This window comes from Eschrichtius robustus, chromosome 10 (assembly GCF_028021215.1).
Source record: "Eschrichtius robustus isolate mEscRob2 chromosome 10, mEscRob2.pri, whole genome shotgun sequence".
Lineage (NCBI taxonomy): Eukaryota > Metazoa > Chordata > Mammalia > Artiodactyla > Eschrichtiidae > Eschrichtius > Eschrichtius robustus.
Genome location: NC_090833.1, coordinates 21,568,581 through 21,680,213, shown reverse-complemented (window position 1 = coordinate 21,680,213; position 111,633 = coordinate 21,568,581). Strand labels below are relative to the sequence as shown.

Genomic DNA, 111,633 nt, shown 5'->3' with positions numbered 1-111,633 from the left:
TGTTTTCTTTTTAAGTATCTGGAAGAGAAGAGAACCTCAAATGTTATATGGTTTAATTGCTGCAGAAGATTAACTGGTTTTATATTTAAATTAGAAATCTCATTTCAGAATTCCTTTCCCTACTAATTATATGAAACCTAGTTCTTCTAATTCTTTTCTATCCAGCTCTGTCATTCTGCCATCTCCTTCATTAATGAGTTAAATAAAACTTAAACTCATGCTATCTTTGGTATAAGACTTATGTTTTTAACAAGTTAAGAATTTTGCTTTTCAAACATCTGCAATGTCAATTCTCTTTTTCCTGCACAAAGAGCACAGGCCCCAGTCAATGAGATTAAAGAACAGACAGCTTTTCTCAGAGTCTTGCTGCTAAGGTCCTGAAGATTCTTAGCAGTGCCATGAGCTCCTCAGGGAAAAATGTGTGCTATCGGCTGAACTGTGTCCCCTCAAAATTCTTCTGTTGAAGTCCTAGCCCCCAGTTCCTCAGAATGTGACTGTATTTGGAGATAGAGCCTTTAAAGAGGTAACTGAGGTAAAATGAGGTCACATGGGTGGGTCCTAATCCAGTATGACTGGTGTCCTTATAAGAGATTAGGACACACACAGAGAAGAAAGCAAACCTGCCGACAACTTTGATCTCAGACATCTAACTTCCAGAACTTTGAGGAAATAAATTTCTGCTGTTTAAGCCACCCAGTTTGTGGTACTTTGTAATGGCAGCTCTAGCAAATGAATACATTATGCAAGGGAATATTTTGGCTTCCTTCGGATTGACCATATCTGGGAAATCTATGCTTTTAGGGGTCATGATGGAACAAGTTATGGCTACCCTGAAAATGGATAGTTCAGAGGCAATAAGTTCCAGTAAGGGTAGAAATCTGTGAATACATACACTTTATTGGAGTTTGTCACCAAATTCCCAAAGCCCTCAAGTGGAGGTGGAGAGTAGGTGTTTTTGTAGGTTGAGGCAGGGCCCCCATCTCCTTCTGTACTCACTCAGCTCGCTGTGTATTTCAATGACCAGCCAGCAGCTTGGTTTAGACAAAGTATTGGTCTATAATAACCAGTTTTCTGTCTACAAAGTCACCAGAAGCACCAAGGTTCTATCTATAATGGTCTCAGTAGTTTTACTTCACGGGTGAAGGATGGGGACTGCCAAGGGAAAAAAATGGGAGGCTGCTTCCACCAGAAGCTCCTACCAGCTGTAAGGAAATGCAAACCTTTATTTATTCAACAGATAATCTACTGTATACTGGTCTCTGCAGGGGTGCTTTAAGGAGAGACTATGCTTGCTTAGTGAATAGGGGTTATCATTAGAACCCTGTAATCTCTTTTATCTTTCTGCCTTTGTGAGAATTTATAGATTAGTCTAGAAGTGAGCTGCCTTTGTCACACGCCAAGCACACTATTTAATAGTTGTTTCTGTAGCTCTAAGAACTATGTTTTTGAAAAAAACAAAAAACTGGAAGCATGATCTGAAAATACAGAGACGCTATGCCTGTTCTGGAAAATCTGGGACTGAGAGCCACCGCACCATATTCAGAGATGTTTAGAAACACTAGTTGTCAATGAATCAGGTAAATTCTTTAGAATTAGTTTGTAAGCTAGTATCATGCTGCAGGAAATGACATACCAGTGCTTTACACACTTGATGGCATGGTTAGAATAACTTTTACTACTTTGGACCCTCTAGTGAACATATTTGTCTATCAAATCAGCCTACACAAAGGCAGTACAGGAATAAAAGGTATGGGAGAGAGAGAATCATTGGGACAATCTTAAACTTTTTTTTTTTCAAGTAAGTTTTTATTCCTACCTAGTTTTATTTCACTCTCAAGCCCATATTTATTGTTTTTGTCATAAGGGATAGATATGCAGTGGAAATCCTTAGGATAAACAAGGCAATCAAAGCAGACAGCTATGATTAACACACCAAAAGTCTTTTGCAGAAGAACCACAACATATCAATAAATCCAAAGACAGCATTTAAAACAAAAATTAACGAACTAAAAAATAAACTTACTTGGGGGATCAAAACAACTGAAAAGCAGGTTCTTAAAAATGATTCTGGCAAGATGACTGAAGAAAAAAAAAAGGCACAGCAGAAAAAACCAGCAATTAAAAATGGCTGTAATTACCAATTAGGCATAAATTTTTTTTTTAAGAAGGATATTTATTTATTTATGGCTGCGTTGGGTCTTCGTTGCTGCAAGCAGGCTTTCTCTAGTTGCATTGATTGGGGCCACACTTCATTGCAGTGCGCGGGCTTCTCACTGCAGTGGCTTCTCTTGTTTCGGAGCATGGGCTCTAGGCACGTGGGCTTCAGTAGTTGTGGCTCGTGGGCTCTACAGCACAGGCTCAGTAGTTGTGGCGCGTGGGCTTAGTTGCTCTGCGGCATATGGGATCTGCCTGGACCAGGGCTCGAACCCGTGTCCCCTGCACTGGCAGGCGGATTCTTAACCACTGCGCCACCAGGGAAGTCCCAAGGCAGAAAATTTTAAATATTATATACAACTTTTTACCAGTTTGAAAACTACTGTGTAAAATGAATTAAGTCAATAATTTTCCAAATAGAAGGACAGAATGAGTACGGTTATAGAAGATAAAACACTGAATATGAATGCATAATTTAGGTGACAGGAACATGAGTTTCATTGTGCTAATCTTTCTACTTTTAAAAACGTTTGAAATTTTCCATAAAAACACAAGTTTAAAAAAACCAAGGTAAGCAAATTTTTGGAGCATGATAGGAAACAAAGTAATTATTTCAAAAACAGGCAAGTGAAAGAATCAAGCATTTATCTTGTCTTTCCTATAGAGATTGTACCTCAGAGTAACCAAATAGTTGATATTGGGAAGTTTCTCTTATTACATAGAAGTAATCCAAATAAATCACACAAAAAGACAGAACTTTGCCATTTTGCAATCCCTAAATATTAATTGACCTATGCAATGATCAGCAATGGCTACTACCATCACAAGAAAAGACACATTATATAAGTGCCCAGTGCCATCTATGAAATATTCTTGCCAAAAAAAAAGAGGGAGGCAGGCAGGAGGTAAGGAAAGCAGCAGCTCCCAATTTACAGAAAATTTGAGGTGGGGAGACCTATTAAAGAAATAATATCATGGGGACATAATCAGCGAAATCCAGATCGTTAGAATTTTCACAAAACAAATAGTTCAATTTCTTCAACAAATAAGTTGCAAGGGGAAAAAAGGATGGAAAGGAAAGCTATATATTAAAAGATTGTATCAACAATTGCAATGTATGGATTTATAAATACTGAAATATTTAGAGATGAAATTATATGAAGACTAAGATTTGTTTCAAAATAATCCAGGGAGTGGATGAAGAGTAGATGAAACAAGATTTGCCACTAGTTGCAGTTGCGTATTGGGAACACGGGGCTCCATCCTACTATACTAACTAGTATATCTTTAAGAATCTTAATGACAAGAAGTTCTGCTAAGCCTTTTGTATAAAGTCTCCTCGTAGGATGCCAGAGAGCTAGGTAGGTTTTTCTGGCTTTTCTTGATGAAAATGCATAAGGGGTTAGATGTCAAACAACCTACCAGATCAGGCTTATATTTGCAAAAACAAAACTAAAATGTATTAATGAAATCTTTTCTGAAGCTAGTGGGGTGTAAAACCACTCAAAATGGTAAAATTTACTTGAAAACACGGTGTGTGATTTTTGTTTTGTCAGAGAAACATTTTTCCCATAGGTATGCCGTGGTCAGAGAAATGCAATATACAGATATGCGGGAGAGTGCCATGATGAAACTCAGTGCATGGTATCTTGAGTACTTTATAACATGGCCTTACTTACTGAGTAGAATAATCAGCTGATTTAAGAAGCTAGGAGAATGGTTTACAGTTCCTTGCTCAATTACAATCATTTTTCAAAATCCTTTTAATTGAAGTATAATACACAGATAAATGCACAAACCCTAAGTGTACAAGCTCAATGAATTATCAGAAAGTAAACACTCCTGGGTAACTGGTACAAAGGTTAAGAAATAAAACATTAACCACAAACCAGAAACCTCTCCTCAAGCCCTCAATTACCTTCTTCCCAAAGGTAACCACTACCCTATTTCTGAACTTGATGTAAATAGAATTATACATTACACATCCTTCTGTGTGTGGCTTCCTTTGTTCAACATCACATCTGTGAGATTCTTCCCTGTAGGTTTTATGTAGCTTTATTGTGTTCACTTGTATCAAGTATTCCACTATAAAAATACATCCTTATGAAATTTCTTTCTCTCTCATAGTGCCTGTTGCCCTAACGTGTACTTTGTCTAACATTTATATAACTAATACCGGCTTTCATTTGGCTAAAGACAATCTCTTAACAGGTTAGAATTTGACACTTGTTTTCTGTAGGATCAAGGACTTAGATAATTCCATAATTTTAGGCATAGAACAAGGATATAGGTGCTTACTTAACTGAACTGTGGGCAATTTATTCCAACAAAACCAATGAGTTTTTCCTGTTACCCTATGTCCTTAGAACAAACATAGGAATGAAAGAAAATAGATAAAGGGATCTTCATGGAACGTTAGACTCATTAACTTTTCCTACGCAATTATACTTTTTTATAATAGCAGAGGTAGGAGTTCTACATCCGAAGCCAATGATTACAAATGCAGTAATTCCAAGAAAACTGTTATAGAATTTTATAAGTTCAACATAAATTGTTTTGATAGAAACATATAGTGAAGAATTTCCATTGGAAGTAGACAATAGAAAAAAATTCATTGATGTAGGATCACACAAACAGTAAACAAAGTGGGTTTAATACTCTTAACTATTCCTAACATAGCATCCAGTTTAATTACCTACAAATGTTGGGCATTAAAAATTGGGTACAGCTTGTTTGACAGTACCCTCTTTGATTATTTCTGCAACTGTTCTTCAAGTAATGGCATATGTCTTAGAAATGATCATTGCTCTGAAATGACATTTAAGAGATAATTATTGCAGGGTATGTGTTCCTACATATTCATAATTAGCTGTAGGATAGCTTTAGCCATGTGTATTCTGATTAGAATGGCCTGGAGAGAGGCCTCATGATCCATTTGGGGGGCTTTCCATTGAAAGCAAGAGTTCAAGACTATTTGATTTATGGATTTAGGCTGACATTTCCACTAGATTACACAGTTCTAAAAGGTAAATCACCATATCCCTAACTTTTCATTATCTTTCCCAGCACAAAGCTCAGTTCTGGTACAATCAGTACTTGGTGAGCTGAAGGAATAATTTTCACTAAACAGTGTTAAGGGCTGAATTACCTCCTGTCAAAATTCTTCGTCCCAGTATCTCAGAATGTAACTGTATTTGGAGACAGAGCCTTTAAAGAGGTAATTGAGGTAAAATGAGATCAGATGGGTGGGCCCTAATCCAATATGAATGGTGTCCTTATAAAAAGAGATTAGGACACAGACACATACAGAAGAAAGATCATGTGAAGGTACTGGGAGAAGATGGCCATCTACAAGTCAAGGAAAGAGGTCTCAGAAGAAATCAACCCTGGTGACACCTTGATCTTGGACTTCTAACCTATGCAACTGTAAGAAAACACATTTCTGTTGTTTAAGGTGCCCAGTCTGTGGCACTTTATTATGTCAGCCCTAGCAAACTAATACATATACTGTAGTAACTACCTTTTTTAAGAGTTAGCTTTCTCAAATTTGCAACTTGAAATTACACTTTTAAAGTTTTCAGAAGTAGGTAGGCATTTTTACTCTTCAGCAGAAAAAACACCCCCAGCACTTAGGCAATGCCTTTAAATTGGTTTTGGCAGTTCTCAGAAGAGTATATAAACGCCCCAACCCCATGTACAGACCTTCAAGAACACGACCCTCACAGCACTTGGCAGGACAGAACTGCAACACCAGGGTGCGATGGAGAGTACTGGATAATGTTAAGGAGACCTGGGCTCTAGTCCAGACTCTGCCATTAAGTGGCATGTGGCCTTGGGCAAGTCACTTCCTTCTCTGAGCCGCTTATCTTTAAAAGGTGGAAATTGAACTAGGTAGCCTCTTAGATCCATTTATGCTCAAAACTTTGTGACTGTTAATGATGGTTACAAGCCTCTGCTGTGTAAATAAGCGTTTCATGGTCAAGCAAGTTTATAAAAACCTATTTGGCCATAGGGTTATTTTCTTTTCCTGATTAAAAATGCCTCTAGATCTTAAAAAAAAAAATTGATCTAGTTACGTTCAGGGAGACAATAGATTTTGGATGAGCCAGCAAAGATCAGCAGCAGTTACCTAGTTTTCTATTCCATTAAAAATAAATCCCACCCCCCGCCCCAAGAAAAAATTCCCACTTGTAAAAAGATCCTAGAATAGGGACTTCCCTGGTGGTCCAGTGGTTAAGAAACCATCTTCCAATGCAGGGGACATGGGTTCGATCCCTGGTCAGGGAAGTAAGATCCCACATGCTGTGGGGCAACTAAGCCCGTGTGCCACAACTACTGAGCCCCTGTGCTCTAGAGCCCGTGCACCACAACTAGAGAGAAGCCCATGTGCCGCAACTAGAGAAGCCTGCACGCAGCAACAAAGAGCCCACGAACCACAAGGTAAGATTCCACGTGCGGCAACTAAGACCGTACGCAAATAAATAAACATTAAAAAAAAAGATCCTAGAATAAAAGATTAAAATAAATGACTGCTTAGACTCCTACAATCCGATAACGCTTCAAAGAACCTAGGAATAAAACATTTGCCTATGGAAAAGCAATATATAGGCAGCTGGTAACTGTGTTACCCTTTAATCAAAAAAAACACAAACTTGGTTTGAGGTCACACCTCAAAATGTCTCAAAATTTATGTATACTCATCCCCTAGGGAAGTCAAAAACTGAACTGGAAAAAATGTTCCAACTCTTCTTTGGCATTGCACATATACTGTGTGTGTGTGTGTGTGTGTGTGTGTGTGTGTGTGTGTGTGAGAGAGAGAGAGAGAGATGCACAGAGAGAGCGAAAGACAGCACTCATGCAAATGTGCCAACATGTACTTGTACAAAGGGGGCGTGCCACTGAAGAAGCTGTTTGTAGGACAGTTAGAAAAGCATTCTGTTTCTCAAAATGAGAACTGTTCCTTAACTAAAAGAGAGGTGATTAGTAGACTTAAGGTTTTTCAGTTTTTAAAGTGGTATGAATATGTGCTTGCTATGCTCTCACTATAACAAGTTTAGATGGATGGCTATGACAAAGAAAATATGACATCATTAGAATTACAGGTAAGACAAGGGGAAACCCAAAGTACAGACAAGAACACAGAAATATTTTTAAGAGAGTACAGATGTCATGACATTTATTAAAAGGCATGCTACAATGCTATACTTGTTAGGAAAGAGATTAGAGATATCAAGTAATAGTCAGCAAATATACAAACTGAACAAAAATGGAATCTATTGTAGTGTACAGAAGCTTGAATTAACCATGCACTACGCACTTAGAAAATATGTTTTTTAATATTTTATCTTCTCTTCGCATTTATAACATAATTCACTTCAATAATCACAGAATCCTTTTCTTCCAATGCCACAAACTGTGTTACAAATGAAAGCTGGTACTGCTGCTTATCAAAATATACAAGACAATTGATGTTTTATATAAAACCACTTTGTATGTTAACTTGTTCCCAAAAACCGTTTTTTTTTTTCTTTTTCTTTTTTGGCCTGGTTTTAAAAAATGTTGTTACAAATATTTACAGCATTTTCCTCTGTTAGATGAACATTCTTATAAACTGAAAAAGGGAATTTTATGAACAGACCACATAAAACACGAGACAATGTCAGAGGCTCCTAGCTGTGCTATTTTTTTTTTTTTCTTAAATACAGTACTGAAAATGCCCATAAAACCCACGTTGTCCTAATCCATTCTGTTCACATTTAAACTCCCATTTTCTCTAAGTAGTCTATTCGCCGATAGGAAATAGAAAGTAAAGGCCGCTTTGCACTGGATCTTCTTTCAGAAAGGAGCTTGGGAAAAGAAATGCTTAACAGAAAGGAGTCAAAACCGAAACAGTCAGTCTTTGGTCAGAGCAATGAGGTGACATTTTGATGCAAAACTTTGCTTGGTCAGCAATCTTTATAATTAGTACTTTTTGGATGTGGGATGAATTTTTTAAAGATCTGGGTAACAATGGTAAGGGGGAAAAAAGGCTAGAGTATGATTTTTTTTAATGACATCAAAAATAGCTATTTAAATATTTGTTATTACAACTACTACATAGATTAAAGAACTAAAAATAATGTAACAACAACAACAACAAAAATCTGTTTACAGTGCTGATTTAAGCTTGCCATGAGCAGCTTTCAATCATGACTATTATCACCAAGGTCACTGGACCAGAAAAATACCCCTGTTCTCTGGAACATATGCCTCAGGTTACAGAAACTAAGATGACTACCACAAAGATTAAGAGCAGCTCTGTTCTTGGACCTGCTCAATGCTATATAATGAATATTATGTGATGAAGGCAAAAAGTGTAACTGAGACTTCATTTTACAGTTACAACTGTTTGCTTGAACGGATGGTGTGTGGGACAACATTCTTTTAAAACTATAGTATGTATTTCCTGAAAACCAGAATACTGATACTACCTTAGTCTCAAATAGGAAGAAAAGATCAATTAAGACTACTGAAGAAGGCACATAACCTTTGGTCCTGTTTTGTTTTTCTCCCTCTATAAAACCCCCAAAACTAACATTTTAGTAATTTTCTATTTTTTAAATCATTCACAACTAGCTGTTAAAATTTGCTCTGAAAAAAGACTGCAAATAGTCTTGTAGACAATAACACAGCTCTTAAAAGACAGCTGAGTTATATTTTCTTCGAAGAAAAAGTTCTGTGCAATCTAAATTGTATTTCTTTTAGCACAATAGTAGAATATTTTAAGTCTGGCAGTTTTATTCTTGTTAACAACAGATCAAGACAAAGGAAAAGTTAAGAAAAATGCTTTTACGCATAGTCATGCTGTCTTTTTGGTTTTAAAAATAGCAGTACACACTAGGTTTTCTAAGAGATAGGCTGATAGTTTGGCAAACAGGGCTTTTAAGTGACTCATTGGGGGGAAAAACACATACTTTTGAGCTTGTCATCTTTTGTCCAAAAATACTTAGTGGAAACAGAAGAGGAATTACATGTTAATATAAATGTATAACCTTTGCTGCCTAATGACACGGAAGCTTTTAAAAGTTTATATAAAACTGATCAGAGACATTCATGAGAGTTACTTTTAATCAACTGAAGCAGAACCTATAATCACCATCCTAGGTGGAGCCAAAAAAAGGCATTGCTTCCATAAGGAATAAGCAGGCAAAAATTGTGCCTCTAAAAACTGCGAGATTTGCAACTTTCAGCAAAATCAGAAACATGACTACAAATTAACATTACAATATTTAGCCTTAAACAACAAATTTATGGCATTCTGCAGGAGCTATTAGGTAATTCTGATACTCTCTTGTAAGTTATCAAATTATTAAGGTTATTTTTCTAGTTGTTTCTCACAGGAAACACAATTTACTGCTATGCAAGTTATTTAAATCTCAAAGTAGAACTTTTTGGCATAAATTGCTACTGTTAAACGTGTACTGCTATTTTTTAATGAAGTCCTGAATATACATATTTTGTGTCAAAGTCAGACACCTCCAAAAATAAGACAATACTCCTTAAAATTAAGTAAATAAACTTAAAAATAGGATACTATGACAGCTCAACAGCAAAATAAACATTGCTCAGAAGATATCAACTAAATAAATGCATGCCAAAACGAAAAATACAAAGATCTAGTTTTTCCACTGCCCTGGTATTTTTAAATCTTTTTACAGAAACTATACCAACACAAATACTGTAGACCTCTATAATTCAAAGAGCAAATAGCCCAATATGGACAACATCCATGTGCTACAGCTAATTTTAGACACAAATTGATGGTTGCAAACACACTATTTTAAACAAGAATATCTCACCTTTTCCAAATCTTAATTTGATTAATGTTCTTTGTCAATAAATTAAGATGTATGTAATGTGCATATGTATGTACGACACTAGAAAAGTGTATGTATATACACTTATCTATACACACACACACATACGTGCGCACAAATCCCTGAAAAGGATTCAAATGTTCTCTCTCAAATATAAAGGCCATTCCCTACTTCAAAATTACATTCAATACCATTGTGATCTCCCTTCTGCTACACTTCTGCTACACTTACACTGACTGTTATAGGAATCATGAATTAAAACTACACAGTAATTCCTAACTAAAAAAAAACCAATTTAACATGCCACTGAAAATTATAATAGTGCCTGTATGGAAGGAAAAAAAATGAAGCAATTTGGGGAGATTTCTTAAAGAAATTGTTTTTTCCCCTTCCCTCTTACTCAGTGTTTTGGTAAAAATATATTTCATAAGTGAAAAAATAAAAATTAGATAAATGATTACACCTATCAGCTAATATTAAAACTGATCCATTTGAAAGATCTCAATATAGCGTCCTCTTTTGTATTCTACCAACTAATTGTTGCTCAGCGTTGAGTGAATTCTGCTTTTTAACAATTATCTTTTGTAGTCTCCAATTTTTTATAAAATTTCTTCCTGTGTTCAAATTAATGGCTGGAATATAGCAAAGAAATTGAAATATTCTTTTAAAAGGTGAGATGAGCCACTCTGAGAATCTGAAAAGTGTAAAATGGGTGGACAAAAATGACCCTTTTAACAAATTCTGCTTTAAAAAAATCCGATCGAGCACTGAAGGAATAATTAACAAAAGCAAAGTATCTAACTAAAAAGAAACAATTTTACATTATACAATCACTGAAGCAACATTAACATGTACTCTCACATTCAACTAAAAAGAGGGACAGAGTATGAGAAAGAATCCACCTTCTCATACTCCATATATGTGGGCACTCAGTAATGAAGTTACGTTAACAAAGAAAAGCAAGTTCTCACTTGAGTATACGACAAAAACCAAGTACTCCTGAGACAAATTCTAATGCGTGATAAAGATCAGACAAGATCCAGAACTGAGACTGCATGTTATAGCCCCAAATTGGTATGCTATAACTGGCAATGACCACTATTGGTCACAATATGAAGAGGCCTACAGGTGTGCACTGAGTTATTCCCAAAACCGTTTAACCCTTCCTCACCCCATCTCTACACCAAAGCACCAAAAAATTTGAATAGAAACTATTAGTTATTGAAAATCACTTAAAATTGCAATGAAAAAAACTTTAAAATCCTTACCAAAACAGGGAAAGAAAAAACAAAACAAATGCTCACCAAGCCCACAATATAGCTTTCAAGATACTTAGATAAAAGTCTAACCTATTATATCATAAGCACATAATAAGGCACATAATAGGAAATTAAGTAAATACACAGTAATTCTGAATAAGTATTAGAGATTATAGTGGTACAAAAAACCCTTGAGATTGATTTTTTTCTAAAAGAAGACTTTACCAAAAATAACTTTTAAAAAATCTGTCAAACCATATGATAGACCTGAATATTTTCCTTAAGACTGTAAACTTTTTTCTGAAAACAACTATAAAAAAGTAGTTTATAAGTAGGATTATTTTTCTTTTTAAATTTTCCAAGATCATATATTATTAGGCAAGTGTCATTTTGAAATTTAAAACATGGTTTTTCCTAATAAAATTATTAATTATTCTGACATCTTAATAGATCCTGGTTGGATTCTACTTAATTTCCCTGGAGATAGTTGAGACACTTCATTCTCCAAATAGTCTTAAAAAGTTAAAGATATGCAAAGGAGTGTCTTACAGTGGAAAAAAAAAATTGAAAGAAAACACGCAGATTTATAAATTTGCTTCCAATACAACCCAATTTGTTTATGTATAGTAAGTATCAGTATATGCCAAATAACTGATGTAACTTATAAGGGAACACAGTTTCCTAGAGGAGTCAAACTTCTGAATCATACAGTTAAAAACTTGGTTGTAGGTAATTTAAATTACTTATGTCAAGTAATTTTAAAAGTCTGTATGTTTAAATTTTTCAAACTACAAAGGAGTTTAGAAATGTTGTATAAGGCTGATCTGGACCCAAACGAAAAGAAAGACTGTCCTCTTGAAATCCAATTTAATAAAGGGAATTGAATTATTGAAAAAATTTTTTTTCCTGATTCTTTTTTCCTGAAGATTATTTTCATTTTAGAAACTATGGGGTACAAAGGAAAAACACGCCTCTGATGACGTATTGGCAGAGGGGAGAAAGGGAAAAGAGAACATCGTATGATTTTTTGAATATACTTGAATATCAAACTCAGGAAGAGTTAATTTTGTGAAAGAGGCAGAATTGGTCTTGAGCTGCTTCAGTCTATGTCTGAAGGTTTTAATGAAATTATGGTCCAGTCTTAGGAGAAAAATTCACAGAAAAGTTAGATTGTAGATTTTGAGAAGGAAACTCTGAGGTGGTGATTTTCTCCAAGGTCATGGTTATGAAGTTCAATGAGAGCCTGGATTGCTTCTTCCACAGATCCCAACTGAATGAGTGCCATTTTGCGATCTTTCCTGAAAATGGTAGAAGAAATAGAAAAAGCATATAGAATTAATTTTGCCTACAAACCTCTTCCGCAGCCCTAGAAGACTTCATTAAACTACCTTAAACATTTGCAGATCATATTAAATAATGTTAATATATTTCTTAAAAGCATGGACTTACTGAAAGAATTTAAAAGCCTTCACTGAACATCCGGCTTCTGTGAAAAGGTTCTTCAGATCATCTACTGTAACAGAGGGGCTGTGAAAACATTACAGAGAGAGTCAACTATCTTATCCCTAATTTTCAAATGATGCAAAGATTAACTCCTGAAATCATCAAGTCTCCAGAATATTTCACATTTCAAAGAGCATAAAGCCACGCAATGAAGACATGATTTGCAAGTGCCCTGAAAGATGTTCAAGGTTGATGCATACATGTTCTCAAACGATGGAATTTTGCCTCAGATCTTTTGCACAGGACATGGGCAGTATATAAAGAACAAGAAAATCTTTCTATATTTATTCTTTCAATGGGATTATTACCCACAATTAACTCTAGTACTTCCAAAGATACTTCCCTAGCTCTGACTTGTCTTCTATGGTCCAGCGTTTTCCACTACTAGGCCAGTAGATTTTCAATTACTTTCAGGGTAATTATGAACATGTGTATGTGGTAACCAGGTTCTAAGATAGCCCCCAACTACTCTTGCCTCCTAGTATTCACACTTTTGGTACTCCCCTCCCATATCTAATAAGGATGTCCTCTGTAACCCTCAGGGTATTGTAGAAATGACACATGTGACTTCTGAGGCTGAGAGACACTGAGATTTCCACCTTGCCCTCTCTTGAATCACTAGCTTTGGAAGAAACCAGCTGCTATTTCACGTGGACAATCAAGCAGCCCTAGGGAGAGCTCCTTGTGGCAAGGAACTGAGGCCTCCTGTCAACAACTAAGCACACGGTGAGCCACTTTGGAAGTGGATTCTCTAGCCCCAGTTAAGCCTTCAGATGCAACCTTATGAGAGATTCAGCCAAAACCACCCAGCTAAGCCACTTCTGGATTCCTGACTTACAGTAACAGTTTGAGATAATGAACATCAACTATTGTGTTAAGCTGTTAAGTTTTGGGGTGATCTATTACGCAGTAGTAGATAACTAATACAGTGGTCTATCACATGAGAGTCAACTGACTAAAAGTAGACTCTTCCTCATCTCACAACTCCCAGCAAGGATGGTGTTATAGAACAATAATTGGCTCTGCAAGGAGACAGATATAAGTTCACATTCTATTTTTCATTCACCTGGTATGTCACTCTTGAGTAAGTTAATCTGAGCCTCTCACTTTCATTGTTAAAATGAAACTAACGACCTTTACTCCAAATGCTATTATGGATAAACTGCTAGAGACAGAATGTAGAATAGTGGTTACCAGGGACTGGGGGTAGAGAGAAACAAGGAGACATTGTTTAATGGGTACAGAGCTTCAGTTTGAGATGATGACAAGGATCTGCAGATGGATATAAGTGATGGTTGCACACTATGAATGTACTTAATGTGAATGTACACTCAAAAACGGTTAAAATGGTAAAACTTAGGTTATGTATTTAACCACAATTTTAAAAGAAGGTTATTATGGAGATTAAATGAGGTAACACACGTAAAACACCACCACAGTGCCCAGACTTGGCAGACGGTTAAAAAAAGTATTAACATCCTTTCTCTCTTCTACCTACATGTCCGATGCAGGTTGCAACTTGAGACCAGCTCCTGGATAAATGTATTTAAGAGGGAGCCTGCTTTAGCATTTAAATATGTTGCCTCTCTCCCTGACTCTGTAGTGATGAGGTGCTAAATTTCTAGATTTTTTTCTCAAGTGACTCTTCCAGTTGCCTGGCTGGCATGAGGTTTGAGCCATTGCCCAATTCGGATTCAAGGTTTCTCCATATAGCCTAATTGGAGACTAGCTAGGAGCCTGGGCATTCAACAGCATTTTGAATAATTATTTTCTCTTCCTATTCAAATCCCATTCTCATTCTCAGAAATATTCCAGAACTGTACCCTTCTCCATTCCCTCAGTCTTTAACTTTTCACACACGTGCTCACACACAACTATACCCCACAGCTTTTACCCTTCCTTCCCAAAGCTTATCCCTCTTCATGTATTAGATTAAGTTATATAAAATTGCCACCTTGGCACTTCCCTGGTGGCGCAGTGGTTAAGAATCCGCCTGCCAATGCAGGGGACACAGGTTCGAGCCCTGGTCTGGGAAGATCCCACATGCCGCGGAGCAACTAAGCCCATGCACCACAACTACTGGGCCCGCGCTCCGCAACAAACAGAAGCCACTGCAATGAGAAGCCCGCACACCACAACAAAGAGTAGCCCCTGCTCGCCACAACTAGAGAAAGCCCGTGCACAGCAACGAAGACCCAACACAGCCAAAATGTAACTAACTAACTAAATTTATTTATTAAAAAAAAAAAAAGTTAAAACTGCCCCCTTTGTAGGTCAAGGATTTCAAGAATTAAAACTGGGGTTGCCAGGTGCTTTCTATAAAGGGCCATACAGTAAATTTCTTAGGCTTTGATGGCCATACAGCCTCTGTTGTAACTATTCAGCTTTGTTGTTATAGCTCAAAAGCAGCTATAGCTAACACATAAATGAATAAATATGGTTGTGTTCCATAAAACTTTATTTATGGAAGGTGAAATTTTAATTTTATGTAATTGTCTCAAATCACAAAAAATTTTTCTTTTGTTTTTCCCTAACCACTTGAAAATGTAAAAACCAATCTTAGCTCATGGGCCTTACAAAAACAGATGGATTTGGCCCCTAGGCTATAGTTTGTCGATCTCTAAGTTAGATGATGACTAAAGAACAAGTCTGCTACAACACTGGTTAAATACAGAGTGGTTACAAGAAAATTTTTAGCTTTTACATATATATATGGCTTTGCAGCTTGTAGGTAAAAATAGAGAATTCAGTTTTACCAAATTCTTAGATACATAAATTATTTGATTTTGCTATGCTGGTCACTAAAGGGTCTTTACTTACACAAGAGGATGAATAAGTATACACCAATGGAATATTTCTGCACAGATTTTTGCCATTCTATAACTGAAAGGTAACTTAGTTGCTAATTCTCTGTTTGGAAAGAAAAATTTAAAACATTGCTATCTTTCACTTTCATAGTGTATGGTTAGATATAAACTTCTTAAGGCACGATGGCAAATAAATCATCTTACGAGAAATTAGTGAATAGGACAACTGCTACGTTAGAATAATTTCAGTTTTTACCTCCCCAAACCATATACTGTAGATTATTAATCATCTAAATGAATAGTAACTAATTAGATACATACGGGATGTTGGAAAGATGCAGAGTAGCTGATGGTGGAAAAATATTCTGGAAGTTTTTAGAGCCAGGCTTTTTAAAGCGATGCAAAGGACTATTGCTAAAATCCTTAGTCAGACCTTGGTCTTCTTGTCCCTCTCGAGGAAGCTGAACTGCTTGATGTTTGGACAGTGTAGCACGAAGCACTTTCCCATAAAGTCTCTGACCACTCAGATGGTTCATTGCTGGTGCATAAGAAGAAAATGAGGAAAGTCTGGGTATTAAGATAGAGTCTCTGTAAAACTGTCTATCATAATTCTTTTTATTTAGTCATTTAAAATTATACTGTCAATTTGAGGGCTTAAATGGCTTTAAATTTAAAAACTCTTATATACGAAAATGTATTACATGACTCTGTTTTTCTGTAATGAAAGAAAAGCAATATAACAAAAAGTAACTATTTTCCTAGCAGAGTGCTAGGAAGTTCCAGAATGCCTGAAACATACCACATGCTCAGGAAATGATTATTGAATAAATTAGCTTAATCTCAAGTAAATTTTATTTTTTTAACATCTTTATTGGAGTATTAACTGCTTTACAATGGTATGTTAGTTCCTGCTGTCTAACAAAGTGAATCAGCTATACATATACACATATCCCCATATCTCTTTCTTCTTGCGTCTCCCTCCCTCCCACCCTCCCTATCCCACCCCTCTAGGTGGTCACAAAGCACCGAGCTGATCTCCCTGTGCTATGTGGCTGCTTCCCACTAGCTCTCTATTTTTAATCTCAAGTAAAGCTTTTTTTAATAAAAAATCTGAGTAGTAATTTTTCAACAGCCCCTATAATAATAAACGGTGAGATTGCAGAATGACACTTTCTTGCACCATCAGTATGAAGCATTCCCAAACGGTTATGCCATGCAACAGTTCTAGAAAACTTAATTTGAAAGGAGAATAAACAAGCAAACAAACAAATAAAATGAAAGAAAACAAGTCATGTTTATTAGTTTAAAGCTAATGGAAAAACCCTAGAGTCAAAGCTCTAAACATCAACAATATATTCAAATAGATAAATGAACTTCAAAGAATAATAAATACTTTAAAATCTTAAAATATAAGCAGATCCAAATAATGGAGATATTAACATAAGGAGGTACTCTTCCTACTAGCCATAAGTTTATTTTATAGGAAAATTCACATACAAAAGGGGCAGGTTATCATTATTATTATTAATCATTAGTACCTAGCTGAGCTTGATTTGCATCTGCCATCTGAACCAATGCATTTTCTTTCTTATTAAACATTATCTTCACTCGATGTACATCACCATATACTCCTAATTAAAAAGACAAAACAAAACAATGTTTTAATGCTGATTGTGTAATGTTCAATTAACTTTACTAATATATTTAAAGAAAGCTTCTTTTCTCATACTATATGCTTTCCCTGGGCAATTTCATACATAGGCTCCCAAATTTGTATCTCTTCTATGTTCCAGATTTATTAATCCAGTATCCCCTTTCACCTGGATGTCCCACCTGCTCTTTCCTGCACCCTCCTGTGTTCACTAACTCTGTTGATAAACAGTACCATCATGCACATATTTGCTCCAGTCAGACATCTGGGAGTCATCTTTTGACTTACCCCTTTCCTTACACACTTACATCCAGTCAACTACCAGCACTCACTGATTCTATGGCTTAAATATCTCTCACATTTGTCCACTTCTTCCCATCCTCACTACCATCAAATCTATTATCACCATTTCACATCTGGACTATCATCATAGCCTCCTAACTGATCTCATTACATCCATTTGTTCTATGCTAGTGTTCCCCAAAGTGGGTCCCACATCCCCAAAAGCAAGCAAAATGATTCACTGGGGTGTGGGAGGAAAATAAACTTTTACTTATCCTGATTTGTTTATATAAACCAGTATGAAAAACTACATTTTACTAATTTTCAACATATAGAAGAAATTATACACAGAAGTTTCTACAATATGAAGGGCATTCTCTCATTTTTTTAAATTTAGTGTATTAAAATATATTGCAATTTATGTGGAACAGGGTATCATCAATATCATAAGAATAAGATCTTTAAACAGTAGCATCATTACCATACTTTGTAACAGGATGAGAGAATGACTATGACAATCTTCAAGGCACACAAAGGAGTATTGGTTATCTTGTGGGCAAGCCCCTAAGAGCAACTAAACTTACGAGATGAATGGTAGTTTTAAAATTAAAAAAAAAAAAAAAAGAAGACAAGTATTCCAAATTTGCTGTCCTTTTCAGAAATGACAAGTGGCTGAAATAGATACTCCGTAAAAAATAACACACAATTTGTTCTTCAACCTGAGGGTGATACTTTTCTAAAGGAGTGAGAAATTAACTACTTTTGGAAAGAAATGTGCTCTGGCTATTAAAGAGACATATGAAAATTTAGCATTAATAAATGATTTTGTTAAGGAAAATGACATAAATGTGTCATGAATAAAAACTTTTATAGTAACTGCAAATGAGTATAAAGCTTCTCCGTGGGGTGATAGAGATGTTCTAAAATTGGACTGTGGTAATGGCTGCACAACTCTGTAAATTTACTAAAAATCACTGAGTTGTACATCTGAAGTCAGAGAATTGTAATGGCTGTAAATTATAACTCAAAAACGCTGTTAAAAAAACCTATTACCCACTCAAAAAATTTGAAACAATTTTCCATCCTCTTAAAAATTCTTCCACATGAAGAGTACTAGTGAGTTTTAACCCTCTTATGCTAATGTAACAGTTTTCAAGATCAACTAATTTAACAAGAGGAAAAATGGAACTTTTCTAGGTAAAGTACAACAAAATTTAGTGGATTAGACTGAAAAATTAGTATCATAATTATTTAGTACAGCAACAATGAAACACTTCCATTCAAATCGCCTATCTTTTTTTTTTTTTTGGCCGTGCCCACGCAGCTTGCGGGATTCTCAGTTCCCAGACCAGGGACTGAACTCAGGACCTGGCAGTGAAAGCACTGAGTCCTAACCACTGGACCGCCAGAGAATTCCCTCGCATATCTTTATGAGGTATCTTTTTCATTTATGACAACCATTAAGATCAAGTACTAAAATAAAGTGAATTTAGAATCAGTTCTTGGGATACTGAATCAAAATGAAAAAGGTTTTTGAAAATAATGAAGCATATTAAATCATACTTCTCACTAAATGTTAATAGATTTTTATTTTAAAAAGTGTCATAAGAAAAATCTTTAAAATATTAAATATCACTTCATTGCTCTTATATTTCTGTTTGTACATATTATGCTAAAGAGTGTAGTAAAAGATGGATGAAATTTATGAATAATTAATCATATATAGATCAGGAGTACATGCTAAATATTTTTTTTAACTGAGAGAGGCACACTATTGGAAAGTTAGGGGATTATTTTTAAAATCAACATCTCATTATGCCTCTCTCCTGTTTAAAACTAGTCAATGGATTCCCACTGTTCTTAAGTTAAAAACGAAGCTCTTTAATATAGCTTACAAAGCTCTTAATGACCTTGCCCCTATCCATCAGCCCAGCTTCAACATGTCTCTCCCTTACACTCTCCATTGAGCTTCCTTCATTTCTATGTTCCATGAGTTCTGTCTCTCACTGCTACTATCTGTGAAAGGACATTTGCCCTCCCTTTCTGCCTGGCTAATGTGTCCTCATTTTTCACAAGTCAGCTTAACTATCATTTCTACTGGTACATCATCTTTGATTCCCTCAGCTAGGTTAGGTCTCCCAGCTGTATGTTCCTATTACAATCTCTATTTCCCTTTTTATAAAACTTTGTTCTAACTGTAATCACTTACTAAGTCTTCCTTGCTATTCTATCCTCAGTGTCAAACACACTAGTAGGCACATAGCAGTAATAAATATTACTGAATGATGCAATATGCTCAATTCACATCATAGATGATATAAAAAACAGCAAAAAAAAAAAAATTACTTACCAAATAGGATAAAAAGTCCATGTGGTGTAATAAGCTGTTTGAAAAGGATAACACAAAATATCAGTGTCTAAGTAAAAATTTTAAGTAAGTTTACTTGTTCAAAGCACTGACTTTTTACATGCTGCTTCTATATATACTAGTGATGAATTTTAATAAAAATTCTTAAAATAAACATTTTCATTGAATTTAACTCTAGGTCAGAAGCTACAATACCTCCTCCTGAAAGACTTTTTACATATAATACTTTTCAACTCACATCAGGATTAAGATTGGTGACAAGTAGAACAGAATTTCCCGGTATACCACCAGCCCCAGGAATGGCCATCCTTCCAGTGACAGCAGAGGAGGTGATTGTGAGAGGACCAAGAGCTCCGGGACCTAGTCCAGCTGGGACTGACAGACCTTTTCAAAACATCAAAAGCATTTCATATTCTAGTTATCTGGAGAATTACAACACTTAATACAACTTAAGTAAATAAATGAAGACAAAAGCAAAAATAGAGAAGAAAATGTTTCAAAGCTACCATAAGGATAACAAAGGTCAGTTTTCTCCCCTCCAGAGTCTGTCTGGAAGTAGAGCTCTTTATTCACTGATACTATCATACTTAGTACTTTATTATTTATACAGTGCTTTGCAGAGCAACCAAATTCCCTGGTCTTAAAAGCCATTAGGTTTTTCAAAGGGTCTATAACTACAAGTACTCCTTCTATTTCTTGAAATAAATATATTCCAGCACATTTCTCTGAAGTAGATGTTATTTTCATATTGACTTCTACCATAAAACCAGATACATATTTTTGTAAAAAGTCCTTCAGCAGAAGTCACATATATGCATGCTAGGTAGTAATGCATGTTCTAAAATTGGACTGTGGTAATGGCTGCACAACTCTGTAAATTTATTAAAAATCACTGAGTTGTATATCTAAAACAGGTGAATTGTATACATACATTCTGCATGGGGAAAAAACATTTTGTAACCTTGTAAAACATTATTACCATCAAGAACAAATTTATAGAATTCAATATTCTTTTGCAGCAAGAATTTTCAGAGCTCTCTGCTCCCCCAGATATTTCAGAACTACTGCAAGTTCTACAATACTGGAATATTGACACTATATACTATACCTAAAACACTACACTTCCTCAGAAGGTCCCACTATTTGTATTCTCAGCTTAAAAATTATCTAAGATAAAATCTCTAGTTGATATAAAATGAACCAGTTCTTTAATTTATTGATTCTTTAAGCTCAAAATTCCTTATAATAGACAGAGTCTGGCCAGTTTATCACAAATTATGTAATTAAATTGCAATATAGTTTACAATCATACTATTCTGCTTGACAATCTAAGGAAAGTTATTACTACCATCATCTTGCTGAATTTTAAAACTGTACAGATCACCTTCTTAGGGTGGATGCTCTTCCATGAAATCTATACTCAGTAGTCTTTTGCATGACCTCTTCCCACGCCCCTGCAACTTTTGAATAACTTCCTTAAGACTATTATATACTGCCAACACTACACCTTAGCTACACTGTAGGGTATATACATGTGTGTATGTGTATATGTACATCCCCCTGCTACACCTTAAAAGTCTTATCAACTCAGGAGCCCTCTTTACACATTTTTTCTCTTTCTTAACATCTACTACAGTGTTTTATACATACAGTGTGTAGAAAGAAATAACTAAAATGAGGGCAACCATATGTCACTACCTCCAAATGCATAAAAATTAAACTTTTGGGAGCTTCAAACACATAAAAACAATGTATAATGCCTTCCTTTTAATGAGATAGGTAGAATTACTCACTTAATTAAACATACGTTAAGATGTCTTAAAACCACCAAAAACCTAAAACTTAAATGAACCTCAACCTTTTAAATCACTCTTCTCTTTTTAGTTAACTTCATCCTCTCCAGTTAAGAGAGTAGTTAAAATTCCCAGAATTAGAAAGGTAGGATACAAAGATTATTGCCAGAAAGCAACTATGTTGCAATTTAAAACAGTTATATTCATAAATCAGCTGGAAGCTGTAAAAAGGTACTGTGTAGACTAGGCTTAACACTAAGCCACTCTTCTTTCTAATCACCAACCTCAAGTGTATTCGTTAAGCACCAGCAATAAAACCATAAAGTATTTTTTTCTCCTCCGTAAGCTATGATCAAATTCATTTTGTTTACTATTTGGAAAAGAGTCAGAGAGTCATTATCAAAGTATTAACCGATTGCTATCTCTTAATTATTTCTATTACTTAAAGAAAAAAAATATTTTTTTTCTGAAATAAAACAGCATGCATACCCTCTACGGTAATCTTCTAAACCCATTAATCAAAAAAACAAAAAAAGAGGATTTACAAATAAGTTTAACAGTAAATGTTTATTAATTCAAATGTTTGCTGACTGCATACTATGTATTAAATGCCATCAAAGGCATTTAAGGACACAAAGATAAATAAGACACAAGTCTGTTTAACATGTAATTGATAAGCTTATAACCAAGCAGTTCATATATTTTGTGTAATAACCAAAAAAAGGCAAATCAGAGATTATTTAATATAGTCAACCTATAGTTATCTGTGCCAATGGCAAGTGTAAATGATGCAGAATATACAAGGGAATTTTGGAGTTGAGAATGGAACCAGAGAGAATTATTTATAAACACAAGGAAGCTGTGCATCATATATTGTACATGAGCCACTTCCATGATTGAAACACCTAATGCTTTTATTATAAATCCTTCAAATATGGTAATATTTTTCATTTTGATAAGTTCCTGGAAAATATAGACCATCATTAAGAAACCATTTCAAATTCAACTTTAGAGTTAGTCACCTGTAGCTTGAGGAAATCCAATGGCTGGGGCAAATCCAGCAGCCCCTGCATATGGTGAGGAAATTATTCCTGGTGCACCTAACGGGGAAGAGAAGCTAAAATAAATATACTACCTTCTATAAATATGGTTATCATAGCAATATAAAATGGCTATATGAAGGTGTATTACTGATAAAGAGGTTCTGTTACAGAGTAAAGATTTGTTCAACAGGTGATCCTTAATGGTAAGTAAAGAGCCTCTGCCACTTTCAGAAACTAACCCCTTTCAACTGGGTTCAAGGTTCAAGAGTACAGCTAAAATATTATTTAATTTTGAGTTATTAGTTTGCTAGTTAGTTTTAGTTTATTTAGTTTTGTTATTTAAGTTGATATTCTTTTCCTTATTTAGAGCATTGTTTCTATGCAAAAATCATCAAATACTTATTAAATTGTACTGTACCTGGGGGGTACTGTGCTGACAAAAAGAAATATGAAATAAAAATCCTTGCCTTTGAGAGGCTTTACAAACTAAAAGTATGAATTACAGGAGATTCACATGCTGAGGATCTAGGGGTTTAAATACAAATATACTGCAAGTGGTCTAAGAAGAAGGGATTGCAAAGGATCACTATGATTGTTTGAAGGTCTCTCAGGAGGTAAAACTTGAGCTGGACATTCAGTAAGTGAAAAGCAGTGCTTAGTGTGCACTGGATGCTAAACAAAGGCTGGTATTCCCTCTCCTTTTAGAAGCCTGGAGACTGTGAACCATCAATAAAAACAAGAGTTAGTTCCAATGGAGGACTCAGTACTAGTAGGAAAACAATTTGGTTTGGGACAAGTTAAGGTTGAGGTGATAGTAAGACACTCAAATGGGAATGCCACAAGTGGAAATGAGGGGGCAAACGCAGAATTTCTAACTATTACAAGACACAGATTTGTAAATCATCTATATAGAAATAAATGTGAAAGCCATATGAATGAGAGCTCCGCTAAAAAGGGCACAAGGCAAGAAATGAAGAAAGCTAAAAATAGAACCTGGGAGTATTAGTACACTTAAGTGGTAGAGGAAGGAAGAGGAACATTCTAAGGAAAAGAGAAAAAGAGAACAACCTTAGAAAGCAAAACAAAACAGTGAATTATAATGAATTATAGTCCCTCAGGATCTAGAGACATAGAGTTTTAGGGGAGGGGGCCTTCCATAAAAGTCAAAGAGAGTGAGAAATGTAAAAGGTAAACAATAATTTTAGAGCAACAGTGAGAAGCTACACTGTAAGAGTCAAAGGGAAGGTTTTGGGGTTTTTTACCCTAATGATAGGCTGATATGCATATTTATAGGAAGAAGTATGTAGGCTACATTTTCCAGAGGAGTTAAAAGATCATATAAGTTTATTCTCTTCATTAAAGATAATTATTTAACAGAATTTATTAAATATGTAGCTGTGATTAAAATAATTCAAGAAAATACAGTCATTGAGAGACTTCAGGGACAGAGCTAGCAGAGAGAACCAACAATAAATGAAGACACAGAAAATGAGAATAACTGACAGAGTAAGTGATGAAATAAGAAGGGAAACATATATTTATTGAAAGCACATTAGGAGGCAAGCATTCTTCTAGTGCTGAGGAAGCAATGAATAAAGCAGACAAAAATCTCTGCCCTTGCTAAACTTACATTCAAGTAGGCTCAAGATCATAGGTAAAATGAAAACAGAAACAGACTCACAGACTTAGAGAATGAACTTATGGTTACCAGTGGGGAAGGGTTGGGGGGAGGGATAATTAGTGAATTTGGGATTGACATGTACACACTGCTATATTTAAAATGGATAACCAACATGGACCTATTGTATAGCACAGGGAACTCTGCTCAGTATTATGTAACAACCTAAATAGGGAAAAGAATTTGAAAAAGAATAGATACATGTATATGTATAACTGAATCACTTTGCTGTACACTGGAAACTAACAAAACATTGTGAATCAACTATACTCCAATATAAAATAAAAAGTTAAAAAAAAAGATGATAGGTAAAATGATTCACTTTCATAACAGAAATAACTATACTTAAGGCATAAAGGAAGACTTATCAGAGAGGCTTCAGTACAGGTATGAGTTATCGTGAAAATTTACACTAGAAAATTAAATATAGGAAGAGATATGGTAGGGCTTCCCTGGTGGCGCAGTGGTTAAGAATCCACCTGCCAATGCAGGGGACACGGGTTCGAGCCCTGGTCCAGGAAGATCTCACATGCTGCGGAGCAACTAAGCCCATGCGCCGCAACTACTGAGCCTGCGCTCTAGAGCCTCCAAGCCACAACTACTGAAGCCCAAGCACCTAGAGCTCGTGCTCCGCAACAAGAGAAGTCACCGCAATGAGAAGCCCACGGACTGCAATGAAGAGTAGCCTCTGCTCGCCGCAACTAGAGAAAGCCCGCGCACAGCAACGAAGACCCAGCGCAGCCATAAATAAATAAATAAATTTAAAAATATATTTAAAAAAAATAAGAAGAGATATGGTAGATTGTATTACTGTTGCCAAGTATTCACTTGACCCTTCCATGTAACTCTGGTCAGTCATGTGACTTGCAGTGTCTCCTGTGGGAGGAGCATACATTTCTATGCAACACCCACTGCACTCAGTCATGTGATAGGAACACACGGACGGACAGGACATAAACTGCCTCTATGCAGAAGCTTTAAGAGGCATTATGGGTTTACACCAGCTCTCTTATTTTTTTACTCTCTGCCACAAGAATGCCATGTCTCAAATGTAGTGACACCTTCAGCCTGGACCCTCCATCAAAAAGACATGTGAAGGAAGTTTGCAAAAGCTGATTCGCAGCTGTTTTAAGTGTCAGTCATGTGAGAGGAATAAATGTTAATTGCTGTAAACCACTGAGATTTCTGGGAAGGGCAAGGGACATACTTTTAAAACAAAGAGACTAATACAAATGGCTATGGGGTGGGGGGTATGAGGCAGAAAACTTGTAGTAGGTTTTAGAGAAATGAGGAAAATTCTTGAGATAACACTCACTGAACATTAAATAGCAAAAAATGAAAGAATTGGCAAACAATTACCAGGGCCAAATTTTAAATAATTGTTTCCAAGTAAAATATGATTAACGAGAACATTTGTTAATACTCGACAAAAGAATCATTTGTAAAGTTTCTGTAAATCTACATTCCTCAAATAAGCAGAAACAGAAACATTTTAGCAAAGTAACCAGTTAGGCAATGGTTTACACAAACTTTTAAGAAAAAGGTTGAAGATTTGCATAACTAAGAATACATATTTTACATTTGGAAAAGGTACTACCACAACAGCAATTAAGGTAATACAAATGAAGAGATAACATTTTTACCTATGAAATCAGTTTATGAGTGTTATTTATAATAGGAAAGCCCTAAAGAAACAAGCTTAATGTCTAAGTTGGAGAATTATTATATAAATTATGAGTCACTAGACAAAATACAGAGCCATTTAAAATATTACAAAGAGTATGTACTATGTAAAAAAAGCACAATTATTTTGTTTTTCAAAAATGTTGGTACAGTAGCAGACTAAATAATACAGACCAACCTTACTGTAGATATGCCCAAAGGAAGAGTAAAAAGACCTTAAAAAAAAAAAAAAAATCTAAGAGCTAACAAAATGATTAGGAATAAACCAGGCCAAAAACCAAACTCTGTGAAACAGCTAGGTTTTATCAGCCTCATGTGTAATAGACAAGATACAAACCCCAGGGTCAGCCCAAGGAAGGAAGTCAACAGGGGACCTCCATGGCATTAATCTAGAAGTGTAAGCCTAAAATAACCCATCCCATTACCTACTCCTCCTACCTTCAGAAGATTGCAAGGAAAGTTGCCTTGGTGTCTAACAGAGAAGAGACAAAAAAGTTCCTGAAAAGTTAAAAAAGCAAGCTTTCATGCAAATTTGCAGCCCAAATTCACATTTCTTAGGAGTTCAAGGGAAGATTAATAAAATTATAGATTTAGATTGAAATGGTCCCAAACACAGATCCTTTACTGAGGCAGACAAGCAAATTCTTTCTGGAGGAACATACCATCTTGATACTAAGCCTCAAAGAACTCTCACAATTCCCCAAGTAAAATGAGAAACTCAAAAAGAAAAAAAGAAAGTAGAAAAAGAAATACCTAATTGCAGAAAAATAACTGCAAAGATTTCAGATATTGGAATTATCAGATTTGATTTGATTTGATTTTAAATAGTATGTTTGACGAAATAAAAGCCATGCTGAAAAATATCTGTAGGGAAGATACTTAAAAAAAAAAAAAAAGAACCAAGTATCAATAAAATTTCTAGAAATAAAAAGCACAATTATTGAAATCTAAAATTATCAGACAAATTTAACAACAGATTAGACAAAGGTGAAGAGACCATTAGTAAAATGAAAGTCCCTAAGGAATTATTTAGGATGCAGCTCAGAGAGAGAAAGAAATAGAAAATATGAAAGTTTGAGATACTCAGAGTAAGAGAGTAGAACAGGTCTAATCAAAATTCCAGAAAGTAAGAAAAGAAACAGAGTGAAGGAGAAATATATGAGAAGATCATTTCTAGAACCAGTAAAAGACAACAATCCACCAAATCAAGAAGCTTTTTGAGCTCCAGGTAGAAAAAATAAATCCTTAAACAGACACATCATACTGAAACTACAGACATCAAAGATGAAAAAAAAAAAAAATCTAAAGAATAGCCAGAGAGAAAACAGCAATAATTAGGTTGACAGCTGACCTTCCAAGAGCAACAATGAAAACCAGACTATTGTGTACTGATTTCTCTAATACACTGGAAAAAAAAAAACAAAAAACCTGTCAACCTAGAACTCTATATATCTTTTAAAACTGACAACAAAATAAAGACATTTCTGAGGAAATGAACACTTCAAACATGTTAACACAGACCTTCCCCTTAAGTGAATACTAAAGGATATCCTTCCGGCAGAAGGTAAGCAATCCCAGATGGCATATCTGAGTTGCCAGAAGAAATGAAAGGCCTTAAGAGAGTTATATATGGCTTAATCTAAATGAACATTGATTGTATAAAATAATACTAACAAATTGACATGTTAAAATCTAAAAAGTTTTAAACATAATAATATCTTGAGTTAGGAGGAGGTAAGAGAAGGTAAAAGGAGTTAAAGTGTCCTAAAGTTCTTGTATTATATAAGAAAAGATTACAGGTATCGATTAACTCTATATTTTGGTAAAATAAGTATGAAAGTTAAAAATCCTAGATGAAAATACAAAACAGTGTTAAACTTCGAAAACAGTAGTGGGAAAAACCAAATAATAAACATTAATTCAACAAATATTTTTTGGGTCTATTTTGTGTCAGAAACAAATATCAGCAAACTAAGTAGAGAAGAAAAAAAACTACCTTGGTGAAGCTTATTTTGACTGATGAAAACATAATTAAACAATAAACACAGTAAATAAGTTAACTGCATACGTAAGAAGGTGATAAATACTACTAAAAAAATAGAACAGGAAGAAATCAGGAGTACTGAGGGAAGGCTGGTCAGGGGAGGTCAAAGAAGGCAGCAGGAGCAAAATCTGAGGGTATCTGGGAGAAAAGCCCTCCAGGAAGAGGGAATAACTAGTGGAACAATCTGGAGATGGGAACATACCTAACATGTTTTAGAGGGATGTCAGTTTGGTGGGCAAAAGGAGCAAGGGGAGAACATCAAAGGAGATATGTCAAAAGAGTAAAATTGGAGTGGATGGTATAGGGCTTGCAATCCAATGTAAGGATGTGGGCATTTACTCTGAAAGAAATGGGAACCTTTCAGCATTAGACTGAAATGATATGACTTACTTTTCTTTTCTAATTTACATACAATAAACTGTACAAGTACAAAAGGCAACTGATCTGCTTTCTGTCACTAAAGATTAGTTTGCATTTTATAGAATTATATATAAACAGAATCATATACCAGGTGTTCTTTTTTATATGGCTTCTTTCATTCATAATAATGTTTTGTCTGGCTTCTTTCATTCAACATAATCCTGTTGTCCTTAACAATTTATTCCTTTTTATTGCTGAATAGTATTTCATCGCATCGATAAACTACATTTTGTTTATCCATTCACCTGTTAATAGAATATTTCCAGATTTTGGCCATTACAAATAGAATTGCTATGAACGTTTGCATACAGGTATTTGTGTGGACACTAACTTTTTCACTTCTCTTGGGTAAATGACTAGGTCATATTGTAGGTGCACATTTATCTTAAGTAACTGGCAAACTCTTTACCAAAGAGTTTCCTAAATTTTACATTGCCATCAACACAGTATGCTGGTAAAAGATGCTCCACATCCTTGGGTCAGGAAACTTTTTAACTCTAGCTGTTCTAATGGGTATGTAATATCATCTTACAGTAATTTAATTTCCATTTCCCTGATGACTAGAGATGTTGAGCACCTTTTCATGTGTTTACTGCCATTTATATACCATCTTTTGTAAAATATCTTGTCAAATCTTTTGGCCATTTTTTAATAGTTTGTTTTCTTATTACTGAGCTATAAGAGTTCTTTATATAACTTGATATAACGAATTTGTCTTATATATATGTGTTGCAAATATTTTCTTCAAGTCTATGGCTTACCTTTTGGTTTTCTTGATGGTACCTTTCAATCAGTGAAATTTTTAAATGTTGATGTATGTACAATATATAAATTATTTCCTTTTATGGTTTGTGCTTTTTGTGTTTTACCTAAGAAACTTTTGCATATCCCAAGGTTACAAAGATTTTCTAAGTTTTTTTTTTTTAATATAAGATTTATTTGTATGTTTTGTTTTGGCCGTGCCACACAGCATGGCATGTGGGATCTTAGTTCCCTGAACAGGGATCGAACCCACGCCCCCTGCAGTGGAAGCTCGCAGTCTTAACCAGTGGACCGCCAGGGAAGTCCCCTCTCCTATGTTTTATTCCAGGAGTTTTATAGGTTTAAGTTTTACATATAGGTCTAAGATCCATTTCAAGTCAATGTGTCAGTATGGTGTGAGATACGGATCAATGTTTATTCTTTTTCCAATATGGATATCCACCTGTCCAAAAACTACTTGTTGAAAGATTTTCCTTTCCCTATTGAATTTTTACACTGGCAATTTTGCTCAAAATCAACTCACTACATACATGTGGGTCGATTTTTAGACTCTATATGCTGTTCCATTAATTTTATATATCTAACCTTTCAACACTATCAAACTGGTTTGACTACTGCAGCTTTATATTAAGCCTTGCATTTATTTCCTTTCACTATTTTAGATACTTTTCCATTTCTATGTAAATTTTAGAAGTTCAGTGCATCTTACTAAAGTAAGAGAAAAATTAGAGTAGTTAGAGAAAGAAATAAGAGTTTATCAAGGTTGCTGAATATGAAATCAAGAAACAACAACACTGCATTTGTATATTAGCAACAGTTTAAAAACCAAATAACAGTGATGGCTAAAACTTACAGGGCACCATTCTAAGCTCTTTACATATATTAGCACATTTAATACTCATCACAACTCTTACCTGTTAAGTACTATTATTATGTTCATTTCACATATAAAGAGACAAAAGTACAGAGCAGTTAAGCAATTTGCCCAAAGTTACACGGATCATAAAGATTGGTCTAGAATTAGAATCTAAAAAGTATGGCTCTTAGGAATAATTCTAACAAAACATATGCAAACCTTTATGGGGAAAAGTCACCAAACTTTACTCAAAGACACTAAAGAATATACAAATGAATGGAGATATGTACAATATTCAAAGACTGGAAGACTCTATTGTAAAGATGTCAATTATCTTCTAAGTGATTTATAAAGTCAATATAATCCAATCAAAACCCTAATAGTGCTTTTTTCCCCCTTTGAGGACTTGAAAAGCTGATCCTAAAATTCCTAAGTGTAAATGGTCAAGAGTTGCCAAGATACTCTTGAAGAATAAGTAAAGAGACTTAACACTATCAGATATTGAGACTTGTGGTAATGACAAAAAGAAAGACAAATAAATAGACCAATGGAACCATGCTCAGAAAACTACTCATGCATATATTAACCTCAAGTTAATGGTATGTGTTAATTCTGAAACTACTTTTTGTGTATTATAGGATTGAGCAAATAAGTAAATATGTTGAGGCTAATGGAAACTAGATTTCTCATTCTTGAAGAAGGGAATCACCAATATGAAAAAAAGGGTGCTGAACTGGAATTGGAGTTATCAGTTAGAACTTGTGGTTCTTTTTAAACACAAACACACACACGCACACACACAGAGAAATATATTTATGAAGTACACATACACATATATCCTAGTCATGTCCATTTAAAGTTCCTAGAAGCAGTGACACCCTATTAGCAATAAACACATATAATGCCTTGATACTGATTTCCAAATACTATTTCCTACTAAAAGGAACCAGGGCTCACTGGAGTAATGGCTGACTGCAGTGTTATGGCAGGGAAAGTAAAGAAGATCTGAAATCTCTTCTGCCAGAAAGTAAGGAAGTGTTCAAACAATGATGAAGATATGTCAAAAGGCCACAGAAGCTAGTGTGAAAGGGCTCCCACTGGCCAAATCTGGGAAAGTTTGAACATAAAATGAAAAATGATACTATGAAATTAATACCCATAGAATAAAATAAGAACCTACAAGTTCATACTAACATGAAAAAATAAATACAATGAATAGTAAATAAGCCACAGAGAGCTAATGTACTGTATAATGAATACAGACAACAATATTATACTAAAACTGTGTAATGTGATAAATATCACTACAACTGAATATTACAATATATAAATACATCAAAGTAGCACATTATAAACCTTAAATTCACACGAATTTATGTAATAAAAATGAATGAATGAATGAATGGAGTGGTGGTAAGAAAAAAGTTCTTTATAATAAAATCTCAGCTAATAAATGAGAAGGAATGACAGAATTAGCAAATCACCAATATAGCAACAACTACCAGGGTAACAACTAATTTAAGCAATGGATGTTAAAACTAAAGGGTGAAAAGTCATAAGAAACAGGCTATTTTTATAGTCTCAACATACCCTCCTTACAAGGATATGTTGTTAATTACAAAGAGAAAAACAGTAACTTTACAGGGAAGAAACTTGGCAGAAACCACCTTAAGTGATCAAGGTTAATATCACCAGGAATAGGATAAACTGGCAATATGTGTCTCCTGATGTAATGAAATGAGAAAGACACAACATTATTTCAGCCAAAAAACCAGACACGCATGTTGGGAGAAATTCTATTATATACCCAACCCTGAACTCTTCTAAAATTTAAAGGTCATAAAAGACAAAGAATGAGGAAATGTTCCAAATTAAAGGACTCCCAAGAGACATGACAAATAAATTAACCTGATACTGAGAAAAATTTTCGTATGAAGAACATTATTTTCACAACTGGCAAAAATTTTAAAAGGTCTATGGATTAGATAATAGTATTGTGTGAATGTTAATGTCCTGATTTTGATAATGGTATTTAGGTAAGAATGTCTTTGTTCCTGGAAAATATACAGTGAGTATTTAAAAGGGACACCATGCCTGCAACTTATTCTCCAATGATTCAGAGGAAAAAAACAGCACCACCACACACACACTCACACACACATATAAACAGATGATAAAGTAAATGTGGCATGATGTTAATAACTGGGGAATCTGAAGGATATTAGGGAATTCTTTGAACTATTCTTGCAACTTAAAGTATTTCAATAAAAAGTTACTAAAATACTATCAACTTTAAAATATAAGTATTTATAATGTCAAAGTAATAAAGGATTTCTTAAACATGACACAAAAACACAAATATAAAGGAAATGGCAAATAAATTTGACTACATAAAAATACCATGGAGAGAATGAACCAATAAGCCAAAACTGAGAGAAATTATTTGCAACACATAATACCAACAAAGGACTAGTGTCTAGGATATATAAAGAATTCCCACAAATAAACAAGAAAAGACAAGAAACCAAACACAAAAACAGGCAAAAGTATTAACAGAAAATTCATAAAGGAGAATGGCCAATAAATAAATTAAAGTAAGTTCAACCTCATTGGTAATCAAGAAAATTTCACAGCAGCACTGTTCATAATAGCCTCAAACTAAAACAACCCAAATGTCTATCAACAGTAGAATAGATAAACAAACTGTGGTATATTCATACAATGGGAATCTACACACTTGACAGTATTGACAATGAATAAGCGATAGCCACATATGTGAACATGGATGAATCACAAAAGAAAATTATCTTGGAGCAGGGAGAGTGGGAACACAATAAATGAGAGGGGTACAAACAGTGCTTCTTCAGTATGTGTAAACATTTTATTTCTTAATCTGGGTAGTAATTACATGGGTATTTAAAACTGTATTCACGTGTTTTACAAGCTTTTCTATAGGTATAATATATATCTCTAAAAAGAGGGACAGAATGCTCACAACTTAGCCCTAAGACCTTTAAACGGTAATCTTTAAAAGAAAGAAAAGAAAGAACAGCCAGTGAGGTAAGGAAAAAAGTCATGGAAGTGTGGTGTTTCTGAAGCCAAGAGAAAAAAAAGAGGGAATAGTGAACTGTTCAAATATTTGTGAGAGACAGAGTAAACTTTCACACAACACATAAAAAAGTACTGTTCTAAAAAAAAAAAAAAGTACTGTTCTCTGTTTGATGAATTATTTATCTTAGAATGTAGACACTACTCTGCAACGACAAAGGATTTATTAATACAATAAAAAAAGGATGGTAACATTCTGATTATTTTATATTCAGAAACCCAAATTTTTAATTGTATTTTTAAAATGTCCTTCTCCCACAATGCAGAACATTAATTATACCAACAGTATGTATTCAATTACTGAAATATGTGCAGTTCTGCATTTGATAGCTAAGTTTTGGCAAACTTGAGTGATAGCCCCAATTTCTATCATTTGTTATTAAAATGGTAATAACAAAGACCTTTGGCTCTCCCAAATTGTACATATGAGTAGGGGCTAATAACAAATACAGTCGTCCCTCAGTATCCACAAGGGATTGGTTCCAGCACACTCCCCAACCCCCCACCCTGTAGACACCAAAATCCAAGGATGCTCAAGTCCCTTATATAAAATTGTATAGTATTTGCATATAATCTCTGCACATACTCCTGCATACTTTGAATCATCTCTAGATTGCTTGTAATACCTAGTATGTTGTAAATGCTATGTAAATAGGTGTAAATACACTGTAATGCTATGTAAAACAGTTGCTGGTACAAGGTAAATTCAAGTTTTGCTTTTTGGAACATTATGGAATTTTTTTCCCCCAAATATTTTTGATCTGCAGTTGGTTGAATCCACAGATTCCAAACCTGTAGATATGGAAGCCCAACTGTATAAAACACAAAAATTTGTTCAGACTAAAACAGAAACTTTAACAATTTAGGAACATGAACTGAACAATCCACTTGACTTTTTCAGTTATAAACAACAAAAAGCTTTTACACTAAATTTACCATCTGTTTTCTAGAAAATTTTGGACAACAATTTGGCTAAGGATTCTTTTTTCTCACCTATAAAATGAAGATAAACTAAATATCACTTAAAGTCTCAACTAATATTTTATGGTGTCATCTCGGAAAGAAAAATCAATCACAAAGGGTAATAAAATTAAAATACTTTATCTAAATAATAAACCACACTTTGAGAGTTGCAAAACCAAAAAGTATATTAACCTAATGATATATCCAAGTAGGCTCTCCACTACTTTTCCCTTTACATAAAGGTTTATTTTAAAAGTTTAAATTATTGAGAACTAATTTTAAATAAAAGAAGGAAGCTCTCCAAAGCAACATTTGCATGAGTAATGCAGAAGACTACTTTTATTAGTGCAAAAATGCAACTTCACACAAACTCAGGGTAAAGATGAAAAGTTCTGATGCTTAAAAAACAAAAACAAAAAATTGTAAATCCTCTTCTTTGAATAAAGGAAGAACATACTACTAATTTAGGTCCTTGTTTTAAAGTATCACTACTTAAAAAAGGAAAAGTATTTCTCTCAAGACCACTTACACCAATATTTTGCTGGTTATATTGGGCTGGCCAAAAGGTTCGCTCGGTTTTTTCTGTAAGATGCCTTTAGTAGCACTTAGTTGTCTTAACTTCATTTGAAACAGTTTTGTTAGATTGTATTGTGACAGCTGTCAGACCAGCGTGCATTTTTAAAAAAACTTATCAAAATTGGTGAATTTTTGGGTAGCCATTTTAATATTGAAGATGGAAGAAAAAAAGCAACATTTTCAGCATATTATACTTTATTATTTCAAGAAAGGTAAAAACGCAACTGAAACACACAAGAAGATCTGTGCAGTGTGTGGAGAAGGTGTTGTGACTGATCAAACATGTCAAAAGTGGTTTGCGAAGTTTCGTGCTGGAGGTTTCTTGCTAGACGATGCTCCACAGTTGGGTAGACCAGTTGAGCTGATAGCGATCAAATTGAGACATCAATTGAGTACAATCAACATTATACCACGTGGGAGACAGCCGACATACTCAAAATATCCAAATCAAGCACTGAAAATCATTTGCACCAGCTTGGTTACGTTCATCGCTTTGATGTTAGGGTTCCACATCAGCGAAAAAAAACCTTCTTGACTGTATTTCCGCATGTGATTCTCTACTTAAACGTAATGAAAACGTTTTGTTTTCAAAAAAAATTGTGACAGACAATGAAAAGTGGATATTGTACAATAATGTGAAACGGAAGAGATTGTGGGGCAAGCGAAATGAACCACCACCAACCACACCAAAGGCTGGTCTTCATCCAAAAAAGGGGATGTTGTGTATATGGTGGGATTGGAAGGGAGTCCTCTATTTTAATTAGCTCCTTCAGGAAAACCAAATGATTAATTCTAACAAGTACTGCTCCCAATTGGACCAACTGAAAGCAGCACTCAACAAAAAGCGTCCAGAATTAGTCAATAGAAAATGTGTAATCTTCCATCAGGATAACATAAGACCACATGTTTCTTTGAGGACCAGACAAAAACTGTTACAGCTTGGCTGGGAAGTTCTGATTCACCCGCTGTATTCACCAGACATTGCACCTTCGGATTTCCATTTATTTCAGTCTTTCCAAAATTCTCCTAACGGAAAAAATTTTCATTTCCGGGAAGACTGTAAAAGGCACCTGGAACAGTTCTTTGCTCAAAAAGATAAAAAGTTGTGGGAAGATAGAATTATGAAGTTGCCTGAAAAATGGCAGAAGGTAGTGGAACAAAAGGGTGAATATGTTGTTCAATAAAGTTCTTGGTGAAAATGAAAAATGTGTCTTTTATTTGTACTTAGAAACCAAAGGAACTTTTTGGCCAACCCTATAAATCAACTTATTTAAACCAGTGGTAATATATAAGACTATTAATTTCAAGCAAATGGTTGTATGGTTTATAAAGAACGAGTAATGTTAATGTTAGAAAATAAATTCAATTTCAGGAATCCACTTGTTTTTGCCAACTAATAGAATCTACTAATATTAAGATTCAATTAATGAACACATTTTTGTTCCATGATTCTCGCTTTTCTTTAGAAATCCTGAGAGAATCCAAGAAGAAACCACCTGACATATATGGATTAATAAATGAAACTTTTAACTTCAGAAAGCTTGTTCTGTGACCCAAAATAGAACTACTCACCAAAAGCCATAGGGGGTTCAAGGGATGGCTGGCCATCACCAGTAGGAAGGTCTAAGCGAGTGAAGTCTCTGCTTTTGTCATTATTATATTTCACATTAAGGCTGGTAAGCTTGGAGAAGTCAATACGCAGAGTGCAGCATGCATTATAGATATTCTGGCCATCCAGAGCCTAAAGCATGTAAGAAAGGGACTGATGTTTTGCAAGATAATAACAATAATAAATCAAGTAGCCTCTACTTTGATAGAGTGGCAATCAGGCATAAAGCAAAGAGGACTAAACTAAAAGCCAAAGACCTGTGTTTACTTTTACCTCTGTCGCTAACTGTGTGAGCCTAAGAGAGAAAATGAAAATCTCTATTTCTCAGTTTTTTCATCTGTAAAGTAAGGACAATAATCCCTATCTTGTCTATGATAAGAGCAAATGGAAGAGGAGACATGTACAAGCTTAGAAAACTATTATACGTTATTGTACATTGTACTATTATTATGATTATTTTTTAAATGTTTAAAGATATTTAAATTTTACATTTCATCTTAATTCGTTTTAGTGTAATTTATATAGGTTAAGATGAAATAAAGCCTTTGTAAATGGTAGCTGTCAGAACCACAATATGTGAAATATTATCTACCACTTATTGATTTTCTTGTAAGTTTATTTTCTTTGAGTAATAAACTTGAGGGAAGTTTTGAGTCAGATCAGATACAAGACCAAAAATCAGCAATCCCTCCTTTGAAAATAATAAAGACTTACCAAAGGGATATTTATAGCCACTTATGACTTCCACAAACACTTCAATTTATAAAAATAGATACCAGAAACCAAAACATAAAAAATATCAATAAAACAAAAACATACAAATATACAAAAACCCCTGACTTATCATAATAGTTATTGACCAGTATGCCATCATAAAGGTACAAAATAATATATGTGGGTAGAGGGTACAGCACATATAAATGTTATTCCTAATCAAGAGCTAGACACTTTGTGATACACAAAAGTACTATAAACCTTAGTCTCTATCTTTGGAAAAAAATTAGAAATAATTCAGATACCAATACAAGATAGAATTAGAGTTAGGGATAGATCTCAATAGGAGATGGGTCAAATGTAACCAAACTGAATGTGAAGTTTTACATCCTGTCAAAAGTCAAGCACTCATGTACTAACAAGAAGACAATATGAATTGAAGGCAGCATATTTCCTAAGATTTAATGTCTTTAGCAATTTAGAGCTCAATGAGATTCAACAGTGAATATAGTTGCAAAAATATTGAAATCAATCAATCTTTGGCTCACTTAATAGAAGTAAATGAGGCACTAGGGTAAAGATAATCCTACTTTATTAGTCAGATTATATCAGGAGTACTGTGCTCAACTCTAGACTTTAACTATGACAAACAGAAATGAGTCCCAGAAATCTGAGAAATGATAGGTGATTTGAAACCATTTCATATGAAGAAAGAAGTAATTTTTAGACTGTAAGAAGAGCATATGGAACAGTACTTTTAAAAATGGTAAATTTTAGTATGTATATTTTATTACAATTTTCAAAAAAAAAACACATGGTAAACTACAGCAAAGGAGAAGACATGATGGCTTTCTTTGGTATCGCTGAAGTGACTGATTAACAATTGAAAAATGAAAAAAAGATCATAATTACCATTTTGGCATAATGTGCATTCAATGGGTCAGCATACTGAAGCAAGGCTTGAAACTGATTATTCTTTGTAAAGGTGATAATCTTTAAGACTGTGCCAAATTTAGAAAATATCTGGAAAAAAGTTCACATTAGGTTAAATTTAAGGAAAAAAATTTGCTAACATATCTTTATAAATACAACTTGATTCATGAATCCCAGTTTTAAATGAAAATAATTTCCTCTATTAAAACTACTGGTACCAAAATTACTTAAATCAAGCCTAAGATGTCCATGTTTCAACACTCATGCATGGCTTAAAACAGTGCCTGACACATAACAGGCACTAAATATTTAACCTATTTTATAGCATGTCATAAATGGCACAATACTGAATCAGGAGGTTACAACAGGAATTAACTAATGCTGTGCGATGTTGGTGTTACAAAGCATATACCTGGAAGTGGAAGGGTCATACAGATAAACTATTTCAGCCTGAGAATCAGCATCTACTTCTTGAAATTTTTATAGACAGGAAAACTATAAAATATTCAACAAAATGAACAACAAAATGTTCAATGCTCTATTAATTCATCAAATACTCATAGAGCACTGTTCTAAGCTCTAGAAACTCAGCAGTGAACAAAACAGTAACAAGAGTCTCAATATGGGCTCATCAATTTTAAACAATAGTACCATACTAATGTTAATAATAGGGGAAACTGTGTACGTCTGTGGCGGTAAGGAGGTATATATATTCTGCTCAAGATTTTTGTGAACTAAAAATGCTCTAAAGAATTCTAGTAGAAAACAAAATGTGAAACAGGAAAAAAAAAACCTAAAAAAGGCAGAAAGAGAAGGGGGAAGAAACAAGAAACAAGTAGGAAACAGTTACCAACCTGGCAGATATAAGTCCAACTATATAAAAAATCACTTTAAATGTGAATGTTCTAAATATGCTAATTAAAATATATACTTGTCAGAGTGGGCTTTTTAAAAAGCACAAACAAAACCCACCTCCAGGTTATTCATGAGAAACCCACTTTAAATATAAAGACTCAAGCTAAAGGGAGAGAAAGATACACCATGCTAACACTAATTTTTAAGAAAAGCTGGTACAGCTATAGTAATTTTAGACAAAGCTGACTTTTGAAGAAAAATTATCATGGATAAAGAGGGAGGGTATATAATAATAATAGGGGTCATTTATCCAAGAAGACATAACAACCCTTAATATGTATGTGCTTAATGAAAAAGAATCAAAATACTTAAGAAAAAAAGCTGCTGGACTATAAAAACAGTATTGTAGCTGGAGACTTTAACACCGCTCTATCACTAATTGACAGATCCAGAAGTCAGAAAATCAGTAAGGATAGAGCTGAACTGAATAGCATCATCAATCAACTGGATCTAATTGACATTTATAGAACAGTGCACCCAATAACAGAATACACATTCTGAATTTTGCATGAAACATTGACCAAGATAGACACATTCTGAGCCATAAAACACACTTTAACAAATATAAAATAATAGAAATCATACAGTGTATATTCTCAAACAATTACAGATTTAAACTAAAAATCAATAACAGAGGGCTTCCCTGGTGGCGCAGTGGTTGAGAATCTGCCTGCCAATGCAGGGAACACGGGTTCGAGCCCTGGTCTGGGAAGATCCCACATGCCGCGGAGCAACTAGGCCCGTGAGCCACAATTACTGAGCCTGCGCGTCTGGAGCCTGTGCTCCGCAACAAGAGAGGCCGCGATAATGAGAGGCCCGCGCGCCGCGATGAAGAGTGGCCCCCACTTGCCGCAACTAGAGAAGGCCCTCGCACAGAAACGAAGACCCAACACAACCATAAATAAATTAAAAAAAAAAAAAAAATTAAAAAAAAAAATCAATAACAGAAAAAAAATACCTGGAAAATCCTCAAAGAAAGAAACGAGTCTCTGCTCTCATAAGGAAAGACAGACGATAAACAAATAAGCCAATAAATAGCAATGTTTGGTCATAAAAAAGTGTTTTGTTTTAAAAATAAAAGGGAAAGGGATGAGAGTGAACTGGAATCCAAGTTGGGAAGGTGCAAGGGTGCTCAAGGAAGGTGTCTCTAAAGAGTCTTTAGAGAAGTGGAATAAACAGAGTTGGGGGAAGGTTTCCCGACAGACCCCTGGTTACCAATGTTCTTACAACACTTGTTATACTTCCCCACCACAAGTTCAGGGCCAGGGTTACTACAATGCATTTTGCTTTCCTCTGACATCCCATTTTAAATCTGGATTTTAATGAGCCAGAAACTTGCCCTTCTGCTTCTAAGGATAAAAACGTTAATTTAAAAATTTAAAACTTTTAATAAAATGTAGTTAATTTCATTATGGTCATATTTCAGGGTTTAGAACCTTGAGACCTTAACCCCTCATTATAACTGTATTTTGAAAAACACTAGGAAATTTTTTGTTTTGTTCTTTTAATGAAAACTTTGGTCTTATAACAGGTTATTTCCTCAGTACACCCTCATGTCCTAGATACTATTCTTAAAGTTTATAGAAGAATACCAAATTTACTTTCTTCTCAGCTGTCAAAGATTTTATGTTGTATCTTTCTTTAAGATATAGGTATAAGCATTCTTGGGAAAAGGTATTATGTTTTCTTAATTTCCATCCTTGGTGATACTATGGTGTTACATGCATGCACACACATCAATCTATATATTGTAAGTGCATCAATTGAGGTTTGGTTTTTTTTTTTCACCTTATAAAGTATAACAGACTTAATTAAAAATGTGTATGTAAAAAAAATGTGTATGTATATATATAAAAGGAGATATAATAACTGCCTAACCTCCCTCCTTCATACTGCAGACACAAGTAGTGTTCTAAAGTACAAGTCAGATTATACTTTTCCCTGCTTAAATTCCTCACTATCTCCCCATTATCTACATGGTAAAATCCAAGCTCTTTGGTATAACATACACAATCTCTCCCTGGTGTACCTCTCCAACCTCATTTCCTGACACTTTTTATACCACACTATTTACATCAACAATAGGGAATTGTCTATAGTAGTTCTCCAGATACACTAAGTGGTTTCAGACTTCCATGCCTATACATGTGGCTTTTCCCTTTTCCTGTAACTCTTTACGTAATATCTAGTAAATTTTCATTTATCTTTTTCAAAACTCAGCTCAGGGAATAATGCCACCAGAAAATTCTTAGCCTCACCCAAATCTCAATAGAGTTCATTCTCTAGTACCAAATATTAATATCCCCTCTTGGCTTCATACAAATATTTATCTAGCTGTTTTATTTACGTTGGTCTATACATTTGTTTATATATGTCTCCTTTAATTAGACTGAAAGCTCCTTGAAGGTATGTACCTTGTCTTAATCATTTCTCTATCATTGAGTACAATTCCTGGCATATAAGAGGCACAGAGTAAATGCTTATTATTAATTGATAACAAATTATACTCTGAGACCTGACTGAAAAATTATGGCAATATGCAATTTTAAAAATGATAAACATTTTTGATGTAAAATATCTTGTTAATGAAGTAACAAGAGCATATAATTTGCTCTAAAATTTGGGATTTTATACTGTATTATGCTATAGAACCTAGTTAATTTCCACTTAACCTTCAGATTTTGTTAACAGTTCGATTCCTTTCCCTCATTTAACTTGAACAACAACCTGAAGCATATCCTCCCTGACAGACGTGTTTGGCTGTGTAATTTTCATCTGAATGTGCCAAGAGAATATGAATGAACTCAACTGGCTAACCATGGATAGCTCTCTAGAGCCCCCTGGATTGTATTTACTGAAAGAGTAGCTGCAAAGATCAAGCTGATACTTTTTTTTTTTTTAATTTATTTTTGGCTGCATTGGGTCTTCGTTGCTGTGCGCGGGCTTTCTCTAGTTGCAGTGAGCGGGGGCTACTCTTTGTTGCGGTGCGCAGGCTTCTCATTGTGGTGGCTTCTCTTGTTGCGGAGCACGGGCTCTAGGCACGTGGGCTTCAGTAGCTGTGGCACGCGGGCTCAGTAGTTGTGCCTCGCGGGCTCTAGAGCGCAGGCTCAGTAGTTGTGGTGCACGGGCTTAGCTGCTCCGCGGCATGTGGGATCTTCCTGGCCCAGGGCCCAAACCCATGTCCCTTGCACTGGCAGGCGGATTCTTAACGACTGTGCCATCAGGGAAGTCCCCAATCTGATACTTTTTGAATAAAGTAAGTGAGCACCAACATTGGGGAATTCAGGAATGCCTGAAGTGTGGTTTTTAACAACTTTTTATAATTATCAAAATACTCATTTTTAAATAGATTTGGTCTCAAAAGATCAATGTTTAGGAAAGTTTAATATATATTTTTATAGATTACAAGGTCTTTGACTATTTCCTAATATATTTACTTTGCTGTCATAAACATAATAAACACATAGACTCAACTCTTGACATTTCTTGTGCATTTTAATCTTTTCAGACTTTAAAATGGGACTAATAAAATACTAAAGATCAAATTCTGATAAAATTAATCTTCAGGGTAATGTTTATAAAGAGGGCTTGCCAGAAACTGAAAATGTTCACCAGTATTCACTTGTAAAAAAAGAATTATTTATATTAGAGCTTTTTAAAATAGCAAGCACATTGGCCACAATTTGTTTATAATAGTTTTTGTACCTACTCCTTCAGTGCACAAAGAAATTTTTTAGAATGCTGGTTTGAGTTTATGTAATCGAACAGTTGATGAATGCCTTCTTTATCTACAAATACTCTCTAAGTGATGCCATCCAATCCAATGGCCTTAATTACCACTCATATGCAAATGATTACCAATTCTCCAGCGTGAATTCTTATGCCCAATCCAGACTTATTTCCCAACTGTCTCTTCAACATCTCCCACTTGGATGTCTAACAGGTATCTCAAATTTAACATGTCCAAAACACACTCTTGATTCCTCCCCTTCCTCCCACCCCTGCCCTAAATCTTTTTTGCCCTCAGTCTTTACTATCTTAGTATAAGATAGCTCTATTTTACCAGAGGCTCACATCCACAATCTGGAAGGCATTCTTGATTACTCTCTTTCTCTCCATAACCCACATCTACTAAACCCATCAGCAAATCATTCCAAATATATACTTAATCACCATGTGCAGTGCCCACGTTCCCACCTGGGTCACCACCATCTCTCATCTGGACTATGATAAGAGCCTCCACTTATGCCTACAGTTTATTCTTAACATAGCAACGAGAACATTAAACCTATCATCTCCCTCCTCTACTCAAAATCCTCCATGGCTTTCTATTTTACTCAGTGTAAAGATTATAAAGGCTTTGCATCATCTAGTCTTAACACCTTCTCTGAGCCTATCATTTATGGCTTTCCTATTTTTTACACTCCAATGATATAGTCTTTTTTCTGATATTTGAACACATTAAGCACACTTCCATTTTAGGGACTTTGCACTTGCTGTTCTTTCTGACTGGATCATTGTTCTACCGTATATACACATAACTTACACCCTCACATCCTTCAAGCTTCTGTTCAAATGTCATCATACTGTAAACACTTCCCTTAACCTACCTCATTTGAAATAGCACCACTCCCATCTCAGTCATTATTAATCGCCTCACCATGAGCTAAAGGAAAAACACTAGCTTCCATAGATGTTAGAGAGCAGTTTAGCTAATGTCAACTCTACTTGCTAATTAATTATAACATGTGCAACCAACTCCACACTTTCATGTATTTTCTAACCACAATATTTATCACATTTTATGCTATTACTTATGAAATTACATCTTACCCACAAGACCACAAGAGCAAGGATCAGTTTCTTACAATGCAATTTACTAGCATCTGATAAGTACAGCTAACATTTCTTGAGCACTTACTATGTAACAGGCACTGTTCTAAGTGCTTTAAATGCATTAACCCACGTGATCCACACAATGAAGGTATAAAATAGATACCATCTTCATCCCCATTATATAAATAAGAAAAAGACACAGAGGGAGTAAGTTACTTGTCCAAGGTTATAGAGGTAGTAACTGGTAGAGCTAGGATTCAAACCAGCTCCAGATACTGTATCCTTAATCGTTATGCTATACTACATTTCAGTTGGCTAATGGAATAGAGTGTCGGGGGAGAGGGCTTAATTAATGTAATTAGAGAAAGACTCTCTGAGGAGGTGAATTTGAGCTGCAAATGGAATGATGTAGATTCAGCTAAGTGGCTATCTCGGTAAAGAGTGTTCCAGGCCTACGAAATAGAAAAGAGAAATGGACAAGGACAGAAATAAGAGGGGGGGAGGGGGAGAGGGTCAAAGGGCCAGAAAAGCTAGGGTGCTAAATAAGCAGAAGAGTTAGGAAGTGAGGTTAAAGAGATGGGGAGAGGTCTGCATATGGGGCCTTAAGTGCCTTGCTAAGAAGTTTTGGTGTTTTCCAACAGCAATGTGAAGAAGGATTAAACAGGAGAGTGCCATAACTAAAGAGCTGAGAGTTCTATCCCCATGGTTACTACTGAAGACTCTCAGTTACCTCTCTTCACCTGAAGGACCCATGATCTTTTGGGAGAGAAACAAGGTTTGTTACTGGTCTGAGGGAAATGATAAATGGAATGGCAAGACAGGACCACACAACCTTGACTAAATTCACTGCTGACTGATGGCAATGTTGAGCCACAGGTGCAATAACATCTTTTGTAAAGCAGTAGAAGTTAGCAGTAGCTACAGTGCCACAGTAGCAAAAGCAAACAAAAAATGCTGATGGATCACAGAGGGTTCAATGCCACTTTGTGGGATAAACAGTAGAAAAGAACAAAGAAACCAATCACTTAAGTAACTGCTGAACACTTTTAGGAAACAACGGTGGCTACAGATACCACTGCTAAAACCCTCCATGGGACATGCTTCACAAATGCACATATTTAGAAAATGGTACTCAGGAAACTATCACAGGGAATAAAGTAGGCATAATAAATGGTATATTTTGATATTTACATGCATAGCACATGAACCATATTAGGAAATATATCTGAGTTCTATCACCAATTGGTACAATGACTGTGGGGAAAATAACAACTTCTAAGGTCCCCAGCACCCTTATTTGTAAAATGTGAGAAGAGGATAGGATACATTTCAATTCTTAAATACATATGCACACACACACCCCTATGACTCTTCATTCAGTAGTACAAATCCAAAGGTCTGGAAAGCAGTTAAATGAGTCTAGACTGGCCTGAGATCATGCTGTTTAATATATAATGAGATATAAATATGAAAATAGGGACTTCCCTGCTGGCACCGTGGTTAAGAATCCACCTGCCAATGCAGGGGACACAGGTTCGATCCCTGGTCCGGGAATATCCCACAAGCCACAACGAGCAACTAAGCCCGTGCGCCACAACTACTGAGCCTGCGCTCTAAAACCCACAAGCCACAACTACTGAAGCCCGTGCGCCTAGAGCCCGTGCTCTGCAACAAGAGAAGCAACCGCAATGAGAAGCCCACGCACCACAACAAAGAGTAGCCCCCCACTCGCCGCAACTAGAGAAAGCCTGCACGCGGCAACGAAGACCCAACACAGCCATAAATAAATAAATAAATATGAAAATAAGCATATAATATGTTTTAGTGTTTTAAAATAATTTTTATACTTAGTTTGTCAAGTATAATGAAATGGAATACTGGAGTTGACATTAGGGGACTTGAGTTCTAACTGGTTCTTCAATTACTCTTTACAATATTCAACTCACCAAGTATCTGAGCCTCAGTTTTATTCAATACAAAAGTATGTAACTAGGTGATCGATCTTCCAGTTCTTAAATTCTGTATCTTCACAGTAGGCCATGATGTGGTACACTGCCTCTTATCAAGACAGTTTAGACATAGTAATGGGTAGTCTATGAAAGCTATGTTGAGAATCAGTCAGTATTTAACATGATACTTCCTTATTTAAGTTACTCATATTTTCCTTTCAGAGTTTTTAAAATAAAAATACTCAAGTGTAGGGAGGAGTCAATAGAAATAGATTAGTTGTTTTCTATATTGATGTTACTTTCTGAGGAACAACTACTACCGGTGCTTTTTATAGGAGTCTGTGCTTTGTTCATTTTCAAGCTTAGGTATAAAAAAATTGAATTCTTACATACCTTTTTAAATCAAGTATTTAAGTTAGAAAATGGAGGCTTTCAAAAAACTATCTCTAATTGATACTATTTCTTGCATGAAACAGGATGCTGAAGATTTTTTTTTTTTATTATTTAAACAAATACATTAACCAAAATCAACAACCTGAAAAACTAAAGACATAAAACATCCAAAGTTACAGGGGTCATATTTGACTCTGCTTTCATAAGAATGTTCCTCCTTACCTGATGAAGAACTTCCAGGGTAACAGGATAAAAGAGGTTTTCAATAATTATTCGGAGCACAGGGCTCTGCCCAGGTAGGACTGTGCCTTCATTAGCAGGAGCTCCAGGAAGGGCCAGACTTCCTGACTGGACAGCACTGACAGCCTGCAGTGCAGCTTGGGCTCTCTATTTAACAATCCAAAATGAGAACTTGTGGTTACACAGAAGCATTATATAATCCTTAAAATTAGTTGATGTAAAGTAATATGAAGTAATAGAGTTAAATAAAAATATACATATCTACTTTCTCTGGATGCATATATCCTAAAATTGTAATCAGTCAAAAATCAAAAGTCTTGCCTTCTTATCACAATGACACAAAATTTAAGAAAGTTCTTAAATTTACTTGAAGAAATGAAAACAAAACCATGGCCAAAAAAGAAGAAAATTTGGATATAACTTTTATTTCCTAATTTTTAAATGACAATAGGAAAAAAGACAGTGTGAAAGTAACATTAAAGGCCACTTTAAAAAAATCACTGAAGTCCCCGTCTTCTTTTTTCCTCCCTGAACAAGAGTTCTAAAGCCTTTGGGTGGCATATGATAGGCGTAAATACGGAGCAAGAGAGGAGCTGTGGTGGTTCAGAGTTGGGCAAGGACGGCATCCCTGTACAAAGGCATCCTGGCACGGAGCATCAGAGCCTGAGCAACGAAAGGAGCACATCCATGTGGTAGGTCCGCTTGGTAAGGGAAACCGGAGCCCAAACAAGTAAGGAAGGTATCTGTGAGTGGGAGGCTCACTGCTGGCTGTCAGAACTTAGGGAGCATGAGACGGGTAAGAAAGGCATCCAGAGGAGAGTAGCCTAGCCAGGACTGTCAGAACCCAGGGAGAGTTAAGAAGGGGTCCACATGTAGTAAAAATAATCTAAGCAGGGTGAAGAGGAGGTCGGTCCATGGGGACCTGAATGGACTAAGGAAGTAATTCAATGGAGGGGCAGCCTGGCATGAGATGTTAGAATCCAAGCGGGGCAGGCAGAAAAGTTTCTTAATACCATGCTCCACTAAAAGGAAGCAGGTGCTCTAAAAAATGTCTAGCTCTAAAGCTGGAGCAAGGAAAGCACAAGATGAGTGTGTAACTTTTCTGGTTTTGTGGGGGTTTTGCTGTTGCTGTTTTGTACCAGAATGCAAAGAAGTTTTCAAAGAATGATGGGAACAAGCCAAAAGGACACAGAAGACAGCTGGAAGGGGCTCCCACGGCCGAATATAGGACAATTTGAGAACCAAAATAATGACTGTAACAAATAAAAACCCATCAAATGAAATGGGAAACATTAAGTCCATAGGCTGATATAAATTGACAGTTGATAAGGAACAGTATATTTACACTGCCTTAAAGTACCTTCCCCCACTCTTCTTTCCCCCTTCGTAAGTCACAACTTTACAGTGGAGAAGCCAGGCAAACACCAGCCAAATCAAGTGATCAAAGAGCACACCATCAGTAATGCAACAAATTGAAGTTATGTGCCCCCTGATATGATGCAACGAGAAAAAAAGAGCATTACTTCTGTGACATTCCTGTCAAAGCTACATACACTGAATCTAATCACAAGGAAACATCAGACAAACTCAAATTGAGGGACAACCTAAAAGATAAGTAGCCCATAATTTTCGAAAGTGTCAAGGTTATGAAAGTTAAAAAAAACCTGTAACTGTTTCAGATAAAAGGATACTAGAAGATGTGATTTCTAAATGGAACATGTGATTATGAATAATGCTTACTTTGCTGGAATAAACATTATTGGGACAACTGGAAAAACTTGAACGGGGACTGAGGATTGGAGGGAAGTAATGCATCAAATGTTAATTTCCTGATTTTGACCACTGTTTTCTGGTTGTGTAGAAGAATATTCTTCTTTGAAGGAAATGCACACTAAAAGTTTGGCCAATGAACGCAGACCAGATTAACAATTTATTCCCAAATGCCTCAAGGAATCAACAGTTCTTTGTATATATCTGTAACTCTTTTTAAATTTTGTGACTGTCTCAAAATTTAAAACAATTATTTAAAAAATAAAGTAGGTGAAAGAGGAGAAAATTGAGGAGAAAAAAAGCACGGTTAATGATTATTGAAATTAAGTGCAAGTTTTCATCAGTCTTTTGTTCCGTACTTATAATTTCCTAAGAATGGTGATAATTAGTAAAATGTTTGCGCCACAAAATGAAAAAATCCTACCACTTTAATGCACATTCTTTCATTTCTACATATTGTACTCACTTGCAATTTTAAAGAACATAGTACTTTGTCACAGTACTTTGTTTTTTATATGAACATTTGTTTTGTTTTCATAACTTTAATTTTTAATTTACTATTTATTATACCACCTTTCTAATGTGAGATGAGTAGCTTTCCAACATTTTGCTATGAAAAATAACATTAAAATAAGTATCTTTCTGGAAAAGTGGCAGTCTTTTACTTTCTGTATGCTTAAGAGTTGAACAACTTCCACTTTTATACACATTTTTTTTTTACCTTTTAACAGCATTTTTATGTCATATACAGACTTTTATGTATCAAGTAAAACACAAACTACCAAATGCTGTTTCCAAATCATCTTTGAGAACAATATTATTAATTATTTGAATATTTTATATCATTAGCTTTCAAAACTATGTTCTCGTAAAGCCAAGTGTGTGGAATACTGAGCATCCTAATTCTGCTTCAGACATGGCAGTTTATCTATTTTATACTGGGCTCCCCAATAAGATTTTATTTGGAAAAAAGGGTTGTACTGCTTTCAAATTTGAAAACTGGCTCACATTTCCACTCTGAGCCTTTAAATAGGCAATGATGATGTTGGGAGGTCATTCAAAAAAGACTCAGAATTAACACAGGGATTAGAGTTAGCAGAAAAGAACATTAAAGTAGTTATTATAACTGTATTGCGTGCACACACACACAGAAAAAAGAAAGGTTAAGTAGAGACATGGAAGACCAACAGTGCTGTCCAACAGAATTTCCTGTGATGATGGAAATGTTCAACATCTACAGTATGCAATATGACAGTACTAACCACAAGTGGCTAGTGAGCACTCCAAATGTACCTAGTGCAACTGAGGAACTGAATTTTTTATTTTTTAATTTATTTAAATTTAGCCACATTTAGCTAGCAGCTACCATACTGGACATCACAACTTTATAATGTCTAGGAAAAATCATCATAGTGAGGCTCTCAATGGAATAATGGTGCCTTTTCTTCTTGTGTCAGGGTGATTAAATCTTATCAAAACTAAGCCTGCATAACTGAAAGTAAACTTAACCTCACTAACTTTTTTACGGCCGCGCTGCGTGGCTTGTGGGATCTTAGTTTGCCGACCAGGGATCAAACCTAGGCCCTCAGCAGTGAAAGTGCAGAGTCCTAACCACTGGACCGTCAGGGAATTCCCAACCTCACTGACTTTACTTCATTACTCATCAATCATTCTATCAATCCTTTTTATTAAACAATTCTATATATATGCTTACTGCTGCTATATTACTGTTATTGTTGCTACTGTTGTTGTTTCTCTTCCTTCACTCTTTCCTCTTTGGCACAGAAGAGACCACAGTGGAGAAACATGAGAAGCCATGGTATATATTGTCCTAATCATTCTAGAGTTGTCAATATACTTTGCATTAGTACTTCACAGAGCATTGAGTACAAAAGTCTCTGCATAGCAGGCATGCAAAAAAATTCTCTTGACAATAAAAATCTGAGAAAAAGATTTATTTAATAAGTAACTCTATAGTTTCAATTTTTAATTAGGCAAAAATATTTAAGTAAAAAAAAATGAAAGTGGAGGCATACTTTCCACTGAGGACAACAGAAAAGTGAGGGGGAAAAAAAGAAATGTCTTCTTAATATGAAGAGATATTTCAGATACACAGAAGACATATTTTCTGTGTATCTGATACTAAACATTATGAGGCAGCAGAATTCTTATTATGGGATAGTTTTAAATGTTTCAGCAACAAACCCTCCGGAATGGTTACATTAACTAGTAGTAAAGGAAATAGCAGTAGTATGATGGAAAAATCAACAAATATTTTATTGAGGTGGGGGAGGTATATATACTTCATGTAAAATTTAAACATGCCTGGATAATGTGAAGAAGACATTTCTAAAATTGAGATGGAAATGAATATACAACAAAATTCACAGATCTTAAGTGTTCATTCAGTTGGATGATTTTTTGGGAAATTTTTTAAGGGAAAATCCTTCCATGGTCATCTCTTTGCAAATTTATAAACTTCCACCCACAAGGTCAAGAAAAACTGTCTATACAAAAATGACTCCTATTAATACAACCACTCCTCAAATGCTGTACCTCAAAATAGGATCTAATTTTTTTAGCTATAATTTTAGCTTAAACCAAGGGACAAAGAAACTTGATATTCACCTGACCCTCTGCCAAGTACGTCCACAAGCTGGAAAAGAAGTTATGTGCATGTTTTGGGATATCTTGCTATTCAAAGAGAAGAGAATGAAACAGTAATTTATCAGTTTCTGAGGGCTGTCTGAATAAAAAAACATCTGGTACATTTTATATATGCAAACAGGACCTTCAATTTTGACTTCAGCTTTGGTGTAGGACTCTGAATAAAAGAAAAATATTATTTTATCAAACACCAATGCAAAAAATGGACAAAAGTAACAAAATGGAAAGGGTATTGGGAAGAAATCAAGGCTATCTAAGAATAAACTAGGTCATTTGGGCTGGCTTTGGTTGCCAAGCAACTGGGATTTCTCACTGTTTCCCTTTGGAATAATCCAGTCTTTAAGAGTTTTATTAAATTGTTTATTTCGTCTTCAAGACTTTAACATATTTAGGAATAACATTAATGAGAAAACTGCATGACTTACATGAAGGAGAATTAAAAATTCTTCTGAAAGATAGGAAATAAAATATAACTTCCTCCTCAAAAGGATCAGTTAGCAATACAGACATGTTAACTATCTACAAGTAAATCTATAAAATCAACCCAATTCTAACTGTGTCTTTTGGGGTTAGGAGTTATCAAAATAATTCTAATATATCCTGAGAAATAAATAAAACATATTATCCATTTAATTTCTAAAAAGAGAGGGTAAAGAATAGGGCCTTGCCCTACAACATATTAAGCCTTAGGGACACGGAATTAGGAATGGAACAGAACAGAATCCAAAAGGTAGTCCAGATTAGACATGGACTGCATACCACGTGAGCCACACACACATGAAGGTAGATGGGGGTCACGCAAGCAGAATGTGTAGTCGTGTCTAACAAGTGTATATATGCATGCTGTTAAGTACGCATAGTCTGTGTATGGAAAACTAGACCATGACAAAAGACAAGTTTCACAAGAGTGGATTTTTTTTTTTTAAGATTTTTTTTGATGTGGATCATTTTTTAAAAAGTCTGCATTGAATTTGTTACAATAGTGCTTCTGTTTTATGTTTTTTGGCACGAGGCATGTGGGATCTCAGCTCCCCGACCAGGGATTGAACCCACACCCTTTGCATTAGAAGGCAAAGTCTTAACCACTGGACTGCCAGGGAAGTCCCATGAGTGGATAATATTGATAAATGGGTTATTCAACTACAACAAAAGAGAAACTGGTCACTGGGAGTAAGAGAAAGACCAAAGTCTCACTCTCCACCCACAAAATATTCTTAACAAAACAGATTTAAACACTACAAATAAAAACCAAAACATGAAAGTATAAGAAAACATAGGTAAAAAAAATGTTTTTAATCTTGCTATACTGGGTTTTTATGAGTATGGCACCCATGTCAGAGACCATAATACAAATTCAGAGATTTGACTATTATATAAAAATATTTTTAAATTGCATTAGCAGACAAAATTCGAGACAGAAAGTATATAGAGTGGTGGCTGCCAGGGTCGGGGTGGGGGAAATGAGGAGTAAGTGTATAACAGGTATGGAGTTTCAGTTTGGGAAGATGAAAAAGTTCTGGAGATGGGTGGTGGTGATGGGTTGCACAATGAAAATGTACTTAATGTCACTGAGCCATACACTTAAAAAAGGTTAAAGTGGTAAATTTTACGTTATATATATCTTACCACAATTGAAAAAATGGGGGAAAAACTGCATTAACAGAAATCACTATAAATACTTCACAAGTTATTAAATAAAAGAGAGCAAACAATAAGATACAATTTGTTAACTAGCATATTAACACAGATGGACAGGAAAACTGCTTGCTCATATATTATCAGTGGCACCCTAAATCAGCAAATAAGCTTTAGAGAAAGCAATCATGCAACATATATTGAAACATAAAACATGCATAAGCTTAGTCCCAGCAATTTTGTTGCCAGGAACATAAATAAGATAATGCTGCATGTGTGCCAAGATATGTAAGAATGCTGCTATAGTACTATTTGTAAGAGCATAACATAGCAAACAATCTCAATCTAACAACAAGAAACTGGATAGCACAGGACAGGGATATCAGCTCGGTGCTCTGTGACCACCTAGAGGGGTGGGATAGGGAGGGTGGGAGGGAGACGCAAGAGGGAGGGGATATGGGGATATGTGTATACATATATCTGATTCACTTTGTTATACAGCAGAAACTAACACAACATTGTAAAGCAATTATACTCCAATAAAGATGTTAAGCTAAAAAAAGAAAAGAAACGGGATAAATTATGGCTGCCCTTTTGAAGAGAGTATTATGCAGTCATTTAAAAATTATGAAGTAAAAAAAATAAAATAAAAAGTATGAAGTAATTCTGTATTTGTTGTCATGAAACAACATCCCTGACATATTGTAGAGAAAAAATAGTTTTCAGTAGTTTTCAAACTATTAGGATTCCATTGGTATAAAATTATATACATAGACAATAACCTGAATAGAGAAGGGGTACACAGTGAAATGTTAGCAAAATGTTAGTTAATTAGTTATATCTGGGTAACTGGATTGTTTTGTTTATTTTTTATTTTTCTGGATTGTTTGAATGTTTTACCATGAGCATGTATCCTATTTACAAGGCAATTTTTCATTAAAAAAAATTATACTATTTAAAAATATCTAACATTTCATTTACTCTTAAGTTTAGATAGTTTATTATAGGCCATTAATATCTCTTGGATAAGTTAAGGATTGTGTGCAGGAAATGTCACTGTTCTTAAAAATGTGGAAAACTATAAATTCAGCAGCTTGCATTATAATGACTTTCAACACAGAGTCAAAGAGCTGAAGGAGTTCTTTTGCCTAGAGCAAGAGTATCACGGCCAAATTGCTCTCAACATAATTAAAAAAACCTCTTTCTTAAGATGTACTTGCTTTGTGGATAAATTTTTCCTACCCTGAAGTTACTTCAAATTACGATTTTAGCTACTTAAAAATCAACCTGGAGAGATACAGAAGTTTGAACATGAATTATATCAAAATAAAAACTGGAAAATGAGGTAAGAAATGTTCATATTCTATATTCCACATTCATCTTGGAGAGTCAAAAATCATTTAATGAACATATCTATACAAATTCTTATTAACATCTTAAGTTCAGTTACTTAACATCACAATAGAAGCATCACTCAACTTCTCAATGCCTTTGTTACATATTCTGTAAAAAGAAAAGGACTGACTTCTACAGTTCCTTTCAGATCTGAGATTTTTAAGAGAGACATAACAATGTATGTTTTTTTCCACTCATGAAAACAGTTTCAAGGGAAAACTAAATATCTGCCATTTCTAACACCATATCTTCAAACTTACTTCCAAATGGCAGTGCTTTCTTATTCTTAAGTCTTTGGGTAAGAATTTACATAAACAATCTTTACCAGTAGAGCATTCTAAGATGAAGAAAAACACATGATTATTTTTCCTCTGAAAAATAGAAAATTAAATTTAAGTTATTATATCATGGTTCTTATAACTATTTTTAGAAATGCCTTTAATACTTACAGCTTGATTAGGTAGATTGTCAGTCTTAAGTTCTCTGTGATTGGAATACTGAATAAAAACAGGCTGGCTTCGAAGGTGAGGAGTAACAGGAGTGTAATAATTCACCATAGTAACAGCAGCTTCCTCAGAAGCCATTTCTAAGAAAGCCTGCAATAAACACAAGAAAGTAAAGTGAAAGCTCATGTTTTTGAAAGGCAGCTAAGAACTACTTTGTCATTCCAGCTTGCTCTAAACTCATGTATTCTCAAGAGAAATCACATTGCCCCCAAGGGGATGAAAAGACTTGTTTCAAAGTGTATTATTGACAGTAATTGAAAACATATTTGAAAAAAGTTGGGTTCAATAAACGATTTGGGATTGGGAAATTGCCAGTTGATTAAATGATTTTATGTGGTTTTTGGTTTTCTTCTTGTTTCTTCTAAAATCTAGAAATAATTAAAAAGGCAAAAATAAACGTGTGCATCACTACTATAAATAGATGCTTTCAGTTTCTTCCTAAAAAATTCTCAAACAGAGATTAGGCATAATGATTTGCTCTTCTTTACCTTTTTATAAAACAGCCATTTATGAATACAATTAGAGCATTCAGGTGCAAAGGCTCAATTGTACAAATTAGGGAAATGTGAGAACTTCCTACATTAAGTCAATATTGCTTTGGGTCATTCAAGTGACCTTTTTTGGATATTGGTAATCACTGTACTAATATTAGCTATTTGAAGACTAACACAAGAAGAACTGAGATGGAAAATGCTCCTTGGTATTTATGCCTTATTCTGTATAAAGCTTCTCCTAGCTGTCAGGACTCCAATTAACTTATGACAGGAATAGGAAACTTACAGACCTTTAAGGTGGCAGGTTTTATCACCCTACCTTAATGGTTAAGAAGATAAAATATAGACATCTACTAAGCATTCTGAGCCCTCAGAACTACCTATAAGAACATCTCAAATTTAAAATGCAGGAAGAACCCCTGATCCAAATCACTATCTTCGAGGAATAAAACAGACTTCGAGTTATTTATACTATCTAAAAGGTACAGATGTCCACGACACACTTTAAAGTTGCTATCCAATTGTATCAATAATACACTTTTTCTAATATTTCTAAGAGAAGTGGATAAAAATGATCAAGGTAACAAAACTAGCAATGGCAATATTTCCTAACTATCTGGTTTTTAATCATCTTTTCAACAAAGAACTTGTAAACTGTATTCTAATAATATTCATTATATGGGGAGAGTCTCTTCCTGCAAACTCCTTTCTAAATGTTTCTAAACTCCTGCAATGTCTAACATCAGTCACACAAAGGAAAAGCTGAACAATGTCTTTGGAATATGATTCTTATCACAGGAATTTTTTCCTAAATGTATATACAACCTAAAAATTCAAAAAATTCATATGTAAAAATAAATTTTCCCACATGGAGTCCAGTAAAAGAATTATTTATGTTTTCCCAAAGCATCCAAAGGGATCAATTTTCATAATGTAGGGTGGAGAGAAAACCGAAAGTCACTACCCACAGAAAGGCTGGTGAAAATAACCCCTACTCTGTCCTCAACACTCCACCTACAAGAACCATGGGAAAGATTATGCTTACAAGTACTACTAGTGACTCACATCAGAATCTCCTGCTGAAGTAATTACTAACAAGATATTTTCTAAACAGGATTTATGATCAAAAGACAAGCAATTAACGTAACAGTCAATTAGCACTACAGATAAATATAAACCTAGAACCAACTGCAGAAACAAAGGAAAGTGTGACATTGCCTGCTGCCTCTCAGAGCTATTTGACATAAAACATAGGATACACTACACGAAACACGATAATGTACATAACACATGGCAGTTAGACATTTCACAGCCATTAGACACGGTCATGTTGGCCCTTTCAAACCGTGCAAACCATACTATTCTCAATAGTGGCATCTGTGATAAAAAGATCCAAGTGCATGCACTATCTCCAAAAGATGTAAGAAAAATGTGTAAACACAAGGGCTGAATACTAAGACATATTATTTAACTTCTCCAGTTCTTAATAACCTCATCTGCATTAAACAGGGATGTTAAATAGTTTACTAAAGATAGAGGAGTCTGAATCAGACATCATTATCCAATCTCTGATGGTAATCAATCCAATCTCTTCTGATAATCACAGGATATTTTCATAAACCATTTTGTAATTAAGAATATAAAATATGTTTGTTAACAAGTCAATGAATAAGAGATAATCCTGTTTCCTATATTAACATTTTTGTTTGTTGCTTCCTGTCATTAAAAAGTTCTATTTTAAAAACTATTTAAATAGAATGAAATTTAGGGGAAAAAAAAAATGTTCAAGAAAATAAAAATCTTTTTTTTTTTTTGGCCACACCTTGCGGCTTGTGAGATCTAAGTTCCCCCACCAGGGATTGAACCGGCACCTCTGGCAGTGAAAGTATGGAGTCCTTACCACTGGACTGCCAGGTAATTCCCCTAAAAATCATTTTATCACTAACACCCAGAGATAATAACTGTGGGTCAATCTTTAAAACTTACATACCTGGCTTTTTCCTTTCAACATCAAAAGATTAGTTACTTTGCCAAATGGTAGACCTAATGATATGACCTCTGCTTCGGTGACATCACTTGGAATTTTGCGAAGATGGAGAACACGGGAAGGCGAACAGGGAGGTCTATCTCCTTTAAATTTCTTGTTGTCATTCCCATTAGCTAAAAAATATAAGATTTTTTAAAAAATTACTGAAACTAATTTGGGTTGACATATTACATTAACCATATCATCACATTTGACATTTGATATTCCAAGAGTTTCAGGTTTTGAAATTCAGGAACTACAGGGCTGATGGGAGAAGAGTAGAAGACAGTGGAAAACAAAACCATCCACCTTTCAATGAATGGGTTGATTTTTCACTGCAGGTGTTATATTTTTTTTAAATTGAACTCTGATTTTTAACTTCAAGGAAAAGTGCTGGGTAAATGAATTACATATTTAGAGGTATCAAAACCTCTAAATAGTCAACTATTTGTTGTGAATAGAGAACAATATTTATAATATCTTTAATGTATTTTTAAAGGTATTTTTCTAATTTGTCCTATTACTAATTAAACAAATAAGAATAATAACTTTTAGGAAAGACAGTAATAAAAATTTTATATTTATCACACCCTACGAGGATTTGGATTTGAGACGCATGTTTACGAAAATAAGTTTATTTCTTAGGCATCATATAATTTTTACCAATCTATTTTTTAAAGTGCTTTTAGAACCTAAACTGTGGTTTCCTAGGATAATCTTATTCCTTATGATACAGGCAGTTCTTAATATAAGCATCATCACCTTTCTGGAAATGCAAGTTTTTAGCCCCACCTCAGACCTACTGAATCAGAAACATCCCAGCAACTGTGTTTTAACAAGCTCTCCAGATGATTCTGAAGCAACCTAAAGTTTGAGAACCACTGCTGTAAAATTAAGAAATCCATTATGCCAGTTTACAGCCAAATTTTATTTAAAGCCTATGTTTTAACAGTGACAATAACTAGAACTGACAAGCCTGTAACGAGTACTCAAATTTATGTACATAAGATTCAGAAATGTTTTTCTCCCAGAAATAACACCAAGTAAGACTGAATGCAAATTATCTGAAAGCCAAAAGTTTCATTACAGTGTTGTTTTTTTAATACTAAAATACTTAGCAGTATTAGGAGGAAAATATAATCTTTCCAAACACCTAAGATTATCATTTTTCTAAACACTAGTGGAACTTTACAATCAGGTGTGTGATCCTAAATAAACAAATTTCATGAGGACCACATAAAAATTATATGGCAGTATTGTGTACCCATAGCTGTGGCACAGAACTCAACTTGCTTACAGGTAAATAGGTTGACTTAATACCAAAACCAGCACTTGCTCCCAAATTCTCTATGTTCATGAATGCAGGCAACATCCTACCTGGACCCAAATACCATCAATTCCTAGAGGTCCTTACAGGTCTGTGCCTGTATATAACAAATGCCTAGGAGAGTGTGGAAAATAATCGGCAAATATTTGTTGGAAATTAATCTGGGAGGCAAGAGGTTCCTTCTCCTTTCTCATTAATCATCATGAAATACTGATTTTTCCCTCCAAAATAACTGATTCCATTTTCATCTCCACTCTCAATGTCACCTCACCTATGATCTTGGCCCCTTCTACTCTCCCTTCCTCTAGTTTCACCCCTCCCCCACTTCCACTCAGATCCAACATCATATCAATCTAAACAGATGTATCATGTCTTTATCCTGCTCTAAAAACCCTGACAGGATTCCAGCTACCTAAAATGTCCATTAGTTTCTAGTTTTCACGCTGCTTTCATTTACACTGCTTCACTGGAGTTGACAAAAATATACTAAGTTAAATATTATTAATTTTAACAGATGAAGAGACAGGTTCAGAGATTAAATAATTTTTGTACACAGCTAGCAAGTGATAAAAGCATTATTCAAACTTAAGTTTAAAGGTAATTTTCTTAACCACAAAAATCTCAAAGTGTCTTACCATTCGTAGAAAAAAGTAAGCAACCTGACAGTGACAATAAATTTTCAGAGTATGTGCAGGTTTATGAGGATTATAATGATAATACTGTCACTAGATTAAATGCCAAATATCACCTCCTGGACAGGAGTGAAAGCCAAGCATGAAGTGCCTTTCTGCACCCTCCTTCCCTGTAAGCCTAGATGGCTAGACAACAATACCACCACCTTGTGCGTTCTTAAGCAGCACAAAGTGTTAAAGACTAGAAAAACATACTAAAGGCCAAAGGCTTTTGTAAGTTTACCCAGAATATTCCAAAATGAATGAATGAACATTAAGAAGGTTGTTTCTTTAACTGAGGTGTTCATAATCTCCGTAAAACTATGTGTGAGAAAAAATGAATACCTACACAAGCTATTTGAGCTTGCACTGAACTATCAAATAAAGACCTATGGTGACAAATTTTTATCAAGAATTATGCAAATATATCACCATTTTAGGTTGTTAATTGTTCTGCATTATAAAAGTGCCTGCGCTACGTTCAGAGTATGGGCTATGAAATCAGACATCTTGTTCTGACATAACTGAGCCTGAGATTCTTCTCGGATAAAATGAGTATAATAACAGTATTTGGAAAATGTAGTATGAGTATTTAGAAAATTAAATATGATAACATTTAAATGCTAGGTGCAATGCCTAGTACAAAGTGATCAATAATCTATGTCTTCATTTTCTTAGGAGGGCTTATTTTACCTGGAAAGTATGTTCTTTCTACTTTTTTGGTGCTAAAATAATGATTGTGGACAACAGTGGATTTTTTTCTCTTGATGTTCTTACTTTGCAAAATTGACATTGCTCAAAATTAATTGAAAATTTTATTATTCTGTGTAATCTAAAAGCCTAAGAACTACTCATCTAGATGACCCAAAAAAGGTTATATCTAAAGACTTGATAAATATAACAATCTAAAAATGAAAAATGCATATAAGCAATTATATGGAATTATAATTTAATAAAAGAGGAAACAAGAAAATTGCAATGCACTGAATACATAACTTTGACAAATTATTCCCTGTACAAAAGGATACATCACAGACTTTCCCAAAATTGTATTATGAAAATAAGCATTCAAAATACTTAGCTTGCATAAATCTTGTATTTTTTGAATATAATGAAAAGTCCTGAATGCCTACTACATATTAATTATGTTCCAAAGGGATAAGCGGAAGAGGCTTTTTAAAAATTCATATATTCCCATCTCAAAACCGAAGGGATCTACCAAGAAAACTATCCTAGAAATATGGATCTTTTTAAAAATTCAACTTTATTAGGGTATTCTTTAGGTATAGTAAAATCCACCTGCATTTTAAATGCAGAGTATGACAACCTTTGACAAATAACTCATATGACCACAAAAAACCATTGAACCTGGACTTTTTCATTATCAATTTGATTTTTAAAACAAGTACAGGGCTATTTAGGTTTTCTATTTCTTTTGCACCTGTGTTTTTCAAGGAATTGGTCCACTTCATCTAAACTGTCAAACTTATTGGCTTAAAATTGTTCACAATATTCACTTGCTATCTATCTTAGCCTGCTCAGGACACCATAACAAAATACGATAGACAGAGTGGCTTAAACAATACAAATTTACTTTTTCACAGTTCTGGAGACTAGAAGTCCAAAATCAAGGGTCAGCATGGTCACTTTCTAGTGAGGATTCTTCCTGGCTTATAGACAGCCACCTTTTCACACGGTCCTCACATGGCAGGGGTGGAGGGAAAAAGCAAGCTCTTTGGCATCTCTTCTTATAAAGACATTAATCCCAGTGAGGGCCCCACTCCAAAGGCCCCATCTCCAAATATCATCACACTGGGGGTTAGGGCTTAAACATATGAATTTTGGGGGTACACATTCAGTCCATAACAATATCTTTTTAATGTCTACAGGATAGTTCTTGATATTGGTAATTTCTGTCTTTTTTTTAATAAACCTACCTAGAGGTTTATTAATTTTATTGATCTATTAAAAAAATAGCTATTGGTTTCATTAATCCTCATTTTCTATGTCATTAACTTTTGTTTTCATATTTAATATTTTCTTTTCTATTTACTTGGGGTTTAATTTGCTCTTCTTATGCTACACTTAGAAGCTTAGATCATTCATTGTAGACTTTTTTCTAATAAAATATTTAAAGCTGTAAATTTCCTTCTAAGAACAGCTCTAGCTGAACCCTACAAACTTTAGTAAGTTGTGTTTTCATATTAATTCACTTCAAAATATCTTCTAATTTCCCTTGTGACTTCTTATGTGATCCATGGATTAAGTGTTACTTTCTTTTTCCAAGCAACTGGAGATTTTTTTCTCACATATTTGAGGATCATTTCTTAAAACTGCTAATACAATTCTAATGCATAATTTTAATGCATTCATATTTACTGAGACTCAAGGACCCAGCATACAGTTTTTACCTTGCTGACCATTTCATGTGAACTTGAAAAGAATATGTATGCTGATGGTGTGTGGGAGACTGTTCCATATGTCAACGAGGTCAAGCTGGTTGATAGTGTTGAAAACTTCTATATTAGGTGATCTACAAACTTCTTCTAAAGGGTCACATAAATATTTTAGACTTTGTGGGCCATACAGGCTCTGAACCAACTATTCATCTCTGCAGTTGTAACATGAAAGCAGCCATAGATGACATCTTGCAGAAAAACCTGAACGAACTTTTTGGCCAAGCCAATAAATAAGTATGACTGTGTTCAAATAAAGTTTTATATATAGACAGTGAAATTTAATTTCATATAAGTTTCATGTATCAGAAAATTTTCATGTATCAGAAAATATTCTTTGTGCTTTTCACCATTTAAAATGTAAAAATCAGGACTTCCCTGGTGGTCCAGAGGCTAAGACTCCGCGCTCCCAATGTAGGGGGCCTGGGTTTGATCCGTGGTCAGGGAACTAGATCCCACATGCTGCAACTAAGAGTTCGTGTGCTGCAACTAAAGATCCCGTGTGCTGCAACAAAGATCCTGCATGCCGCAACAAAGACCAGGCAGAGCGAAATACATACATACATAAATAAATACATAAATAAATGTTTTTTTTAAACAAAAATGTAAAAATCAATCTTAGCTCATGGGCAATACAAAAATGGGCAATGGAATGGATCTGGCCCACAGGGCAGAGTTTGCTAATGCCTGCTCTGGATCCTTATTGATTTTTATCTACTACACTATCAATTACTGAGAGAGGAGTGTTGAAATCTCCAGCTGTAATTGTGGATTTGTCTATTTCTCTGTTTAGTTCTATTAGTTTTACTTTATGTATTCTGAAGCTCTGTAATTAGGTGAATATATATATTTAGGATACATATATTTATCAAGAAATATAAATAAATGGAATACAAAGTAATAAATGACAAATAAAATGGAATATAAAAAATAATCTAAAGAAAGCCAGGAAACAAAGGAAAAACAGAACAAAATATACGGGACAAATAGGAAATAAATAGCAAGATGGAAGACTTAGGGGGGTGCGGATACAATCCCTGGCTGGGGAACTAAGATCCTGCATACCGCATGGCCAAAAAAAAAAAAAGACTTAAACCCAACTACATCAATAATTATATTAAGTGAAACTGGCATAAAGATTCCAATTGAAAGGCAGAGATTATGGTCTGGATAAAAGCAAAACAATTATAAGGTGTGAATAAGAAACCCATTTAAAATATAAAATCCAGGTTAAAAGTAAAAGGGTGAAAAAACATAAATATGTAAACCCTAATCACAAGAAAGCTGGAGTGGCTGTACTAATATCAGACAAAGTAGACTTCAGGAAAAGGAATATCACCAGGGATAAAGAGAGACATTTCATAATGATAAAGGGATCAATTTATCAAGAAAACATAATATGTCACACATAAAACATGCACATAAATGGCAGATAATCTCTGCTTTTTAATTATAATCTTTACTGTTTTTGTTTACTTTTTTTTAAGCGACTGCTCTGGGGTTAAATTGACAATTCATATCTTTAACTTACCCCAGTCTACCTTAAAATAATATTATAACACCTAGGTATTATGTAAGAACTTTTCAAAGTATACGTCTATTTCCCTTATCATATCCTTTGTGTTACTATCATATATTATACTTTTCACATATGCTATAACTCCCCAAATATATTAATATTATCTTGCTTTAAATAGTCAATTACCTTTTTTTCTTTTTGTATCTTATTTTATTCACTTATTGTGTCTTATGGAGCTTTCCATAGAGAGCATTCTATACTTTTTTTTCAAATAATTTTTTACTGTGGTATAATACACATAACATAAAATTCGCTATCTTAACTATTTTTAAACGTAGAATTCAGTGGTGTTAAACACATTCATAATGTGTAACTATCACCACCATCTATCTCCATAGCACTTTTCACCTTGTAAAACAGAAACTCTATACCCATTAAAAAGTAGTTCCCTATTCCTCCCTTCTTCCAGCCCCTAGCAACCACCATTCTATTCTGTCTCTAAGATTCTGACTACTCTAAGTATTCTTTCTTATTTCCTTTCGTGCATATCATATAGCTATTTTCTTTGTGGTTACCATGGGGATTACATTTAACATCCTAAAGTTATAACACTTTAATTTGAATTTAGACCAGCTTAACTTCAATAACATACAAAAACTCTGCTCCTTTACAGCTCTGTCCCCACCCCTTTCCGTTATTATCACAAAATTACATCTTTATACAATGTGTGCCCAGAAACACAAACTAACAATTCTTTTAATGCATGAGTCTCCTAAATTATTTAGAAAACAAAATGTGGAGTTACAAACCAAGTCACTTGGTAGCTTTTAGATTAATAATTTTTAAAAAATGTATTAGCCCCTTAAATCTGCAGAAAACAAAAAGTAGATAACAAACCATTGTTAGAATAATATTGGCTTTTATAAGGGCCTTCACTGAGATCTTTATTTCTTCATATGAGATCTTTATTTCTTCATATGGCTTTGAGCTACTGTCTGGTGTCCTTTCATTTCACCCTAAAGGACTCCTTTGAATATTTCTTGCAGGGCAGATCTAGTGGTAATAAAATCCTTCAGTTTTTGCTCATCTGGGAATTTCTCTCTCACTTTTGAAAGAAAAATTTACCAAACATAGGATACTTGGTTGACAGTTTTATTCTTTTAGCACTTTGAATATATTGGCCCACTGACTTCTGTCCAAAGTTCCCAAAGAGAAATCTGGTCATATTCTTATTGAGGATCCCCTGTATGTGATAAGTTGATTCTCTCTTGATACTTTCAGGATTCTCTCTTTGTCTGACTTTTCAAAGTTTGATTATAAAGCTGTCTCAGTGTGGGTCTCATTGAATTCATCTTACTTGGAGTTCATTAAGCTTCTTGGATGTTTATATTCATGTTTTTCATCAAATTTGGGAATGTGGTAACTATGGAAATCAGATTCTTCCCCTTTCTAAGGGTTCTCTCATTTGTGTTATTGTTTTTATTGTTTCTGATTGTTTTAGACTGTGTTTACGCCAAGGATCAGCTTGAGGTGTAAATTTAAGTTCTTCTCAGGTGTCTTCTGAGCCTTTTCCTGGGCATGCACTATCACATTCTAATTTTCCCTGTAGATGCAGCTGTTTTTTAATGTCCTAGTCTTCAATATTTGGCTCCCAAAAGGGGAAAAAAGGGAAAATGAAGGGGAGGAGGGTGTGGAAAGCACCAGCCCTTTATATGCTCTGGAAGTCACATATATTGGGAGTGGGGCGTGCTGGCTTGCAACAATAGGGGGAGATGCAAGAACAATGGCTGCCTACCTCTTTGTCTGTACCTGCATGATCAGAAGAAGCAATCAGCAATCAGAGCACAGACCCCTTGAAGTTGAAGGACAAGGTCCTTTTTGCCTACCCTGGCTCCTATTTGTAAGCTGCTCTGGAACCACACAGTTGCCTGCCATGTGACTGAGGGTGAGGGATGGGTAGCTGCTACTGCGCTAAGAGCTAAAATTGACCAAAATTAACCACAATTTACCTTCCAAGTCTTCCCCTGGAACTTGCAAGCCTTCAAAAGACTCCAGAGTTCCACATTAGCTATAGACAGATTCTGCCAGTACAATTGTTGTCTAGGTAGAAAGACAGACTCCTGGTGCTTCTTAGTCTACCATCTTCCCAGAATCCCTCAATTATCTTTTAAATTAACCAAAAAAATGAGAAAGAAAAGTCACATATCCACATATTTACCACTTTGTGTAGACCCAAGTTTCCACCTGGTATCATTTTCCTCAAGTCTGAGGAATTTCCTTTTCCATTTCATAAAATGTAAGTCTGTTACTAACAAATGCTCTCAGCTCTTGTGTGCCTCAAAGAAGGCTTTATTTTAACTTTATTTTTGAAAAATATTTTAACTGGATATAGGATTTCAGTTTCATTGTATTTATCTTCAGTACTTTAAAGATGTTGCGCCATTGTCTTCTGCTTTGCACAGTTTCAGGCAAGCACTCTCTCATTACTCTTATCTTTGTTTCTCTGAATAAATGTGACTTTTTTCCTCTGGCTACTTTTAAGATTTGTTCTGCATTCCTGGTTTTCAGCAATTTGATTATGAGGAGATTTGGTGTGGTTTTCACTGTGTTTATCCTGCCTGTGGTTCACCGAACTTCTTGGATATGTGGCTTTACAGTTTCCACCATATCTGGAGTATTTTCAGTCATTATTTCTTCAGATATATGTTTCCCCACCCCCAACTTTTTTTCTGGAACTTCAATTATACATATGTTTAGACCACTTAATTTTGTTCTACAGGTTATTAAGGCTCTGTTCATTTCTTTTTCAGTCTTTTTTTTTTTTTTGGTCTATGTGCTTTAGTTTCTATTGCTGTCTTTAAATTCACTGATCATTTCTTTTACAGAATATTAGTGCTGTTACAGCCATGCCATTTTTTTTTTAGATATGATAATTTTATCTCTAGAAGTTCTATTTGATTTTTAGCTTTCATTTTCTCCCTGTTATGTTGATATTTTCCTTTAAATCCTTTCACATACTTTAATAACTGTTCCAAAGTACAAATCTGCTAACTTCATCATCTGTTATTTTCTAGGTGTGTTTCTGTTGACTGATTTTTCTCCTAGCTATGGGTTGCAATTTTTGATTGAATGCTCAACATTGTGAGCACTGGAATTGTTTTATTCCTTTAAAGTGCCAGTCTCCTTTCTGGAAAAAAGTTAAGTTACTTTAAGATCAGGTAATTGTTTTGGAGCTTGTTTTTAAGTCTTGTTAGGGTGGGTTTAGAATAGCCTTTATGCTAGAGCTGATATACCACCCCTACTGGTAAGGCATGTGTGGCTTAATATTCACCAATAGATTCAAGGGCAGGTTTCTGGAGCACTTTTCTCACAGATGGAAGCTAGAACTCCTACAAGCAGCAAGATGAAAGAGGAAAAAAACATGCAGAGATGCCCCAGAAGTAACACTTCCACTTATATCTCGTTAGACAGCACTTAAAATCACATGACCACACCTAGCTATAAGGAAGACTGGAAAAGCAGTCATTTAATCTGGGTGGCAATGTGCCCAGATAAAAATTAGAGCTCTGTTGCTAAAGAAAATAGAAAGTATTGGGGTACCCAACAAACAATCTCTGCCATAATTCCTAAGATTAAATTTAGGAGGAAAAGCATATGATTTATGTAGAAAAGTATAAAACATTTTCATAATTACCAAAGGACATAAAATAAGACCTAAAATCATGGACTCACATGCCATATTCCCAGATGGAAAAATAATTATACAAAAAGATCAACATTTCAGAATCCCTAAGATCTTGTGGGGAAAGAATGGGGAATGAGGGGCTGTTTTAGAACTACACAAAATAATTTAAAGTTCATATGTCCATTACAGGCTAAGAGACATTCTTAAGGAATATTAATATCTAAGCAGAACGACCAGTTTGCCTGGGACAGTCACAATTTGGCATCATTGTTCTAGCAACCTGTACAGTTTAACATCTTCTCTTTTGAAAAAAAATTATTAACAGTTGCATTGAAATAAGCTAGAATAGGCTTAGTAGATCCAATTGATTTTTTTAACTTCCAGTTTTTGCCATGGTCTCCTCTAGTAGTTTATAAACCACATGTACAGTGATTAAATCTGAATGTTAACCAGTGTTAACCAGTGAGACGGAATCTCTTCATGACTTTTTCACAGACAACACACAGAGTCTTTGATTTAAAAAGGAAAGAAGGGAAGAAGGGAGGGAGGGAGGGAGGGAGGAAGGGAGGGAGGGAGGAAGGAAGGGAGGAAGGAAGGAAGGGAGGAAGGAAGGAAGGAAGGAAGGAAGAAAAAAGAAAAGAAATGCAGTGGCAGTGGGGACTTCCCTGGTGACGCAGTGGTTAAGAATCTGCCTGCCAATGCAGGGGACATGGGTTTGAGCCCTGGTCTGGGAAGATCCCACATGCCGCAGAGCAGCTAAGCCCATGAGCCACAACTACTGGGCCTGCACTCTAGAGCCCGCAGGCCACAACTACTGAGCCCGTGTGCCACAACTACTGAAGCCCACATGCCCTAAAGCCCGCGCGCAGCAACTACTGAGCCCGCATGCTGCAATTACTGAAGCCTGTGTGCCTAGAGCCCGTGCTCTGCAACAAGAGAAGCCCCTGCAATGAGAAGCCCGCACACCGCAATGAAGAGTAGCCTCTGCTTGCCACAGCTAGAGAAAACCCGCATGCAGCAACAAAGACCCAACATAGCCAAAGAGAAAAAAAAAAAAGAAAACAATTTGAAAAGAAATTTTTTAAAATTAAAAAAAAATTTTTAAAACAAGAGAAGAAATGTAGTGGGACACAAGTAGCTAAGGATAGCTCCTAACTCCTTCCATCAGTATTCAACCTGCTACCTATGCTATTCATTTGGCTGCCAGGCTGCCAGTCTGTGGAAAATGTGGGAATTACAGGCCAGTTACACACGAAATACAATTCTGTTTATAATCATTCCATTTTATATCTTATAGTAAATCCATAAATCTGTAATTCTGAATTAATTTGCAAAGTTTCTTCTCCATGTGTAAACAATAAAGTGTCAGGTGTTAATATGCTGACACCACTAACAGAACTTTGCAAACAGTTAAATTATATCAGTTTTATCATCATCTGCTAACGTCAGAAAATCAGTTATTACCCAATAATGGTATAATATTAAATACTTTCAATGGAATAAAAGGAAAGTTTTTGGGAAGTCATTCTGTCAAAAGTGAAATGTGTGACACTAATGGAAATTCAGTTTAAAAAACTCAGCTAAAAATAAAACTTCTTTGGGGTAATAATACAAATATAAATTTTGGTGCAGCAAGATGTCATGGCAAAAACAGTGTTCTGACAGTCCCATGAAGTAGACATGTATCTGCAATCGATTTGGTGCACACATAACTTGTTACCAAACAAGCAATACTCTACAGATAGAAAGAAAAATTATAGTCGTCAAATTTTACAAATATTTTAAAATCCACATTTAGATTAACTGAACTACAAAAATTTTGTGATGAAGACTATACTGAATACAAAAAAGATCTTTCAACACAATACATGGCTTTCTTTTAGCTATGCATTATCAATGTGATTTTTTAAATTATTTGTGTCTTTGAAGAACTACTTAAGTAACTTACAAAGGGATTTAACTTGTTTATAAACGAACCCTAAAAACTTTCTGACACAATTTGTTTAAAATCAATTAGAAATATTTATTCAAAGAAGTCAAGGAATGGAGTACCAAAATCTTTAGTTTTTGAAGCTTTTAGAGAATTGCAAATACTGAATCAAATATTACAGAAGTATTTTTAATGTATAGGTGACCTAAAAAAAGAAAAGTTTTTAGGTATCAACAGGCAAACCCTTCAGCAGGCCATCCTCTCATAAAAGGCAAACTAAAATTAGAAATTTTCCACGTATCACAGGTATTTAACAAGGAAGTCTATCTCTGTTCATGGATTTGAATGTAAATGTCTGGATTTTTAATTCTCTCTTCCCTTCTGGTAGGAATCCCCAAAGCAATAAATTAACATATACATTAGGACATGTTAGGTGCTGGTGATACCCTAGCAAGTCTAGCAGAGCAAACACAAAACTTCCCTGAAGATTCTCACAGAACAAAAAAATAATTCAGCTAAAGATTACCTCACAACCAAAAATTATGAATCAAGGAAAAATAATATACCATAAGCAAATACTAGCAGACACAAAACCCAGTAATATTAGCACCCCCAAGAACTCCATAATTGTAAAATCTGAGACTATAAAAATTTTGTTTTAAATAATTAAAAAATTAGGGAAAAAAAGCAATAGAAACCATAAGAAAAGAACACGATACCGTTTTTCTAAATAACAACAAAACTAGATCTTTAAAAATGAATCAAAACAGAGAAAAATGAAAAATATATGCCTTGAAATCAATTACTCAATAGAAGGATTAAACAGCATATTAGACAAAGCTGAACAAATAATGAGTGAATCAGAAAACCATTTCAAGGAAATTATCCAAAATACAGGACCTTAATGAGAAAAAGGTGACAGTAAATGTAAGAGGTTAAAACAATTGCAGGACTAAATGAGGTGGTCCTATACATGTCTAACTGGAGTTCCAAAAGGAAACAATTCTTTGGAAAGTAGGGTCACTCCTAGACAGAATAAATGAAAGTAAGTCTGCAGCAATGGTCTTCAACCCTGGCTGCACCTTACATGTATCACCTAAGAAACTTTAGAAACAAATTAAAAACAGTGCCTAGGTCCCCCTTCCCCCTCCTGTAATTTTGGAATCGGTGTGGAGTAGGTCAAGTTATCTGTATTTTCTTCAAAGCTTCCCAAGCTATTTTAGTGAACATCCAGGGTTGAGAACTAGTGATCCACACCTAGACACAGCTAGAGAAACCACAGAACAAAATTAAAGAGAAAAATGTTAAAACAACTACAGAGAACTAATACTATCTACAAAATAATAAGCTAGACTGACAAAAGACTTCTCAACAACAGATGCCAAAAGAATAATAAAACAGTACCTTCAAAGTACTGAGAGAAAATAACTGTCAACCTGGAATTCTAAATAGCTAACTACCATTCAATAGTAATATCAAAAAAGACATTTTTAGTCAGTCTAAGAGGTTACCATTTATAGAGTTTTGCTGAAATAGTTACTAAAGAGGATGTGCTTTAAGAAGAAAAACACTGAACCTAGAATGGAATGGGATACAAGAAGAAATTGAAAACATAAAAGCAAAACACAGCAGACTACTGATGCCAGCTAAACTCACAGCTCATACTTCTTTTCCTAAGTAATCAATCAACCAGGATGTCAGTCTTTCTGGTCATCCATCCCAGTAGTTTGTAAACATGACCAAACAAACTGACCTCAGTTTTAAAAATAAGAACAAGGGCTTCCCTGGTGGCACAGTGGTTAAGAATCCTCCTGCCAATGCAGGGGACACGGGTTCGAGCCCTGATCCAGGAAGATCCCACACTCTGCGGAGCAACTAAGCCCGTGCGCCACAACTACTGAGACTGCGCTCTGGAGCCCGTGAGCTACAACTACTGAGCCTGAGTGCCACAACTGCTGAAGCCCACGTGTCTAGAGCCCGTACTCTGCAGCAGGAGAGGCCACCACAATGAGAAGCCCGTGCACCACAACTAACCCCGCTCGCTGCAACTAGAGAAACCCACGCGCAGCAACGAAGACCCAATGCACCCAAAAATAAATTAAAAAATAAATAAATTTATAAAAAAAAGAATAAACACATGGGTCCCACCCTAGATGTACTGTTAACTCTAGGAGTAAGGGCCGAAATTTTCTTAAAAGCCTACCAGATCAAGAGGATAATCAGATTTAGGAACTTCAGATTTCTAGCATTTCCTTCATTCAGCAGGTTCTCTTAAAGTGTGGTTCCTCAAATGGCAGCATCATCATTACCTGCGAACTTGTGGAAGTGCAAATTCTCAGGACCCACTCCAGATCTACTGAATTAGAAATTCTGAGGATGGACTCTGCAACTGTGCTTTAACAAGCCCTCCGGGTGATTCTGACGCCAGGTCAATTTTGAGAAAGCCGCTTTAATCTCCTGCTCTAAGTACCCTGTTCACACTTCCACATGAACAAACCCCCTGCTGCTGTCCTGCCTACAAAATCCTTCCATTTAGTCTTCTAGAGCAATGTACCATGGCTGACCAATTCCCAAACATTCTTAATCTCTTCACTGGATTTTCTTTACATCTTTTGTCTTAACTGAACCTGGTTCACTTCTCTTATAGGGTCTTCACATAAAGGCTGTTCACTCTCCCAAACATCATGTAACTCAGGGTCTGGAAAGTGAGGTCTACTCATTCCCTAACTCCCTATAACACCAAAACATCTGGATAAAAATCTCACCTTTTCTGAGACTCTCCACTCTCATGGCTTCAGTTGTTAAGTGTATATGATGATATTGACTTCCAAATTTCTCTTTATGATGTTGAGACCAGAACCCACTACCTATCTCACACTTCCATCTGGATATCCCCAGAGGAACCTCAAATCAATATATAAAAATCTGGGGACTTCCCTGGCGGTCCAGTGGTTAAGACTCTGTGCTTCCTATGCAGGGGGTGCGGGTTCGATCCCTGGTCGGGGAACTAAGATCCCACATGCCATGTGGCCAAAAAAAACTGAACCTGCCATATTGTCCAACCCTGTTCTTCCTGTACTTTCTAATATAAATGAAGGCACCACAATTCAGCTATCCAATTATCTAAGTCTAAACCTACAAATCATCAATGGAATTCCTTATTCAAACATTCGATTAATCACCAATTACCATCAATTATTTCACCTTCTGTTAAGTTCTCTAATTCTCTCCATCACAACTACTACTGCTATAGTACAAATCCTCCCCCCTTACTAGGATTTCCTATACAGCAATAGCCTCCTAACTGCTCACTCTCTCTCAAGTACTGCACTCCTCCAATTCATTTTACAGTCCTTAAATTTCAAGAACATTTATTTTTAAAATCATGTCAACTTATAGTTTTAATACTTCTACTCTAAATCCATCATCATTCAACACAAGTTTTTAAATCTAGCTCTTTTACTCAATAGTTCTAGATCACCAACTTACTGATAATTTTATCACAACTATGTAACAAAGAATGTCAGTCAAAAAAGGAATTATCTAATCAAATCCAAATTAATGCTTAAAATTTAAGAGTGCTGTAACTAGTAATTTCATCTATATGAACTTCACTGCCACAAATTTTAGTTTTTGTTATAAATAATAGCACTCCATGTTTATAAGATGAGCGAAATAAGAACATTGTGAAAAAAAAATTTTTGAAACCCAGAGAAAGACAACATCTCAGATTTTGAAAAAATGAAAACTCACCATACACACCTGCAGAACGAGTGGAATTGTTCATGGTAAAAGGTCCGTTAACGACGTCGGAAGAAAGAAGCTCATCAGATCCCCGCTGAAAAGCAAGAGCAATATTCTGTTAATAAAACAAGTCTTGGATAATGGTCCATATTTACTACTAAAAATATTAAAAGCTAATATTACTTAATCTGAATATCAAGGCACTTAAGGGGAAGTCCTCAAGAATCATAAAATCTAAAGGTTGGAAGTGAACTTAATAGTAAACAAAAATTATTGAACATCCACATGACTGTTAGTTATAAAAAAGAGAACTGCCATCACATAATTGGGGGCATAATCCCACAACCCTTTTGAATCAAACTCAATTCTCCGAGATGTTACAACTGAAGTATCAAAACCATATTTAGGGGTTGAATCCTGACATTGTTTTTGTAGTATATTTTTAAGTATATTTAGTATATTTTAAATACATTTTGGTATGTTAAGTTTTGTAGTATATATGTATTTTTATAAAGGACTGATGACTTTTTTTTTTTGGCTGCGTTGGGCCTTCGCTGCTGCGCGTGGGCTTCCTCTAGTTGCGGTGTGGGGACTACTCTTCACTTCAGTGCGCAGGCTTCTCACTGTGGTAGCTTCTCTTGTTGCGGAGCATGGGCTCTAGGCGCGGGCTTCAGTAGTTGTGGCTCATGGGCTCTAGAGCACAGGCTCAGTGGTTGTGATGCACGGGCTTAGCTGCTCCGCAGCATGTGGGATCTTCCCAGACTAGGGCTCGAACTCATGTCCCCTGCATTGGCAGGTGGATTCTTAACCACTGAGTCACCAGGGAAGTCCTGTAGTATATTTTTAAGTATTTGCGTGCAAATAATTTGTGTAGCACTCCCTGACTTTTTCATAGATGTGTATTTTTAAAAGTTGAACACAAAGATGCAATTTATTTCTATATTGGTCAAATCCTTTAAGTAAGTGATTTTTTTCATTCATTAATCCTTAAAATGATCTTTAATGTGTACTATTTCTTAAACAGCTACTGTTTAAGTAATTTAGACTTTTTTTCAGGTAAGAGTTTTGACCAATTCCAGAGTTGAACTGTCAAAGCTGAAAGACAAGTCAGTCTAGCCTTTTCATTGTAAAACCATAAGGTCTTTTACCAAGATTAAAATGTTTATACCTAGGAAGTACAATAAACACCGTGTATAAATTTAAAAACAACCTATTTCAAATGGTAGTTTGTTCAGCTCTCAGTCAATTTTTTTTTGGCGGTGCCATGCGGCTTGTAACATCTTAGCTCCCCAACCAGGGATCAAACCCCGGGCCCCCGCAGTGGAAGCATGGAGTCCTAACCACTGGACCACCAGAGAATTCCCAAGCTCGGTCAACTTTTAAGAACAAATATTTCAGTCTACTAGATGATAAAACCTAATCCCCAAACGATCCTACAAAAGTTATAACATCAACAGTGCTCCGACAGATATTTAATGTTTAGGAGTAAGGACCACTCCTGCAGGGAACAACCTCAGCCTTTGCTGAAGAAAAGCAAACCACCAATGTGTTTGCGTAATATAAATACAATTATTTAAACAATTCCTGTATTAAACATCCAGAAATTACTCCCTTTGGTCTTTCACCCGTAAGTTTATAGAGACAGTTTGGAATAAGAGAAAGGAACTAAGTGAGCACGTGAGATGAAATAAAATTGAAAATCTCAAATTCCAGAAAGACTTGGATTATGATCTCACTAAAAGCAAAGGTCTTCCTGAGAATATGTGAAATACAGATATTGGCAGACAAAGACAGACTTTGTATAGCTGCCTGCCAGTGGATACGGAAAGGTGAATTTTTGCAGTTTTAAATGTAGGAAAAATTTAAACATGCCCAACATGTTTTTATATATGAGGAATTTGATAAACTATGTGTTACTAATAGATATATTTTCGACACATATGAGTGTAGTGTCAATATCAAGTATCAATTTTCTACATGTAAACTGAATTAATTTGGTCTTAGAAACCACTTAGAGGGACTTCCCTGGTAGCGCAGTGGTTAAGAATCCGCCTGCCAATGCAGGGGACATGGGTTCGATCCCTGGTCCGGGAAGATCCCACATGCTGAGGAGCAACTAAGCCCGTGCGCCACAACTACTGAAGCCCGTGTGCCTAGAGCCCGTGCTCCGCAACAAGAGAAGCCACTGCACCACAACGAAGAGTAGCCCCCGCTCACCACAACTAGAGAAAGCCTGCATGCAGCAACAAAGACCCAACGCAGCAAGGAAGGAAGGAAGGAAGGAAGGAAGGAAGGAAGGAAGGAAGGAAGGACGGACGGACGAACTTAGAGATCACTTGAGCTCTTTTCTAGACTTGCAGGAGTACGTTAAAATGTCAACTAAATATTAATTCTAGGTGGACTGCAGATTGAAACGTAAAAGACAAAACAATAAAGACTCTAGGAGATAACAGAAAAAAGCATCTTCATAATCTTGTGGTAGGGAAAGATTTCTTAAACAAGAAACACAATTATTTAAAATAACTGATAAACTACACAAAAATGAAGTTATAATTTTTATTTACAATATATACAAATATTGAATCATTATGTTGTAGATCTGAAACATAATGTTATTTATCAATTATATCTCAATTTTAAAAAAAAGAATTTTATTAACAAAAGACATCATTAGGAGATTAAAAAGGCAAGTCATAGAATGGGAGAAAATACTGCAGTACATATAACCAACAAAGATTGTATACCCAGAACTTACTAAGAAAAAGAAGAAAGGCTGGCGGGGGGGGTACCCCACTAGGCATTGATGTGAAAAAAATCAAGGTAACAGAAAATGACAAGAGAGTTGAACAGGCACCTCACAAGTAAAGTGGTATACTTTATTACTGTTCCAGAGTATTTGTGTCCTTCTTTTCCTGTGAAAGAACCATTCATCCCCATCTATGGCCATGTGACTTGCAATGCCTCTGAGTGGAGGATACCTCCCTGACCCACTGACCTTGAGCACAGTTTTGTGCTATGCTTTGGCCTATGGAGTATGTATGGACATGACCTACATGACCTAAATCCAAGCAGAACTTTTGAAAGAATTAGTTTCTGCCGTTTTTCTTCCTTTCCCCCTCTGAAACAAGAGGAGCATATCCCAAATAGAAGCTGCTCTTTCAGCCTGATTTCCAGAATAAAAACACAACTGTATAGTTCCATAATAGCCACCAACTTTGTAAGTACACAAGAAATGTTTTTCTAAACCATATCTAAATGACTAATACCACACCCAATAAACGTATGAAAAGATGCTCAACCTCAATGGTCATCGGGGAATGCAAATTAAAACCACAATGAAATATAAACATATTAAAAGGGCTGACAATATCAAGTTTTGATAAGAATGTGAAGTGAGAGAACTGTTATATGTTGCTAGTGGGAGTGTAAATTGGTACAACTGATTCAATATACTAAAGTTGAATATATAAATATCCTAGGATCTCTTTTATTCTATTCCTATGCATACACTCAAGAGATTGCCTGCTATGTGCACCTATACATATGAGAATGTTCTCAGCAGCATTATTTCTAGTAACCAAACTGGAAACAATCAAATGTCATCAACTATAGAATGAACAAATCTTTGTAAATTCATTCAATGATTTACAGCAACGAGAATCAACTACTGCTCTACACAATAGCATACAAAAATCTCACATTAAGAAACCCATCACAAAATAATATATACTACTTTGTTGCATTTATATAGAGTTCAAAAAGTAGTCAAAACTAAATTATATATCTAAACTATGTACCTACTTGCAAAAGATGAAAATTGGACCCCTTTCTCACACCATATGTAAAAATTAACTCAAGAAGGGTGTATACATAAATGTAAAACTATAAAACTCTTAAAAGGAAACATAAAAGTAAATCTTTGCGGCTTTGGGTTAGGAAATGGTTCCTTGGTAACAAAAGCACAAGTGACAAAAGAAAAAAAATAGATTAATAAAAATAAATAAATTGAACTTCATAAAAAATAAAAACTTTTGTACTTCAAAGGACACCATCAAGAAAATGAAAAGACAAGCCAGAAAATGGGAGAAAATATTTGCAAATCTATTATCTGACGAGGGACTGGTACCCAGAACGTAATCTCTTATAACTCAATAATAAAAAGACAAAATAATGCAATTTAAAAATAGGCAAAGGATCTGAACAGACATTTCTCCAAGAAAGTATACAGACAATAAGCACATGAAAAGATGCACAACATCGTGAGTCACTAAGGAAATGCAAATCAAAACCACAGAGATCACTTCAAATAAAAATTAAGAGCATGACATCACCACATACTTATCAGAACAGTTAAAATAAAAAATAGTGACAATGCCAAATGCAGGTGAGGGACGTGGAAGAAACTGGATGTCTCATACACTGTTGAAAGGAACGTAAAATGGTACAGCCACTCTGAAAAGTTTAGTGGTTTCTTAAAAAACTAAACATAAAGAGCAATCTCAAAAGATCACATGCTCAACACAAAAACTCACATGTTCTATGATTTCATTTATATAACTCTCTCAAAATAACAAAATTATAAAGATGGAAAACCGACTAGTAGTTGCCAGGGGGCAGAGAAGCTTGGGAGAGATAGTATGATTATAAAAGGGTACCATGAGGGAGATCTTTGCGGTGATGGATTAGTTCTGTGGTGAGAATTACATGAACCTACACATGCAATAAAATGAAACAAAACTATACACAGGCATTGTATCAATGTCAATGCCCTTGTTTTTTGTTGCTGTTTCCTTTAAATAAATTTTTAAAATTTTATTTATTATTATTTTTTTAAACATCTTTATTGGAGTATAACTGCTTTACAATGGTATTAGTTTCTGCTGTATAACAAAGTGAAACAGCTATACATATACATATATCCCCATATCTCTTCCCTCTTGCATCTCCCTCCCACCCTCCCTATCCCACCCTGTTATTGTTTTGGTTTTTTTTCCCCAGAAAGAGCATCTTTACTAAACAACAGGAAACAAAACGTGCCAGGAATCTAACCAAACACACAAAGCAGCGGGTGAGACTCCTCATAGGAAAGAATGACCCCCAATGGAACATAAATAGATCCCCTCGAAGTACATATATTTCGCATGAGTATGTACATCCATATGTAATATATTAAAAGAAATTTGGTTTATATCACGAGAAGTTACTCAGCAATAATAAATCAACATCTCACCTGAGGCCGGGAAGTGAGGGCGCTGCAGCCACATTATAAACTGAGGCGCACCTCACGCCCGCACACGCCTCCCCTCTGTGCATAGAAAAGTGAGCCAGGGAAGGCAGGTGGCCGTGTGGCCGCGGAGCCCATCCCGCAGAGCCCAGGAGCTGGCTGCAGCAGGGAGGCAAATGCCAGGCTGCGCCTGCCTGGAAGGCCGCGTCGGCTCTGGGGTGAACGGTAGCGCTCAGGACCCCAGCAACAGCACGACAGCGCGCCTGGTTTCCAACTGCGAGCCTGCCTCTGGGGTCCACCCAAGGCCCTCCAGATCTGTGTAGTTTGGCCAGTGGGGGCTTCTCCTAGGATCGAATGGCTTTTGGGAGGCGAGTAGAGTTTCTAGACCCACCAGGGCTCAGCCCACATACACACGTGCACACGCCCACACACACACGTGCTTCAGCGAAGGTCAGCAAGTTGCAAACAAGTATTCTACAGGGGCGTGCTCAAATAGTGCCTGCTTCGGAGTCAGTTTTGTCAACTGCATTCTGAGTTGTCCCCATGCCAAAGTGGATTTGTTCAAAAGATACGAGTTGCTGGAGGCTACAGAGACACAAGATGTGTTACACACCGGGGGGGGGGGGGGGGTGCAACCCTCTCAGGGCTTGGCACAGTGTTTTAGTAACAAAACAAACAGAAGAAATGCACAGGAACCCAATGCCCTTATTTTGATAGTGTAAGTATGTAAGAGGTAACGATTGGGGGAAACTGTGAAAGGTACACAAGACCTCTCTGTAGTACCTTTACAGCTTGCTGTGAATCTCTAATTTTTTCAAAATAAAAAGTTAAAAATAAAACAAAACACAACTATGAAGAGATAACATCATTCTGAGCCAGAGGCTTCCTACTGACTTGAAAGACTTGTTGCCAGCCTAGAATAGTCATTACCATCATCACTGTGTTCAACCCTCAAGAGTGGATAAGAAAAGACTGGTCAAGCTGTCAATTACCACAGCTCATTCTCAGAGCTCATCTCTCACACTCTCCTTCTATACAATGGTGGTCCAGAAGGTGTCCCTTCAAAAACAAGCAACATTCAAAGAACAACCACAGGAGTTCCTTATGGGAATCTATACATAAGGAAAAGGAAGGAATCAAAAGATAACATATAACAGAAAAATGACACAACTTTATGTTATGAGTAAATGGTTCTTTGTAAAATGAAAAAAGTTTTTAAGGAAAATATTATAGCCTCTCCTAAACAAAATACAAAGCGATACAACAGCTCAAGGGAGAGACAAATGAGAATTCTACCAAAGGAGTTAAAAGACAGATCTGTGAAAAACAAGAATAAAACAGTGTCACAAAAGTCAGATGTTTCAAAGAGAGAATAAGAGAACCAAAAGTGCAAAACATATTTCCACCCTCCAAAGAAGTTACCCGCTGAGAGGAACCAACTCTTACTCTATAAGTTCATTATCAAAAAGCTGGAAAGAACAAATTTTCAGGAAAGCACTTTCTTGGAGTTACACGAGATTACTTAAAAGGCATCTAGAGAAGGTGCTAAACTGTTAACACAGGTCTGCCCCAGACAAGGCTTGCCAGCTAAGAATCCAAAAAGTTGTGGTCTTCTTAATGTACACATGCCATTTCAGTTTCAATATGAGGAGAAATGAGTTACTCATGGTTCTTTCTGTTTCTATCTCATTCAATAAACTCTGTTACCTAATTTCCTAACAAATAAATCTCCAATCAACTATTAAAGTGAAATTATTCCTTGTTGCTTATTGAATCAAGTCTAAATGTATTGTGATGGTGATTAAAAGCTTCTTCTAATCTGGACCTCCTACTCACAATAACACTCCTGTCTTGTAATTTTCCCCAAATACATCATCTTTATTTCTGCTACTTTTTATGCTATTCTCCTGCCTCAAACACTGTCTCTTCACAACATATCCAGTCCTACCTACTGGTCAGAGATAATTAATACCACATCTGGAAAATTTTTCAACCCCAAAGTGAAGAGATTGAACTGAATTTTGATTGTCTTTCAACATTAAAATGTGCAAGATTCTAGGTTTTAGTACACTTAACATAATATATTCTTCCTATGTATATAACTATCAATATCACACATTTTGTCAAATATGTACACAGTTTTTTCCCAGCTACTTTGAGGTCTATTATTGTGCCTTATACTTCATTATATTCCCCCATGCCCTATAGCATAGTGTCAGGTACAATATAATGGCTCTCTGCCTTGGCTATAGACTAAAATCACATATCCAAGTTTAAAATAAATACTATATACCAGGTCCTACCCCACAGATTCTTAATCAGTAGCTCTGGGCTGAGGTTTGAGCACCTGTATTTCCAAAGCTCTAACGTGTAGCCAACTGAGAACTACTATAAACAGATGCTGTAATGAACACAGAAGCGTAATAGTATAGCAGTTTAAAATGTAGTCTTCTGGAGCAGACCAGATCTAGGTTTGAAAATGCTCCACAAACTTACCTTTATATTATACTACATATTATTTAACCTCTTTAAGGCTCAGTTTGTTCACCTGCAAAATGAGGGTCATAATGGTACCCATACTCATAGGTTGCTCCGAGGATTAATATTTCTAATATACACACCTCTCATTAAACAGTGGCAAATAAATACTAATGATTCATTACTCAATCCTCTTCAAAAGCTATATATGCCAATAGTTATATGTATGCAATGTAATTAGTATTGAACAGCAATCTCCTAAATGTGAAAGATATTCTTTCAATAAAGGAAACTTTCTAAAGTTTTAGAAAGAAAAAAACTTTTTGATACTAACAAAAAGGAAATTTCCTTCTGTCAGATGAATTGATAGAAGACTGGATTTTAATAAAATCAAAATGTACAGGATTGCAAAGGAGATTTAATAAAGTCCCATTTATGATTAACCTTTGAGAATGAGGAAGAATAAAGCATGTGGGCATTAGAACTTTTCCTGCAGAACACTGATGATATTTGTTTATAGAGAAAAAGGAGGTCAAATTTTTCACTATAACCATCTTCATTTAAGCATCTTTGCATACTTATCCAATTATCTCAGGAAAAGATCTGTAGATGTTAATTAGCTAGATCATTTTTCATTTTGATAGTTCTGTTTTATCTTAATATGCACTGTACAAAGTTATAATATGAATCTATGTTCCTCTCTGTAATCCTTGATAAGCTTTTGTCACCTTGTTACAGTCTCCATCCTAATTATTTTTAATGGATTCTTAAAATCTATAATTGCATACTAACTATTCCCCTATTACTAAATATTAGCATCACTTGTAATTTACTGATACCATAAGTTATGCTGTATTAATTTAGAATATAGCATTTTCCATATTTTATATTCTATCCATAGAATAAATATTAAGAAGTAAAAGACAATTTTTTTTCTTTTTGAGTGAAGGTAAAAGATGGTAAAACTGCAAGAAATCTCAAATTTCTGCTTAACAGTATACTGTAACTTCAAGTTCCTACTACACTACAAGTGACTAATAAGAAGCATTTTTACTTCTATAGAGGTCTTTCAAATATTGTTAGAGTTGGCACATGACTCTAACTCTGGACATTTTAATACTACTCAGAGTTTGGCTCACAGTCTGCAGAAGTAAAGAATTTAACCCTGTTCAAAGAGAGGTCTGGCTTTTGCCCTCTCCTTCTGGGAGGTAATCTCTAAACCCCTGTAAGGTCAAGCCTGAGAAAGTGTCTTTTTTTTTTTTAATTCGAGGGGCTTTGGGTCACCAGACAGTCTTAGAGTCAGGGTGGACCACACGCCTGGAGGGGCTGGAGGAGACTTAACTAAGATCAGCCTCAAGAGCAATCAAGTATGCTTACATAAAGGAGCCCCTCAATAAAAATGTAATCACCAAAGCACGGTAAGCATCCCGGTTTGACTCCATGAGTACTGTCACACACTGATGCTGGGAAAGTAATGTGTCCTGACACCATAGGGAGAAGACAAAGGAAGCTCTGTGTTTGATACTTCCCCAGACTTCTGCCCTATGTGTTCCTTCCCTTGGCTGATTCAAATCTATATCCTTTCCCTGTAATAACCAGTAATGAAGAGTACAAAAGCTTTCAGTGAGTTCTGTAAGTTCTTCTAGCAAATTATGGGACCAGAGGGTGGTTTTGGAAACCCCCAGAACTTACAAATTCTGTCAGAAGTGAGGGGAGTCTTTTGTGGACTGTGTTCCCTAACTTCGCAGTTGGCCTAATTCCTCTCATGGAAAAATGATGAATCAGTAGAGCAAATATAATAAAACTACTCATTTAACAGATTTTTTAAAAACTTTATTCTTCACCTCTAAATCACCATTTGGATTTCTAACTGTAAAAGAAAAATTTAGTCTAAAAATATGATCAAATAGTCAAACATAGAAAAACTGGAAAAACTAACTTAAATTTATGTGGCATACTAAGTAAATTAATGCAACATCTTAACTGTCACATTCAATGTTTCCACACAAAGTATAAACTATTATAATAAGGAAATGGTTAACATTAGAGTCTTCAAAATAAAATCATTTAAGTCTGATAATTCTACTAGATCTTTCAATAGTAACAGGAAGAGCTTTCAAAAAGAATATGCCTAAAATAATGCGTGAATAACACAAACCCTATAGTATCCAGTGAAGTGCTAGAATGCCTATTTTTATTTTTACTGTCTTATTACGCAATAAGAAAAATTAAAATATTTGATCCAAAAGTTTCACATCTGGAAATTGTTTCATATCAGAGATGGGGTTTACCATTTAACATACAGAATAAACAACACACATCTCAAATAATTATGATACTTTAAAAAAACTGGTAACTTTTTGACCCTAATAATTTCAGGATATGATAAACGAAAGAGAAAAAAGAACTTACATTTGAAAATGCAGTCATAAAAAAAATATTCTGATAATCAAAATTTACTGGCTAAGCTTTTTTCCCCCAAGGATTCATTTTCAAATTACAGAAAATAAAGGTTTTTAAATATTATAAAGTTCAAATCCCAAGAGTCATATTACTTTGTAAGCTTTGTAAAAAGTGAGAAAAACACAATCAGTTCTGTTACTTTAAAGATTCCCTTCTTTAAAAAAAAAAAAAACTTTTCTTTCCTAGACATAAATTCTTTCTCCTGAAAACACAACACTGCCTATAATTACAGACTACTTCAATATAAAACAAAAAGTATTTCTGAAAATTATGCTTAATAGTTATATCCTAAGTGTGTGAAAAGTAATTTTCCATTATAGTCAAGGAAAAGCAATGCAGACCTAGGTAAAACTGAGTATCTGTCTAGCAGGGGAGGAAAACTTTTGCCTTCTTCCCTTTTAGGTTCTTTGGCTGGTCTAATAATTAAGCTGACATGAGACAGAATAACAGGAGAAAAACAAAATTTAATTTCATATATACAGGAGCTCATAAAGATATGAGACTCCAAGAAGTGACAAAAGCATGCAGTTTTTATACCTTTTAGACAAAGAAACAATTATTTGTGAAGATTTGACAAAACAAAGGGTCTGGGGCTTGGGGTAGCAAATTAATAAAGAAGTAACAAAGTTTGTTTAGTCACCCTTCTCTGCCTTGAATTTCCTGTCTCTGGTGATAAGGATGCCTTCTACTCTCCTAGTATAAGGAGGATACTTTCACATGAGAGATTTATTTCCTGCTTTCAGGGGGACCAAGGAGGGTCAGTGTCCTTCTTGCACCAGCTGTTTCTTTCCTCTTTTTTTTAAAAAATATTTATTTATTTATATATTTATTTGGCTGCGCCGGGTCTTAGTTGCGGCACGTTGGGATCTTTAGTTGCAGCATGCACGATCTTTTACTTGCAGGCATGCAGGATCTTTTAGTTGCGGCATGCGCGATGTTTAGTTGCAGCATGTGGGATCTAGTTCCCTGACCAGGGATTGAAGCCGGGCCCCATGCATTGGGAGCACGGAGTCTTAGCCACTGGACCACCAGGGAAGTCCCTGGCTGTTTATTAAGTATTTTTAATTCAAAATAATCAACATGCCAAAGGGGCCTATTTTATTCCACCTCACTCTCAAAAGGTCTAACGGCTATGATAAGAGATTATAGTTTAAGAGATAGATGGAAGATAAGCAGAATGAAGACTGTAAAAAATAAATGATGGAAAGCTTATTTGGATGAGTGACTATAGATGATCAACAGAAGGAAATTGTTAAAAAGTGAAAGAAAAAAGACTCTGTACCACAGGTAAACAAATTAACATTAAACAAAAAGGCTTTAACAAACCAAATCATGAAGACATCATGGGGTGGGGGTGGGGCATGAACAATACTGGATCAACAGTCTCCTTAGAAACACACAGTAAATTTACATAAGTGCAACAGTTGTTCTGTGGACTTGTTAGCTCTCTGGCTAAGTCAATACACCAGTCAGCTTCACTGCCTCAAGTATCAATTACTGAAGCTCTCTCCTGCTAAAGAATAATTAAATACACTGGGCCAACAAAGCAAAAGAATACTGTAATTAAGCAGCACAAATAAAGTGTTTTATTATCAAATTTGATGGGAAGTGGTTTTATTTAGCATTAAAGTGAGATTATTAATATAATAAAAGGCAATCCACACAACTGAGAAACAGCCAGTAAAATAACATGTAAGGAAGATTCTGAAAATAAACCATTAACTCATGGTTAAACTTGAGACCATACCTAAAATGCACATGAAATTCAAGAATAAGACATCATTTGTTTTAGTCTATCAAGATACTATGACCATAAAAAAGGAGCTATCAAAAAAAAACTTCACAATTTTCCAGATCTTTTTTTTTTTAAATAAAAGAATCTTAAATACTGAAATTAATATTCAAGTCCTACCTTAAAGGTAAGGTAGCCCCCTCTGTAAAATTTCTAGCAAAAGGTCTAGTGACCCTTTGTAAACACTTCACAGAACAGAAAACTCATGTTGATCCTGCTCTGTTACTATGTTTTTCCATAAACAGAAAAACATATTATTATGTAGAGTCTCACCATACTATATACACTTGCTGATGACTCACCTTTATATCCCCCTCTACAGGAGCTAATAATGAAGTGGAATCTGTGTTCAAAACTTTTTTGCTTAAAAAAGAGTAATAATTATAAACACAAGGGAATAAACTGAATATTCAGTAAGGGTTTCAGAGTAATTGTGAGGCAGTACGTGATAACTCCAAGTTTTTTTTTTTAACATTTAGGTTTTTGTTAACATTCACCTTCACAGCTCCTATTGCTCTAAACACACCCAAACCCCAAAGCCTCACATATGACTTGGAGATCATATCCCCACAAACTCTGTGGCCCCATCAACACTCTCATCTACTAAGTGAGTGTGATTATCTCTAAACATATTTCTTAAAGAACAGTTACCCTAAAAAAAGAATAGTTACCAAATTGTTTGTTTGTGACATTTTCCTTTCCAAAGCTGCCACTGTTGAGATTTTAAGACAATGAGAATAAACAAGGTGGTAAAGATGGGGTAAATTCTTCAAATATACAGCTGTGACAATGTTTACAATCTCATTTATGACACAGTTTCAAAAAAATGGTTTTTATTGTCTTCATTTTATATGAACATCTTAGCAATAAATAGTAACACTTTTTTTAATGACTAGCAAAATTATTCCTCCAAAAGCCTTCTAATTCATGACGTCTAATCAAAATGCCATTCATTTGAATATTTATTTAGTTCCTACTATATAGGCATAGATCATACACATTGACTTCAATATGTAAAAGTGTTTTAGCAATATTCATTCACTCAACAGATCCAACAAATATTTACTGAGCACCAAACTATATGCCAGGGTCTTTAAACACTGGGGAAAATCCCAGTGAACAGACAAAAATTCCTGCCCTTATCATGTGGAGTTTACAATCTTGCAGAAGGAAACACATAACAATCAAATTAAGAAAATTGTGTAGTATGTTTTAAAGTCATAATGCTTTTTAAAAAGCAGGATAAGGAGCAACGAGGGGTAAAGAGGAGAACTGCGATTTTTAAGTAGAGTGGTCAAGGAAAGATTTAAGAGCAAGTGACATTTAAGTGTAGTCTTAAGGAGGTAAGGAGCAAGCTATATAGGTATCTGAGGGAAGAATGTTGTAGGCCGAGGAAACTGAGATAGAATGCCTTGCATGTTCTAGAAAACAGTGACGAGGCCAACTGTGACTGGAAGAGTGTGAGCAAGGAAAGAAGAAAACTAAAGAGACAAGGAGGGTATGTCATAGCATGTGGTGCCTTGAAAGCCACTCTAAAAAATGTTACTGAGTGAAACGAGGGACAAAGAGTTGTGAACAAAGGAGTGAGATGATCTGATTTACTTTTTTAAAATTTATCTTATTTATTTATTTTTGGCTGGGTTGGGTCTTCATTGCTGCGCGCAGGCTATCTCTAGTTGTGGAGAGCAGGGGCTACTCTTTGTTGCAGTGCGCGGGCTTCTCATTGCTGTGGCTTATCTTGTTGCGGAGCACAGGCCCTAGGCACGCAGGCTTCAGTAGTTGCAGCACACGGGCTCAGTAGTTGTGGCTCAAGGGCTCTAGAGCACAGGCTCAGTAGTTGTGGCGCACGGGCTTAGTTGCTCCGCGGCATATGGGATCTTCCCAGACCAGGGCTCGAACCTGGGCCCCCTGCATTAGCAGGCAGATTCTTAACCACTGCGCCACCAGGGAAGCCCTGATTTACTTTTTAACCGATCACTCTGGCTGCAGTGTTGAGAATAGTTTGTAATGAAGCAGAGAAAGATGCAGAGACTCCAGTAGGAAGCTAAGGTGATAATCCAGATGAGGGGCAAAGGGAGTGTTACTGGGGAGAGTGGTTGAATTATGAATACACTTAGAAAGGTTTGCTAATAATTAGACATGGAGTGAGAGAAAAAGAAGTCAAAGATGTCCTGGATATCCCAAATAGGCCTAAATGTAAAATATTCTGTCCTATAGTCAGTGAACAGATATTTTAAAGATTTTACTATACGTATTCTCCAATTCTCACAACTCTGCAAAGTAGGTATTATTATCCCTCAAAGAATCAGAGGTTATATTATTCGACGTAGGTCAGAGAGGGTAGGTGGTACAATTAAAATCTAGGTCTGGTTTATTTTTCACCTGACATACCTGTTGCTCTCCAGTCTAATAAACAAATTTCCTCTCAATATCTTATGCCAATCCTTTGATTCATTTATTCCACATCTAGACATTTTATATTAGAACTGTACGTGAAGGTATGTACATGTAATCATCCTTTACAAGAACAAAATAAACAAATACAAAGATAGCTAATACTGACTGCTTAATATGTGCCAGGACTGTTCTATGTGCTTTATCAAACATATTTCATGTAATCTAAGAAGGCTTCAAGTGTAAGACTCCATAATTTTATCTAATATCCAGAAAGAAAAAGTGCTGTCAACCAAACTGTAGTACATTATCAACACTAAGATGCACCCTGATGTCAGAAATGTTAATATGGAAAAAAAAAGGGGGGGGCCTTAGAATCAATGAACTATCAAATGGTCATAAAATGCTAAGCACTGAGCAATATTATGGTGATCAGTGTTGGTTCAAAATATTACATCTCATACCTCATTCATTAAAAATACTAGTTCTATCCTTTTCCTTTCCACATTTTAAGTTCTAAACCTCTTTCAACTCTCTTTTTTCCCCTCAAGGTTGTAACTAATGGAATATTAGTGTTTAACTTTGAAACCACAGGCACTATTGAACTGCTTGGGAAAAAAATCTCTGTAAGACAAGGATAAAACATCCTCTTCCAATACAGCTGCAGAAAAAGACACAATTCTGGTCATAAAACTGCTTATAAATAAATGTTATTTCTAACAAAGATGTCCTGTGATCACCTGAATTCTGGAAAGTATAGCTATGTCCCATAAAAATGACAAGGTCTGGGTTTTGGTTAGTTGTCATACTTAATAACTTACTGCCCTAATATTATATTGACGCCTATTTTCTGAAACACATATAAACTTACAAATTTTTTTATTAAGCCTATCATTGAAACTTCCCTCTTCTCACACATTCATAAACAAATCCTAACAATTTTTTAGATTCTCATAACACAGAGTTGGAAAGCCTATTAACATTTTGTGAATGAGAAAAATAAGGCATAAATGAGTTAAGTAGCTTATATAAATTACACTACAAATAAAGAGTTGGGGTCAGGATTCAAACCCAGGCAGGCCAATTTCAGAGTCCATGCTTTTAACTGCTATACTAAACTACTAAAATATTAAACCACCACTATGTTCATAATAAGAGATTAGTTACATGAGTTACAACAGATCCATGCAATGAAATACTAGACGGTTACTAAAATGATAAAGGACCAGACTTATCAACCTGATATAAACTCAAAAGATATTGTTCATTTTGAAAGCCATATAAATTAGTTATAACATGTATTATGTTTCCATTTTTGTAAAGCAAATTAATAATAAATATGCACATATACTGTGAGCATATATGAAAAGGTCTAAAAGCAAACTCACCTAAATTTTAGCAGGAATTGTTATTTCTAGCTTTTACCTTCTCCTTTACACTTGTCGCGTTTAAACATTAATTAATCAAAGGGAAATGGGCTATTTTCATTTTGAAAAAAAAAATGAACTTTAAAAATTTTGCCAACATTTGTTTTAAGCTCCATACCTGGGTCTTTCAATCAAATATATTTCATGGGAATTTTTGGTCAATTCTACGGAACATATTTATCATTGCAAAAATGTTTAAAAATTTTTTTAATTTAAAATTCCTTCTTGCACCATTTAATGATCTGAAGGCACCTCTGAATTTTATAATAGCCACACTGTATGAACATAGGCTAGTTTTCATGTTACTTTAGTTGAGAAAGAGCAGACTTAATGGCTATGAGTCTCAATGGATGGAATTCCAACGCATCACAAAAACAGGGTTGTGGGACTTCCCTGGTGGCGCAGTGGTTAAGAATCCGCCTGCCAATGCAGGGGACCCGGGTTCGAGCCCTGGTCCGGGAAGATCCCACATGCCGCGGAGCAACTAAGCCTGTGCGCCACAACTACTGAGTCTGCGCTCTAGAGCCCACGAGCCACACCTACTGAGCCTGCGTGCCGCAGCTACTGAAGCCTGCGCGCCTAGAGCCCGTGCTCCGCAACAATAGAAGCCACTGCAATGAGAAGCCCGTGCACTGCAATTAAGAGTAGCCCCCACTCACCGCATCTAGAGAAAGCCCGTGCGCAGCAACAAAGACCCAACCCAGCCTAAAATTAATTAATTAATTAATTAATAAACAAAACAAAACAGGGTTGTACTCCAATCTCCTCTTCACCTTAGTGAAACTACAAGTATATTTCACTGCTTTAGCAGACTGTAAGCTATGCTTCCATCTCTAACACAGTGGTATACTATTTTTATCCCAGAACAAACCAACGTCCAAAAATAATGGAGCTTATTAACCAAATACTATCTGGAATATTAGTTTTCCTAAAACCAACTGACACCAAGGGGTAAAAAACAGAGCATTGGTTTTGGAAACAAACCTTTGTTTGAATCCAGCCCCTGTCACTAGGGTATTAGGTTTGACCTAAGGTATCATGTTACAGTTAACACCACAGGTTTTTTTCTTCTGTAAAATTAGTCTAATATTATAATAGATATGCAAAGTCTCCTTTTAAAATGACTTCTTATATACTGATACCCAGCAGGATAGGGATAAAATGCATTTTTTTAATCTGGGAGAGGGAGGCAAAAGTAGTACTGGTGAACAGAAGATGTTCTGCCTACTTATGCTATCAATAATTAAGAGAGATCTTGAAATCTATGACTAGTTATGGATGTGGCTATTTCTTCTTTCACCTAAAACTGCTACACAACTCCTCAGGACTCACAGGAGTCCTCTCTTGAATGAAGATTTCCTATGTTTTGGAGAAAAAAAAGTGCAGAACAGTGCATACAAATATGCTGTCTTTTATATTAGAAGAGGAAGAAAAAATATGTACAGTTGCCTGTATTTGCATTAAAAAAGTACTAGAAGGGTAAAGAAAAAACTAATAAAATTGTTATCTTTGGGGAAAACACAAGAAGGGGGACAACAATGTGAATGAGAGATCTCCCTATACACACAGTTGAATTTATTTTTTGGTGAATTACTTCTGTCCTTTTAACTTTTATTCATGAATTTAATTTTTATTTTTATCAAATACGTGTACTGTAACAAATTTTACAAAATAGTCTATATGATAAAAGCAAATCTCTCCACCCAAACAGAATCTTTAAACAGTTCTTATTCTAATGGTTGCCACCACAACATTAGATAATATGCTTATACCACTACTTTTAAGTTACCAAATTTAAAAATAAACTGGCTGACCTCTAATATGAAAACTTAGTTTACCTCTTATAATTCCTTTTTCTGTTCTCTCAATGTTTGAAATATATGCTCTTAATTTTAATTCTTGTGTAAGTATCTTTGAACTTTAAATACTACACGTGTATCTTTACTGCTTGTTTTGTCAATTTGACATTACCTCTTGATTCTCCAAAAGAGAGCTTTTGGGGCTAGTAATCTGTTCCCTCCCTCCCTCTGCCAGCTTCATTTTTACTTTTATTGGTATGCTTGTTACATTCTGCCCTCCAACAATAGCATTCTGGGCTTTGTCCATTCCTGTCCTGTCCAAAGGTTGACTCAAAGTTGAAAATCAATACACAGCATTTACACTTTTATTACAATATAAATATTGTTCAAGGAAACATAATCCTGGAACACTTCACTTTTTACTCTATGCGTCTAATGTCACAACCTTAGAACCACTTGAAAAAGACTATTCTTAGAATCAAGATCAAATGGATTCTTTATTATACTCTACCAATTTCTTAACATCATGCTACATTCTAATTTGGTTCATAATTAGACATTTTTATTTATTCATTCATTCATTTTTGCTTTCCGTGACATTTTTAAACTGTCTTTATTTTCCTCACACTATTATCCTTTATTATATCATCATATTTTCCCCAAACTCTTCATGGCACCACTCATTCTATGTAGTCCTCATTTTTCTTCCTAAGATCTCCCTCCTAAAACCCTCTTTTCTCCTGCTTCAATCTAGAATGACTGCTCTCTAGGACTTCTGAACAGCTATTAACTTAAGTCTTCTTTTCACTTTTCACCTGGGTTGGCTCAACTTTTTCCTGAACTTCTGTCTTCCTTGTCCTTAGTTCACATTATTATTTTGCTGAGTACAACCTTAAACAACTACCTAAATGATGGTAAACACCAAGGAAAACTTTCTGGGTCCATGCATGTCAGAAAATTCTATCCTCATAATTAATCATTTGATAGCAAAGAATTCTGGGTTAAAAATTTTTTTTCCTAAGAAAATTAGGAAAAGATTCACCATTTTCATCTAGCATATAGTAGGGCTGGTAAGATGCCAGTCTGACATTCATTTCTTTGAAGTTGACTTGTTTTCTGCCCCCACCTGCCCGGAAGCTTTCTGAATCATCTCTTCATCGGTGGAACTCTAAAATTTCACCATAACATATCTAGGTGATAGTCCTTTGTACTCACTGTACTAGGTAATAAATAGGTGGGTCTGAAGCCTGAAACTAGAATGAGTTGGTCTGAAGCCTGAAGCTACCACCGTCCTTTGTACTTCCTGTACTAAGTAATAAATAGGTTGGTCTGAAGCCTGAAGCTAACATGAATTGCTAACTCCCATCTCCAAAATCAACCATGGAGGAGCTGTAGAAGCTGAAGGGATATGTGGATTTCAGGAACCAAAATAATGAGAGAAAAACCTTGATGAAATGTCAGGGAAAAAGATAAATCAGCAGTTGAATTGAAATTTTAATACATTTCTCTTAGAAAGTAATAGACCAAACATAAAAAATATGACCAGAAAAAAAAAATACAATCAATAACTTGAACTAATAGATACACTGAATGCAGAACCAGACATCCAGCTAAGAATAAACATTTATAAAAACAGACATTGTATCAGGTTGGCAAACTTTATATGTAAAGGGCCAAATAGTAAGGGATTTTAAACTTGGTGGGCCATACAGTCTCTGTCATAACTCACAAAAGCAGTCACAGACAATGTGAAAATGAATGAGCATGGCTGTGTTCCAATAAAACTTTAATTACAGACACTGAGATTTGAATCTCATCTATTTTTCACCTGTTACAAAGTATTAATCGTTGGATTTCTTTCAAGCATTTAGAAGTATAAAGACCATTTTAGATTGCAGGATGTATAAAAACAGATGGCAGTGAGCCCTATTTAGCCCTTGGGCCATAGTTTGCCAACTCCCATATTAGTTCATAAAAGAAGTCTCAATATATTCCAAAGGAATATACTGAACATACTATGTTCTCTGCAATAAAATTAGAAACAAAATTAAAAAGAGTGGCTAATGTTTGGGAACTAAACTTTTAAAGCCACTAAATAATTCTGGAGTTAAAAAGGAAACTTCGAAAAGATACATGCACCCCAATGTTCCTAGCAACACTATTTACAAGAGCCAAGATGTGGAAGCAACCTAAATGTCCATCACAGATGAATGGATAAAGAAGTTGTGATATATATACATAGGAATATTACTCAACCATAAAAAAGAATGAAATAATGCCATTTGCAGTAACATGGATGGACCTAGGGATTATCATACTAAAACGAAGTCAGAAAAAGACAAATATCATATGATATCACTTACATGTGGAATCTAAAAAATGATACAAATGAACTAATTTAAGAAACAGAAACAGACTCACAGACATAGAAAACAAACTTATGGTTACCAAAGGGGAAAGAGGAGGGAGGCATAAATTAGGAGTTTGGGATTGGCAGATACAAATTACTATATATAAAACAGATAAACAAAAGGCCCTACTGTAGAGCACAGGGAACTATATTCAGTATCTGTAATAAACTATAATGGAAAAGAATCTGAAAAAGAGAATATATATACATATATATAAATAAACATATATATGTAACTGAATCACTTTGCTGTATACCAGAAACTAACACAACGTTGTAACTCAACTATACTTCAAAAATAAATAAATAAATAAAGGAAATTTTTAAAGAATCATAAGTAAAATATAAAAATACTTAGATATAATAAAAATGAAAACACAAATCTAAAACTTGTGGGATCCAGCTTTAGTACTTTAAGATAAGTTTATAGTTGTAAATACATTTATGAGAAAACAGATTTTAAAATATATGAGTTAATTATTAACTCAAAAAAGAAAAAAAATAAAGCAAAAGAGCAAATCCAAATCCTAAAATTACTGTGAGAGGAATAAAAAACCTGAATTGACCATAAGAATTAAAGATAGTGAAGTAATAGACAACGACATCCCTATCCCCCACTACCAACCCAGGTCCAGATGACTTTGCAGGTGAGATCAACTAAACTTTGAAGAAAAAAGTTGTTCCACAAAACAGCAAAAGAATGAAAGTTAATCAGTTCATTTTAAGCAGCTAGTGAATGAAATCTTGATTCCAAAAATAAAATTAGAAAATCACCTCTTTGCAACTATCATTATAATAACGAATTAAGGCAAGAAGCATCACATAGATGCTAAAACTAGTAGGTTAAAATTTTGAGAATTAAAATAATATTAGCATGGCCTTAAAGTACTACTCCACAAAATACTTACTAGTTGCAAAGAGAAAAACAGTAAATTTACAACAGAAAACCTGGCAAATACAGCTTTAACCAAGTGATCAAAGTTAACATTACAAGTTATAGGACAAATCAGCATCCTCTGCCTTCTGATAAAATACACTGAGAATATAACATGACTTCTGTGGTATTCCTGCAAAAATACATAACCTAAATTTACTTATAAGAAACAGATAAACTCAAAGTAAGGGATATCCTACATAATAACATGCCTATATTCTTTTAAAACGTCAATATCATGAATCAAAAAGACTGAGGAAACATTTTAGATTAACTTCCAGATTTTGATAATTATGCTACAGTAATGTAAAATGTCTTTATTTTTAGGCAATACACTCTAAAGTATTTAGGGGTTAAAGAATAAAGTAAAATAATGTATCAATGAAGTTTCAAGGAATCTCCTTGACAAGCTATTAATTACGAAGGGAAAATTAGAACTTAATATAGTGGAGAAGCTGGGCTGACAATCATGCTAACCAAATGATGATTCAGAAAGTGAAAAAAAGAATATAGAGAGATATATGTATATCTACAGAAAGTAACATACACATATGTATAAAGAAAAAGAGAGAAACACTATAAATGAATAATAAAACAAATGGGGCAAATGTGAATTACCTGGGTAATGGTTATATAAATTTTTATACTATTCTACAAACTTTCTGTAAGTTTGTACTAAAGTTTTAAAAAACTAAGATATCAATGAAATTCACCACATTAGTATACTATGAAAAAACAAAATCTTTAAAAAGGAAAAATCAAAGTATGTGTAAATTATGGTAAGCTATTAGAGAGAGAGAGGGAATGTGGTCATATAAAAAAGTCATATGCACAGTGATTTACAACCAAAAAAGTATTTGCACTTACATGATCTTACTTGGACATGAATAAGCTATTTTATTATTCATTTTTCAGTATTTATTCACTACTTTGAGTTAGGTAGTTGTATTAGTTATGAATGGATGCATAACAAATTACCCCAAAATCTAGCAACTTATAAAAACAAGTATTTTTAAACTCAATTTCTGAGAGTCAGGAACCTGGGCATGGCTTAGTTAGGTCCTCTGGCCCAAAGTCTCTCACAGGCTGCAATCATCTCAAGGCTCAATAGAGGAAATGGAGGTCCCACTTCCAAGCTCACTCAAGTGGTTGCTGGCAGGATTCATTCTGTAAATGGGCCTCTCCATAAGGTAGCTCACTTTTATCAGAGTAAACAAAGAGAAAGCAAGAGAAGCCAGTCCTTTGGAATCTAATCCTTCAAGTAGATTTAAGCCTACCATCTTGCTATTTGTTATCTCTTTGGCTCATCCATCCTTTAACCTATCTTAAACACAGACAGATTAAAAGAAAAGGAAAAGGAACAGAAAAAAGATATACCCCACAACTACTAATCATAAGAAAATTGGAATGACTAGAATGACTACATTACTATCACACAAAGTAGATTTCAGGACAGAAACTATTACTAGATAAAGATATATATTACAAATGATTTTTTTAAAGGTTAATTCATCAAGAAAATATAACATTCCTAAATGTGAATGCATCTAATAACTGAGCTTTAAAATATATAAAGCAAAAACTGACAGAACTACAAAAAGAAATTAAAAAAACACAACTACAGATGGAAATTCCAATATTCTTCTCCTCTTTCAGTAATTAACAGAATAGAAAGAAAATCAGGAAAGTTAGAGAGGACTTGAAACTTCAACCAGTTTATTCTATTGACATTTATAAGGCACTACACCCAACAAAAATAAACTATACATTTTTTTCAAGTGTACATAGAACATTCATAAAGACAGACTATAGCTTGACATTAAAACAAATCTCAGAAAATGTAAAGAGGTGAAATGGTATACAGCATGTTCTCTAATCAAAGTAGCATTTAAAAAAATAGAAAGGGACTTCCCTGGTGGCAGTGGTTAAGAATCCGCCTGCCAATGCAGGGGACATGGGTTCGAGCCCTGATCCGGGAAGATCCCACATGCTGCGGAGCAACTAAGCCCGTGCACCACAACTACTGAGCCCGCGTGCCACAACTACTGAAGCCCGCACACCTAGAGCCCGTGCTCCGCAATGAGAAGCCACTGCAATGAGAAGCCTGCACACCAGGACGAAGAGTAGCCCCCACTCACCACAACTAGCATAGCAACGAAGACCCAACGCAGCCATAAATAAATAAATTAATTAAATAAATTTCAATAAAAATAAAAATTAAAAAATTAAAAATAGAAAGAAATCCCAAGATTTGCCTTTGAAAACCCCCAAATATTTAGAAATTAAATCACGCTTATAAATAATCATAGGTAAAAAGAGAAATCACACTAAGAGTAGAAAATACTTTGAACTGAGTGAAAATTAAAATCCAGCACACCAAATTTCATGTGATGCAATGAAAGAAAAAAATCTGAACAGCACAATACCTATTTTTTAAAACTGACTTCATAATTAAAAACCTTCCTGCAAAGAAAATGCACCCACAAATAGCTACACTGATGAATTCTATCAAACATTTAAGGAAAAAATACTACCAGTCTTATACAAACTCTCGTCAACAGACTGGACATGGCTGAAGAAAGAATTATGAGCTTGAAGACATTTCAACAGGAACTTCCCAAACAGAAATGCAAAAAGAAAAAAGAATTGGAAAAAAAAAAGAAAGAAAGAGAAGAAGAAAGAGTGAAGTAGAAAAAAACATTTCAAAGTAATGAATGACCAAGAGCTTTCCATAATCAATGATAGAAACCAAACCACAAACCCAGGATCTCAGAGACCACCAAGTAGAATAATACCAAAAATATGCACTTCAGCAGATCATTCAAACTGCAGAAAACCAAAAACAAAGAGAAAATCTTGAGGAAAAAAAACCTCTTTACCTACAGAGGACTAAGGATAAGAATTACAGAGGTTTCTTTCTCATCAGAAACCATGGAAGCAGGAAGAAAGTAGAGTGGAATATTTAAAGAGTTAATGGAGAAAAAAAAACCCCACCAACCTAGAATTCTACATGAAAAGCATCCTTCAAAAGTAAAGGAGAAATAAAGACTTCTTCAGACAAAAACCAAGGAAGTGTATTATCAGTAGACCTGCCCTACAAAAAATGTTAAAAGAAGGTCTTTGGGGAGAAGAAAAATTATATAGATCAGAACTCAGATCTACGTAAGGAAAGGAAGACTGTTGGAGAAGGAATAAATGAAGGTATTTTATACTTCTTAATTGATCTAAAAAGCCTGTTTATTTAAAGTAATAATAGTAACAATGTATTGGGTGATTACTGCATATGGTTAAGTAAAATGAAGGATAACAGTGTCCTAAGGGACAGGAAGGAGAAATTGGGAATGCTTTGTTTAAGGTACATGCACTATACATGAAGCAGCATAGCATTATTTGAAGGTGGACATAAAATGAGCTGTAAATGTATACTGCAACCATTAAAAAAATTTTTTTAAAGAGGTATAAGATGCTAACAGAGGAAATAAATGGAATCATATAAAATGCTCAATTAAAACCAGAGAAGGCAAAAAAAATGAGAGGGAGAAGATAAAAACAAAGAACAAGCCAATGAATACAAACAGTTATGAACAAGGTACTTATTAACTAAATTAATCATCCCTTGAAATGTGAACGGTAATGGCCTACATACACCAATTAAAAGATTGCTCAGAGTGGATTTTAAAAAAACAACAAAAAACCTAACGATAAAGTTGTCTACAAGAAACCCACTTTAAAAGAATAGGCAAAAAAGTTAACATTCATAAAAGAAGGTAAGTGAATGGCTAATAAGCACATGAAACGGTACACACCACCATCAGTCATCAGGTCAATGGAAGTTAAAACTATAATGAGATGCTACTAGGCATTCTAGTTATACTCACTAGAATGCCTAACAGTAAAGTGTTGGCAAGGATGTGGGGCAACCTGAACTCGAATACAAAGCGGCTCTAAGTGTAAAGTGGTACATTTTAAAAAATAACCAAGTTAAACATACACATATCCAATTTTACTCCTAAGCATAGTGTACAATGAAACACACATTTACCCAGAGACATACACAAATGTTTACAGTCGCTTTATTCATAATAGCTCAAATCTGAAAAGAACCCAAATGCCCACCAACATGAGAATGGATTTTTAAATATTGTGATATATTCACACAATGGAATACTCTCGTTAATAAATAAGAAAGAACTACTGATACACAGAACATAGATAAATCTAAAAATCCATTTTGCTGAGTAAAAGCCAGGCATCAAAGAGCTTATGCTGTATATATGGAGTATGAATATTTATTTCACTTATATGAAAATCAAACACGCAAAATTAATCTGTGGTGACAGAAATCAAAAGAGTTGCCTAGACTGGGTCTAGAAAAGGGCAACAGGAAACGGGGATACATTTGTCAAAATTTATTGCACTGTACCCTTAAGACCTGTGCATTTCACTCTATGTAAGTTACTGCTCAGTTTAAAAAAAAAAAAAAAAAAGATTTCTGGCAAACGGCTTTTCTGTAGTTCAAACACAGCAAGCAGTAGGTGCATTTTTTCTGCAAAGGGTCAGAAAGTAAATATTTTAGAATTTGCGGTCATATGGTCCCTGTTATAACCCTTCTGTCATTGTATCATTAAAGTATCCAGACAATATGGAAACAAATGAGCATGGCTGTGTTTCACTAAAACTATTTACAAAAACAGGTGGCAAGCTGGATTTGGTCCACAGGCTGTAGTCTGCTAACTCCTGGTGGAGCAATAGAAAATCAATCTTCAAAATTAATTTAAATACACTGTAGTGTTTTTTCCTATATAGTGACAGGCATGATAATTATTAGAAGCCAATTATAGTCCTTCCTAAATTTGTAGGTTTTTCTATACTCATCTAATCATTTAAAATAGAAAGGTAAACTAGAAAATGCCTAAAATATATTTAATATGGAAGATCATTTTAAAAAATCATTTAATGGCCACTATAGTATTCTGAAAAATTATCCAGGAATGTGAGAAATAAACATTTGAGTTTAAGATACACTAGCTAGTAATAATTAAAGTATGAACTAGAAATTTAAAATACACTTAGTTACACACACAAAAAGCTATGTTACCCACAATGCTGAGGCTTTGATTTATCTGGTATAATAAAGTTCTTGAAACATGCCCAGCATCAATCATCATCACCTGGTTCGTTCTTTATTTAAAAGAATTGAAAATTAAGAACAGCAATTACTTCTCGCTGTTTTTAAAAGCATTTCAGAATACAAAATAACATATGGAAATAAAACAAATATTTTATGAGAAGTACCAAAAGCTAACTTTTTGCCTAATTTAGGCAAGGCTCAAAAACTGATACCCTGCAAAGAACATCCAGGGTATACAACTAGGTATAAATAAATCTCAAATACAGCACAGCCCTAAGTTGCCTGAAAATGTTTATCCATCTTCAAGAAAATTCTAATCTAAAAAAAGAATTTAATTCTCTCTCACCATGGTATATACCTATTAGAAGAAACACTAGCAAAATCAGAAGGCTTGGCTCCAGTATAAGTTTGCCACCTAATTGATTGTGTGAGAATTTGGCATCCATTCATTCATCAAGCATTTCTGAGAGCTTACTATGTGCCAGACACTGGAAACACAGTAGTGAAGGAAATATCAAAAATCCCTGCCCTCATGACATATTCTAGTGAGTCACTTAATCTCTAAAAACAATTCAGTTTTCTTTCACTAAGGTAATGGACTTCATATTTAAGGGTATTTTCAATTCTCTAAAATAAAATCCATATTACTTTCTGCATCCGGGAAAGCAACTGATGGAGCATAACCTGATATCCACTCTTGCACTGGCTAAAACTATTTCTTGTGTCATTATACTCAGACAGCAAATAAAAGAAAATAAGTGACATTCTTGAAGAATTTATTTAAATTCGCTAATTTTGGCTTATACAATCTAGAGGAGATATGAGCCTTATTGGCCTATTACTTGGTAACTAAACTTCCTTGGATGGGATCCAAGCTTTGAAGCAGAACAATCTTATGAGAATTTTCTTCATATAATGAATAATTTTACAGACATTTCCAGTATTGCCAAGTGAATCAACTAATCAGCTTATCCTTTCTTCAGAGTAGGATCTGATCTTTGTTTCCAAAGTGCTTGCTGCAACACAGGTAGTCAGAGATCCTAATTGCGTATTCAAATCTAGTTCCTGAGCCTTACATTTAAATTTTTCTCTTATCTATCATCAAGATATATTTTTCCCCAAAATAAAACAGGCATGACAGTCCTTCAAGCATAACTCCTCAACTCCCAAATGTAAGTTTTTTAAATGTTTCATGTATTCATTTTTCCCAGATAAACTCTAGAATCACAAATTACATTTCTGGTAAGATCAAAACAACTCTCACTTTAAATATCCCTTCCCTCACAGACCCCTACGGAGACGCCAAAAGGGATCCAAGACATAAGCATGCAGTTTCTAATCTATGAGTATCATTCCCAAATGAGAAATTAACATAAGTATCTACCAAAAAGAAAAAGTATATCCCACCAAAAGAGGTTTCTCCATTTATTTACAACTCATAAAATATGTTCGAAGTTTGCCAAAGCAAGCTAACTCCATCCAACTTCAAAAGACAGTATAAGCAGTAGTCCCCAATTATGCTAACCTTGAACATCCTATTGTTAGTCTAAAACTCTGCTATCTTTATGCTTATATTTTAAGATGTTTTAGGAACATGAGCACCACCATCAGATCCAAAAAAACCACATGCAGAAGTGTTGAAATTGTTAGCTAGAGATGATGGACAGAAAGCATCAAAACAACTTTACATAAAATACATATAATATACACATGAATTATTTCCATTTTCTACAGTAATATGAACTGTAAGTGGTCTCTAGAACTAGATTCTCAACTCAGCTGCATCAAATACCAAATTGCTAAAAGAAATCTTAAAACTTCCATTTATATTTTAAAAGCCTCATATTGATGAACTCGATTTGTATTTTAGAATCCAGTAAATGAGAAGACTTTGACAAAACTGAAATGACTTATAACTCAGAAGAATCATTACTGTAAAATATTAATTATCCAGCTCTCCCACTGTTCACCTTTTAGACAGTACCCTCATTGCTGGCAGCGAGGTACAATGAAAAAAAAGGTCAGGTTTGGAACCAGAAAGACATGGGTTTGAACTCTGGTGCACCACACCTTGAACACAAACTTTCTGAACCTATTTTTTCATCTCTAAAATGGGAATATTAATACCTACCTTGAAGAACTGTTTCAATTATTAGTGAAATATATGTAAAGCATCTTGCATATAATAGGAATTGAAGAAACTTTAGCTGCTATTATTACTTTATTACTCATAAATGCATCCAAGACAAGATAAAAGAAAGGACATGACAGGAAAATAAATCAGAGCCTAGGTTACATGTAACTGCTAAAACAACAAAAGCAAATAAATACCCTGATAGTTAAAGCGAAATTTTGGGCTAAACATTTTGTTCACATTTTATATAAACAAGATAATATTGTAACCACTCTTTATAAACACATAAAATCCAAAATTAGCTACAGGTCTACTTATGTTGGAGCTAAATAAAAATGAAAGATTATTATCATACAATAAAACAGATAATTTTATGAACAGGTGAGATGATTTCACCATTGGAAAAAAATGCCAAAACTAAGATTTAAAAATGCTTATGAAAGGATATTAAAAGATTCCTACCTTTAAACCGACTGCTATAAGATCTGTAACAACACTGTATGGAAAAAGTAAAAAGAGAAAATGGAAAACAAAGTTAGAGAACAAGTTTTAAAAAGACAGAGATAATAAGATAAAGAAAAAAAGAAAAAGCATTATAATAACAAATAATAAAAATAAGAATGTGATGAGTTGTGAAATGTTAATACAAAGAAAAGTGATGGGACAGTCTAGCAACAGCAGAGTGTAAAAGCAAAGCTTTAATAGCAATGTAAGAAACAAATAATAAATTCTCTTTTGGTACGTGTTTATCCATTTACCTCTATTTAACAAACCCAAACCAAAACTTTAAATCACCAAAGTTCATTCTTTTAAATCACTGGTATGAATGATCATATTTAAAGTTTTAAATGAAACAAAACCAGTGAGTGGATTTTACAGAAATAGACGGTAACTTGCAAATTTGCATCTACCACCCAAAGGGCTCACCAAAATATAGCTAAGACAGTCTCTCAGAATTAAGAACACAAACATCAAACTTCAGACATCAAAATTTTCAAAGATTTGCTTTAAAAAAAATTCTACCACATCAAAACTGTGTTTAAGTATCAATTATCTCAGGAGGAAATGAACACACACACACACACACACACACACACAAAAGACAGTTGGGATTTGAGGTGGAACTAGAAAGATATGTTGACTGGTGGTTTGTTTTTTTAACTATCCAAAATAATGAAAAAGGACCTTTTTCAGGCTATGGAAGAATGTAGAAATTTAAGTAGCCTCCTAAAAGCATAAACTCACTGTGTTCAAAACCATATCCCTTAATACCAAGATGTAAAAAACCCACATAGTTCTGCCAAGCAAAAATCCATCTCTTCCAACTCCCCAAAAAACCGTCTTCAATTAAGTTTGTCTCCATATCTCCTAAGAGAAAGCTATAATAAAATTCTATATATTGTTAATAACCTATGTCATCATTACTTAATAAAAGTAAACAAGTTTGTTTAATGATGCAAATTTAACTGTTTTAAACAATAACCATGTAGAGTTAAAAGTTTTTCTTTTGAACCTTAAATTTTGTTTGAAATTTAAATGTGATAACTGACATTTGTGCATAAAAAATTAGATTGTGTAATATGTACTACGATACTGGTCCCGATGCAAAGAGTAAATCATGCTGCTACTTGAACTTCCAAATGAACTTACCTTCCAGTATGTCTTACTGCCCCACATATTTAAACCAATAAACTCATTCTTAGCTTTCAAACCACATTTAGGGTGAAGAGAAAGTTAACTTCTTAAACACTATCTGAAAGAGTAAGTCTGCACTTCACAGTTGCCCAAGAGTTTAACAGTCAAGATGCATAAGCCAAGAGTCCTCTTTCTTATCACTATAACTTTTCCAATACAAAAAGCTAGTCTGCTTCCATATCTCAAGTCAAACCACTAGTCAAGACAATTCACTACACATAGTGAAATACTACTTCCACAGCCTTTCTCAACTGAAATATTGGCATAATTATACAAATAATTAAGATAGCAAAATTCTGCACACATGTAAAGTGTAATTGAAAAAGGTGGTGTGAAATGAGTTTTCAACAATGCTCTCAGAGAAGCTTCAATTAAACAATAAAAACAGATTCAATTAAATTTTTAAAATACTTTGGAGAACATCACCACCACAAATGAAATCTAAAATTGCACTTTGTCTAACGTCTGTAACAGTGTGCAATGTACATTCAAATGAGTTAATCCAATATATTATCATATAGGCTTATTATAAAACTAGGATAAACGAAATCTAATGAAGGCAAAAATTGTTCGAACATTCCATCGTCTTTACACAGCATAATTACAATCAACTATACGGCAACATGTACGCGGCTTTACTGTTCAAGCAAGTTCCGTATACTCCACAACCAAGAGGTCTACAGAAATCTTGTCATCAAAATCAAGTAAAAGGCCAAACAAAATCTCAAGTGCAAAATGAAAATAAATAAGTGGATTTGCAGGCTCTAATAGAGGTGTGTTTTTTTTGGATCTTGATGCACATAGACTACGACCTTCAACTAATTAACCAAGATCCTAATCTAGTTGTTTTCTTAATCATTCAAATATCTGTCTGGTCCCACCCCATAATCCTGGGTCCCCAGAGAAACATTTATATCGGTGATCCTAAATCTTTATTTTGGCCACAGACCTCATTCACTTTTAAAGCGTTTCAAAGCTCTCCGAAAATCGCACTTATGCAATATTTTGCACACATCGCAGGGAATTCACAAGTTTCTTGGGGGGCGGGGGTTTGGTAGGGGCACGCGTCCCTGGTCACCGAGTCCAGACGCCCGGTGTACGGTAATCGTTAACAGAGCTCCCAGCACAAGCCCGGAGACCGCGTGGGACCCCGGCTCCGGGACCGGGTCGCCGTCCAGACGTGTACCCGCGCGTGCCCTCGCCGTCCGCCACTCCGCGGCTACTCGCCTCCCCGCCAGAGGAAGCTCCAGCGCCCGCCCCACCTCCCCGGTAAACAGCAACTCTCCGAGCGGGAGGACGCCCGCCCCGAGCGCCGCCTCCGCCTCCCCCAGCGCCGCGCACCATTTTCTGAGAGGAAGTATCTGGAGGCCGGGCCGGGCTCCCCTGACTCTCGGGCAGAGGGCGAACCTCGGCACCCGCGGGCTGCACCGGGCTTTCCTCCGCTTCCTTGGGCGAGGGTGTGAAGAAGCGGACATTACGGGGGCGCCGCGAGGGGGAAGGAGAGGCTGCGGCGGACCGCCCCTCCGGGACTCGGGACTCCCCGAGGAGGCGCCCGGAAGCCCCGCCGTCCGGCTCGGCCCGGGCCGCTCCTCGGGCCGCCGGCGCCGCACCCGGCTCCCCCGCTCCGACGCGTCCGACCGAGAGCCGAGAAGAAGCGGGCAAGCGCAGCCCGGTGGCCGCCGAGCACTTACCCATCCATGGCCCACACGGAGGAGCGCACAGTGCGGAGACTGACGGGCCCACCGCGAACGGAGGGAGGAGGCAGCGGCAGCAGGGCGGCTCCGAGTACCGGCAGGCCGTGCTTCTCCGAAGCTCCGGCCGGTCGAAGGTGGAAAGAGAGTGGAAAGCAGGGGCGGAGACCAGGGACGCTCCCGCCACCGCCGTGCCCCCGCCTTCCCCACCCCCCCGAGCGCGTCCCCGCCTCGCCTCACCCCGCCCCTCAGCGTCGACGCCCTCCCTGGGCCCCGCCCACAGCCGCCCTCCGGCTCGGCTCCAGGGCGCCCTCTTCCTGCGGCCGCCCTGAGACTCCGCCTCCGGGTGCCCCGCCCCGGCGCGCGCGCCCCGCCCCCGCCTCCCTCCTGCGCTCACGGGAGCGCGCGCCTTGTGCTTCCCGCTTCGCTGCCCCACCCGCGCTCCCGCGGGCTCCGCCGGCCTTCCGGCTTCTCCGCCCCGGGCGGCCTAGCTTGGACACCTCCCTCTACCGGCGGGAAAAGCGTTGGGGACCCGACTCCGGAGAGTAGGTAGGAGTGTCCCGCGAGGGCCCCAGAACCGCCACGGAATTGCCCCGGGTGGGCAAGGCTGTTGGCGGCTCGGCCCGGAGCAGGGAGGCCCGGCGCGGGCTGTGGTCTTCGGAGCCCCAGGCCTTGCAGCCCCAGGAAGCGCCAGTCACCCGCCCGGTGACCCTCACCGGCTCGATAGGTGTGGTTGGGATGAAGATGAAAGAGGGGAAAGAGACTGCCCCGAACTTGAGAATATTTGCATTTTTATACAGTTTTAGTCTCTGAGTGCTTTTCGACCTCGACTGTCTGGGATCGAATTTATGGGAAATATTCATCTCAGGATATGGAATGACCACTGTATTGCTAGCATTTTATAGAAGTTTCCACATTCTCCCTGTAAAACAACAACAAAAACCTACGAGGGAGTGCTTATTCTCGTTTTTCAGATGAAAATTTAGACATGAATAGAATGATTTGCCTACAGTTTCACACCCGCTAAAGCCCATTCCTCTTAGTCTGAGCAAAATTATAAGCACATAACTAGTGGCAACTCGCTTTTTTTCCCTTTTATATTCAGTTTGGTTCCGAAATTGAATGATTTTTCAATTCAGAGATCGCCAAAACGTGAGCCACTAAACGCTGTCCTCCACCAAATTCTTAACCTCCTGAGTAGAAAGAGGGGGCCGCTCCCTCTCATCCTCATTTGAAAAGCCAGTAACGAGAAGCTCAATCATCTATCCTTGCTACTATCCCGCTTTTTAAAAGTGGGTGCTACCTAAAAGATTTAAACTGTCGATTCATCCATCATTCACTTAATATTTATTACTTACTCTGTGCCAAGCACTGCAGGGCTATCCAAGAAAATCAGGTCCCAGCCTTTGCGGTTGCATGGATTTCTCTCTTAGTTTATTTATTATTTATTTATTGGCAAAACAGTTTTCAAACAGCTCAGGTATCTTATTCAGAGAGATCATTTTTAAAATACTGTATCTAACCTAAATCCCACTTTCCGAAAGGTCAAATATATATATATATATATTTTTTTTTTAATTTTATTTATTTATTTATTTATGGCTGTGTTGGGTCTTCGTTTCTGTGCGAGGACTTTCTCTAATTGCGGCAAGTGGGGGCCACTCTTCATCGCGGTGCGCAGGCCTCTCACTGTCGCGGCCTCTCTTGTTGCGGAGCACAGGCTCCAGACGCGCAAGCTCAGTAATTGTGGCTCACGGGCCTATTTGCTCCGCGGCACGTGCGATCTTCCCAGACCAGGGCTCGAACCCGTGTCCCCTGCATTGGCAGGCAGATTCTCAACCACTGCGCCACCAGGGAAGCCCTATATTTTGTTTTGTATGTTAAATCTAAATACTAATTGCAGTTGTAAACATTGCCAACCTACATTGCTAGATGGATATTAAAAATATCAGCAAGATAAGTAGCTGATGTGGTCTTGCTATTGTTGTTTTGGGAATATATTCTGTTGATGAAATTTCCTTAATTTTTTTTTTTTTTTAGCTACACAAGTAATAATATGCATACATGCTCATTTGGAAAATTCAAACAATATTAAATATTAAAAAGTTATAATTATTTTTTTTCACAAGCCACCCACTGCCCACGATAACCAGTGTAACAATTGTGTGTGCATCCTTCCAAGACCCTCACCGGTTTTTGCTTTTCTCACGTAAAAATCCTGGAGATTTTTTTTTCATGTCAGTACTTTTCATCTACTTAATTCTTTTTAATACTGCATAGTATTTCATAGTTTCATGTGCCATAATTTTATTTAACCTTTTCCAAAATAGTGGAAATTTACAGTTTCTAATTACTCAAAATAATTAACAGTATTGCAAAGAATGTCATGAATGTATGAACATCTTTGCACACATATATCTGAGGAATAGATTGCTAGCAGCAGAATTGCAGAACAAAGGGCATAAGCATTTTCAGATTTCATAAATATTGCCAAAATGATTCCCAAAAAGCTGAACCAATTTACTCTTTATTTTTTATTTATTTATTTATTTATTTATTTATTTTTGGCTGTGTTGGGTCTTCGTTTCTGTGCGAGGGCTTCCTCCAGCTGCGGTGAGCGGGGGCCTCTCACCGTCGCGGCCTCTCCTGTTGCGGAGCACAGGCTCCAGACGCGCAGGCTCAGCAGTTGTGGCTCACGGGCCCAGTTGCTCCGCGGCATGTGGGATCCTCCCAGACCAGGGCTCGAACCCGCGTCCCCTGCATTGGCAGGCAGATTCTCAACCGCTGCGCCCCCAGGGAAGCCCCCAATTTACTCTTTATTTTTTTAAAAAGTTCTATTTCTCTTAGCCAATGCCTTAAGATAACTAATAAATTTCAATATTAAAAAATAAACGTTGTCTATCTCAAACTCACTGTCCATGTTACTAACAATAACTCTGAAAAGTCTCCAGTGTAAAGTATACCTGACTAAAATGAATAGAACTGTATGGCATTTCCTAAACACTTAACATCCAGTTTTACAACAGAAGCCTAGATAATCAGAAAACTACTCAGGACAGAAAACAAGGTGAAACCCTGCCCTTTCCCCTGCCTCTTGGTCGTAAGTTTAAAAGACTTCTTATGGATTCAGCTCCACAGGTTTGTGAGTTTCTCTGATTCAAAAACAGTAGATAGTATGGAATTTAGTTATGCTACGACACTTTTAGAACCCTAGCTATCCCCATAATCCATATGGCATTGGAAAACCGTGGCCTTCTATAATGTCAGCAGAAGTTTCGGAGTTTCTGGAATGATCAGATATCACCCACATGACCTGGCTTTGCATGAGAGCTTTATGTTCTGTACACTGGCTTCTTGATGGTAAAGAGGATAACACATTCTTTATTTGCTAATTGCTCTATACTTTTGAAAAGTAAGACAGTTACAATAATTTAGTTTATAAATTTTCTAGTATTTAACCTTCCTGTGTTTTTATTCTAATTTTTTTTCTTTTTTTTTTTTTTCATTCTAAGAAATTCCCCTGAAACACCTTCATCTGATAAGAGACACCCCTTCCCCCTCCATTATTATGTTTGGGCAAAATGTAACCTTTGAACATTTCCCTTAAGGCATTGCAATATGCAGTGGTAGTTAACATTTAACCAGCATTATTACCCTATTCATGTTTATAGGTAAGACTTCTTAAGACAGAAAAATAATACAGAGATGCCAATATAAGTCAGAAATAAGACCAGCCATTTGATGAATCTGGGAGGTGGACATTTTAATATCATTTTATCCCCTGATAAATATAAAATCATAATTGTTAACATATATATGCTAAGACACAAACATATGAAATTATACTGAGTGAAAAAAGCTAAACTCAAAAGGCTACAAACCATATGATTGCATTTATATGACAGTCTCAAAATGACAAAATGACAGAGATGGAAAACAGATTAGTGGTTGCCAGGTGTTAGGAAATGGGGGGCGGGGGGGTTGGATATGGAGCGAGAAGGAGACGAGTGTGACTATAAGGGAGTAGCAAGGGGGATGTTTGTGGTGATGGAGCAGGTCTGTAGCTTGTGGGGTGGGTTATACAAATCTACACATGATAAAATTGCACAGACCTTTAGACACAAGTGCATATAAAACTAGCAAAATCTGAGTAAGATTTGTGGATTGTACCAGTGTCAATTTCCTGGTTTTGTTACAGTTATTAAGACGTTACACATTGGGGGAAACTGGGTGAAGAGTACATGGGACCTCTTTGTACTTCTTTTAAAACTTATTGTGAATCTATAATTATTTCAAAATAAAACAATAAAAATAAAGAAATATTGCAAAGTGTTCCCTTAATACATGTTATTTGTTCAGTAGTTAAGCAGTAACTTCAAAGGCTTAAGAAAAATGTGTAGGTGTATAATTCATATTTTTCAGGCTCTATCAACTTAGTAGGCAGACTAGGTTATAATAGCTGACACACACTGAGTCTTCCCAGTCTGTTGTATGATGAGCCTTCCTTCAGAGTCCTTCCCAACTGATTGAGTAGAGTTGAAAGTGTTTCCTGCATACTCACTGACCTCTCTGCCACCATGAGTTATGTCCATTTCCCTCAGCCTGTTCCTGGCCCTGATGTAATCATTTCCATGTAAAGCTGCTAGCATGACCAGTGCTTGGTTCAGGGCACTCCAGCGTTTGCACTGAAGATGCTGTCTCTCGTCACTGTCCTATAGTAGCAGTTGCCAGCCCAGTTGCTCAGCTGAGGCATGGACATTGAGCAGTGGATTTTCAAGAGTAATTTTTGTATCACCGAGGTCCCAACGTCTCTCAAAGTTTTTAATAAAACAGCCCTTTCCATTTTCATTCTCAGAAAATCCTTTAAGATTTAGGCATGAGTCTGGGACAAGGCCGGAGAACAATCTGCGTGATAATCACTATCCTCTTTTAAGAATCATCATTCCCCTTAAGCACTGACCTTTTGTCCTTAAGACTGGTACACTCTTCTCTCTACCCTGAGGGTGTGTTCTCACCTAGGAGTTTCCTTGGCCCCGCTTGGAAGTAGATCTCTTAGAAATAGAGGACAACATACCTCTTCAGAGATGCTTAGGTATATTTGATCCTGCCTGATTTCAAACTGAGGACCCTCCCCCCCATGCTCACAAAAAGAGAGGAAATTCTATTCGCTACAACAAAGAACTAGAAAGGGGCACTGTTTGAGTTAGGTTAAGGAACACCTCTGAAATGAATAGTACTGTATGGTAAAGAGTGGTCTAGAGCCAGACTAGCTAGTTTAGAATCTTAAATCTTTGTGAAGTCTGTGCAGCATTGCATTGCCCTGGCCAAGCTCACAGTGGAGCAGAACGTCCCATCCCAGCCATTACCACCCCTGGAAGGAGTGGCTTTCCCGGTATCAACAGTTTAAAGATTCTCAATGATGAATTCTTGTGGCTACCAACCTATTCAGCTGACGCATGGACACTGAGCAGGTGAACGTTGCCTTTAATGACAACATTCCTGAGGATTCTGACACCTACCTACATTATGTGGCCAGATCAGGCCATTTTGGCACCAAGGGCTTGGCATCACACTTGTGTCAGGTGAGAATGATGCCAAGATCCTCAGTGATGGGCAGGATCACTTTGAGTTCAATATTAATGAACTCTGATGAGATAGACATCTCCTCCTACATTGGATAGACCCTTTAGAGGACACACAGGTTGGGGGTGAAGTAGACACTGCTGCCACCTACCCCTGACAATCCCCTGTCCCCACCCCAAGGCTTCCCTCTTTTGCATCACCACCACTCCTAAACCCCCATTTCCTGATTTGTCAGAATTTTTTTAAACAAAACTTTAAAAACAAAACCAAAAAGTTTATAAACCAGCACTTCACTAAAAGTGTGAACTGGGACAAATTACCCAACTTCTCTGTGCTTCAGCTTCCTGAAGAGGGGATAATAATAGTACTTTTCTAATATCTTTTAGGGAAGGTTTAAACAGATCAATTCATGAAAAACACTTAAAACAGTGTTTAGCACATGGTAAGTGCTCAGTAAGTTTATACTTATTAATAATTATTATTTCATATTACTATTATGAGCTTACAAAGCATCAGAATTCCTTGAGAACATAATTCAAGAATCATTTGTTTGGTGAGGACTGTGAAAAGGTGCTGGTTTATAAATTGTTAACTAGACCGTAACAAGGTAAGAATGGAATATGAGAATAAGAGTCTAGAAACTTTCATAGCAATTTGACAGAAATATTTTTCTTGAATCTAATAATAAAATTGGATTAATATTCTGTTTTTGTTTTTTTATTTCAGTTTTTAGTTATTTTTATTGTATTTTTACAAAAGCATTAACCCACAGAGTATTGGAAAAATTTTTTCAATGGTTCTTTACCACAATTTTAGATTTTAAGTTCAATTTTTTTCTTTTTTTGGCCGTGCCACGTGGCTTGCGGGATCTTAGTTCCCCAACCAGGGATCAAACCCAGTCCCATGGCAGTGAAAACGCTGAGTCCTAACCATTGGACCCCCCCAGGGAATTCCCTTATGTTCAATTTTTTTTTTTAGTCTAGTTTTTTGTTTGTTTAATTTTTATCTCTTAGCCATGTGGCATGTGGGACCTTAGTTCCCCGACCAGGGATTGAGCCCGTGTCCCCTGCATTGGAAGCACACAGTCTTAACCACTGGAGCGCCAGGGAAGTGGCTTTTATGTTCAATTTTTAACTTTTTAATTTTACAAGTAATATATGAATATATTCTCTTTTTGAGTTTTTTAATCTTTTATTGTGGAAAATTTTAAACATAAAAATAAATGGAATTGTTTAATGATCCCCAACTACCAATCACTGATAATTCTAAAATTATCAGTGTAGAGCAGTAGTTCTCAAACTTTAACATGCATCAGAATCAGCTGGAGGGCTTGTTAAACAGAAATTGATTGTTTCTGCTTCAGGGGTGGGGCCCAGTAATTTGCATTTCTAGCTGGTGCTGTTGCCACTGATAGTATGGGAACCAAACTTTGTCCTTGATGTAAAGGGCTAAGATTCTTCTGTAACCACTACTTGACCAAAAGCTGTTTATTTTGCAACCCCTAACCCTACTACCCCTTAGCTTCAAGCATGTGTTTCTTGCTAAACCCAAGGCAGACTATATTCCTAATAACTTTTTTTCTCCTAACCTGAACCCACAGAATGTACTTTTCCACAGTTACTATCAGGCATCTACTTCGGAGAACTGATAACAGAATTTTTGCCTTGTCCCCTCTTCACATTGTTGCTTCATCGTCCATTTTTCTCATGAGCAACTTAAGTGTCTATGAAGTTTTCTTTCTTCTCACTTGTTTTCTAATAGTCTTACTCTAGGACTTTCTACATCAATATTCTGACATTCTTTTTTCATCTATAACATCACCCACTCTCCACCATTCCATTCAATTATTTTCTTTTAGGTAAAATTTACATACATTGAAATCTACAGATTTTTTTTTAAAAAGGATGCATCCATGTAACCTTGTAATTTACACATCTGGACTGCTTTTTCTTTTTTTTAATTTAATTTAATTTATTTATTTATTTATTTATTTTTGGCTGTGTTGGGTCTTCGTTTCTGTGCGAGGGCTTTCTCTAGTTGCAGCAAGCGGGGGCCACTCTTCATCGCGGTGTGCGGGCCTTTCACTGTCGCAGCCTCTCGTTGCGGGGCACAGGCTCCAGACGTGCAGGCTCAGTAGTTGTGGCTCACGGGCCTAGTTGCTCCGTGGCATGTGGGATCTTCCCAGACCAGGGCTCGAACCCTTGTCCCCTGCATTGGCAGGCAGATTCTCAACCACTGTGCCACTGGGGAAGCCCTGG

The 111,633-nt window shown here is 35.7% G+C and overlaps 1 protein-coding gene across 6 annotated transcripts; it reads right to left on the bottom strand.

Moving 5' to 3' along the window:
• Window positions 1–12,372: 12,372 nt before the first annotated feature.
• On the bottom strand, window positions 12,373–103,974 carry PTBP3 (polypyrimidine tract binding protein 3). 6 transcript variants are annotated; one of them, XM_068553028.1, is made up of 15 exons: window positions 103,793–103,877; window positions 100,869–100,902; window positions 72,230–72,314; window positions 56,853–57,022; window positions 54,312–54,458; window positions 46,378–46,542; window positions 38,042–38,152; window positions 36,379–36,547; window positions 22,696–22,773; window positions 20,119–20,264; window positions 19,863–19,896; window positions 17,118–17,210; window positions 15,901–16,117; window positions 12,719–12,796; window positions 12,373–12,567 (listed from the first exon to the last, which is right to left on the bottom strand). In XM_068553028.1, the coding sequence occupies exons 1-15, from the start codon at window positions 103,798–103,800 to the stop codon at window positions 12,435–12,437; spliced, it is 1,668 nt and encodes a 555-aa protein (XP_068409129.1). In that variant the 5' UTR covers window positions 103,801–103,877; the 3' UTR covers window positions 12,373–12,434. The 6 variants fall into 6 exon arrangements, with proteins under 6 accessions (XP_068409129.1, XP_068409130.1, XP_068409135.1 ...); XM_068553029.1 differs by having other exon boundaries at window positions 72,239–72,314; XM_068553034.1 differs by lacking the exon at window positions 100,869–100,902 and having other exon boundaries at window positions 103,793–103,974.
• Window positions 103,975–111,633: the final 7,659 nt, after the last annotated feature.

Excerpts from the sequence above, each read along its gene's own strand:
- PTBP3 (XM_068553028.1), bottom strand. Across the intron at positions 72,315-100,868 it reads TTATAGCAGTCGGTTTAAAG|CGGGGATCTGATGAGCTTCT; the intron begins GTAGGAATCTTT and ends CTTGCTTTTCAG. Across the intron at positions 19,897-20,118 it reads TCACCAATCTTAATCCTGAT|CTTATTACACCACATGGACT; the intron begins GTGAGTTGAAAA and ends CTTTTCAAACAG.